This window comes from Xyrauchen texanus, chromosome 7, assembly GCF_025860055.1.
Source record: "Xyrauchen texanus isolate HMW12.3.18 chromosome 7, RBS_HiC_50CHRs, whole genome shotgun sequence".
In the NCBI taxonomy this organism is placed as follows: Eukaryota; Metazoa; Chordata; class Actinopteri; order Cypriniformes; family Catostomidae; genus Xyrauchen; species Xyrauchen texanus.
The window spans coordinates 32,912,803-33,056,981 of NC_068282.1; the positions used below are offsets into that span (position 1 = coordinate 32,912,803).

At 40.7% G+C, this 144,179-nt stretch overlaps 3 protein-coding genes and 1 pseudogene across 4 annotated transcripts; 3 read left to right on the forward strand and 1 right to left on the reverse strand.

Moving 5' to 3' along the window:
* Window positions 1-1,026: 1,026 nt before the first annotated feature.
* LOC127646428 (uncharacterized) lies at window positions 1,027-2,409 on the forward strand (annotated as a pseudogene).
* Window positions 2,410-26,126: 23,717 nt separating this feature from the next.
* On the forward strand, window positions 26,127-31,362 carry LOC127646771 (transcription elongation factor, mitochondrial-like). The gene is made up of 4 exons (XM_052130639.1): window positions 26,127-26,233; window positions 26,534-27,003; window positions 27,114-27,263; window positions 28,126-31,362. The coding sequence occupies exons 1-4, from the start codon at window positions 26,191-26,193 to the stop codon at window positions 28,549-28,551; spliced, it is 1,089 nt and encodes a 362-aa protein (XP_051986599.1). The 5' UTR covers window positions 26,127-26,190; the 3' UTR covers window positions 28,552-31,362.
* A 6,581-nt stretch (window positions 31,363-37,943) lies between these two features.
* LOC127646609 (polycomb protein suz12-B-like) lies at window positions 37,944-68,013 on the reverse strand. Of its 2 annotated transcripts, none has more exons than XM_052130367.1 (16): window positions 67,429-68,013; window positions 66,971-67,017; window positions 60,257-60,321; window positions 60,109-60,177; window positions 58,966-59,015; window positions 58,784-58,869; window positions 58,433-58,664; window positions 56,593-56,701; window positions 56,374-56,479; window positions 51,812-51,986; window positions 49,926-50,014; window positions 41,784-41,927; window positions 40,348-40,505; window positions 39,920-40,118; window positions 39,650-39,729; window positions 37,944-39,518 (listed from the first exon to the last, which is right to left on the reverse strand). In XM_052130367.1, exons 1-16 carry the CDS (start codon window positions 67,574-67,576, stop codon window positions 39,218-39,220), a joined length of 2,058 nt encoding a protein of 685 aa, XP_051986327.1. In that variant the 5' UTR covers window positions 67,577-68,013; the 3' UTR covers window positions 37,944-39,217. The 2 variants fall into 2 exon arrangements, with proteins under 2 accessions (XP_051986327.1, XP_051986326.1); XM_052130366.1 differs by having other exon boundaries at window positions 51,773-51,986.
* A 571-nt stretch (window positions 68,014-68,584) lies between these two features.
* Window positions 68,585-106,150, forward strand: LOC127647097 (U3 small nucleolar RNA-associated protein 6 homolog). The gene is made up of 19 exons (XM_052131189.1): window positions 68,585-68,793; window positions 68,896-68,980; window positions 83,571-83,612; window positions 83,797-83,889; window positions 83,989-84,036; window positions 84,146-84,209; window positions 84,362-84,480; window positions 90,338-90,415; window positions 90,552-90,633; window positions 90,729-90,810; window positions 91,018-91,193; window positions 91,302-91,381; window positions 94,249-94,326; window positions 94,459-94,635; window positions 96,440-96,520; window positions 96,729-96,838; window positions 104,541-104,607; window positions 104,690-104,762; window positions 104,877-106,150. Exons 1-19 carry the CDS (start codon window positions 68,702-68,704, stop codon window positions 105,029-105,031), a joined length of 1,782 nt encoding a protein of 593 aa, XP_051987149.1. The 5' UTR covers window positions 68,585-68,701; the 3' UTR covers window positions 105,032-106,150.
* Window positions 106,151-144,179: the final 38,029 nt, after the last annotated feature.

A 144,179-nucleotide genomic window follows, 5' to 3' on the forward strand; every position in this document is an offset into this window, starting at 1 on the left:
ATTTAATAAATGATGCACAATTCAACCCAAGCTCTGAGGTGAAATTCTCAGAAGGAGTCATGGTAATGGTACGCGTTTTTGTGAAGCAAGGTGCATTCACACCCGATGGCATGGCCCATATGAAATTAAAGCTATATGCAACAGCTGTGTGGCCACAACCGTAAAAGGGAAACTGCGATGGTACCACATGTCTCAGTGCAAATCATTTAAAGGTACACAGAATAAATAAATAAATGTCACTGTCTTCTCTTCCTGCCTTCCAGGTCGACTGCAGTGATCCCATGGAGGCCAGATGAAAGAAAAGTGTCCGGGCCCACGTGCATCAGACTGGGACAAAGAATTTCACTCACACACAACCTGAAATGTGGGAGGTGGGTGTGGAAATACTCCAAGGGGCCATCCACACAAAAAATCACAGTCACACCCAAAGAGACAGCTACATGGTCTCCCAGTATAGTACTGGATCCAAATTGCACACCACAAATTTGCTGTAGTTCAGGTAGCACCCACCCACCTACAGGAAACATTTCAGGATATACTCGAGCACCAAAATTCATGCACAACCTCACTGCCTGGTATCAACTTAAAATAGATCCATGCGACACAATTGGCAGCATGTACACTCTACACGAAAACAACAACAATGGCATAGAACCAAAATTGTGCTATTATGTTAAATATTTGGAACCTGCAACATATAGGTGCACACATACAGAAACACATAATGACACACATATGAGATTCACAGAGTTAATTTACGATCTCACATCGTACACACCTAACAAGCCAAAACAAAAAACTTTTGTGTGGACCAACCGAAAGGAAGGAACGTATTGTGTCGGAGCATGTTCACATAACATAGACAATTTCACCAATCCAATCGTAAATACTGTTACGTATTGTTTTAATTTGACCACCTGTGGATACACTAAACCCAAAAAGTGTCCAGAATTGCACTCAATTCCTCCTGGTGGACTGATTAGAGGAAACATCAACAAGACTTTATTACATGATGTAAATTTGGTAATGACACATGTAACTTACAACATTTCCAACATACTCTCTGCTTATACAAAACATTGTAATGTTAATGATGAGTCATATGCATGACTACAGTCACAAATCAGTTATTTAATTTCTGATTACAAAGACAGACTTGCCGTCCAAATTCCACCTCCTTGCTCAAAACGAGACCTACTCAGCAGTATACCAGGCTTGTTCGGATCAATTAATTCAGCAGCCAACACCAATAAAATAACAAAACAATCCCAGTTCTCCACAGACAAACCAGACGGCCACTGGTTTCCAACATATCACCAATAGCAATGATAACATTATCAAAGCGGTTCGATCCGAAGTGCAGGCGCTTCTAACAATCAGCCACACATTGTTCAATCAGACCTGTACCATCGAACGTGACTTAGCCTGCAGATCCTATGCACAAGGCTTGTTCACTGCAACAAGACAGGACATTTTAGACCTTTGTATTCACAAGACCCCGAGACATGTTTTGAATTACTTAATTGAGGTTTTAGACTTGCATAAATGGTTCTCTTCAGAAAAAATGAAAAATTTTAAATATCCAGAACTGTTATCCACAATTATGATGTATACTGGAAACGAATGTATTGGTTGCATTGGGTTTTTTGTCACTTTTCCTTTAATCCACCCAGATCAAGTTTATCCAAATTGCACTACTATTCGCTCCATTGGCATGGTAGTTAAAGATCAGGTAATTAAATGGGATCACCTCACTGGATATATGACTTTGAAGGGTACTGAGGCCTTGTTTACCAGTCATACTTGTTGTCATGAAACTCACAATTATGTTGTCTGTACATGTAACATATTGCAGCCTTTCTCTCCCAATGATAGCAAACTCATAAATGTTGAATCGTTGCATGGCCATTCAAATGCTGTTCAAGTGTCTCATACACAGTGGTGCGTCCTCAGTGAGATGAATTCATTCACATATGGAGGAATGACCTGCCCTGCTAATCACTCCTTTTTCTTGGAAGTGACAGAGGACTTTTCTATGGGCCAGATCAACATCCTCGGAAGGATGCCATAGGACGCCGAGGTCTCCCCATGGTGGGACGACACCTTTTATGAACACGGAACACAAGCTTTGGTCGACACGATGGACTTGGTACAGAACGTCATCCTCCAAACTTGGCATGAAAGACTGCACAGATTCTGTCTAGCTCATCTACCCGATCGGCACAAACTGCATACACCTGGTGGGACTGGGTACTTCGAGGTTGTGGGGTTGGAAGCGCACTCATCTTCTCCTTCACACTATTCCAATGTTGCTACTTCAGACACCTCATCAGATCAGTAAAAGCATCCACCAACACTATCTTAACTCTCAGCCCCTTACAGCTGCCCACCTTTCAAAGACTGAAGTGACACCGCAAGAAAACCTGTGAGTGGCCCACGGTGCCAAAATGGGGAAAACTGTAAGGCGGGTGCCAGCAACTCTGGACTACCCCTCGAGAAAACAAAAGGCTCTCATGAGAATTAATATTTGAACTCTCTCTTGCATATGTAACAGCAACATCCGAGACGCAGAACACAGTGCAGTTCACACCTCACTTCTACAGTCTCATCATCTCCCCTACTCCCCCCTTCTCCTCCTCACTTAAAGCTCACTAAAAACCTGTGCAATGGTAAGTGTGTACAAAAAAGCTATAGTAACTATACATGTTTGGTATCATTTAAAGTGTCTCAGTGCGCCTGGTAAACTGGTCACATTCTCCCAGCCATAATGAAAAGCTAAAAGCAGTTATAAAATATGAGAAATGTGGTGTGCCCCTTAAAGGTGTGCCTCTCCCAGATCCTCCATACAAACTACGCCCTGTATGTAAATCTACAGGAATCAAGAACCCATTCAATTACAAATTCTGATCCCACAGTTGTAAACCCCTCAATAGGGGACCAAAATCTAATTAAAATGACAGACACCACCATTTGGTAAGCATATTGAATTATCTGAGTTTATAAGGAAAATGGGCAAAAGGTTCGGGGAGTCTGTAGGTAGACTTCCCACACAATCGCTGTGTGTAGTTTTCATTGCCAGGTAAATATTTCTATAAATTCCTCGATTTCCGAATTGTTGTTATTATATTTGATTGATCGACGATTTTACTCTATGAATTGGATTGTGAATTATTGTTCTATTACCTGGTCAATAAATTGTAAACATTTTATTTTATTCTGACTGACTCTGAAATCATTTTCCCAAGTAGATTAAACGATTTGTATGTTACCGCAAGTCTGCATCAGATTATTGACGACTAATATTTGCCATCAACTCAAGTGTACTTGATTTGCAAAGACAAAAAGGGAATTTCCGTTTAGAACAGCAAATGCTGATTGACCAATCTAAATTCAGGTGTGTCTTACCTCTGTTTTAATTTAATGTTTCTCCAGATAAGTGTATGCGGGAAACCATGGCATGGCCAATCCAAAGCTATTACAAGAGAAGTTATGTTGGTCAACTTGTATCTGTAATAGTGGCCGTGTATGTGTATGTTCAATTCAAGTGTATGTAATTCCATGGGGGCTATACTGATGTATCTTTGATTGTGTAAACGTGAATGTGACCGATCTTATGTATATAGCAATTACCTCTGTTTGATTATCAAAGACTGATGATCTTGTGATCATGAGACCAGCGAAAAAGAGAAAAACACGCGAGGACCTCAAAGCGACATAGTTTCCTAATCTGAACGGGTAAAATATAATTAAAGAGTTAAAAAGAATAATCAAACATTCGCTCACTTTTAATGATGCTCAGATATCATTAAAACCTTTTTCATTTATGGAGTCAGATGAAATAACGAGGTAATACATAAGAGAAAATTTATTTCATTTAATCTTGCGTTGCGTAAAAGGAAAGACAGTAACGCTCAGTGGCCTTCACCCATACTATTGGAGACCGCCATTGGACCGATAAACGGCTTACATTTATTTACATCAAAGTTTCTAAATCCTGTCCTGGAGTAGGCTACTACTAACACTACACATTTTGGATGTCTCCCTTATTTGACATACTCAATTCAGATCAAGGAGCATTATAATAATGAGCTAATCAGTAGAATCAGGTGTGTTGGACAACACCAAACTAGTGTTAGTAGCACTCCAGGAAAGGATTGAGAAACACTGATTTACATAAATTATTCCGTAAATAAATAAAATGTGAATAAAGTTCTAGTTATTCATCACCGGCATGATTCCTGTGGGTGGCATGAGTACATCAGCTGCGTGGCGGAAATATTTTACACATCTGGTATCTGGTGCATACATAGCAGACAGCTCCTCTTAAAAAGTAAAGAAAAAGGTTAAGTTTTTCTGCTGATTTTAGTCTTGCAAACTACCTGATCAGCACAGTTTAAACAAGGAAATTATCTCAACTCTCTTCTTAGTGTCCTTATTCGGGAATTATGTGAAAGTTAAGAAAATTACTGTTTTATTAAGAGGCATTATGTTTTCATGAGAACAAAGTAGATTTATTAAATATAACTTTATACAGACAAGGAAAGAAAGCGATTTTATCAAATAATATGCAAGTCTTGTGGCTATACTTTAGAAAAATATACTTTTGTATTTTAACTTTCCTTGAATTGGTCCAATTTACCTAAATTGTAAATGCCTTACTGTACATACAATTTTTACTTTTAAAAAAAGAGGAATCAGTCAAAATTATTTTTGTGAAAAGCAACAAATGCTGTCAATAGAGCTTAACTAGAATCAAACCAGGAACATTCCTTTAAGCCCAAGTAGATTGCCCCTGTAATAGATGTACTATGATACTGGACTATGGTACTATTTCTTTAACAAATTAAAACTTAATAAAAAATATTTTCCCCCCTTTAATTCAGTGAATGTCATTTAAGAGGTATTTTATAGCCTTTATGTCAGCTCAAACCAGTCTGGCCATTCTCTGTTGACCTCTCTCATGAAAAAGGTATTTCCATCCAGAACTCAGATATTTTATGTTTTTGGCACCATTCTGAGTAAACTCTAGAGACTGTTGAGCATGAAAATCCCAGATCAGCAGTTACAGAAATACTCAAACCAGCCCGCCTGGCACCAAAAATCATGCCACTGCCGAAATCACTGAGATAAAATTTTTCCCCCATTCTTATGGTTGATGTGAACATTAACTGAAGGTCCTGACCCGTATCTGAATGATTTTATACAATACTGTTACTATGTTGCTGCCACACGTTTGGCTGATTAGATAATCACACGAATAAGAATCATAACATCACAATCTTTGTTTTGAGGTAAAAAAAAGTATTTGAAAATCGGACATAAAGACAAAGGTACAAGGCTGTGTAGTACTTACCGTCTATACCGAGGGCAAGGACTACAATCCCATGAAGCATTGCGAATGATGTCATTGAATTAAAAACCGATGGGAATATATAAAACTATTGATTTTAGGTTGTTGAGTTTACGTACAGAAACAATATGTTTTACGTTTGTTGCTAAATATGATATGTACAAATATGTAAGTAGTTTAAGGATGAAGAGACGCCGACTCGATTATGTCTTACGGCATGCGTCATTTTTTTTTTTTTTTTTTTTTTAAGTCATCTTTAAAACTTTTTATAGTTTTAACTGCCTTTTTGTTGTTGGAGCCAGAAATCAAATTAATATAATGTACAACTTCATGGAGAAAAAGTAAAAAATTTGGTTTTTTAGTGCTGAATTTACATTTATGAATGTGAAATTTTGCCAACAGAATTAATAAATTTATAATGAAATACATATTTTCTTTACTTTGCCTTCTATAAAAGCAAAATATAACATTCTCCCACAATAAGGCAAAGTTTTTATAAATATGGTCAATGATGAATCTGCTGAAGTTTTGCCAAAATGTCCTGGTGTGTGAGCAATGCCAAAAGAGGTGCAAAACAGTTTCTGGTTGGACTTCACAATTCACCATGCGTCATGGGAGCGCACGGTCGCTCCGAGTCATGATTCGTTGGACGCGGTTCTGTGATTGGTGGATCTTTCTCTTCTGAACTATGGGTAATGTAGCTATTTACCATGAATTTAGCTATCAAACATGATTTTTAAACAATGAAGTTGAGATAACGCAGACGGATGGCTTCAAGTTAAGCATATACCACTTAAAAGTTATTGATGAAAATAAATGTGTCTATGGGATAAATTAATTGTATTACTTCCGGAACCAGACTGTTGCACTCTATTTATCTTTAGTATACCTGTGGCTCATTTGGAAGGATGTGTCCTCCAGAGGTCGCGTTTGTCGGACACATACGTCATCGAGGCTGTCTTGTATAATAGCCTAATGACAAGAATAACAGATTTCTTAAAGTATACGACGATTATTTTAGCCAATTAGCAGATGATACCACTTTATTTTTACAGGACGCAGGTCAGATTCCTTTTTCTATTTCTTTAGTTGAGTCTAAAACTTCAGGTCTTCAATTAAATATGTCCAAATGCGAGCTTATGTCCATTCACCTTACATCAATCAATGGCATCCCTGTTAAGCATACAATTAAATATTTAGGTATTACAATTACGAGAAACACAGAGAGATGCATGGAAGTTAATTTTATAAATAAGTTAAAAAAGGCCAAATTTGAATTAATTGGTTACAAATATACCTTTCTATTTTTGGCTGAGTTCTACTGTACAAATCTGAGTTTTTGTCGAGGGTCATTTTTCCAGCAACTGCATTAGTCACATCTTCCTCTGTATCCAAATTAATTAATCAAGCTTTATACATTTTTATTTGGAAGAATTAATCTCATTTTATCAAGAAAACTGATATGGTTAAGTCATATGACAAAGGTGGTTTAAATATAATTGATTTTGAACAAATGAATGGATTGTTAAAATTGAAATGGTTAAAATGTTTTTTATGCAATTCATCAGTGTTAAATTCCCAGTGTAATGGCCTTTCAGAGTAAAGTGTTGACGTTTTAGTGTTAGATCTTGAGAAATTAACATGTATAGTGTTAGAAGCTGGTTTGAGTCAGTGTAAAATCACAGTTACAGATAACCAACACCTGCCAGTGTTATTTTCAACATCCGGGCATTTATGCCGCCACCTTTGGCTGACTTGCTGAAGAATTTTCCAGACGCCATTTTCCTTCACTTCAAGAGTGTTCCAGAAACAGCAACATGTAGTCTAAAGTTACTTAAAAGTATGCATTTGATAGACATTATGTATGGAATGTGTACTGTTAGCTATTTTATTTCAGTTACAGCGACACATGTAAATTTTAACGGATTATTTGTCGTCGTTTGTGTTGTAGGAGTGCGTCAAATTACCTAAAACTGTCATTGACTACCTTACTGACAGCTATTAAAATGTGCTTTAAAGTAATTTTAATGTCTGTGAGTGTATTATAGCCGTGTTTAGCATTTTCAAAACTTATACTTTAATCCATATTTTAGCGGCAAAACGAGCAAGGGGAAGTACGCGTTTTTTGGAACTGCAGCGCATTTTGCAGAAGCCATTTTCCCTTCAGTTCAGAGAGTTGCAGAAACAGCAGTGGGTGAGTAAAGCTACTTAACTTGGCGTTTGATAGACTTTCTGTAAGGAAGTATACATTTATATTTTGTTAGTTAAAATATTTCGGATAGAGTGACAAAAAAAACTGATTATTTGTCGTCGGTTGCGTAGTAGGAGTGTAACTAAGATCCTAGTTTTTAGATAAGACACTGGAGTGTGTCAAACTATCTAAAAACTGTCATTGACTTCATTACTGACAGCTATTAAAATGTGCTTTAATTTTAATGTCCGTGAGTGTATGTGGCAGCGGGGGCGTGGTCAAGCGCCCGTCCGGGAGAGAAAAGCGGTAAGGGCGCTCACACCTGAGCTAAATGATGACTAACACCTGTGTCTAATTTCAGTAACATGAGGAGAGCGGCATAAAAAGGGCAGCAGTGACAGAGCAGAAGAGAGAGAACCCGAGCAAGAAAAAAGGAAAACCTACAATAGTGTTGTTAAAAAGAGAAATAAACAAAAGCTTACCCCTTAAGCTGACACCTGTTTCCGTCGCTTCAATCCTTGCCTACGTTACATTGGTGCAGAAACCCGGGACATTTTTTTTTTGTTGTTATGGAGCAAGGTCGTCCCATAGAGTCCTCCCAGCTGGCGGAAATCCTCCAGTCCCTCGCTACTCTCCATCAAGGCCACCAACAATCCCTGCTTGAGCTCCGGCAGGATCAAGATCGGCGGCTCTTCGAGGTCATGCGGGCTCAGGCAGAGGACCGACTCGCTATCCGGAGCCTCCTCAGCCAGGAGGCTGCGTCAGCCCCAGCCGCGACCCCGGACACCCACGCTGCGCTGCCCCCGCCCATGCTACAGAAGATGGGGGTGGCAGATGATCCTGAGGTCTTCCTCGACCTGTTTGAGAGGACGGCTGAAATCTGGGGCTGGCCGCCCGAACAGTGGGCAGCCCGTCTGATTCCTCTCCTGTCCGGGAAGCACAGCTCGCGGCACAACAACTACCAGCGACGAACCTCCTGGCTTACTCCGACCTGAAGAGGGCCATTCTGCAGCGGGTTGGTCGGAGCCCGGAAGAGAATCGCCAGCTCTTCCGAAGCATGAAGCTGGAGAAGTCCGACCGCCCGTTTGCGTTTGTTCAACGGCTCCGGGACGCTTGTCGGCGGTGGCTGCTCGCGGGGGACCGCGACGTCGAAGGAGTTATCGATCAGGTGGTACTGGAGCAATTTACGCAAAGACTGCCCAGGAGAACGGCGGAATGGGTCCAGTGCCACCGCCCGGCGTCGCTGGAGGCAGCTGTTCAGCTCGCGGAGGACCACCTGGCGGCGATGCCGAGGGCAAATGAGCCCTCCCCCCCTCTCTCTCTCTCCCCTTCCCCTGTGTCTTCCCCTGTTTCCCCCCCCCCCCGTTCCCTCTCGCTCTGCTCTCTCCCCAGGGCCCGTTCCTGCCCCCCGCAGGCGTGGAGGATACATCAGACCAACTTCCCGGCTGTGGGAGAACCCGCCTTACCCTTCCCCGTCCTTCAGCCGCTCTCCTCCTCAGGTGGTGGCGCCCGCCAGCACGGGTGCGGCCGTGGCGCCTGGGCCGGTCTGTTGGAGATCGCGGAGACCCGGACCACTTCCGGGATCAGTGTCCGCTGATGGAGGTGGGGACGGTGGTGCGGGTCTCCGATGTCCCGCAGGCTGCCCCGGTCGGGCTGGAGCGTGCCGGGTCCCGGTAAGGATCCAGGGGGTACATACCAAGCATTGATGGATACCGGCTGTAATCAGACCACCATCCACCAACGCTTGGTTCAACCCGAGGCTTTGGGCACAGCTAAACGGGTGAGGGTGAGGTGTGTGCATGGGGATATTCACAAGTACCCCATGGTGACTTTAACAATCAAATTCCGGGGAGAAAAACATAGTGTGGAGGCAGCGGTTAGTTCCCGCCTCACCCATCCGCTAATCTTGGGTACTGATTGGCCGAATTTTAGAAATGTGTTAGAGGGAGTTTGTGCGGATGGGTCCTGCATGAAAGTGAGGAGGTGTGTGATGTGCGATGCTCTGGCAGGGGAGGCGGAGCCGGGGCCGTCCTCGGCTGCTCCGAGTGACGAGGGAAGGGGCGAGGGGGTCACCCCTCCTCTCAGGGAGTTCCCTGAGGGGGACTTCCCCTTGGAGCAGTCGCGGGATGAAACCCTTAAGCACGCCTTTGACCAAGTGAGAGTAATCGATGGTCAACAACTCCGGCCGGGTGTCGCCATTACATATCCGTATTTTTCGCTTATTAAAGATCGGTTATATAGAGTGACGCAGGACGCTCAAACAAAGGAGGAGGTGACACAATTGTTGATCCCACGGAGCCGCCGGGAAATGGTTTTCCAGGCGGCTCACTATAATCCTATGGCCGGTCACCTAGGGGAACGGAAAACACTTTTCCGTCTAATAGCCCATTTCTATTGGCCGGGCATTGGCGGCGACGTCCGCAGGTGGTGTGCGGCGTGCCGCGAATGTCAGCTGGTAAACCCACCGGCCACCCCAAAAGCGCCTTTGCGCCCCCTTCCATTGATCGAGGTTCCCTTCGAGAGAATTGGAATGGACCTCGTCGGGCCATTAGAACGGACGTCACGCGGACATCGCTTTGTGTTAGTCCTGGTGGATTACGCAACGCGATATCCGGAAGCAGTGCCTCTGAGCAACATCTCAGCACGCAGTGTTGCCGGGGCACTCTTCAAGATAATCTCCCGGGTGGGGGTTCCGAAAGAAATCCTCACCGATCAAGGCACTACGTTTATGTCACGAACACTTCGCGAACTTTACGAATTGTTGGGCATTAAGTCGATTCGCACTAGCGTGTACCATCCGCAGACGGATGGGCTGGTGGAACGATTTAATAAAACATTAAAAAATATGATTCGTAAATTCGTGCACGAAGACGCTAGGAATTGGGATAAATGGCTGGACCCCCTGTTATTCGCGGTACGAGAGGTTCCGCAAGCCTCCACGGGATTTTCCCCATTTGAGCTGCTATACGGACGACGCCCACGCGGGGTCCTCGACGTCATCCGTGAAACTTGGGAGGAGGGGCCTTCCAATGCCAAAAATGAAATTCAATACGTTCTTGATCTTAGAGCAAAACTCCACACACTGGGGCAGTTAACACAGGAGAATTTGCTCCAGGCTCAAGAACGCCAACGCCGGCTGTATGACAGGGGTGCTCAGCTACGGGAATTTGCACCGGGAGATAAAGTACTTGTATTACTCCCAACATCGAGCTCAAAATTACTCGCCAAGTGGCAAGGACCCTTTGAGGTCACACGACGAGTAGGGGACCTCGATTATGAAGTTAAACGTACCGATAGAGGGGGCGCGCGTCAAATATATCACCTCAACCTCCTGAAATTGTGGAGGGAAGAGGCAGCCTCTGTGACGTTGGCAACGGTAGTTCCGGAGAGGGCGGAGCTCGGACCGGAGGTAAACAAAGCCTGCGATCCTAACACCCCGGTTCCTTGTGGAGACCACCTCTCACCACGCCAACTCGCAGAGGTTTCCGAACTACAAAAGGAATTTGCAGACGTGTTCTCTCCTCTACCGGGCCGTACAGACATCATACAACACCACATCGAGACCGAGCCGGGTGTAGTGGTACGTTGTCGCCCTTATACGCTTGCCCGAACATAAAAAGAAAATAGTTCGGGAAGAATTGGACGCGATGCTGGACATGGGAGTAATAGAAGAGTCTCACAGCGATTGGTCCAGCCCGGTCGTCCTTGTTCCCAAGAACGACGGGTCTGTACGTTTCTGTGTAGATTATAGAAAAGTCAATCGCGGTGTCTAAATTTGACGCGTACCCAATGCCCCGTGTTGATGAACTGCTCGATCGGTTAGGTTCTGCTCGGTTTTATTCGACCTTGGATCTAACGAAGGGCTATTGGCAGATCCCCTTGACACCAATATCCCGTGAAAAAACGGCATTCACCACGCCGTTCGGATTACACCAATTCGTGACGCTTCCTTTCGGTTTGTTCGGGGCACCAGCCACGTTTCAGCGACTCATGGATCGGATCCTCAGACCGCATACTGCGTACGCCGCTGCTTATCTAGATGATATCATCATTTATAGCAATGATTGGCAGCGGCACTTACAACATCTGAGGAACATGCGGCGGGCGGGGCTCACGGCAAACCCGAAAAAGTGCGCGGTTGGGCGTGTGGAGGTACGGTATCTGGGGTTCCACTTGGGTCATGGCCAGGTGCGACCCCAAATTGACAAGACCGCGGCGATTGCGACTTGGCCTAGACCCAAGACCAAAAAGGGGGTGAGGCAGTTCCTGGGGCTGGCTGGCTATTACAGACGGTTTGTACCTAATTATTCGGATGTCACCAGCCCGCTGACTGACCTTACTAAAAAGGGGGCTCCAGATCCGGTCCAGTGGTCAGAGCAGTGCCAACAGGCGTTTACAGAGATTAAAGCTGAACTTTGTGGGGGGCCGCTTTTGCATTCACCTGACTTCTCTCTCCCTTTTGTTTTGCAGACGGACGCTTCAGACAGAGGGCTGGTGGCCGTGCTCTCGCAGGTGGTGGAGGGAGAGGAACGTCCGGTGCTGTACATTAGCCGGAAGCTCTCCTTGAGGGAGACTAAGTACAGCACCGTAGAGAAGGAGTGTTTGGCCATCAAGTGGGCGGTCCTCACCCTCCGATACTACCTGCTGGGGCGGGCCTTCACCCTCTGCTCAGATCATGCCCCACTGCAGTGGCTCCACCGCATGAAAGATACTAACGCCCGGATCACCCGTTGGTATCTCGCTCTCCAGCCTTTTAAGTTCAAGGTGGTCCACAGACCGGGGGTGCAGATGGCTGCCGCCGACTTCCTCTCCAGAAATGGGGGGGGAGTGGTAGGCAGGCCGGATGACGCCCCGGCCTGAGTCGGGCGGTGGGGGTATGTGGCAGCGGGGCGTGGTCAAGCGCCCGTCCGGGAGAAAAGCGGTAAGGGCGCTCACACCTGAGCTAAATGATGACTAACACCTGTGTCTAATTTCAGTAACATGAGGAGAGCGGCATAAAAAGGGCAGCAGTGACAGAGCAGAAGAGAGAGAACCCGAGCAAGAAAAAAGGAAAACCTACAATAGTGTTGTTAAAAAGAGAAATAAACAAAAGCTTACCCCTTAAGCTGACACCTGTTTCCGTCTCTTCAATCCTTGCCTACGTTACAGTGTATTATATAGCGGTGTTTAGCATTTTCAAAACTTTTACTTTAATCCATATTTTAGAGGCAAACCGAGCAAGAGGAAGTACCGCCAGTCAAACGTAACTGGCGCGTTTTTTGGAACTGCAGCGCATTTTTCAGAAGCCATTTTCCCTTCAGTTCAGTGAGTTGCAGAAACAGCAGTGGGTGAGTAAAGCTACTTAAAAGCTAGCATTTGATAGACGTTCTGTAAGGAAATATACATTAAATTATTTCAGAAACGGTGAGATATGTACATTGTAAGGGATTATTTGTGGTCGTTTGTGTAGCTGTTGCGCCAAACTATCATTACTGACAGCGATTAAAATGTGCTTTAAAGTGATTTTAATATACGTCAGTGATTTTATAGCCGTTTTTAGCATTTTCCCAAATATTAACAGTTGTGTATATCTGGTCATGTTACATAAAAAAAAAATAAACAATCCGCACGGTGTCTAAACCTATAATTTTAAATGAACAATGCATTTATGACCAGTGTAGGCTATTTTAGTGCACGGTCCATAGAATCAGATAGAACCAGAATATGGATTACAGTAGAAGTGTTGAACTTTTACTGTAATACATATTTTAGCGGCAAGAGGAAGCCCGCCAGTCAAATGTAAACGTACGCGTTTTTTGGAACTGCAGCGAATTTTCCAGAAGCCATTTTCCCTTCAGTTCAGAGAGTTGCAGAAACAGCAGCTGGTGAGTAAAGCTACTTGGCGTTTGACACATTTATGTTTTGTTAGTCCAAATATTTCAGATAGAGTGACAAAATGTAATTTAATGAATTATTCGTCGTCATTTGTAAACTACATGTAACTCCTTGATTGCTATAAATTACTGACTAGATACTTAATTAATAGATAGATCACTGATATAACAATGATCAATGGATCCATTCATGATTTGTCTCAAGGTTTTTTTGACTGGCGACTGCATGATTAAATTGACCAATGAAATCGGCTGCGGGCAGGGTTTTTGCTTAGTTGTTCACAAATTCCAAATGCAATAGGCTATATGTTGTCTAACATCAATTTAGCAAACTATACCTTACTAAAGTTTGCCTGCTAAGGTTTAACATGCTAAGTGTATTTAGGCTTGAAGCTAAGTGAAAATGAAGTGATAATAGTTAAACATTCTAACATGAACAGCAGGGAAATGCTAAATTAGCTATATAGATTGTTAGGCTTGTTAGGTAACAATCTAAATTACCTCAAAAATCACTTGCCTTTTTATTGTCATCAACTGATAATCTACTTTTGAATATGATCTACAGGTTTGGCCATTGAATTGGGGAACAATGATTATTCAATACCTGAAGCAAAAGAAGTATGTCAAGATAGGGGAGGCATGCTTTGAAGTGTTCATCACTGAAGGTATTTTTTTTTTCTTCCTTCAAGAATTGAATGGTTATGCATATGGACAAAATTTTGAGAAATGTGTTTTCCGTAATTTTGTTTTCTAGTCAGAGAAAAATTCTCCATACATGAGGACAAGACCCTGACTGTGACAGATGATGGGGGAATAGAGATTGATGCTGATGTATTTCCAGAGTTGGTGACCAAGGATGTGTGCTTGGTCATTCATAGTGATTCTAATAAAGGTAATTTTTTTTTTTTGTTCTAAGATTAAGATTGACTTCATCAATCCCAAAGGAAATTCTAAAACAAAACAAAAATTAAAAATCAAGTACACTACAGTTTTTAAACCGTTAGATAAAAGGTGTACTTTAAATGAATCTTGCCAATAATTGGATGAAATAGTATTCTCACTTGAAAGACTTAGATCTGGAAATGGTCTTATTGGAAGTTGGAAGCAAATCTTAACAAGCGGATAACTAATCAGCACTAAAAGAATGTATTGTGGTCTTTGTTTATTGTCAGTTTTTCTGAAGATTTTTCATTATTCTCCTTTGGTAGAATCACCTGCCGAAACTACTACATCAAGCCTCACGGACACATTGTCACTGTCAAGTAGAGAGGATAGTGAGAGTGATGAGCATATCTTGTCTAAAAGAGCATGCATGGAGAACGAGGTGTTACAGGGTGCTCCAGCCAGAGATGTGAGGATGGAGAGATTTATTTATGATTTATTAAACAAAATATATTCAGATTAGACAACCCATTGTCAACGCCGTGCGCGCCAAGCATCCACTGTATGAGCCCCAGGGAATTAAGGGGGGACCCGGGGGAGCCCTTTTGAGTGGGGAAATAATATTTGGCCGGCAAGAATGCGGGTCATTGATTGTGTAATACATAAGCACATAGTGGGAAGGGAACGACAGAGCGGCGGAGCCAGTCTGTGTGGAATGTGTCCCATCAGTGCAGCTCACCAGGGGAGCTGTAGCGTATTAAACCGCTAGTAGTTTTGCCTGCAGAGCGGGCACTTCCATATTGTAAAATCTGACAAAGGTGGAGGGGGAAGTCCATCCCGCTGCCACACATATGTCGTGAATGGAAATCCCGTTGGACCATGCCCACGAGGATGCCATGCCTCTAGTGGAGTGAGCCCTAATGCCCAACGGGCATGGCAGGTCTTTTGACGCGTATGCAGCAGCAATAGCGTCCACTATCCATCTAGATAGTGTCTGTTTCGAGGCGGCGAGATCTTTGGTGCGCCCTCGAACGAAACGAAAAGCTGCTCAGAGCGTCTGAAAACGGCGGAGCGCGCAGTATACAATCTCAGTGCTCTGACCGGGCAAAGGAGATTGGCGTCGCGTTCAGCTATCGGTGCTGGCAGCGCCGATAGGGAAATGACCTGTGCTCTGAAAGGAGTACCGATCACCTTGGGAACATAGCCATGTCTAGGCTTTAAAATGACCTTGGAGTCACTTGGTCCAAACTCAAGACACGCAGCTGACAGACAGCGCGTGAAGGTCTCCCACACGTTTGACTGATGACAGGGCAGTCAGAAAAATGGTTTTGAGTGAAAGGTATTTCAAATCCACGGATTGAAGTGGTTCGAAAGGGGGCTTTCATAGTTTCGAGAACTATAGAAAGATCCCAGATAGGAACCGATGGAGGCGCGGGGGTTCATCCTTCTAGCTCCCCTGAGGAAGCGGATGACCAGCTCGTTTTTACCCCATGACTGGCCGTGCAGGGGTTCAGCGAACGCCACAACGGCCGCCACATACACTTTGAGCGTGGATGGGGATCTGCCCTTATCCAGCAGCTCTTGTAGAAATACAAGCAGCGACGACACCCCACATGTCCGCGGGTCCAGGTCTCTGTCGGTGCACCATTTTGAGAACACAGACCATTTTGATGCATAGAGTCTTCTCGTGGAAGGGGCTCTAGCGTGTATGATGGTGTTTATTACTCCTGGCAGAGCGACGGGTAGTCGTTGATCACCCACGCATGCAGTGCCCAGCGCTCTGGGTGGGGATGCCAGATTGTGCCGCGAGCTTGAGAGAGGAGATCTGCTCTCACTGGGATGGGCCACGGCGCTGTCAGTGACAGCTGCGTAAGAACCATGTCTGATTCTCCCAACGCGGGGCTATGAGGAGCACCGAGTGACGCGTTCCCTGATCCTCTGCATTACCTGTGGCAATAGCGAGATGGGAGGGAAGGCGTAAAGCGGCCGTCTGGGCCAGTCCTGGGCCAGCGCGTCCTCGCTTTTCGAGAAAAATATTGGGCAGTGAGAGTTCTCTTTGGACGCAAAGAGGTCTATCTCTGCTCTGCCGAATAGGTGCCATAGCATCTGGACTGTTTGAGCGTGCAGGGACCATTCCCCTGGGGGAATATTGTCTCTGGACAGTCTGTCCGGGCCGTCGTTCAGGTGGCCTGGCACGTGCGTCGCCATCAGCGAGCGCAGGTGGCACTGGGACCAACTCAGTATGCGTTTCGTCAGATGGAAGAGGTTCCTGGATCTGACACCGCCCTGACGGTTTAGGTAGGATACCACAGATCTGTTGTCCGAACGGACCAGGACGTGGTGACCCTGAATGACCGGGAGAAAGCGCACGAGCGCGTACTCGACCGCTATCATTTCCAGACAATTTATGTGAAGGAGCTTTTCCTGAACTGACCATAGGCCGAAAACCGGAGAGCCATCGCAGACCGCGCCCCAACCCGTGTTGGACGCGTCTGTTGAGATGACTTTTCGGCGAGATACAGCTCCCATTGTCACTCCCTGCTGATACCATTCGGCCACTGTCCAGGGCTGCAGAGCTGATATACAGGTTTGAGTCACCTTGATGGGCTGGCGGCCTGTGGCCCAAGCCTGGCGAGACGCGCGGGTGTTTAGCCAATGCTGAAGCGGGCGCATGTGCAGTAAACCCAGCTGAAGTACTGCTGCGGCTGAGGCCATGTAACCTAGCACTCTCTGGAATTTCTTCAGAGGCGTGAGGCTGTTCATCTGAAAAGATGCGGCTAGTCGCTGAACACGGCGCGCGCGCTGTGTAAATAAGCGAGCCGTCATTGCCACGGAGTCTAGTTCTATTCCAAGGAAGGAAATTGTCTGACTGGGCTGTAGTGAGCTCTTGGTCCAATTGACTGCAAGACCCAAACTGTTCAGATGGCTGAGGAGAACTGCTCTGTGAGACAGAAGCTCCATATGTGACTGTGCCATAATCAGCCAGTCGTCCAAATAGTTCAAAATTCGCAAACCCTGACTCCGCAGGGGTGCGAGCGCCGCATCCATGCACTTCGTGAAAGTACGGGATGCTAAGGACAGGCCGAACGGGAGGACGGTGTATTAATAAACCTGGCCGTCGAAGGCGAATCTCAAGAATGGCCTGTGACGGGATTTACCTGAATCTGAAAGTATGCATCTTTCAGATCGAGAGAAATAAACCAGTCCCCCTGGTGCACATGTGCGAGGAGTTTCCTGATTGTAAGCATTTTGAATGGTCTTTTTGCAAGCACCTTGTTCAAAACCCTGAGATCTAATATGGGTCTGAGGCCGCCGTCTATCTTGGGAACAAGAAAATAACGGCTGTAAAGCCCCGACTCGCTCAGAGAGGGTGGCACTTTCTCTATGGCCCTTTTGCACAGAAGGCTTGCTATTTCTGAACGAAGCATGCACGCTGCTTCCGTGTTCACAGTGGTTTCAAGCCGCGCTCTGAAGCGAGGAGGGCGGCGATCGAACTGTAGCAAATAGCCCTGTTGTATTGTGCTTAACACCCACTTAGATATCCCTGGAATAGCTTCCCACGCTTTGAAGAGTAACGCTAGAGGGTGAATGGCCAATTCTCTCTGATTGCCGCACACAGAGTGCTGAACAAAATGTGTGAGCGCGTTTAGTGTGTTTATGCATGATTGCTCGCAGACAGCATGAACAGGCTGTTTTGTGAGTGACTTCCCGATTGGAATGAATGGGGAAAGAGTCACATCTGTTACTTGATGCGCAAGCATATTCATGAACACGGGACTTACACACAGAGGAATGTTTGCTGGCCGTGTAACAGAGCAGGCAGAGAATGGGCGCGCGCACGTATTCGTGGGCGCATTTATTGACTCTAACACTCGAGCGGTTCGTAACCGCTTTATGTGAGCGTGCTCTGGTGGGGACATGAGACATGTAGTGCTTGTGTGTAGAGGTGAACACTGGATTGTGGGCACATTTTCTACACATAGGGCTGGTCGTGTGACAGAGTGGCCAGAGAATGGGCGCGCGCACGCATTCGTGGGCGCCTTCATTGACTCTGACGCTCGAGCGGTTCGTAACCGCTTTATGCGAGCGTGCTCTGATAGGGGCACGGAATGTGTTATGCTTGTGTGTAGGGGTGAACACTGGGTTGTGGGCACATGTTCTACACATAAGACATGTTTGCTCTTTACAAGATTTATTTGGGTCGCCGTAAAAATGGCGTTTGAGTGCAGGCAAGCGGGCAGTGTCACCGGCTTGTTGGCTGCTAAACTCACCACTGTAGTAGCCTGAGAGAAGGGGACTGACAGGGGGCAAAGCTTTGACGGTGGTCCGGCCGCGGCGGGACTGAGCCGTCGTTTGTTCAATAAAGTTAGGAAGACTTCGGTTGCTCTGGTTTCAGCGTTACCTTAAATCGAGGCCGCGGGGGGGCGGCGGTCTGCGGTGGCTGTCTGAGCGCGATCGAGGGCGGCCGCCCTGTCGACGCTGAGAAGTCTGAGTTTGTTGAGCTGGGCGCTGTGAAGAGGCTCGTGCAGGAGGCTGATCACGTGAGCGGCCTGCAGAGGAGCTAGCGCGACGCGGCAGGAAGAGGTTCATGGCTTGAGTGGCTTTCTGAACTTCTGAGAAGCGGTCAACAATGCCACTCACCGCGGAGCCGAAGAGACCGGTCGGAGAGAGCGGTGCGTTGAGGAACGTGGAGCGCTCTGCTTCTCCCATGTCGGCTAGCGTTAGCCACAGGTGTCTCTCGGTCACAGTCAGCGAGGCCATGCACTTCCCTAGAGCTTGAGCTGCAGCTTTGGTAGCGCGAAGGGCGAGGTCTGTCGCGCTTCGTAGATCAGTAACAGCCTCTGGGTGCCTGCCTTTCTCATCCCACTCCCGAAAAAGGTCCGCTTGTAGGATCTGTAAAACGGCCATGGAGTGCAGAGCAGATGCGGCTTGGCCGGCGGTGAATAGTTCGTAAGAACTAGCTTGCTGAATAAAAAGGATACGTCGTCGGATGGCGTTGCTCGCAGGATGGCTGAAGGTGGCTGAGACGGCCGGCTTCTTCTAGCGCTGTCCACGCTTGCTTGATGCCCCTCGAACGGCGACGCGGCTTCCAGGTCAGCGATGCGAAGAGCTTCGCTGAAGAGATGAAAATCGGGGTTCCAGCCTACGAACTACGCTTATATGCACTCTAGTCACGCCCATTTTGGCGGGCTTTGATGCAGTGAGTGCGCGGACGCCTCTCATTGGATGCAAGTTCGCCCAAGCTCGTCTATAGGCTGCAGCAGTTGCCGCAGAGCAACCTATGAGCTCGCTAGCTAGCCCGCTCAAGGTCTGCAGCTGCTGCACTGCGTTGACAATGGATTCAAAAATTAAGGATAATTTTATGGCTTCAATATCTCAGAAAAGATGAATCTTTCCCGTAGCGTAAGCTAGCTTACGCAATACGAGAGAACCTCTCGTAAGAGAACTAACACACACTCATAACTTCACACCTCATAACGCCATTATCTGGAATAACATTCTTCTCAGAAACAAATTCTGGCGAGTTATTGGATTATACTGCTTTTACTCTTAAACATGGTTTGCATGCCATCCTAAACAATACTTTACGGTAATATCTGCCATACCTTCTGGAATCAAATTATTAAACAAGTTTAAGGTTTGTTATGTCATGGACAAATCACACCATTTTTACAATCATTATATCTTGGGCAAATTGAGTTTACAAGTGAAAAATGCTCTAATAGTTATATTAGACAAAGCATTATTTTGATCGGTAAGAAATAATTTCGACCTTTTTTTTTGACAAGCAAACTCTTAAATATATTAGAACTGCCTATTTAAAACTTCTGATTCATTCTAAAGTCAAAGAAACTATTTTTGTTTTTTTTATTTTACCTGATATTTATCCTTCAAGTGAGTTTCTAAATATTATATTTAATATTGAAAATGCTTTTTGTAGATATTGTAACTCCTTTACAGAGAAAACTACGGAGCCCCCGAAGTGACCTGTGCAAAAAAAAAATCTAAGAGAATTTCGCGTGCGCACGAGAAACTTTCGCGTGCGCACGAGAAACTTTCGCGTGCGCACGAGAAACTTTCGCGTGCGCACGAGATACTTTCGCGTGCGCACGAGAAACTATGGCGTGCGCACGAGATACTTTCGCGTGCGCACGAGAAACTATCGCGTGCGCACGAGAAACTTTCGCGTGCGCACGAGAAACTATCGCGTGCGCACGAGATACTTTCGCGTGCGCACGAGATACTTTCGCGTGCGCACGCGTTACAGTTTCCGGTGTGTGTATAGCTCTTTTCCGATTGCGTCATTGCCATCATTCATTTACTCAAAGATACTGAGAGCATGGATGCGCATGAATTTATAGAGATATATTTTAAACTTGGCCTTCAATACAAAGACATTACTGTCTATGACATTTGTAATACTGTCATGGCTGAGACACGCTTTGATCTGCCAAAGGACACTAATCAAGCAATAGACTTGTACTTGTACTTGCATTTAACACGAGAACTACCGGAATTATATAACTACTACTAGAATGGCCATAGTGGTCATTCTGACCGTTAGACTGTACCAAATGTCATGTCATATTTACATTCGAAACTTCTATTGAGGTTTTAGAATGAAGCTTCTAATGTCTGTCGTCATATTTTATATCGTCATCACCCTAAAAATGTATTGAATAAAATAGAATAATATGGATCAAATGGAGCGCCAAGCGAACGCAGATAGTCCTACATAATACGATCTTTTTTTGTAATATATAATAGTGCTAGACTATACACAAACATAGGCCTATATATATTATATATTAGCTGCTAGACTGCCCCGGAGGAAGGTGCGTGCCTCGCTTTGTGTACAGCAAGTTTTTTCACTGGAATCAAAATCCATGAATAAATGAATCTGTTATATTAATAATAAACACCAGGACACGAAATTTTAATTCTAATGAATGTGAAAATGTATTAGTTCATCGACAACCACAGAACTTGCTATTGTAGCTGATTGATACAAATTTGATTATTTATATTCTATTATTTTCTTTGTAAAATAAAAACAAATCAATGCAATAGCTTATAAAAACATCACCAATGTGTATTTCAATGCATAGTAAAAACCTTAGACATGTATGAATCACATATAGGCCAAACCCAAAATGGCCAAAACAGTTAATAAAGAATATGAACATTCGCTAAACTGTGGGAAAACTGATTTAGAAAGCAATATTTGTTTTACTGTGAGCAAAAATATCATGCTGTAAAACTATAATGAAAATATTATGCTGTAAAATCATTATGAACGAATTCTCCTAAAAGTGGGCTCACTTGAACAAAAAAGGGGGCCCCCATTTTAGGAGAATAATTTAATATAAATAATCAAATTTGTATCTGTAATCAGCTACAATAGCAAGTTCTGTGGTTGTCGATGAACTAATACATTTTCACATTCATTAGAATTAAAATTTCGTGTCCTGGTGTTTATTATTAATATAACAGATTCATTTATTCATGGATTTTGATTCCAGTGGTGGCTGCATAGGATTGTTTCCAATTTCCAATAAATCCAGAGCGTTGTAAAGTCCAAAAGTCAACATGTTTTGAAAAAGGATAGATGTAATAATTTCCAAAATTCACAACATGTTTTTATCTAACGAAATATTCCGCCTCAATCCATGTTTGTTGGCGTTTAGACTTTCAAAACCCTTTTCACTGTGGTGGAAAAAAACTTGCTGTACACAAAGCGAGGCACGCACCTTCCTCCGGGGCAGTCTAGCAGCTAATATATAATATATATAGGCCTATGTATGTGTATAGTCTAGCACTATTATATATTACAAAAAAAGATCGTATTATGTAGGACTATCTGCGTTCGCTTGGCGCTCCATTTGATCCATATTATTCTATTTTATTCAATACATTTTTAGGGTGATGACGATATAAAATATGACGACAGACATTAGAAGCTTCATTCTAAAACCTCAATAGAAGTTTCGAATGTAAATATGACATGACATTTGGTACAGTCTAACGGTCAGAATGACCACTATGGCCATTCTAGTAGTTATATAATTCCGGTAGTTCTCGTGTTAAATGCAAGTACAAGTACAAGTCTATTGCTTGATTAGTGTCCTTTGGCAGATCAAAGCGTGTCTCAGCCATGACAGTATTACAAATGTCATAGACAGTAATGTCTTTGTATTGAAGGCCAAGTTTAAAATATATCTCTATAAATTCATGCGCATCCATGCTCTCAGTATCTTTGAGTAAATGAATGATGGCAATGACGTAATCGGAAAAGAGCTATACACACACCGGAAACTGTAACGCGTGCGCACGCGAAGTATCTCGTGCGCACGCGATAGTTCTCGTGCGCACGCGAAGTATCTCGTGCGCACGCGAGAGTTCTCGTGCGCACGCGATAGTTTCTCGTGCGCACGCGAAAGTATCTCGTGCGCACGCGAAAGTATCTCGTGCGCACGCCATAGTTTCTCGTGCGCACGCGATAGTTTCTCGTGCGCACGCGAAAGTTTCTCGTGCGCACGCGATAGTTTCTCGTGCGCACGCGAAAGTTTCTCGTGCGCACGCGAAAGTATCTCGTGCGCACGCGATAGTTTCTCGTGCGCACGCGAAAGTTTCTCGTGCGCACGCGATAGTTTCTCGTGCGCACGCGAAATTCTCTTAGATTTTTTTTTTGCACAGGTCACTTCGGGGGCTCCGTAGAAAACTGAGCACATTTTTTTAACTTTTTTGGGATAGAGTGCAGTGCTGGTTGAGTGAGAAAAATGTTGCTGTATTGAACTTGTCTGTTGTAGATGTTACATATGCATGTGAATTATGAAGAAGAAAGCAACGTATATTTCTTGATTAACAATACTGTGTTGTTGGCCAAACATTTTATACACAAATGTAGATTTCTTAAATCTCCACCTGTTTGTAGTTTTTAAGAATTATCTGGTTCAATACCTAAAAACCCTGTCAAAAATAAAAAAAATACAAAAGCTGACAATTGAAGAATATAATTTGTTATATTTTTTTAGTACCCTGGTGACTTCACATGAGGTTGTAATTATTATTTATTTAATTATTATTATTTTTTTTTAATATATTTTGCATGTCTCTTTATATTATATTATTATTCTTTTTGTGTGTCAGCCCATGTTAAAATTAAGTTGATTGTCATTTGAATACCATTTTGTTGTAATATTTTTGATGTTTGCTTAAATTAAAAAAAGATTATTTTAATGACTGATGCTCCATTTGTTGATCTATTTGTATATTTTCTATCTTTTCTTTTGCCCTTTGTTATATCCTCTTGTATACTGCCCTGCAAAAGCCAAAGACCTTAACTCACTAGAGTGTGAAACTGAGAAAAATCACTTTAAAGTTTCTGTTTTGTCCAGACAAAAGTATTATAGGTAGGACTCCCAAAATTTCACAACTAGTTGCTATACAGAAGAAATGTTTGTATGCAAAAAATCTTGAGCTCAAAATTGACCTTTGACCCTTGTTTGGCAGTTAATGTACTCTGCCTTTGTATCATGTGCCAAAAATCAGGAGTCATGCAAAGGCAAAAGGCCGTAACTGACATATAATCAATATTTACTTGCTGTTCACCATACTTACATCCATAATAAGAACACCTAACCAAGGTCTAGTCATCATGGTATTTGTTTTAAATTATATAGAAGACCTTTGGTTGTTCCTATTTAGTGATATAATGATCAGGATAGTGCGGCAACACTAACACAGTTAAACAGTATAACAGATAAGTTACTTTGCAGTACAGTATGTACAGTATGAATAAATACAATACATATTTTCACAATAAAGATAATTTAATTATAATTGAATACAAAGGTATATGTATTTAAATGCAAGATATAGAGTAATAATTAATTAAACATTAGACCAATACATTAGAGATTAGAGACTGCTCATTCCAAGTTTTTTACTGCGCCCAAATAAAATCTTACTGAAAGCTCATTTTTTGAGATATCAACCTAAAATTTGGAACACAACTTGTCCATAGGTATATATGACAAAGCATTCTTGAAATACAACCATTTAAGTTTGGATAGTGATTTTCATGTCTATGCGAAAAAAGGGGGAGGGGTGACAGTTAAAGGGTTAAACTTTGAAGTCCAAACTGCTCAAGATGCTCAGTCAACGAACTTGACTTGGATTACTACTTTTTAATTCTGAGATAATATAGACAGAGTATACCGAAAAAAAGTTGGAATTACTTTTACTATTTAGGTTAGCCTACTTTGTACGGACGTTAGCGATAACCAGCTGTAAAATCTGACGTGAACACCTGCAAGAAGGAAATATGGCTCAAACACGTATGGATTGTTGTGGATACAGCAGATGACGTGCATTGCTATGGATTATATCTTCTATGGATTATATCGGATTGCATGGAAAGGTAGGATGCCTTTGTATTTAATATTTGGTTTTCAGCATCTGATGTGAGGCGAGTGTCAGCGTCAACGTTAGCGCTAATTTACGTGACACCGATTAAATTTAGCTAGCTCCGGGCTGTCACTGACATTGACAGATCTGAACCATCGCCCTATCACATCGCTATCACAGAGTAATAATACAAACAAGCAGTCGGCAGTCTACACTTTATTTCAAAGATGTGTCGTGTGTATGTTACGCGGTTTGGTGACAATAAAAGAGCGGTAATCTTTGACAGTATGACAAAGCCAGAGTACAGTAACATCACAGCGGCACCGTAACATCTCTCTTGATGCCAGGCGAAACAAAGTCAGAACACCTTAAACTCAAATTCAGCGTACTGGAACAAAGGCTAAGAGCCGTAACAACTGTTACGGCGTTCTGCTGTGGTTTCTCGTATGGTTTTGGATGTTACGGTTGTCATAGCCCTTTAATTTCTCGTTAAAACAATCAAATTGACTCACGATATTTATTCACATGATAAAGGAGGTCTTGAATACCCCAAAAATGACATTAACTCATTTTTGACCAAACATGATGTTACGGCGTTTTGCCTTTGTAGGGCAGTATAGATATATGCAGTGTTGTTATCTTTTTCTGTAATGCAATAAAAAATACAAATTAAAAAGTGAGTAGGACACTTCGAATGCGACCTTCTTTCACGGAAATTCGGTGGATGCATGAGGTGTAGGCCTATCCTTCGATTCCTTCGTGGGCACTCTAAATGTCTAAAAAAATTACGTCAAGTTGCCCCTAAATATTATGTTCAAACGCAAGGAATGTTAATTCCCAAGTTGAAGTACCTCAGTAGATGGGTGCAGAGTTTATAATATCTATAATTATATTAATATAGAATTACAATAAAGTATTATAGACTAAAACTACTAAAAATATATATATTTTCTTTTCTCTTTACAATTTTTTAACTCTCCTAAAATGTACCTCATACATTCCCTTCTAAAGGGACTTTGTTACCGTCTCACTCCAAGCGCTCGCGCTTGTTAAAGAGTGGCGTGCTGTCATAGCAACTATGTTACGTTACGTTTTCGTTTGTCCTACAAAGGCACGCCATCTCGTTTAAACAAGCCTCATTTAAAGGAGAAAACTCGGTGGACATAGTGTCCTTCCGTTTTTCAAAGTCTCTTTGATGCATTGTTTGCAGAAGTAATGCCCACAAACCAGTGAAACTGGATTTGTAAAAATATTAAAGCAAATCGAACATTTTAGGTTGTCAACGAAATACAGAATCTCTTTATGTAACTTTTGCTATCGAAACTGGAACTCATTTGACCGTTTGTTTTGCGGAGGGTCCAGTCATAACACGGAACTACGTATACACAAGCCATGTTCCCACACGAGCAAATAATGTCAGACTCCTGAAGGCAAGGCGTGGGGCACCTTTTTATGTAACAAACACTGATCTCTTGCTACTAAACATGTGGATGGCTAAACGTCTCCTATCGTCTTTAGTTCTCAAAGGTAATAAAATGCTGACAAAGCATGACATTCAAGCATTTTAAAATTAGACGCTGCGATCCCAATTACTGTTAAGTAATTTGCTACATATAACATCTTTACGGATCAGTATTACATTTATGCGGATTGTAGAGTTAAATAGTACACAGTGCAAAGTATTTAATTTCATTACATATAATGTGTTAATTGAATGTATTTATTTATTGATTGATTTATTGATATTTTACCCATGCAGTGTATTTTACTTGACTGCATATGTGTTTAATCATGCTTGATTCATGTTTGTTTTTTTATTTCTTGCAGGACATTATAGTCTGTTTTGCCGTCCTCCTAGCTCATTGCCTGAATATGAGCTGAGATTCCTGCACCGCACCTTTTGCAGCAGGAGCAGAATCATGGCTGCTGGGTTTGACACCCTACATGTATCCGTTTCCTCTGAAGTATGCCAGGAAGATAGCAAACCCCTGGACATATGTTATACAGCAGAGCAGCGAGCTGTCATTCTCCAACGACTCAATACAGCCTCCGAGTCTGAACTGGCCCAGTTCAAACTTCTTAGAGGGCGGAAAGCCGTCAACATTATCGACTACAGAACCAGACATGGACCATTCAACGATCTGGAGAGTGTAATTAATGTGCCCTTACTCAAACACAAGAGCGCTGTCACAGTCTTTAACTCCATCCTTAACCCAGCTGAGAAGAAGGAGAGGAGAAAGGGAAAAGTTCATGTGGCTAAATTTATTAGACCTGAAGTTGACAGAGCTTTGTTGAAGGTGAGTATGTCTATGGCAATTGCCAGAGGTACAGTAAACCACCATATTTAATAGCATTGATTTATTAAAAAAGATATATTATGTTTATGTTCTCTAATGATGTTTTGCAGGATGCAAGCTCCATTGTGTCCATTGTGTGTGGCACTGATAAAATTGCATGGACACATATGGATCAGTCAAGGACAGTGTTAGACTGGCAGCAAGCAGAGTGCAAGAGTTTTATGAAAGGAACATACATGGCATCAGATTATTTGGATGATGTGAGTGCAGAAATGCATGAATGGTTTGTTCTGTTCATTAAAGGAATAGTTTACCCAAAAATGAAAATCATTTACTCATCCTCATGCCATCCCAAATTCATGACTTTCTTTTTTCTGCAGAACACAGGGATATTTTGTACAATGTTGGAGGTGGTTTGTCCATACAATGTAAATCAATGCAAAACTTTCAAGTTCTTGAAAGATCATAAGGACAGCATAAAAGTAATTGGTTTAATCCATGTCTTCTAAAGTGATATGATAGCTTTGGGTGAGAAACAGACTAAAATTTAAGTCCTTATTCACTATAAATCTTAACATCCGCAGTCTTAGCACATTAATGAGATAAGCTTGTTCACGTGCTTCCTCAAGCTTGACATGTGCAGAGTGCTGTACACAAACCAGACACTGTGTTTCCAGGTTCGTGGTTTTTACCCCCAGTTTGGCAATTTTGAAAATGCAGACACAAGTTAAAATGTTCCTGGCAACTGCCGTCTTGGGGCAGATGTCAAGATTTAAAGTGAAAAATGACATGATCAGTTTCTCACCCAAAGCAGCCTTTTTGCTTCAGAAGACATGGATTATACCATTTGGTCATATGGATTACTTTTATGCTGGCTTTGTCCTTTTTGGATCTTGAAAGTTTTGTACCCAGTTCACTTTAATTGAATGGACAAAAACACCTTATACATTCTTCAAAATATTTTCATATGTGTTCTGCAGAAGAAAGTAAGTCATACAAGTTTGGGATACCATGAGGGTGAATGATTTAGCTTTTTTAATGAAATATGCCTAAAGTTGTTTATCAGCAGTACTGAGGTTTAAATGGAAATTTTCTTATCAATGTATGTTTTTATTAACCCAGATCTTTACTACAATATCAAGCTTTCCTGCTGCTGACTTCTTTGTGGTGGAGAAGTCAAGCATATCTCCTCAGAACACTTCTCTTTATCCGGTCATGGCCCACCTCAGGACAGTAGAGGCCATGCTATTTGCTTTGCTCACCCCACCGAGGGAACCAGGGAGCCCACCAAAAGTCCTTAACATGATGCGTACAGCAGTTGGTCGCCATTTCGGCTTGATGGTGGGGGAAAGTCGGACAAGTGGTGCTCAGACAGTGAAGAAGATGATGACAGAGTCTGTATTAAAGCAAGATCCATGGGTTCTTTTCCCTCATGACTTGGTCCTAAGGCACAGGAACTCCTTTCAGATGAGCAGTAAGAACAGAGGAGAAGAGCTGTGTGATGCTCTTCTGCAGGCTGTTGCATTTTTTGAACTCCTGAGGGAGTGAATCACTAATGGATGACTTATATATATTTTTGACCTGATCAGCTGAATGCCAGCAAGTTCCTTATCCCTGGGATTGAGTAAGACATCAGATGATGTCTTACTGCATGAGCAATGGATTATGCAATATTTGAAAACAGTTGTTTTATACACTGCTACCAATTCCTCTTATCCATCTCCTCTTTGAAGGTTAATTAGTGTCAATGTTGCTCTGATGTGATAAAGGATTTTATGTAGTACTTTTTCCTAAATATTAAACTAGAACCCAGTCATTCTCAGGACATATATACTTAGTAAATTTGTTTTCTCTCTGGTCAGCTATTTAAGGTTGTTTATAAGGAATGTGGTTAATTTTAAAATTAAATCTAAGCAATTCAGTGGTTAGGAAACTAAGAAGAAACTAAATTTAGTCGGTCCTGAGCCCCTGTATCGAAACATTTAACATGACAAGACCAACAGGTGACCATTAGAAACGGGAAATAAATGCAACTCTCTATTTTATCAATAAATGCAGAACAGGTAGAGGCTATATACAAATTAACTAAACTGATGAGAGTGTGTGATGCATTATTGCACTGAAGTAGATAAAGTCATTGTGATTTCCAGGCCTGGAAAAGTAATTTTTTATATATATTATATATATATATATAAAAAAAAAAAATTTTATATAAGAAAATCTTGTCATAGCAATTTGTAGATTGAAATGAAATTTTCCTAGCTATGCTCTGCTGAAAAATATCTTACAGGTTAGAAAATGCTACTTGTGAGTTCAAAACTTACTTATCCAGTAAGGATAGTAACTAGAAAAGTCATGATCATTTATTTGTCAAAAGGTGGGGAACCCTGCAGATATTGTAGTGCAAGTATAGGGATGCGGTATTGCATATTGGCTAGTATTACAGGGTGAGGTAGATGTAACAATGTGCAAAAGTTTAACAGATTAAAGCAGAAAGTTATTCCCTTTGGTATAAGTAGTGGTATATGTCTATGGAAAATGTAGATAGATAGACAGACAACTTTAACTCTTCTGGGAAGGCTTTCCACTATACTGTATATGTAACATGGCTGTCAGAATTGTATTGCATTCAGACACATGAGCATCACCGAGGTCAGGAAGTGATATTGGGAAATGAGGCTTGGCTCACAATTGGCATTCCAGTTCACCAAAGACATGCTCAATGGGGTTCAGATCTGGGCTTTGTTCTGGGCAGTCAAGTTCTTCCACTTCAGAGTGCAGACACCGTTAACTATTTCTTTATTGACCTTGCTTTGTGTGCAAGGGTATTGTCATGCTGGAATAGAAAATGTCAAGCTGTTGGCTGGCTTTTGTCCTTCAGTCTTGGGATTAATTGACTCTTGCTGATCAGAAGATTGAGATAAAAGAGGTGTAGGAAAGATATTGTCAATGTTAGAATAACGTAGACATTCTCCTATCCTCTTGGCCAACATCTCCAGACTCCCAATATTTTCCATCTCAGTCCAGGATCCACACTGTGTGATTTAGGAGAAAATACAAGCATCAACTAAATTAATTTAGGCTAAGGATCAATCCAAAAAGAAAATATATAGATTTAGTAATTTAAACTTAATTTGATAAAATCATATCTGTTCAGTTCTTGCAGTAACATGTAAAGTCATATTCAAACTATCAGAGGCATTATGCTATCAAAAACAGTGCATCTCTTATAGATGCTTGGAGTGGGCATGAGGAACTTGAGTTACAATCAAACATGTTATAGGTTAAATATTCTATAGTAGTAATTATATTTAAATCTATAATGTGTCATTTCTGCACCATTAGTGACAAATAAGCATTGCTTTCAAACAGCTTTCCCAAATACCCTCCCCAAACGGATACCTTTGAGTCAATGTTGCAGTGTTGCAATGTGGACAGGCCACTTAAACAGCTATTTTTATAGCGCCACTAGGGAGTGTTTACAGTTTTTTTTAAAAATCTAACTTCGAATGGCTTACTTATCGTTTTCTCTGCATATTAAGCTGAGAAATTAGAAAGTATTTTAACATCAAAAAGGTTACACTTCATCTTTAGGTGTCCAGCGACAGATGCTGTAACTATGGCAGTGGCATCTGTTTGGCACATAATCATCCAAAACTGGAGGGAAAAAAAAGATTTTAAAGACTTGAAGGCATTGCATTTCTAAAATTGCATGAGCAAAAAAACTGGCAGAAATCATGAGCAATAAAGTATAAATATTATATATAATAGCATAAATATGATTCATGATTTCTGCCATTTGTTTTTTGCTCATGCAATTATTTATATATATATATTAGACAATCTGGGCTCACTTTGAGCACATTCTTGAGAATTTGTTGCACTGTGGTCCCTCTGTCCCTACAGACCCAGAACTGAAGAATACTTTGATATCCCCTTTATTCTGACAGCAGTAAGGCCACATTCTCTGGATCAGTCCTCATATTCTCCACCACAATCTAACACTGCAGATTGCTCCTGATGGTTTGCTATTCATGTAGTAAGACATATGTTAAGAGTTTAGTTTTTAAGTTTATATAACAAAAGTGATAATGCACAAAGAATCTTAATGAATTGCCAAGAATTTGTTTGAATGGGAGAAATAAATTAATCGGTAGACTGTAGCTTCCAACGTCTGTGCTTAAAAAAATATTTTTCACATATTGTTCTCACCAGTGGTGACTTGAAATGGACTTTATCAAAATGCCCTTAAGTCTTCCACCAAATAATGGGTCTGTGAGAATGATTTTATTTATGCATTTTTACAAACAAATGAATCATTACAAATCCTTAAATAAATAAATAAACTGTTGCGTTTTATGCAAGGAACTGTTGCTCACCATTGGTCGTGAATATTATAGGTCTTTTATAGGTGCTCATAAAAGTAATAGCTGCAAGAAATCCTACATCTAAAGGGAAAACGATATCAACCTGGGGGACATTGGATTGGAAGTGCATCAGAAAAAGAAAACAAAATCATCAGAAAGATTTGTTTTCAAGATGAATTAATATATATATACAGGAGGTTTGTACCTAATTATTCAGACGTCACCAGCCCGCTGATTGATCTCACTAAAAAGGGGGCTCCAGATCCGGTCCAGTGGACGGAGCAGTGCCAACAGGCATTCAAGCAGGTTAAAACCGCACTTTGTAGGGGGGCCGCTTTTGCATACACCTAAATTCTCTCTCCCTTTTCTATTACAGACGGAAGCTTCAGACAGAGGGCTGGGGGCCATGCTCTCGCAGGTGGTGGAGGGTCGAGGAGTGCTCGGTGCTGTACATCAGCTGTACTCTCCTTGAGCGTACTACCTTCTGGGACGGGCCTTCACCCTCTGCTCAGATCACACCCCACTCCAATGGCTTCACCGCATGACAGGAAACAACGTGTGGTATCTGGCTCTCCAGCCCTTTAAATTCAAGATGGTCCACAGATACCACAGGGTGATCCGTGCGTTGGTTCCTTCTTGCGGTGAAGCCATTGGAGTCGGGTGGTGGGGGTATGGTCAAGTGCCCATCCGGAGAGAGAATGTGGACATTTGATTTGTAGATGTTAACCTATCAATGTAATGACTCCCCTGCTCTTACTTGAGCCAGCACTAAAGAAAACATGTCCACCCTATATCTTCCCAAATTGTTCAGCTTCCTGCAGGGAAAGATACATTTCTTGAAGAAGCATTATATCATAATTTTTATGTTTTAAGAATCTAAATTACTTTCCTTCTTTTTATGGGGTGCCCCAACCCATTCACATTCCATGTGGATAGACAATCCACTCATATTAACATTTGACATGTTAGAAAAAATAGATTGTGTGTCAAAAACATAATTAAAAAGACCAAATTCCAACATTAGTGCAACAATCAAACCCCGAACCTCCAGCCAAATCTGACAAACATAAAAAAGAAAAACATGCGCAATAACCCCACACATGACAGCGCCAACCGGCATCCATCCCTCTAAATTCAAACAGTCCATGTATGCCTACGAGAGCCCACGCGACAACTTTGCCATCATATTGCTCAAGTCCAATGTTTCTATAAAAATTTTGTGAGACAGAATTACATAACAGAAGAAAATCTATTAAAAAAAAAACTCCAGCCAATACTATGATAAACACAAAAAAAGTGTAGATTCATCCACATAACTGTCCACAAAGGTGTGTTACTCTACAAAACAAGCTTCAGCCATAAGCGGAACCAGCACAAAAAAAAGTTTCCTCGGGCAGTGAAACTAATGATCAGTGAGCTGGCCCATTCCACTGTTACGTGAGTCCAACAGATGACCCAATCACTCCAATGTCCTGCAAGAAATACTCCACAAAACAAATTCCAACCAATAAGAGGCATAAGTACAAAGAACGTGCAGATTCATCCACAACACTGTCCCGAAAGAGTGTTACTACACAAAACAAACTCCAGCTGCAACCTGCACAAAAAGAAACAAAAAAGGCGTCCAGTTTCCTTGGCGGTCAAATTAATGTTCAGTGAGTCAAGCCTACTCGGCAGCAATGCGAGAACCACACAATGAACCCACTCACTCCATTGACTCCATGAAGGACATCGCCCGTTGGGGACATGAAAATACTTTGCAGCAATCCTTAGCAACTATTCTCAACCTGGCCGGGAACATCAGTGCAAAAGTGACCTTCCGTTGATGTAAGAGTCTCTTGCGTTCCTTGAATCGATCATGTTTCTCTCTTGTCGAATTCGCAAAGTCTGGGAAAAAGAAAATGTTGTTGTTCTTCCAAGAAAGCCTTCTTTTACTCCTTGTCTCACGTAACACAAGATCTTTATCGGATAATCTCAGAAACTTGGCCAGAACTGATCGGGGCCTGTCTCCCTCAGCGGATCGCTGAGCCGGAACTCTGTGAGCTTGCTCGATTTCCAGCTTATGGCCTGTTATATCGAGCAGACTCTGAAAGAGCCCGTCCAGAAATGAAACCTTATTCTGACCCTCTGCTCGCTGCAGAATTCCAACAATTCAGATGTTGTTACGCCGACAACGATTTTCCATATCCTCCAACTTTTCCCAGACACACTCCAAGTCTGCTTAGGTTGCTAGGGGATTAGCAGCTAATTTCCGCTCCAATGACTCCAGCTAATCAATATGTTTCTTGACATCTGTCACTCACACACAGTGAAATTTGTTTCCATGGCAGTGATTGATTGATGTATTGCAGCAAGATCCTCCAAGTCAGCAACGACTTTCATCATCATTGCCGAAATGTTCAGCAATTCATGGCGAATCTCTTTCATCTCTCTGGCCAAATTGACTCCCTGGTCCGAGGGCTCCGGAGAGGCGTCAGTTTGAGCACGTAAGTGTCTTTTAATGTCTCCAGAACCTGAAGATTTTGAATTATTTGACATGTTGTTTTCCTAGAACAGTTATGGTTCAGGGTGTATCAAATCTCACTGATTTATATAATTAAAAGTATCAAAACTAGCAAGGTGCACAGAGCTTGCCGTTCACATGTCTGAACCTCGCATGGCATCATGTGACTCATGGTGTTTCTTCCCAATTTGGCATACCCAATTCCCAATGTGCTGTTGGTCCTCATGATGGCATATTGACTCACCTCAATCTGTGTGGCGGAGGACGAATCTCAATTGCCTCCGCATCTGAGACCGGCAATCCACGCATCTTATCACGTAGCTTGTTGAGCACGTTACCGCAGAGACCTAGCATGCGAGAAAAATTCACACTATTCTCTGCGGCATCCACGCCCAACTCACCACGCACCCCACCATGAGCGAGAACCACATTATAGCCAATTGATTGCTTCGGAAGTCTGTGGAGTCACTCAGCATGCCCTGGATTCGAACTTTCGACTCCAGGTGTGGTAGTCAGCATCTTTAATTGCTGAGCTACCCAGGCCCCCCTCGTCCCGATTTATTAATAATTTGAAAAAAGTTTACGTTTTTGTTTCATGTGTCCCAACACATTGAGTTTTAAAGTTGTTGCCAGAAAAGGCATTATTATCAGGCCACTAGACTGCTGTGAGGCCATAGCTAGATCACACAAGTGAGAAGTATGGTTACAAAATGAATCAGCTTTTTTTTGTGTGAATGACATAGAATTCAAGCACCATGTGCCTGAAATCCATGCTCTTTCAAGAACCATGGGAACCCTGTTATTTTGATGAATGCAGTAGATATTGCACTGATACCTTGAATCCAATTTCTTGTGCACAAGCATACACAGCAGCTGTTTTGCCGACTATCAGCATTGTGTTACACATCTCCTGCTCATGGTCTATAGATACAGTATCACCCTCAAAATCACCACAGTCCCATGATTATACAGAATCCAAAATAATGTTTACACATTTTTCAGATACAGAAAATTCTTCAATATGCAATACCATACAAACTGCAACTGTTTAGAAGCCTATTGAGTAACACTGGATAACTGCAAGATTGCTTTATGTTGACAGGTACTTTATCATTACTGTTTTCCTCCTTTCTTTTTGTCGTATTCGCCTTTCATCAATGTCTGCTCTTGATTTCCATTCTTTTAGCCAGCTGGCATTAGAGGCGGGAAAACAGGAGTTATACTTCTGTTTCTCAGTCCCATCTAGTATCATAAATGGCACTATTATTCTTGCTCATATTTGGGGATAGGGTTTTTTTCAAAATGCATTAAACTTTGGCTCATAACTTGATATATTTTGAATTGTATCTTTAATCAAATGTACAAAAAATTCCTCAGATTTACATTGAAGTAAATCTAGCACCACCTAGCAATGCACTAGCATTTTTTACCTGTGTAGTTGCCCAACTGCTGCAGAGTTGCCAATGACTTCACTAGACTGTCAAGGCTGATATTTATCTGTCCAGAGAGCACACCCTCCTTGAAGAAAACTGTGCAATGGGTCTTGTAGTGGATGAAAGGTCTTAATCTGTATTGGTTCAGTTACTACAGCACAGAATGCAGTTTGCTGCTGACTGTGTTTTGTTCTGCTCAGTCAATTCCTGGACTTTCCATAAGAATAAGCCAAAGCATTTGAACATTAGCCAGAATCCAACTTAATCATGCTTCTATTTAGCTCTTGGTTTGTCTTATGACATTTAGATATCCTGTCACTTGACTGCTCCTTCAGCTCTTGTTTTCTTTTCTTCTGGACACATGCAACTAAAGAATGCTTGGAATCTTCTGTTTCTCCCAACTCTGAAAGTGAATGGTGGTCTAGAAGTCCAAAATGGACAGACTTGCATCATTAGAAGTAAAAAAAACATTAAGCTGACAGCACTAGAGGCTTGACTAGGGTGACCAGACATCCCAGTAAAATTGGGAAAGTGTTACAGTCAAGACTTAATTTATCCTGATGATTAGTTTTAGATTTAGCTTTAGTTTGATTGCTAAAATAAACTTTTTGGACTTTTTTTTTCTCTCAAGAAATAAATACTCATATTCTATTGTCTGCCACCAGACAAAATATTTACACTTTCTAATATTTTATAAAAAAGGAACTGACAATTTTTTTTTAATCTGGCAAACAATTTCCATTACAAATTAGTATACAAAAAAATTAAAAATTTGAAGGAGAAATCCTAAAATTACTCCAGGACAGTGATGCTTTTGCTTCCATTGAAATGAGAGTTAAAGTTTAGGTTTGACTTGTTGTGTGTCAAAAGATCTGGTCACCCTAGGCTTACTACCTAACCATGGCTATGTTCGGAATTGCATACTACCATACTACTTCAGCCATATCTGTCTGTGGCAGAAATAAGAGAAGTATGGTAGTATACACCGCATATATTTTTCTTACCATAACCAAGTGCAGTTCTCTTCTTCAGGAGAAGGGAGGAAAAAGGAACTGAAAATTGAGCATCTGAATCTCTGCATCTCAGTGCTGATTTCTTTGGTAAATTCCTTTCTCCAACCAGATCTCTGTGAAACTGTACGACACACAAAAATAGAGGACAAAGGAGATTGAGCAAACTGAGAGTCCCACTGCACTGGACAGAACAAAATAACAATAAAAATGAGATTGTCTTGCATATCATTAATATTTCCCTCATGAACACATAATTGCTTATTTGTATTGTTCCTACAAGCTCAAAAGACATTTATTATACACAGCCTGTCCAAAAAAAATTAATTTGCCATTGATCCGTTTTTGCAGTGATTAATATGTTTCAGCTGGCAAAAATTATTTAACCCTAACTGATGCTGTGTGTAGCTTCTCATTTCTTAAACAACCATGTTGGAAGACGTATCCCATGGTCGTGTAAAGATGTTACTTGATGCAGGCAAATTATTGACCTGCATCAAGCAAAGAAAACAACTAAGGAGATTACTGAAATCATTGAAATTAGGTTAAGAAGTGTCCAATGTATTATTAAAACCAGGAAGGAAATTGGTGAACCATCAGCTTTGCGGAAGAAATGTGGTCGGAAAAAATCTTGAATGAGCGTGATCGACCACTAAAATGCTTGAAGTCATATCTTAAAAAATCAACTGGAGAACTCACGGCTATGTGACACTAATAGCTCTTTTAGTACTTTAATATTGACTGTCATATTGCTGTATTTTGGTTAATATTTCAAAGACAGCAACTTGGCCATAGAGATCCAGTGCATTTCTAAAAATGCAACTTAACTTTCGTATCTCAAATATGCTGTAGAAGTATCTTCCAGGTAGGCTATGTGTGTACTGTATGTCCGCTATCTACAACCTTCTTAGCTGTGTGTGGCATGTATGTGTACAGTAAGCTTGGTTACCTGTGTTTGTGTTGGTGTGAAAGACCAACAAATTACCAATGAACTGAAAACATTTCTGAAGACCATTTGGATTGGGCAGAGAGATTTGAGGAGGACTTGTTGGTTGCCAAGCCTTGCGTGTCTCTCTCCTCAAGCCAAGGCTGGGAACATGCTGACAGAGCTCGCTGAGATTGATTGTGAGCGAATGAAAACTTGAGACGCTTCCCTTTGTCTTCAGTTTGAATAAACTACACTCCGCTGCGTCCATAGTAACGCAGCTCACTCATCTGCCATCGCCTCAATACGTAGCCTATCCTCTCAATGCCATGGTGGTTTGTTTCGAGTGCCTGGTCATTGGCTGACACAGCAACACCCACGATGTACCAACATAGGAACGTAATACATTTTAAAATTAATTAATGAATAAATATTATTGTTTTAGCAATAAATGTGTAAACCAAGTAATGTAATTCATACCTGTAACTAATCAGATTACATAATTCTGTATGCATTACATTACTGTGTCACCACAATATATAGCGTGTTACATCCAACACTGCTTGATTACTTTTTGTCATACACATTTGGAATGACATTAGGGCAAATAAATGAAGACAGAATTGTCATTTTTGGGTGAAGTATTCCTTGGAAAGTGCATAGATGTTTATAAATACTGGATTATGCACCAAGACATATAAACCTAGTAAATTCATTGTCGCCGTTATTGTCAAAATTATTATTTTTTTAATTTCCATTACATGCATTTCATTCACAACTTTGAGAAAAATACAAGTTTTTGCATTGGGAACAACTCCTTAAAATGACTTAGCATTTACACAACTTTAATTTGTAAATAGTTTTCTTGTATACACCAAACTTGTGCATTTTGCTGAGGGAACAATCTGTTCTGGGAAAGACAAGGTTTGCTGCATTTGATATACTTTGGCATGTATGACATCCGAACCTTATAATAGCCACAAATTATTACATAATCACACGTCAAGTAGCAACATCTTTTGACATCACCTGTCCAGGTATGAAAACAATTCCAGAACCTCAGAATATCTGAAGCATTCTAAATGACATAAACAAGGTTGATTTACAAAGATCTCGAATGAAATTAGGACTTCTTGTAGATTTCAATACCTTTCTTTTCCAAAGCACAAACAGATATCATTTCATAAGTGTGCATCATATTCATAGTTAATGAACAACAAGAGAACTGGAATTAAAAATATACACTAACAAGAGATCACTATAAATGGAAGCATTTAAAACTCCCCATGTATGTAACAGGGAACTGTTAACATATTGCAATGGATATTTTCAATTCATTAGTCCAATTAAAACAGATAAAGGGGTGTATATATATATAAGCAAAGCTGTTTAGCATGAATGAAACATGAGACACCTGAATATCACAACTTAACAGTGTCCATATTTCCACAATTCTGAGTTTTTAGCCACTGAACAAGTATTAACATGCTAAAAGATCACTGAATGCACAGTGCTTTAAAAAAATTATAAAATGCATACATATAATTCTGACTAACAGTATTCTCAAGTCTACAGTAACTCACTTCTTCGCATAATGGGCTCTCAAGTAACTAAAGTATAGATTTTACTTGACATGACTGCTGACATTATGATGGGTATGATGGAGACTGCACTGGCAAATGTGTCGAAAAATTGAATCAATTTAGTTAATAACACTTGTGTTAGTCCATAAAACCAGCGGCTAACTGACAATTGAGTATCTAACAGGCTTCTCATTATTAAATTGGCATATGACCAGATCAGAAATAGAACACATGTTCTAAGCCATAACAGCACAGCTGGCTGAGTTCTAAAACTCAGATCAAGTTCTAGAACTCAAACCAATTGAATGATTCCAAGGGAGAATTATGGAGAATTTTAGTTCATTCTAGACCTTGTTCATTCTGTTAATAATTATTCTTGTAAACAGGATGTTGTCAATCTGCGACTCCACTTTTGGTACGCTTGCCATGTAGTGAAACACCCGAGGATACAGCGTGGCCATTGCAGGTGGCACCCGACTCTTCCTGTCCCTCTTTTAATTCAGGAAGTGATTCCTCTATCTCCTTCATACGGACCACGGCCCGGTCAATGGTTGCTATGGTGACCAGGTTGAAATCATGTAGGTTAACCAGGTGAAGGAGAAAGTTCCGACAGAGATTCCTTCGAATTATGTGTGGCCCGAAGTTCTCCACAAACAGCATGCTCGCCTGAGTCATCTGATTATCGGCAATGAAACTGGAGAAAAGATAAAAGGCAATATAAAAATAGCTCCACAATTCCACCAATAAGATGCAAGCTTTGGTAAGTCTATGATATTTAAAATAGACAATATAAGGAAAAGAAAGACAATATCAGTCTCTTTTTACCCATTCTTCATAACGTGAAGGTTCCACAACTTCATTACTTCTTTCTCTCCCTCATTAACATCTGTGAATTCTTCAATTTGCTTCAGGCAAAACAAAACATACACATTTTAGTGAAGCCATGAAGAGCAAACTGACAGTTTCAGTGCTTGACAGCATATAATCTTCATACACCACACTGACTCACAATACATAAGAGCTTAAACTGTATTCAAATGTACATAGCAATTACGGTACGTTCTCAGAAAGGTAGATGTTGAAGAGCCGTTTTACCGTGAGGGTCTTTTCTTTCAGCCACTTAGGGTCCCTCTCATCCTCACTGTCCACCTCCATCTCCTGTGGGCGGAGGGGCATGCAGCTGTCACTGTGGAAATACAGACGGTTATGCCCGCTCACGTAGGTCCGCTGTTGCTCAGGCTCACCGTCTTCTGACTCCAAAAACTCAGACAAACTCGGCTTGGTTCGCTTTGGCCTAAGAGAGAAAGAGATATTAAATATCCATGGGTAACATTCTGGTACAAAAACTTTCAGACATCACAACTGTAAATAAAACAGAACAGCTCTGTTTATCTGTTATAAAGAGAACATGAAGCACAAACAGTCATGATGCTAAAAGCAAAAATAACATTTCTTATAACAAAATTATTATAAAGGTCAACAGAGACCAAAATTACACTGAGTCAATAGCAATAGTTTCATACCGGCAGACGAGTATGTGGGTCACAGCTGTCCTCTTCACAGGGCCGTTGCGGCTAAAGGCAAAGCCAGGCTGGCTGTGGATGTCTTGCGGATTGCCCACATACGAGCCATCATAGCACTCATTTATAGACACATCTATCCGAGCACCTTTAGGGTGAGGCTGGAAAATAGAGGGGAACGTTTACCATCTTGGGACTAAATTCTGTTTACCATTAGGCCACATTTTTTGCATAATTTTTTTTTATAGATATGACCAATGATTATAGCATGATAAATATCCAATCTAAACTCCCAGTTCTGCTGCTATAAAAGTTTTCATTTATAATGCTATTAAGTATAAAGAATATACTATAAAGTGTATGTGTGCTTCATAAACCTTAAGAAGTAATTTATTCATATTTAACTTTTACATGATTTCCTTTAAGGCTTTAGTAACTTATGACTCTCTTTTTGGTCAACATTAGTCTTGGTCAATTTTGCATTTACACCATTGTTGTTGGAACCCAGCCAACCTGGATAGATAGTATAAGTATGCAACTGTAAAATATTTCTATCCAAAATTCTTCACTTTCACATGTTACTTTAAGGCTCTATTTTAACCCACAAGCCCTTATTTCTTATGAAGAAAGACCTTTGAGATTCTGCATTTCGTCATTCAATTATCTCACAGGGCTCCTCTGTGTCGCTGCATGTTATTTACACTGCGTGTATGAACCCATAATGCCAAATAACATTTGCTATTACACAATTGTTCAATTAAAGTGAAACCGAAGCATTTTGCATCCACTAAAATCCTTGTTTATATTTTGGCGGGAGTTTGAGAAGGATATAGCTGCAGGCAGTGCCCCAAAAAGGGGCGGGATCTCCAAACCGCCATAAAAGATAAGGGACCCCCTTACCTAACCCTTTCCATAACCTTAACCGTGAGTGGAAGTGATACCACCTTTATTGGAGTAGGTGCAACCCCCTTTTGGAGGTCTCTGGGCTGCAGCTATATCTAATTGGGAGTTTGTCGTGAACCTCCATCACAACGCTTCAAGTCCGGTTCCGAAGCGGTTCCACTCCACGCGCTCTTCAAGAGGTGCACTCAGTATGGTCCTCTGTGCGGCTCAGTGAGAAGGTGAGAGTTCAATTGAATGAGATGCTGAAATGCACTGTTCAGTCCCTTATTTGGACAGTAAAATGTGATTGGAATTTAAAGTGCACTATAATCCAGGTTCTCAAATAACCGCGGTTATATCAAATAATCGCGATCAGACGATTAGATAATAATTGTGACAGGCCTACCTGTTACACAAGAATTATTAAACTACTAAAACAGATCCATTCATGTTTTAACAAGTCATATCCTGACAGTAATAAGGATGAATAAAAAAACCTCTTGGATGCTTTAATTCATTGACATGAAGCATTCATGAATGAGTCCTACTGTTCTTACCACGTAGCTGAAGATGAATCTACTGTGAGAGAGTTTGAGGTGTTTCAGCAGGCTGTAGAGTTTACGGCAGTTGAGTGTGCACCAGGGACAGTGCAGGTCATCTCTGGCCTCTGTCTGCTGACAGGTGTTATTGTTGTATAGAAACTGTGGATGGACAGAAATACCTGCATGCTGCATAATATTCTAATTTTTTTTTTTCAAATGTAGCTGGTTGTCCCGAAAATTAAGTACAAATTTTAAGTTACATTTTCTGGTTCAAAGCAATATAGTCATACCTGCACAGTCAGTACAATTGAAAAAGGTGACGTAAAAGATTGCAAATGTCATTTTGGTGCTTTTTTTAACACACATCTATAAATATATGTTTGTGACGAGGAGGAGGGCAGGGCAGTGACAATGCATGCCCGGCCCCCAATTGGGCTAATCAGCTGAGAAGAGGGATAAATGGAGCCGGATGCGGCAGTTCAAGAGAGAAAGCCACACGCAGCTGCCGTGTGTACATTTGTGTCTTAATGTTTAATGTAAAACTTAAAACAAAGACAACAAAGATCACAGTTCTCCCTTCTTTGCCTCAGACAGGGGAACCCCAGGAATGACATACATCCCCGTTGCCCTTCAGGTGTTTCCCTACCTCTCTCGAGATCTGGGAGGGAGACAAGGGGAGGGAAAAGGGGAGAGGGATAGAGCAAGGCAGAGCGACAGTGAGAAATTTGCTCTCCATTTCCCTGAAACGCCGTCACCTGGTCCTCAACCACTCCTCCACCTTCTAGCAGACAACAGACGCTCCTCCCCGGGCAGACAGCAGCGAGTCCCCCAACCCCTGGCGGATGGAACGCCCCTCCGCGTTCTGGCGGCCGGTAACGAGCCACTCCGACCCTGGTAGCGGCTCCACCGGTCCAGGCAGCCGGCAGTGACTCCTTCGTCCCCCGGCGGATGGCAGCGGCTGCTCCTTTGGATGGACAGAAGTGGCGAGGACTCCACGACAGCGCAATGGGAAAGGAGGCAGGAACCAGACGCACCATCAAAGTAATGTTTAATGTAAAACATAAAAGACACAAAACAGAAACGCCAGCTGCGCAAGGCTCTCTCTCCATCGAACTGCTGCATCCAGCAGCCTTTATCCCTCTGCTCGGCTGATTAACCAGATTGGGTCCGGGCGTGCATAGTCACTGCCCTCCTCGGCACGATTTGATTCTTTGTTATTCTATTAGATTTAAAAAAAAAAATATATATATATATATATATATATTTGCCAACCCCCCAAAAAAAGGGTACACTTAATTACTAATATTTCTGTGTGTACCCTGACATGAAATCCTGCAGGCACCCATGGATGGGGCTATGCCATTATTATGCAACATTATAATGGAATGAATTTTGTGTGCAAAACAACACCACAGCATTCAATTCTGGTGACTTTGAGATAATTATTTTTTAATTAACATTATTTTCTTGAGTATGTACTTATGTAACTATTGGCTAAAGCATTTTTAAAAGAGGCTATTTAGACTAGTGTCAGAAATGAACTTTTCTTTTTGTTGTTTTTAGGCACATTTGATTTTTTACAATTATTAGGGCATTGTTAGGGCATATTTTATAATCATACAAAATATGACAATATAAGTTCCTTGTGTTATTTCACATACATCAAATTAATAAATTCAGCCTGAATAACCAGATAAGTGGGTGCCTATAAATTTAAATGAACATCAAATAATTTCATGTGATATATATATATATATATACACACACACACACACATATACATATATACACACATACACACACAAACAAACACACGCACACACATTCTTTATTATGATTTATTGATATAATTTAAATATAAATTGTTATATTTTAGCATCTTCAAAGTAGTCCCCCTTTGCAGACATGTACTCTTGGCATTTTGCTAAACAAACTATCACCCTGAGATGCTTTTTAAACCGTATTGAAGGAGTTCCCATCTACGTTGGGCACTTATTAGCTCCTTTTCTTTATTATTTGGTCCAAGTCATCAATTTCAAAAACATATTTTTTTTATAAAATGTTAGTTTTATAATGAAATTAATATGGTGGCACAATTATATTTTTGTGTACAAAACTAAAAAACATTTAAGCATACGCCTTCAGATCAAAAGATTTGTAAGATACATTCCAGTCAAGTGTTTAAAAACTTTGGACTGGTAGTGTGTATGCATGCATGTACGTATGTATATATATATATATATATATATATATATATATATATATATATATATATATATATATATATATATATATATTAGTTGGTCAGGGGTGTAAAGTAACAAATTACAAATACAAATTTTTTCCCAAGAATTGTACTTTAAGTAGTTTCAAATTTGTATATTTTTACTTTTTCTTGAGTACATTTTAAGTGCTGTAAATGTACATTTACTGTGCTATTTTCCCCACTGTCTGTGTTTGCTACTTTCCTGTCCTGATTACATTTTTATCTATCAACATGATTGGCTAGGGAGAGTCTCGTGACTCCCGTCAAATCAAATCACACTTAAAAAACTTGAACGGCAGCTGCAGATCCAGCGGCCAGTCTTATGGATGTGGAGGATACCTCAAACGTAGTTTACAGCTGAACATCTCTGCCGCACCTGGAAGGGCTTTTCACAGTGAAAAAGGCCAATTGCTTGATCGTGTCATGCGAATTTAACGTGATCAAGCCAGACATCAGCATTAATCCTGCCTCTAATTTGAAGAAACATATCGAGGTAAATTTCATATTTCTGCTTACTAGATTCCGGGTGTCTATAATGTAGCCTGTAATTTAATGATCCATCACTGAGATTATTGGTTTGATGTGAGAGATTAAGGTAATGTTATCAATAGGGCTGGGCAAAAAAATTATCTAGAAGTTTATCGGAAAAGAGAGATGTCCTCGATCAAACAATCGCGATAGCAAGAGCACCACTGGTTGGTTGATCTAGATCACAGGTGTCAAACTCAAGGCTCGGGGGCCACATCCGGCCCGCCATACAATTATATCCGGCTTGCGAGATCATTTTATATATATGTTTTTAATGGCCCTGTGATATGAAGTGCCAATAACACACACTACAAATCCCATGGTGCAGTGCAATTGCCGCCAACTGCAACCCGCGTCAACTACGTTAGAGCAAGCAGTCTGATGTATATATACAACACTAATATCAAATCAAAGCTAGACCCCAACAATGGGCAAGAGAAAAATGTATTCTGAAAACAGAGGCTTTCAAAACCGGTGGGAGAATGAGTATATGTTTACTGAAATTGCAGGTAAACCAGTGTGTCTCCTTTGCGGAAGCAATGTCGCTGTAATGAAGGAGTATAACCTAAGACGGCACTACGAGACAAAATATGAGGGCGCAGGGCAGAAGCTACAAAAGCTAGAGGAGTTGAAGAAGAATTTGAAATCCCAGCAGGCGTTTTTCACCAAAGCGAAATCACAAAGTGAAGTTGCTGTGAAAGTAAGTTTTATTGTGGCTGAAGAGATCGCCAAATCAGGAAGGCCGTTTACAGAGGGGGAATTCGTGAAGAACTGTATGATGAAAGTGTGCGACATCGTTTGTCCAGATAAAACGTGGGCGTTTGCAAATGTAAGCCTCAGCAGAAACACTGTTGCTAATCGGGTTTGTGAGATGGCCACTGATTTGAAAATACAGTTGATTGAAAGAGCAAAAGATTTTGTTGCATACTCCCATGCTGTGGATGAAAGTACTGACACGACTGACATTGCACAGCTGGCGATATTCATCCGTGGAGTGAACACCAACTTGTGCGTAACAGAGGAAATACTGGACATTAAATCGATGCACGGGACAACGAAAGGAGAAGACATCTTTGAAAATGTATTTCAAAGTGTAACCGACATGAAATTGCCGTGGGAAAAACTTGTTGGACTTACAACAGATGGTGCACCGGCGATGTGTGGTGAAAAAAGTGGACTCGTGGGAAGGATGCGCTCAAAGATGCGGGAGGAGAACTGTGCAGGTGAATTGACAGTATATCATTGTATCATACACCAGGAATCACAGAGTGCTAAAGTTCTAAAAATGGATCATGTGATCTAAACTTTATCAGAGCCCATGGTTTAAATCACCGCAAAATTCAGTCTTTTCTGCGGGAAATAGATTCCGAGTTTGGCGATATGCCTTTTCATACGGAGGCCCGGTGGCTAAGTCGGGGAAAAGTTCTCAAGACACTTTGAGCTGCGTGAGGAAATCTGCCAGTTCATGGACAGTAAAGGGAAAGACTCCACAGTTGTGTGGAATGAAAAGTGGAAATGTGAGTTGGCGTTCCTGGCTGACATAATGTCGCATCTTAGCGCTTTAAACCTCCAACTCCAGGGATGGGAGCGCATAATAACTGACATGCATGATGCAGTGAAGGCATTGCAAATGAAGCTGCGCTTATGGGAGACACAAATGCACCAATGTAACTTGTCTCATTTTCCCTGTTGCCAAGTAATACTGAACCAAGTAAGCGCCACAGTTTGCTGAAAAACTCAGCGCACTGTGCACAGAGTTCGTGTGGCGTTTCAGTGACTTTGAGGCACAGAATAGTAACTTCGAGCTGCTTCGCAACCCATTTGCAGTCGACGTGGAAACAGTACCTGTAGAAATGCAGATGGAGCTGATAGAGCTGCAATGTAACGGGACACTGAAGGCAAAGTACGACACTGCAGGGCCCGCACAGTTCACTCGCTTCATTCCTGAAGCGATGCCCCAGCTCCGCAAACATGTGGCTCGAATCCTGTCTATGTTTGGCAGCACATATCTATGTGAGCAGCTATTCTCTGTGATGAAAATCAACAAAACATCACATAGGAGTCGTATCATGCAATCCATCCTGAGAATCTCCACAACACAGAATCTAACCCCAAACATAAACAAACTTGTTGCCAAGAAAAGATTCCAAGCCAAGAAAAGACTCCAAGTATCAGGCTCTGACTAAATGGGACAAGAAAATGGAATGTTTTGATTTGTTATGATTTAACTTTTACTTTAAAGGACTTTTTTTTATTTATATTTTCAGATTTTTTATATTCCAGCATGTTCATATTTTGAATTTATATAATATTGACAGGAGATTTGTTTTATACAGAGCAAAATATTTTAAGTTGAAGTTTATTTATTTTGGAATGATATTGTATCCTGTATTTTGATTCATATTAATGTTGAAAAAAAAACCATAAATATTTAGTCTGTTCAATAAATGTTTATCCTGTTTGGCCCGCGACAAAGTGTGCTTTGAGTTTTGGCCCCCTGTGCAATTGAGTTCGACTCCCCTGATCTAGATGAAATATAAAAGATTGACTTTTTATATCCTGACATCTGTCACTGTGTATTGTTTGATTGATAGGCGGCTAATCTTTGAGCGCTATTGCGGGTTCATGCCTAAATGATCAAATGCACTTTATAAATCCGCCAATGCCGGTGTTGATGAGACATTAATGTAAACACAGTCGTTTATGTCTAAAGTGAATTTAAACAGTGGGACAAAAAGCGTATTTGCATCAAAATGTCAAGACTTGAAATGTAACCGAAATGAACACTGTCTAGTAGGGTATGTCATATAAAGGCTATTAATCAAACAACATTATCAAGGAAACGAGAATACCACTCACTACTGTTGGCCTTGAGTAGTTTTAAGTATTAATGTAATAGAATAAAACAGTGACATTTTTAATAATACAATTTGTTTTTATAATACTGACCCCTGATGTAGAGAGTGTGTTAATTGGTATAATAAATTACCAGCAAAGTAAAGATGATCAAATAATTTATAATTATGCTTAGCCTTTATAATGATAGAAAAGTATCAACATTTGCAGAGCAATACTTCAGCAGAACATTCCACCAATCACAAACCTCAGAAAATTGTGCATCATGCATTAGAATGAGAACTAATTCTGGGCTTAAAAGATACAAGAACTAAATCAATGTTGAACTTTGTATCTCAAAAGGAGGACAACGTGGCACCCCATGTGCTACTTAAAGAAATAATTCACACAAAAAAGAAAATTCTCTTATAATTTACTCACCCTCATGCAATCTATAACTTTCTTTCCTCAGAACACAAATTAAGATTTTTAGAAGAATATTTCAGCTCTGTAGGTCCATTCAATGTAAATGAAGGTGTGCTAAAATGTTGACGCTCCAAAAAGCACAAAAAAGGCACATAAAAAGTAATAAATACAACTCTAGTGGTTTAATCCATGACTTCAGAATTGAAATGACATTTATGAGTGAGAAACAATCAATATTTAAGTCAATTTTTGCAAGAAATTCTTCTCCCTGCCCAGTAGGTACGATATGTATGAAGAACGTGAATCACCAAAAACACAAGAAGTGAAAGTGAAAGTTAAAGTGGAGATTGACTGAGCAGGGAGGAGAATTAATAGTAAAAGGAATTACATTTTGATTGTTTCTCACCACATCTATTATATCGCTTCTGAAGACATGGATTAAATCACTCGAGGCACATGGATTCGATTACTTTTATGCTGATTTATGTGATTTGTGGAGCATTCCTTGCATTGTTTGAACATGTTTTATGCACAACAATAACGCTCTGTCGGCATTAAGGGAAATTTAGACCCTACATATAAACTTATTTTAATGTAATTGTTTCCTACATTACGATTTAAAATGGTGATCAGTGTATTGACTTTCATTTCTGTTATAATGTCTCCCTTTTATTTTTTAGAATCAGATTCATACCCCTTTCCACCCCTGTATATGGTCTAGAATAGAAAAGAAATGTATCTGATGTTCCAAATAAGAAATAGAAATCATAAGTGGCCATTTTATTTGGGGTCCTTTTACATTTGGGGTCCTTTTTGTCACCTTCAGTGGCATTTTTGCCCAAAACCCCTGTTATTTTATATAAACACGTTTTTGCGCTAAAAACTGCCAGTGCAGTGGAATGAATAAGGCAGAACGGAGGTGTCTCAAGACCATGCATAATATATACATTGTCACAATACCAAAATTTCAGTAGTCAGTAGTGAAATTGGACAATCTTATTTTTCATTTTGTTCTATTATGTTTTCTATTCATTGCCATTTTTTTTTTTATTACTGACTGTTTATTAGTCTTTAATAATTACTTGATGAACTTGAACAATTCTTAAATAATTAACAAATTAGTAATTATAGTTTATATTATAAAAGTAATTATAATTTGTTGCGGTATTGCTGGTATTGTCAAATTAAAAAAATTGTATAACTATTACTTAAAATGTCGTTTTTTTCCCCCCTCTCTGGACAAGTAACTTTTTTTCTCAGACAAGCGAATGACCAATTTACTTTTCCGAAGGACAAGAAAATGACTGCTTAATGTTGAGCCCTGTTAAGGACAGACAGCCTCAGTCACCCAGGGAGCCAGTGCCTAACATTCTACCAAAATCTCTTGAGTTGTTGTTGAGGAATTAACAGTAAATTATGACAAAAATTTTCTCTTTAGGTGAACTATCCCTTTAAAACTGTGTAATATACATAATGCACTATCACATAGGGCTAGGTGATTGGATGAAGTAATTGACAATATCCTGATGATGATTGCAACACAAATGGTTTTATTACAAAACAATGGAGCTGGGAAGTCGCCAAATATGTTAAATAGTTGCCAAGGGTATGAAATTAGCACCTGCCAAATGCGGGTATTTCAAGCACACTGGTGGATAATTTTGCTCATCTACATGTCACTGTGGCGGGCTAACTGTAAGTCATCTCAGAATGACACATAACAATAAATGCTGTTAGACAAGAAGCGCTTGAAGAAACGCACTTTATTATATTTTGAAGAACAGCTGAAAAAAAAAAAAGCTGTCGATGTGCGTCTCTGATGCACTGTTTGTTTAGAGGCATGCAGTGGGATTGTGTCTTGTGGAACACAGTTATGTAAAGACTCTTTCTTTTCTGTTTCAGTCATCTGAAAACTGTTTGCAAGAATAGTGTCATCTATGAGAATGCTGCAAATTACCTCTTTCAGGAGGTGCTTGAAGTTTAGTTTGCTTTATTCTCACGGACAAGGGGTTGATGATGTAATCGGATTTAACAATATTTTTTTTTACATATTTCTTGCATATCGCCAAGCCCTACTATCACAAAGAGTTCAAAAATGTTACCTGGTAAAAGATGCGTAGTTTCTGTCTGGGTTCGCAGGTGGAATGCTCTCTCCTGGTCTGTATGCTGGTGCTCACTGTATCCTTTACAACTGAGAGAAAAAAAGATTTACCAGTACTGATCCATAACAAAAATCAGTCAGATATTTTGGACATAGAACATTTCAAAGATACTGTTGTGGCAGGGCGGAGGGCGTGGCCGGGTCGTGATTCTACACACCCAGTCCCTTATCAGGTTAATTAAGCCCCCGAGAGGGATAAAGGCAGACTGCAGAGGATTGTGCGGGAGAGAGAGATCGTCGACGGACATGTCCGTCATGTGTGTGTTTGTATCTTTTGTTTAAGTTTAAGCATTAAAATATTATTTATATTGACAAGCCGGTTCTCACCTCCTCCTTTCCATCGAACTACGTTACAACTGTATTTTACGGAAATAGTCGCACCTGGTCAAAATTGCTTTGTTGAGTGATAAGTTGCATCTCTGTATAAGTCGCACTATCCGACATTAGGATCTGGGAGCAGCCGCCTGACTTCTCCACAGCCACTCATCTGTGAAGATAACCTCAGGATCTAAATATCATATCATGCAGTATTGGGCCTTGTTTTAATCAGGGGCATTTGCTTTAAGTAATCATGTGTAACAGTTTTTCATATTCTGTTTATGTTTCATGAAAATAGTGTGACAAATAAGCCAAATCTGTTTTAACATATGCAACTCTATGCTGTATACAAACAAACAGCTTTTAGTCTGTCAATAAAATAGTATGCCTGTTGTATTCTATTCATGAATTAACGTTTGCGACTGTCTATCTTTTGTTATATCTTATATTTGCAACACTCTTTGCTCTGCACCGATTATCCGGTTCTGATATTTGCAACACTCTAGGCTCTGCACTAATTATACGGATCTGATATTTGCAACCCTCTATGCTCTGGACTGATTATCCAGTTCTGATATTGGCAACCCTCTTTTCTCTGCACTGATTATCCGGTTCACTGACTGAATATTTTTATTAGGAATGTGAAAGTCAAACAATGGAAAAAAATCCTGCACACTACTTTACCTTGAAGGTCGTGTAACTGAAACCATGTAATAAAATTTTTAAAGGTAGTGTGCAGGATTTTTTCCCTTTGTTTGACTTTACTACAGTATATGGCCTACGCACCTACCCATTATTTTTCAGGTATGCTTTGGTAGTTGTTTATTAAGAGTGCGATGAAAGTCATTTTGTGGGCACATGAGGAGCTGCGTCTAGAGCTTGTTAGAACAATAATGTAATGATGGACAGATTATTTAAACTGGCTGTATAAAATTACTTCTACCATCCCTATCGCCCCTTTCACACATGCAAACAGGTAAATTACATGAAAATTGTTGGGTTGCCTTAACTGGCAAATGTACCACGTGCAGTTCACACATACCATCAAAATGGACATTTATAGATACTAATGATACAACTTCTCATTAAGGGAAATCGGCAGAGAAAAATGTACCATTATTTTCAAAAGGCCCGTATTCACACATGACCTTTAACTGAAAATTGCAGTACATTTTCAGGGAACACTGTACGTGTGAAATGGGATTCTGATGGATGTTTTCATCTGTTTGTAAGCAAATACGTTTTAGTGTGCAGTTTGTTTGACTGGCTGACATCAGTTCCGTATAAATTATGTAAATAAGTCGCTTTGGACAGTATGTCGAAAGACCTTTCAGATGATAAAAAACATGGTGAATACAGTACATGTCAATATTATTTATAATGATAATAGATGAGTCCTGCATTATGCCTATGGCCATCAGATTAGAATTTGCTATTGTTTCTGATGGAACACATCATAATTGCACGCACCAAACTTATCCAAGATCAGATGTTGGTTTGCTCCCTTACCCACAGGAGCAGTTCGGTGAGTGCAGGGTCTGCTCTCTGTGGTGCTGGTGTCAGAATTGCGGGTGGATAGAGGTTTGGCCACAGGGGCTGTTAAGGGGTCACTAGGGTCACCCGTCCAGCGAAGAGTGAACTGCAGAGTGGGTCCCTGGGAGAAGGTCTCAAATGGAGGCAACCTCTTCAAAACACAAGCATCACAGTTGCAATCACCCATCTATATTTCTATATGCACAGAATTATATCTATAATAACTGAACACTTTCAATACATGACTTCAGATAAACTGATAAACAGAAAGCACCTGGAGGTAGAGTGAACTGATATTTTGACAAATGTGACAAACATGTACACATTCAGAAGCAGACACACATAGGTAAACAATTTTTGAGTTCAAAGAAATTCACCACTTATTAAATGCTTCTGTCCAGAACTTCAAATGCATGACAGGAAAGGTAAAACAGCTTATTACAGGGATGCAAACTCATGGGGGGTGAAAAAGGTGAGAATCACTGGTCCACAAACATGTTTTCTGATAACTGATAACAGAAATGTGCCTACAGATGCTGATTTGAATGAAAAATAAATGACAATACACTAGTATAAATTGCATGGTGCCCATTTATATTGTATGGTGCCCATTTATATGAGTGTTTATGGTAGGGTTGGGGGATAGGATGATGTTATCTGATATCGACGATGTCTTACAAATCTCCCAATGTCGATTTCGACACTCATTGACAGACGATGATAAACAATATTGGTAAATGGCAAAACCATGGATCTGGGAAGTCACCAGATATATTAACAGTAGCCAAGGGTATGAAATTTGCACCCGCCAAATCAACACGACTGAATCCAGCTCCTTAATCGCAAGCTCCTCGTCCAAATGCAGGTGATTCATTAGCGGGTAAGTTTTTGCTTCTACCCGTAACAGTGGTGGGCTACATGTAAAACATCTCAGGAGTAACACAAGACAAGAAATGCTGTTAAACACAAAGGCATAAGCTTTAAGAAACACACTTTATTATATTTTTAAGAACAGACAAAAGAAAAGCCGTCAATGCCCGTACTGACGCGCTGTTTGTTTAAAGCCGTGCAGCGGGAGTGTCTCGTGGACTTGTATGTAAAGAGTTTTCACTCTTTCTTCTCTGTTTCAGTTGTCTGAATGCTGAAAATGACCTAACATCACAGGAGGTGCTCGAAGTTTAGTTTGTTTTATTTCCATGGATCATTTCGCACTTAACATGCATTATGAATGCAACTCTGCAGGTTCACTCAAATACAACTTTGTATCAAAGAAACAAAGAAGAAAGTGATTAAATCATAAAATAATACAAGACCACGTTTACCTTGAATCAAACATTTTGCTCTCTTTTCTTTTCTTTAGGCAGCATTAACTGAATTAATGAAATGCAGTAAAAACACAAATTCAATAACACACATTTGGCAGCTTTATTTTGGGAACACAAGGAAATTTATTAGGCTTACATCTGCTATAAAACTGGTGTTTTCTATTAATTTATGCTCAGACTAAGTGAAGTAACAAACTGTTTAGCCATTTTGACAGTAGAAATTATGTGGGTTGTGTTGAACTTTCTTTAGATAATGGTTTATTTTTTAATATATGATTTTTATTAGGGGTTCAAGCACTTAGCGTTCGGATTGGAAGAAACTTGGTGGGCCTATTTGACAATTGGTCTGAGAGGGTTGTGCAAAGTATTTAGAAAATCGGCCACTAGGTGGTGCTATCACAATGTTTGTAGGTGTTAATGGTTGTATATAATAAATTGTTGTGAAAAAGTAAATATATATCACCTGATAGCTCTTCTCATTCTAAACAACTTTGTCTCAAGAAGCATTGGTGTCTGTAAAACCGTTCAGTAAATGTTTCAGATAATGTTAAAAACCTACTTTTGCAAACTAGTTCTAGGTTTTTCGCCTGATCGGAACCAAACCAGTGCAGAAATATACTCTGGAGTCTGATTATTAATAATTATCAAAAGAAAACATTTCAGCTCACGGTCGCTAAAGTCGCTAAAAACATTCGAAAAGGGCAGGCGATAACGGCCGGACCAAATTAGATATGTGTGCATGAGCTCAATCTGAGGTCACAGTAAAACAAAAACATGACAACAGCTCTAACTACACAACCATTAGTCTGAGTTGAAAATCGTAATAAAGTGTCTTTGTCCAAGGTGCGATGAGGACATTGGTGTATCTCAAAGGTTAACTGAGGCCGATCGGCACAAAACTCGGTGGGCCCGGTTGACTCCTGGCCCTAGAGGTCTGAGAGAAATTTGAAAGAAATCGGCCAATGGATGGTGCTAACAGGTTTTAGGCCTCTGTAATCACGTGTTGTTTCACACATACACAAAATGGCTGTATCCCAAATAAAAAGCCACGCCTTCAAAGGCCACGAAGGTTAGACTGATCATTGTTAATTGGGACAGTCTAGCCTACGGAGGACTGTTCTTGTCGCAACAACTGTGACAGTTAAGGTGGTTATGTAAGTTTTTTGATCACTTTGCTATTTTAATTGCTTTTTTCATTTCATTTAAAGTGCAATTTAATTTAATCTTTTGTTTAAGTTTTTCATGTTTCTATTAATTAATTACATTTATTGATTCAAATCAATAAAGCAAAAATATTTAACAACCCTCAGCAGGGGGTGTTAAAAACTTCTCTGAGAAGACCAGGAGATTTGGGTAAAGCAGGATTCTTTATTGCAGAAAATAACAAGGCATCAGTCTACAGGTCAGAATGTGCTGTCTTGTGTGGCAGTCATCAAGTCTAACTAAGGGAGGTTTACATTGTTTTGTATAGCATTCAGTGGGCAGTCTTTATTCCTACTGTCCTTACACACAGGGGTGAAACAGAGGTGTACCCCTGACTGTGAGATCAAATGGACCTAATCTAAATAAGTATCACCAAATAGCTTGAGGCCTTGAGAGCTCCAGCATGCCTAATCTAGATAAATAGCATCACCAAAGGGCTTGATGCCCACCTGGTCCCGAGAACTTGACAGGCCAACATTCATGCACAGTTTGATTCTTATCAAGAATGAACTAAGAAAATTCAACTACCTGCTACAATCTCTCCCTGTAGATGTCCCCCTCTCTTATTTCAAGCAATTTGATAGCATAGCGAAGTCCTTCATTTGGAATGTTAAGCATCCCAGATTACATATCTGTAAGTTACATAGGCTGACTGACAAACGTGGGTTAGGCCTACCCAAGATTTTGTTTTATTATAATACATTCGGTCTCAGACATTTGGCTCATTGGACACTTCCACCTGAGAGAGATCCCCTCCCAGGTTTTGTACTGAACAGGAAGTTCTTGCCCCTATTTTGCCATTGCAAAGCCTATTAAGCCTATTAAGTTACACCCAGTTATCTCGCATTTGCACGCGGTATGGACAATAGTATCCAGGGTGTTTAATTCGGACTGTTGCCTCAAGCATATGGCTGAACCCAAAATGATGTATTAATAAGTATTCTGCTGGTCAGAGTGGATTGTGAGGGAGGTTAATACGCTTGGTTACCTATATGAGAGTGGAGTGTTGAGATCCTTTGAAAATATGGTTCAACATTTTAGGATTCCCAGATCTCAGTTAATTGTTCATGTAAACACAGAGAGTGATGTCTAAAGTGAACGTAAACAGTGGAGAAAAAAGTTTGTATTCAAATTTCGGACTTGTAAGTATAAATGTAAGCTAACAGACCTGCTGTTGTCTGGTGTGTCATTATAATAATCAAACAACCAGGACAAGAAAACACTCACTGCTCTTGACTGAATAACAATAGTAGCTTTAAAAAGTATTAATGTATTATAATCATACATTGAAGTCCAGTAGTAGTTTTATGTTGCATTTCATTTTGAATGTTTCCATGAATACGTAATAGCCTACTGCTGTTAAACACAAAAAAAAAAGCTACAACTACTTTTGGCCCTCTAGCGGTTAAAAAATAAAACTGCATGTCACGCGGAAGGACATTGTTTTGGTTGTGCGGATGAATGTGGTTCGAGGCACCTTACACATAAATACAGGACATCTTATCAGAGCGAATGGACAGAGTCATGTGAAAGTTCCTTGATGTATAAACCAGTCACATTTACACATTAATAATAGCTCTTTCACTCCCTTCTCTCTTTGGTGATCAAGGTAGACTCACATGCCGATGCTGAAGTGAATGAACAACATGCCAATCTTATTCAGTCAGTTATTACATGTACCAGTTCATTCAGTTTGTTTACAAATGAGAAGTTTTACGAGTGCCGCTTCTTTCAAGCCCTTCATGCTCCATTCCAGTCAGACGCAGAATAACGGTACACGCGCTTCTGTTGCCAAGCACATGATTGTCCGTAGTTGTAATAAATCAAGCAATTTGCCTCGGTAGGTCTGTGGTAGCAAAGCATGCAATTGGCCGCTGCTGTAATCTTCAAGTAATTCTCAAGCATGCATTCAGAGTATGAACGAAAAGTGGCCAATTTTGGTTTCAAAACTGTGAATTCCGCCAAAAGTTGAGGAGTTTGCATCTGTTATTATCAGCAGACATAACTAACCTTTCCATCCAGAATGGTCTCCCATGTGGCCCTCTTCTTGCTGACTGGACAGTCCTCAATCTGTTGCATGGACACCTCATATTCCCCATCCAGTAGCTGCAACCGTCTGAAGGACAATTGTCTTTTATCAGCTAGTGTGTGTAATATAAGGAAGTGCCCACAACTTTTCTGGCACCTCTAAGTGAAATTAAGCCTTTTGAAAGCACTAATATTACTAGCCTGTTTTTATCGAAGACGGTCATTTGTGCAACAAATGTTTCTGTGGCAACTCCGTCGACTCTGTGGGAAGAGTTTCTCTTTTTTCTGGATGGGAGCTCCTCTTTTACATCTGCAAACAAAAGAATCAAGACTGTTTTGTTCTGTTTAGCTCCAGCATAGGATTTGTAAGGCAAAGGCTATGACAACTGAGGCCTGTCTCAAGAAGCCGGTTTCAGTGCAAGTTTGAGCAAACTCTGTTTTTTCAGTGTCAAGAAGGGTTGGTTTTCACCAGTGTTAAAAGCCATAGTAACTTAAGCTACATGGCTAACCTGCTATGGAACATGTTTCATTTTGGGTAACAGATCACAGCAGATACTGAACCAATCAGCTGTGAGTCAAGTGTAATCTCTGATGCAATTAAGTCCCTCCCCCTGCATCTCTCACTCTTGCAAGAGGTAAATCGTGCCGACTCTCTCCAAGCTTCACCCATTGGCTGTTCTTGGCAAACATCACTTATTAATGTGCACAAGCTTCGGGGTTAACAACGAACAAAGGATCAAACTCTTGAGTTGCCAGAGAAGGTTTATAAGAAGTGTCTTGAGCTTGCTGAACTCGGTCTTGCTCAACCTGAAACCTACTCTGAAACTCAGAGTTTGTTCAGCAAACTTCATGAAACAGGCCTCTGCAGTAGGCAGTGCACACTTAAATGTATTGACTAAGTTTGAAAATGTAGGGTGCTGACTTTAATTGCTCTTCACACCAATTCAAGCATCATCATGGACAGACGACAGAAAAGGTTTCGATTTCAGTCAGTCACTCACCATCAGATTTTCTGAAAAACATGATACTCTATAAATTGTTGTCCCTAGCCGTTATTTATAGATATTATCCTGACACACTTAACCACATTTCCACCTGGTATTACAATGCGTCTCGGGTGATTAGATCACATGTGGTCAGGTGAGACATATCGCTGTTTACACCTGGTCACAAAAATGCATCTCCTGTGATCACTTGTGATCGGATTAGGATGGGAGGGTCTGTTTCATGACGACATACATCAATTACTATGTCAGTGTTACTGCATGACAATAAAGCACAACAAAGTCAGAAAAGACAAAGAAAGCATGGGAAAAAAATGGCAAGCGGTGTCTCTCAAATGCGCTTGAAATTTAATGCAAGCACAAATGCAACATGCCAAGCAGAGTTATCCATTATTTTAGTGGATTACCTGTATCAAAGGAGCTTCAGGTGTTCGTGCTTCTTGTTTTATTTGATATCAGACACACTAAAGAAGATCTGTTAAGCTCTCGTAACCAGGGCTGGACTGGCAATCTGGGACACCGGGCATTTTCCCGGTGGGCCGACCAACTTTCGGGCTGATCGGGGGTGGCCAGCGTGAGAACCGGGTGGGCCTGTGTGTCGGCCATGATAAGCAAAATTGTGCCGCTGCGCTATGCAGAAAAGGACAGCGAACCAACAACACCCAAACCACCCCCCCCTCAACAACCTTTGGGCCAATTTCTCTTCACAGTCCAGCCCTGTTCGTAACTATGTATCCACTCTGTAAAATTTTCAGATTGAATGGTAATTTCTTTTAAAGTTGCTCGTAAACTGCAAACTATAAACTCTTGCGCAGTGGTTGATTGACAGGTGAGGGGTGGCACTTTAGACCCCGTTTAGACCTGTATTTAGGGCTGACCACATGTGATCGGATCACCCGAAACGCATCTTAATACCAGGTGGAAACGGGGTCTTTAGCCACGAAATGTGTGGAAACCTTGAGAATTACACAAAGCTTTTCCACACCGTCTACCCTATTTAACGGTTGTCACAACATGTACTATCTGCTTCCACTCACCGATATTCTCATCCGCCTCACAGTTGATGAAGCCGCTGTGGTCTCTTTTGCCTGTGCGAGACACCCTGAAGAGCAGAGAATAGGATTTGACCATGTGACTATTACTGGGTTCAAACTCATTGCTGGACACCAGAAGGGATGGGAAGGCACCAGGCTTGGTTTGGCCGAGATCCGGGTTCAACGGCACCTGCTTTTTCCCCGTAGGCACTTGCTTTATAGGGCAGCTGACATCCTAAGGGAGCAAAATAACTGTCATTTCCAAAACTAACAGAAAAATAAGATTTTTAAATCTTGAAGTTTCTTCATTCACCAGGATGTTTTAATGTGACAAGACATTGAAGAAGAGCTCACCTTGCGCTTTTTATGGCAGACTTTGACAAGTAGCACCTCAAGCGAAACTGAGTTTTGTTCATTTTCTGAGTTTTGACATGGCTTATCTGGTCAAGGAATAAAACAATAGGATCAAAAACTTTAAATTATGATTCATTGCAATCAGGCACAGCTACAATGTAATCAGGCAGAACTGGACTCACCATTCTTGTGAAAAAAACCAGTGAAAGTCAGTTGCATATGTGAAGCCAAACTGAAATCACAAATGAAATACACAAATATTACATTTCGGAACCAAAAGACTCCACCTATATGAGATTTTCCTATAATAACAGTAAATGGTCAAAACCATTTACTGTCTCTGAAACACAATCATTCTAGAAAACAGAGGGCTAGTAAAACTGCTGTTTCTGCAAATTTAGTCTCACATGTACTGTGAGACTAACAACATTAAATCAACCACAATATTTAAAACCACCTGCATAATATTATGTAGGTCCCCCTCATGCAGATAAAACAGCGCCAACCTGCATCTCAGAATATCATTCTATTCCTCTCACCACAATTGTACAGAGCGTTTATCTGGGTTACCATATACTTTGTCAGTTCGAACCAATCTGGCCATTCTCTGTTGACCTCTCTCATCAACAAGGCATTTCCATCCACAGAACTGCCACTCACTGAATGTTTTTTTGTTTTTGGCACCATTTGAAGTACATTCTAGTGACTGCTGTGTGTGAAAATCCAAGGAGATCAGCAGTTACAGAAATACTCAAACAGCCCATCTGGCGCCAATAAACATGCCATGATCCAAATCACTGAGATCAAATTCCCCCCCCCATTCTGATGGTTAATGTGAACACTGGCTGAAGCTCCGGACCCATATCTACATGATTTTATGCACTGCTGCCACACGACTGACTGATTAGATAACCTCATGGATGATTGTTGGTGCCAGATGGGCTGGTTTGAGTATTTCTGTCTCTGCTGATCTCCTGGGATTTTCACACACAACAGTCTCTAGAATTTACAGTGAATGGTGGCAAAAACTAAAAATATCCAGTGAGTGACAGTTCTGTGGTAGGAAATGCCTTGCTGATGAGAGAGGTCAACAGAGAATAGTCAGACTGGTTCGAACTGACAAAGTCTACGGTAACTTAAATAACCACACTGTACAATTGTGGTGAGAAGAATAGCATCTCAGGATGCTATTCTGAGATGCAGGTTGGTGCTTTTTTTGGCAGCACGAGGGGGACCTACACAATGTTAGGCAGGTAGTTTTAATGCTGTGGCTGATTGGTGTATATTAGAATACAGCTTGCCAAACATCAGTAGAAGCCCAGTACCTCTGAGACTCGTGCTCCCCTTTCATCCTCTCTACTCTGGACAGCATGTCATCCACTTTAAATGCTTTGCTGCAGAAAACGGACAACTTTAGCTTCGATACTGATAACAGACATTACAAACTCAAAAAGATTATTGTATGTCACCCACCTTTTAGCATTTGTTCGTGAGTTTCTATGAGACATGAAGGCGAGGGTCCTGTGCAGTAATATCGGCTGCGTAAGAGCAAAAAAAAAAAAAACATTAAATATACCCAAGGTAACAAACTCAAATAGCAAGCATAGATGTAAATGTAAGTAAAGAAGACTTGACAGGACTGGGTATCGAGTTCGATACATTTTAGGCACCGACCGAATTGCCTCTAAACAATCGAGTATCAAAAAATGTCTTGTCGTTCCGTACCTAATTTCGATACCTAAGGGGTTAATCTCGTCAATGTCAGTGATCAGCATATAGCATGCTAGATGTGCCCAAATCTAAAAGTGCCGGTGATTGGCTATGTTTAGGCATCATAGAAAAAAAATTGTTTACGCCGGTTAGGCCCAGTGACGCGGATCCCACGTGAGGCCTGAACAACTACGCCCCTACAATCCCTTGAGGCCCCTACAATCCCTTGATTCAACCTCCCAGGTGATGCTTGGGGTGGGCATGCCATCAGCATAGCACTCAAACCTAAAAGGTCTGCATAGTTGAGTCACACGTGTGAGCCGAAACCCTCAGTTGCAACCTTCAGTTGATGTTCACGATGGGACCAAAGAAAAACCAGCAGACTGATGAATTCGATGAGATCAAAAAAGCGCTCGACTTCCTAACAGAGGAAATTTCTGCCGTTAGGCTGCAGCAGAAAAGTATCCTGGATCTGGTCCAGGAGGTGAAGGCTTTGCGGACTCAGAATGCCGAGAAAGAAAAGAGAATCACATACCTTGAGAGCAGAGTGGCGGACTTGGAACAGTATTCCAGAATGAATGATGTGATTGTCACCGGGCTCCACTTAAAACCCCGGTCATACGCTCGGGCGGTGACCGCTGACAACGGGGGAGAACCCGGTGAGATGGAAGCTAATTCCACGGAACAACAGGTGGCTGCCTTCTTAAAGGCCAAAGGGATTCAGTTTGACTGTAACTCCATTGAGGCTTGCCACCCTCTAACAAGGAAAATCGCAAGTGATAAATCAGCGGTCATTATGAGGTTTGTTAACCGAAAAGATAAGATCGCATTGTTAAAACAGGGTAGAAAACTTAAAGGCTCAAATGTCTTCATCAATGAGAACCTCACAAAATACAACGCCGACATAGCCAGAAAAGCACGCTACTTAAAGAAACAGAGGAAAATTCAAAATACTTGGACTACAAACTGCAAAATATTCATTAAACTAAATGGAATACCCGAGGAAGCCAAAGTACTTGTCATCAGGAGCATGGAGGAACTGGATAAGTATCAGTGATGAACAAGATCTGGACGTAAGGTAACAAACAGCTACACACAATTATATGACACAAGCTGAAAGAACATATTCTTTTACATCTGAAGATGATAACCTAAGAACTGTGGTGAACAATGATCAAGACCAGCAGGAGCTGAAAACATTTGAATACATTGACTACAACTTACAAGATTTGGAAAAAGATTTAGATCCTGACAATAATTTCTTCTACACCATCAACAATAACTGCAGCTACTACACTGATGACCAGTACAACAAACTGATTAAATCAAATGGCAAATTATCAATTATCCACTTCAATAGCAGAAGCCTGTATGCCAACTTTAATAACATTAAGGATTATTTACATAGATTTTCACAACCATTTAAAATTATAGCTATATCTGAAACATGGATTAACTCGAAAAACGGATGGACTTTGAGATGGATGGTTATGAATTTACATATAACAATAGACAAAATAAGGTTGGAGGAGGAGTAGCAATATATGTGGATAAGACTCTGAACTTTAAGGTGCTGGAAAATATGACAGCTGTGGTTGATAATTTATTAGAATGTATTACAATAGAATTATATATGGAAAAATCAAAAAATGTCATCATAACTTGTGTATATAGATCACCGGGTTCAAATATAGAACAATTTAAGGACTGGATGGAGTGTATGTTTACAAAAATAAGCTATAAAAACATTTTTATATGTGGGGATTTCAATATTGACCTGTTGAATCCTAATAAACATAAAATTACTGATGAATTTATTAACACAATGCATAGTATGAGTCTATTTCCGATAATAACCAGACCAAGTAGAATTACATCTTATTGTGCCACCCTAATTGACAATATTTTTACTAATAATATCGAGAACAACACAGTGAATGGTTTATTAATTATTGATATTAGTGACCATCTACCAGTTTTTACTGTATATGATTGCGAATATAGGATTAAAAAGCCCGATAAGCAAACAGAATTTAGAAGGGTGAGGTCAGAGGAATCTATTAACAATCTGAAAAAAGATCTGCTGGCACAGAACTGGGATATAATATATCAGGAAAATGATATTAACAATGCATATGACATATTCTTAGAACTTTTTAAGAATGCATATGACAACAATTGTCCAGTAAAAGAATATAGCAGAAAATTAAGGTATACTAATTGCCCATGGATCACTAAGGGAATACAGAACGCATGTAAAAAGAAAAATACACTGTATAGAGAATTCATAAGACGGGGAACCATAGAGACAGAAAACAAGTATAAAAAATATAAAAATAAGTTAACTCAAATTATAAGGGCTTGCAAGAAGGAGTATTATAAGAACAAAATAAATAATAATATAAACAATATTAAAGGAATATGGGATACATTGAATAGTATTATAAGAAATAGTCCTAGACAGATAGGTTATCCTAAGTACTTTATTGACAAGGATAAGGAAAATTATGATATGGAGAATGTGGCCAACAGTTTCAATCAGTTCTTTGTAAATGTGGGACCTGATCTAGCCGCAAAAATCCCTGATCCTGGGTCATCGGAAGGTCATTGTAATAAATTAATAGAGAGAAATCAAAGCTCAATGTTTCTCAGGCCAGTGGATGAGAATGAAATATTGGAAATTGTGAGCAATTGTAAGAACAAAAAGTCTACTGATTACAATGATATTGACATGACTATAGTGAGAAATGTCATTGAGGAGATCTCAAAACCATTGACATATATTTGTAACTTATCATTTCAAACAGGTTCATTTCCAATCAAAATGAAAACAGCCAAAGTCATACCTCTGTATAAAAATGGGAGCAAATACCACTTCACAAACTACAGACCTGTCTCCTTACTTCCACAATTTTCCAAAATTCTTGAAAAGTCTTTAACAATAGATTAGATACATTCTTGGATAAACATCAATTACTCACTGACGGTCAGTATGGATTCAGACTAAATAGATCTACATCAATGGCAATAATAGAATCAATAGAGGAAATCACAAGTGCCCTGGATCATAAAAATTATGTAATGGGGGTATTTGTTGACCTTAAAAAGCTTTTGATACAATCGACCATGACATACTAATAAAAAAACTGGAAAGGTATGGTATCAGGGGATAGTATTAGACTGGGTGAGGAGTTATCTAAGTAAGAGACAGCAGTTTGTGAAGTTGGGAAGCTCCAGGTCAGTATGTTTGGACATTGCTTGTGGTATCCCCAGGGGTCAGTGTTGGGACCAAAATTATTTATTTTGTATATTAATGACATATGTTCTGTATCTAAGTTGTTGAAGATGGTTTTATTTGCAGACGATACCAATATATTTTGTTCAGGTGAAAACTTACAGCAACTGGTGAAGGATGTCACTAAAGAAATGAATAAATTAAAATATGGTTTGATAGTAATAAATTATCATTAAATTTAAATAAAACTAAAATAATGTTATTTGGGAATTGTAATATGAATATTCAGGTGAACATACAAATAGACGGGGTTATAATTGATAGAGTTCATGAAAATAAGTTTCTTGGGGTAATTATAGATGACATAATCAGTTGGAAATCACACATTAATCATGTACAATCTAAACTATCAAGATCAATTGCAGTAATAAATAAGGCAAAGCAGGTCCTGGATCGGAGATCACTCCACATGTTGTATTGTTCACTGGTTTTACCATATTTGATTTACTGTGTTGAGATTTGGGGACACAACTACAAAAGTTCATTACATTCACTTTCTGTTCTCCAAAAAAGAGCAATAAGAATTATTCACAATGCTGAGTATAGGGAACACACTCATGCATTATTCATACAGTCAAAATTATTAAAATTCACAGATCTTGTGAAGTATCAATCAGCCCAAATAATGTTTAAAGCTAAAAATAATATATTGCCAAGAAATATTCAAATATTATTCAAGGTAAGAGAGGGAGGTTATAATTTAAGGGGGACACATAACTTCAAAGTTAACAGAATTCGGACAACTAGAAAAGGTTTTTGTATCTCAAGCTCTGGAGTAAAGATATGGAATAGTCTCAATGATGAACTAAAGCAATGTCCAAACATAAATCAGTTTAAAAATAGGTATAAAGATATTGTCTTCAAGAGATACAGGGATGAAGAATGGGGTGAATAATCAATGAGTGTTTTGGGGCTAGTAATTATTTTTCATTTCTTTGTGTTATTATTATTATGTCATTTCATTTTCTGAGCTACTGATATTTCTAAGTTGTTCTTCTATATTATTTATTTAATTATTATTTTCCTTGTTTAAGTAATTGATAATTTAATTAATATTATTATTTTTTTTCTCTCTCTTTTTTTTTTTCTCGAATTATTTTTCTTTGCTTTGGGGTATAATAAAGTAGATTTATGAATACATGGAACGTGGGTCGACTCATGGTAAGCTTTTGAATTATGGATAGGGGGTGGGATTAAATAAGTTTTTTTTCTTCTTCCCACTCCTTTTCGAATATGTAATGGACATTGACAAGAGTAAGAAAAAAAAAAAAAAAAAAAGTCTTTGACTGTAACCATTGTAATTAATTTGTTTTATTGTGTTATTGGAATCATTTTGATTTGTTTGCTTGATTTTATTTTCTTGTCAGATGTTCTTTTGCATAAATTCGAAATAAAAAAATAAATAAATAAATAAATTAAAAAAAAGGCTGTACTGAGTATGTGCCCCAACATCCATAGATGTAAAAGATGTGGAAAAGATCAAAAGTGTGGCTACATTTCACCAGGCTCTATGCCAACAGCGCGCGGTGCAATATTTGCAAAAAGATAATTGCTGCCAAGACCGGAACTAAACAGTGCACGGAATAAACTTATGAGCAGAAAGTTGCTCCATCTTCGATTGCAAGAAGACCGAGACGGTGCAGTCATCCTCTCAGCGTCCTGCCACAGAGCTTCCTTGACCATGCCCACCACACGAGTCCTCCTCCAAAACTACTAATGAATGCAGCGGCGCAATGACTGGGACTCTGGCAAGTAAGGTTAACGTTTAGCAAACAAACAAAATCATCTTACCTGTAGTGGTACATGCTTGTGTAATTGTTAAATTAACGTCTCTGTGCGTGGAGACATAGTCCTATAAACTGGGACCTATGAAATGTTAGATATTGTTTGGATGTGTGGCTATAGATAGCTAGCTAAATCGATGCTAAAAATGCTTTAAGGTTTACAGTAGCTCATCAAGTTTAACTCACATTAAACTAGTTAAACCGTACTTATCCTTAGATAAGTACTAAACTGCTGAATTAACAGTTTAGCTTTCTTGTTTTTTTTCCCTCTTCACTTTAATGTTATAGCCTCTGCCCCTGCCGACCCTGGCATGAAGAGACCAGAAGGTTCAGGAGATGAGACTTTGAGTCTGTAAAAAAGTCAAAAAACTGAAAAAACAAAACCAAAGTTTTTTTTTGAGGTAATGTTTGTAATCTTGTTAAAATGGATTTCATAAAATTGGTATCGAAAAAAAAGTATCGTTTAGGAACCGTTACTGAAAACTTTTAACAATACCCAGCCCTAACCTAACACAAGACATTTTCAGGAATCTTGAAGAAACATTACATAGACATATATATTTGAGGTTTGCATGAGGTCTGCATGTATAACAACTAGGGCTGGGACATTTTATTTGTTAATTTCAGCAATTAATAATTGACTGTTTAACATGTTTAATTCTTATTATAACGTGTTTAATAAGTAATTAATGCAGTATTCATTTTTCCCCACTTCATGTGGCAAAAATTGGCAAATATAAATGGAACAGTGCACGCTTATTCCGTGTGATGCATGTTCTGGGCATAATACATGGGAACAGATGTACTTTACTGTACTTCCCCCACAAGTGTTGAGCCAGGCGTGGACTAGATATGGGCAAGCTGCTGTACTGTATCTTTTCGCATCGCCCGAAAATGCTCAACAGAGAAAATAATAGTTTGGAGATTTGAAACTTCGCAAATTAAATTATATCTGTATGCATGCTATCTAATAATGCACTGGCAATCTTCAATTCAGTTTATCTTGCCATTAAAGCTGGATATGAACTGTATCTAGAAAATGCCAGAAGATTTAGCTGAACATTTGATTACAGCATGTCCACTGATTTTATGGAATTAAAAACATATACTTGTATCAAAGATATATACCTTTAAAATGTATCTAACTTAAAAAAACTTAATATTTGAACATTCATATTTAAATAATTAAAATAAATAATGGCTACCCAATTTCTTGCAAGTTCTGTGAGACTAAGTATAAAGTAAATATATTTATGATTACATTTAAATGTTTGTTTTAATGTACCATGTTCTATGATTAATCGTGATTATTCACAGAAAACAGCCCTAAAAACAACAACACAATCTAACATCACAATCTTTTTAAACTAGCTCAGTGCAAGCTTAAGGTGTACTTACAGCTATTAGGTTCCTTGTCCGCAGGAATCTGTAAATCTGAGTAGGTTCTGCGGATCAAATTTGAAACAGGAAAAACTTTTAACAGACAATATTAACAATAAAACACCACATTAAAAGTTGAACAATCAGATATTAGTTGTCAAGTTGTTGTTTAAGTGCAGCTATGTCCGTATCAGACCCTTCCTTAACAAATAACTAGATGGTTTTTATACAGAGATAACACAAAGGAAATATGACTAATGTATCCCTCTAAAGACATTATTAAAACACACGTAGTCAGAGACTCATTAAAACGCAAGGACTCATCTCCCCATTGCACACTAACCCAGTAATGTCAGACAATGACATTTTCTTTTATCATGATCAAAGTGTTTTGTCAGATACGAGTGTCACAAGGCTCAGAGGAAAAGCTCATGGCTTTACTGTGTGTGTACTGCAAGAGACAGATATGGACTCACTCTCAAAGGCCTGCAGGAATAGCTCATGGTCGGCCTGCAACTGTTCCATCTTGGGCTTCTTGAGTGAGTTCACGCCAGAGGACGGGTACACGGTGCTATTGGCTTTACAGTTCATCACCTGAGCAGAGTATTTCTGTGGAGCCATCATACACTAACAACTGACCGTAGCGTTACACCAAAACAATACCAGGCGAGATGAATATCTGCACATTGATGACACAGTCGCTCTAGCTCCTTTTTAATGATAACTACCATTACCTAAGCATAAGATATCGGTAGTTACCAGTCTCTCTGACTAGTACGTTTTATAATATGACTCATATGAGTTGTATGTATGTTACTGATATGTGTCCTCAGTGTGTTCACTGATCCTCGATAGATGAAAATTAGCACGTTAGCTTGCGGTCCTTCAAAGCGTCAAAAACACAGTAAAATAGTACCGGGTAATCCAAACAGTCACCCATTTACATTCAGCTCTAGGCAAATATTAGGGTTCCATAAACATATGTTATTTTCGATAGAAACAATGTTTATTTCGGATGGTAAAATCCTACCAAGTGTTGGTTATCGATACTTGTGCATCGCCCGACCCTTATGGAAAGCACCGTGTATGCCCACCCACTGCTTTGTGTCATCCAATCAGAGTCGCGGTTCAGTAAAATCGAGATTTTCTATTGGTTATTTCCGTCTAGATAGACGCGAGATTAAGATTGGTAGAGGAGACAAATTGCCGCCAAGAATGTTTTGGTTCTGGGGGTAGAGAGTTGCTGGGCAGAATTACACACATCAAAAGCTAGGTTGAGGTACTAATTTATAGTTAATAAAGATAATAATTTCTAGTAAAATACAAATGTTTTTAACTATGTTAACATATGTTATGTGTGCTGGGTCCGTATTATTGCATTTTAATAAAATAATGAAAATAATTTGAAATCTCAGCTAGCGATAGACACATTAAGCGTCTATCGTGACTCAACGAAACTGCTTAATGAAGCAAAATACACCCAAATGTTTTATATATTTTTATTTTTGTTAATTTTTGTCTGAAATGCACAACGTTTAAAAATAAAAACAATATCAAATAGGATCCATCATCGGAGTGGCGATCCCGTCGGAGGTTTTTGTCACTAGCAACCGGATGTGAAGCAAATTACAATTTCCCTTCCACACGTGTGTAGGGATGTGAAGCTGTTCAAGTTTATCTTATTCTACTAAAACTATAAATATCTTACACTTTTTATAAAGTTTTTTTTTTTTCACACAAACATTACAAATGGCTGATATTGTGCAACAGCGAATAGAGGACAGAATTCCTGCGCTTGAGCAGCTGGAAAGAGTCGGCCTGTTCACCAATAAAGAAGTCAAGTGAGTAGGACCACACACTTAAACGCACACATTACAACATCAGACAGAATCGAATGGCTATTTTTGTCCTGACCCTGAAACAAGCCACGTTTTTCGTTTTAGATCCATGCTGAAAAGATCCACTGCTCTGCAATACAAGCTGCACCGAGCTGTTCCGAGTAAAGACGACTTTATTGCATACATACAGGTCTGTATTAATGGGGCAAAAAATGTAATAAGTATTGTCATTCATGTGCACATTTTAGTACTATAGGACATAACATGTATTTTTTTTTTTATTGACCGCAGCATGTTCCAAAAATAGGTACCTACAAATTTGAGTGCTGCAACTGATCAACTCCGGTCAAGCCAGCCGCGATTAAAATATAACTCAATATACTCAATATATCAATGACTTACTGTCATTTTGGAGTAAAATGCATCCAAAGTTAGCAAAACCGTAAGACATCAGTATTTTTCTTAAATTTAGAGACTTGTAGAAAGGTGAATTTAAATAAGTAGAAAAAAATGAAGGCCCATTTCTTGCAAGAGACCACCCACGCTGTCTGAACCCTCAATATGAAGCATATTTATTATGCCTATTTGGAGTAAAAAAAAAAGAGTCAAAATTCACCAAAACGTGCAAAGACATATCTATTTTGAGTTTGGAGACCTGAAGAATTGATTTCACATAAGTACACGTAGCGTCAGTAATGTAGATTGTGTCATGTGTTCTCAACCACCTACGTCATGTGGGGGACACAGGGTCAGATCCCAATGCAACGTAAATTAAAATCTTTTTGCTATTGGCTTGTGTTCTTACTGCATTCTCCATTATAAGAGTGCACATGAATTTGAACAATTTACTGTGCACAAACATTCTTTTTTTAAATGAGTTGACAACCATTTCCCACATGTTACATCCTTTACATGTTCCCCCCCTAAACTTAACTATGTACCTTTTTCATTGTTCAATTAATTTATTTTATTCTAGCTTAATATGCAGAGACAGCTATAAGTATACCATTAGTAGGTTCATTTTCTCAAACACTACAAACACTGTCACTGTGGCGCTATGAAATTTCCCATTTGTTTTGGGTGACCCTCTAGACCAGACATGGGCAATATACGGCCCGCATTCCAGATTAGACCCGCCTTATGGTTTAATGTGGCCCACGGCTCTTTTTTTAAATTTTTTTTTTTGGATATTTCTTTTAACTTGCATTGGGACCTAACGTGTCTCCACCAGCATTTAACATGCTCGGGGTTGCCAGATAAGAGATGCAACACACCCAGTTTGAGATTTATACTTGTGCAAATTGGAAATATTCTGCCTAATGTTATACTTATTTTGTGCAACCATGCATGCGAGTGTGCTTTTGAACAAAAAGCACACTCGCTTTCCTCTTTGAACAAAATTAGCGATCTGTAGTGCAATGTTCTGCTGAAGGAAATGTGTTATACAGCTACTCTGTGTCCATTCTTGAGGCTGCTTGTGATGTTTGGTGCTACTTTATAGGTAAACCTTCTCAGTGATTAAATTAATATAAAAGTAGATCTCGGCATCAATGACATGAGAGCAAAAGCAAGCCAGTGACGAATATGTATATCTTTTTGTGCCATTTAAAAATGTTTATCTGTATGTTAATCTAACTCTTGCAGTAATCATTTATCATAGTCATGCAGCCTGTGTTGTTCAGTTATGTGCTGAAAGTCAAACCATAGAGGAGACCCGCATCATGACCCTTTAGCACGTAAACGGGTAAGGTTTTAGAAAAAAATAAGTAAACTCGCACGCTTTGCGACAAACAAGAAATTTATAGAACTTCAATTTTTTTTTTATATATATATTAAAACAGACCCCTGATGGAGAGATTGTTAAATTTAATAATACATTAACAGGGAAGTAGAGATGGTAAAATACATTTATATAGAGATGCACCGATTGCAATTTTCTTGGCTGATTTCTGATTTTTTTGCATGTGTGACCTGCCGATACCGATTTATTCCAATTTTCTTTCTAAGAACTATTATTGACCACATACACAAACAAAATCTACCTTTCTTCAATGCTAAATTTTATTTCCATAATAAAATAAATTATTAAACATTACAATTTCCCCCAAACTGCACTAAGTTACAGGATCTTCTCTCACTTAAACAACTCTCAAAATAAAGTGCTCTGTGACTAGAAAGAGGTAGAAATAACAATTAACTGCAAATGAGTTGCTTTATATAACAGATGTCATTTCCCACTATGTTTATAAATGGACCTTTTTCTCTTTATTACTCGTCTAACAAAACAATTCCAAAGATCTGAAAAACTGAAGTGTCCAATACGCTCAACTTACGTTAGATGTCCAAATATCAGTTGTAAAACTGAGCACTGCTTCGGTAACGGCTTGCATACTTGTCAACACTCCCGTTTTTCCAGGGAGTCTCCCGTTTTGTTATTTCTCCCAAAAAACCTCCCGTAATTTGTATGGCCCAAACCACGTTATATGAATAATCAAATCAATATATTATTCCAAGGTGGTCCAGTTGCCAGATCTTGAATGAAACGCATCCTACTCACACAATCGACACATCATACACATTAGAAATCATTTATGACCACAATCTGGCAACCTACAACCCATTTGCACTGTTGATATCTGCGCAGCCAGTAGACGCGGGATGTTAAATCAAGCATCACTGGTAGAGGGGAGGAGAAGACGACTCAGCTGGTGCTCCGGTGAAAAAAACTAAATGTACATGTACATTTAACAACAGCTGGATGAAGAATTTAATTTCATATCCCGAAGCCATATCGACAATGCCCACGCCTTTTGCAATGTGTGTCGCACTGATTTTAATATCGGACACGGTGGGAAAAATTACGATAAATCACAACGGCACAATTTGTATGTATTTAGCCTGCCTTTGCTGTCCAGCACCCCCTTCCCCTCTCCCGGATTTGTGTACCCAAATGTTGACAGATAACAGGCTGCGTGTGTTACATGACACGAGATTAAACAACTCTGGCAACGCGACGTCGGAAAGTACCTCATACTCTGTATCGAGGAAATTTATCAGATTTCTGATCCCTCTGTCTTCAACTATGGAGAACAGCTGGTCATCCAGGGCCATGAATTCCATCATTTTCCTCGTAATTGCTTTGGTCTTTTCGCTGCTCATACCAAGGAATGATAGGAGAGGCTGCTAACTTGTGGCTGGCTCTGAGCTCTAGCTAGCTTTAGCCATTTCACTTTTTAGCTTCTTTTTTAAAATGGGCATTTTCAGCTGGGTGATGGTGTTTTAAATGTCTAATTAGGTTTGTTGTTCCGAAAGTTATTGTGGTGGTTCCCCCACGGTTTACTTTGGCCTTACAATTATTACACATTTCGAACTTTATGTATTCTTCACTCACAGTGAAGATCTCCCACGACAATGACATGTTTACATGCGGCTGTGACGTTATTGCCTGCACCGCTTGGAATCGGTAAGACGTGAGGCTGACCGGCCGGTTACCGGTCCCGGCCGAGCATGCGGGAAATCGGCTAATTCCTGGATCTCTAAATTTATAAGCTCAGCCTTGATTCAGTTTTTTAATGCCTGATAAAGTATCTATACCTTTGTAGAGCCATTCAATACTTAAGGCAATTGCAGAATAGTCCCATTAGTCACAGATACACTTCAGAAAATTGAGTACACCACTATTTCTGGGCTTAAATGCAAAAACCAAATCAATGCAGAACTTTGTATCTCAAAAGGAATACAATGTGGCCCCCCCTTGCACTACTTAAAGCCTGATGTGGCCCCTTTACCAAGATAGTTACCCACCTCTGCTCTAGACCTTACCCATCAACAGTGGTTCAACCAATAGCGTAATTTCGGGGCAGGAATATCTATATGTTCAACCAAAAGGAGATAGGGTCGTATTCAGAATGCTGTTCTGAAAACGTTTTAGATATTTGCAATTCAGTTGGATGGCACTATGTTGTGCAGAATATGCATACTTCAGCTTTAAAGATGAACAAATAAAGCAGTTTTTTATTTTCAGTGAAATTATCAAATAAACACAAGGCAATGCTCTGGAGTTGATTTACATCTCTGAAGGTTCAAGGAACCTAATATATCTAAATTATACATGTTTATCAAAGATGCAGTTTTACATTTTTATTGTGTAAAAACACTCTAGCAAGACCATCTGGAGTGCTTTTTTTTATTATTATTTATGTAATAACTTGTCTTAACACATTTTCTAGTGAAATTGTCAATTGAACATTAAAAAAGTTTGACTTCCATGTTCAAATAATGATTTAAAAAATAATAAATATCAAAGTCTGAAGTACTATAAGGGGAAAAACATATACAAATGCCCTTATGCCCCCCACACAGGAACACACACAAGCTTAAAGGGGTCATGACATGAGAAACCAAATTTGCCTTGATCTTTTGGTATATAAGAGGTCTTTGTATCATTAAAACGTCCTGCAAGTTTAATATTTTAAGACGTCCTCCCCATTCTAAACGAATCATTTATTTAATCAAACTCAAAATACAGCTCGTTCTGGATTCATGGTTAGAAGTGACGTGTCGGTTAGAAGTGACGTAACAGCGTTTGCATATGACCGCCTCCAGCACAAGATAACTACGCTCATTTCGTATCGCCGTGCGCCTCACAAGTGTTCAGTCGATGGACAGCGAGCTCTGACAGAGACTACTTGTGCACAGGAAAATTACGATGCCACACGGATGTGCTGTTCCTGGCTGTGGTCAAACAAAACCTCTGAATAAGCTGCCGAAAGATCCAGACGTCAGGGAAAAATGGATGCAGTTTATTTTTTGCGGACGCTCCAGTCACGGCAGTGTTAACTTAAGCGCTTGTTCTGTACATTTTAAGGATGACTGTTTTGAGAACAAATCTCAATATGATGCTGGCTTTGCCAGAAAACTGTTGCTCAAAGATAAGTCCGTGCCGACTATTCTGGGAACAACGACGACGCAAACTGTAAGTAATCTATTTTAAACTTTAAACTACTTTTTAAAGCGCAATTTCATTCATTATGAATAATCACAGTGTTTTTACTTAGTTTACTTGCATATTGTTCTGGCTGGGGCGCCAATAATTGATACATAGGCACTGACGTTAGCCAATCATAACAGTGGGCGTTAACACTGAAGTCTTAAATGGAAAACGCCCCCAAAACAGACTGTTTGAATCAGAGGATGAGAAACAGGGTGGGAAAATGTCATAAATCACTAGATTTTAAAAGTTTTTCTTAAAAAAAAATATATTAATACTATAATTGCACCTAAGGGAACATAATAATACAATAAAAAAAAACATGTCATGACCCCTTTAAAAACTAAATCCATGGGATCTTGACACATTGGCAATAAAGAGTATGTGAAAAAACATCCATATCCCATGGCATATAAAACATATTACATTTAAGATTGTAAAATTGCCACCGTAGCAGTGGAAAGCAAACTGAAACAATGTGATTATGCACACCTTTGGTGTTTGTCCCCAAATAAGAATAATAAAACAAGTTTTACTAAATATAGGTGAACAGTTGCCTGAACTTAAATGACTTCATTTGGTAACACATTTATTTTTTAACTCCATTCTAATTGGCTAAACACACTTTAATTATTTGTATTAACAATTTGGTGTGTTTCTTGCAGAAAACATACCACTCATAACAACTGGTCTATATGTATCATTCACTGTGTATAACATATTTGCCTTCATAAAATAAAAAACTTTGAATAACAGTTGTTCATGTTCTGTAGCATTTTGAACAATGCTGTAAATACAAATAATTTTTTAATAAACTTAAGTTCTCTATTGTGTTACAAACACAATTTCTTTTTGCAACAATATCAAACAGAGCATGGTGTGTCCTTTAGAACAGCTTTGTGGTGTTTAGCGTGGTTACCCTTGCACAATCAAGGTGAATATTAAGGTAATTCTCACAACCATACAATAAGACACCTTACAACTAGACACATTCTTACAAACAGTCATACAACTAGACACATTCTTGCATACAATCAAACAACTGCACACACATTTTCATCATTACAGCAAGCTTGGACATCTTATGCATTTCAAGCTGCAAGAGTAGTTTGTAGAACAATTAATTGGCAATCAATGAGGTTTTGGATAAGCCAGGTTGAGTTCATGTATCAAACCAATACTCTTAAAAATAATGGAGCCAGGAAGATCCATAGGGTGTTTTGCGGTGATGCCATATAATAACTTTTCTGGTTTCTCTAAGAACATTTCAGTGATGTGTTCTTTAAAGAATCCATTACTCAAAGGTTCTTTTGAGGAACTAAAAAAAGGTTCTTCTGGCATCACAGCAAAATACCCTTTTTGGTTCTTCCTGGAACCTTTATTTTTAAGAGTGAAGAAGCAAGGCACGAGAGAAGAAATGGAACTCTGTTTCTCTTACGAGAGGTTCTCTCGTATTGCGTAAGCTAGCTTATGCTACGGGAAAGATTCATCTTTTCTGAGATATTGAAGCCAAAAAATTATCCTTAATTTTGTATCCATTGTCAACGCAGTGCGGCAGCTGCAAACCTTGAGCGGGCTAGCTAGCGAGCTCATTGGTTGCTCTGTGGCAACTGCTGCAGCCTATAGACGAGCTTGGGCGAACTCTCATCCAATGAGAGGCATCCGCGCGCTCACTGCATCAAAGCCCGCCAAAAAGGGCGTGACTAGAGTGCATATAAGCGTAGTTCGTAGGCTGGAACCCTGATTTTCATCTCTTCAGCGAAGCTCTTCGCATCACTGAACCGGAAGCCGCGTCGCCGTTCGAGGGGCATCAAGCAAGCGTGGACAGCGCTCGAAGAAGCCGGCCGTCTTCGCCACCTTCAGCCGTCCTGCGAGCTACGCCATCCGGCGACGTATCCTTTTTAAAAGCAAGCTAGTTCTTAAAGAACTTCACAAAAGAGTATGAGCGTCTTTAAGATGCCTCGCATCAAAAAAAGCCGCCGCGCCGCCTTCCGTTCAGCCACGCAGAAAAAAGCGCCGCTCTCAAAGGCTGCCGGAAACGGTGGTAGAAGCGATTGCCTCGCCGGAGCCCATCCCTCGAGCATCGCCTTCACCCTCCCCGCCCACCCGGACGCCAGCGAGTTGCCGCCGAGCGGCTGCTCTGCTGCCATCTCGGACGAAGAAGCGGAGGATAAGGGCTGTTCCATCATGGCTTTGGACAGCGAGGAGTGGTCAGGCTCACACGCCGCCTCCGCCCAGGAATCCAGCAGGACCCGCGCCGAGTCGAAGGGGAACTAACACGCCTCCTCACACAGGCCGCCGACCGCCTCGGGCTCGAGTGGTCACCGCCCTTGAGCAGGCACCCAACAGACTTGACGGCTGCTTTCTACAGAGCCGCCACAGCAGCACCTGCTACCGGGCCGCTCCCTTCCTGCCGGAACTCCACGCCGAGCTTTCCAAATCATGGAACGCGCCTTTCTCGGCCAGGGTCCGATCCCACGTCTCCACCTTTCTTGCTTCGGTGGACGGCGCCACTGAGAAGGGCTACGCTTCCATCCCTCCGGTCGAGGATGCGGTAGCAGCACACCTTTGCCCGGCCTCCGCGAGATGGCGGTCTAAACCAGTGCTCCGTCTAAGGCCTGCAGAACAACTTCCGCCTGTGTTGGCGCGCCTATTCCGCCGCCGGCCAAGCTGCATCTGCTCTGCACTCTATGGCCGGTCCTACAGATCCTCCAAGTGGACCTTCTGCGGGAGTGGGATGAGGAAAGCAGGCATCCAGAGGCGGTTGCAGACATACGGAGTGCTACGGACCTCGCCCTCCAGCTACCAAAGCTGCAGCCCAAGCTATAGGGAAGTGCATGGCGCGCTGTCTGTGACCGAGAGACATCTGTGGCTAACGCTTAGCCGACATGGGAGAAGCAGAGCTCTACGTTCCTCAACGCACCGCCTCTCCATCCGGTCTCTTCGGCTCCGCGGTGAGTGGTATCATTGACCGGTTTTCAGAGGTCCAAAAAGCCACACAAGCCATGAATCTCTTTCTGCCTCGTCTCGCTAGCTCCTCTGCAGGCCGCCCACGTGAGCCTCCTGCACGAGCCTCTTCACAGCGCCCAGCTCAACAAAGCCAGACTTCTCAGCGTCGACAGGGCGGCCGCCCTCGATCGCGCTCAGACAGCCGCCGCAGACCGCCGCCCCCCCCGCGGGCCTCGGACTAGAATTGCGCTGAAACCTGAACAACCGAAGTCCTCCTAGCTTTGTTGACAAAACGACGGATCAGTCCCGCTGCGGCCGGACCACCGTCAAAGCTTTGCCCCCTGTCAGTCCCCTTCCTTCAGGCTACTACAGTGGTAGATTCAGCAGCCAACAAGCCGGTGTTAATGCCCGCTTGCCTGCGCTCAAACGCCATTTTCACGGCGACCCAAACAAATCTGGTAAAGAGCAAGCATGCCATATGTGTAGAAAATGTGCCCACAACCCAGTGTTCACCTCTACACACAAGCATTACACATCCCGTGTCCATACCAGAGAGCAAACATGTCTTATGTGTAGAAAATGTGCCCACAATCCAGTGTTCACCCCTACACACAAGCATTACACATCCCGTGGCCCTATCACGGCACACTCACATAAAGCGGTTACGAACCGCTCAAGTGTTAGGGTTAATAAACGCACCCACGAATCCGTGCGGCGCTCCATTCTCTGGCCGCTCTGTCACACGACCAGCCTTATATGTAGAAAATGTGCCCACAATCCAGTGTTCACCTCTACACACAAGCATTACACGTTCCGTGTCCCCATCAGAGCACGCTCAAAAGCGGTTACGAACCACTCGAGTGTTAGTCAATAAATGCGCTCACGAATACGTGCGCGCGCCCATTCTCTGCCCGCTCTGTCACACGGCCAGCAAACACTTCTCTGTATGTAAGTCCCGTGCCCGTGACTATGCTTGCGTATCACTTAACAGACGTGACTCTTTCCCCATTCACCTCAATCGGGAAGTCACTCACAGAACAGCCTGTCCATGCTGTCTGCGAGCAGTCCAGCGAAACTACTGTGAACACGGAAGCAGCGTGCATGCTTCGTTCAGAAATAGCAAACCTTCTGTGCAAAAGGGCCATAGAGAGAGTGCCGCCTCCCCTGAGCGAGTCGGGGTTTTTACTGCCCTTATTTTCTTGTCCCCAAGAAAGACGGCACCTCAGACCAATATTAGATCTCAGGGTTTTGAATAAAGCGCTTGCAAAAAGATCGTTCAAAATGCTTACAACCAGCAAACTCCTCGCGCATGTGCGCCAGGGGGACTGGTTTATTTCTCTCGATCTGAAAGATGCCTACTTTCAGATTCAGATAAATCCCCGTCACAGGCCATTCTTGAGATTCCGCCTTTGACGGCCAGGTTTATCAATACACCGTCCTTCCGTTCGGCCTGTCCTTAGCACCCGTACTTTCACGAAGTGCATAGACGCTGGCGCCGCACTCCTCGCGGAGTCAGGGTTTGCGAATTCTGAACTATTTGGACGATTGGCTGATTTTGGCACAATCACATACGGAGCTTCTGTCTCACAGGACAGTTCTCCTCAGTCATCTGAACAGTTTGGGCCTTGCAGTCAATTGGACCAAGAGCTCACTACAGCCCAGTCAGACAATTTCCTTCCTTGGAATAGAACTAGACTCAGTGGCAATGACGGCTCAGCTTATCTACACAGCTGCGCCCTTGTGCAGCGACTAGCAGCGTCATTTCAAATGAACAGCCTCACACCTCTGAAGAAGATTCAGAGAGTGCTAGGCTACATGGCCTCAGCCGCAGCAGTACTTCAACTGGGTTTACTGCGCATCGCCCGCTTCAGCATTGGCTAAACACCCGGCGTCTCGCCGGGCTTGGGCCACAGGCCGCCAGCCAATCAGAGTGACTCAGACCTGTATTTCAGCTCTGCAGCCCTGGACAGTGGCCGAGTGGTATCAGCGGGAGTGATGATGGGAGCTGTATCTCGCCGAAAAGTCATCTCGACAGACGCGTCCAACACGGGTTGGAGCGCGGTCTCGCGAGGGCTCTCCGGTTTTTGGCCTATGGTCAGTTCAGGAAAAGCTCCTTCACATAAATTGTCTGGAAATGATAGCGGTCGAGCACGCCGCGTGCGCTTCCTCCCGATCATTCAGGGTCACCACGTCCTGGTCCGCTCGGACAACAGGTCTGTGGTATCCTATCTAAACCGTCAGGGCGGTGTCAGATCCAGGAACCTCTTCCATCTGACGAAACGCATACTGAGTTGGTCCCAGCGCCACCTGCGCTCGCTGAGGGCGACGCACATGCCAGGCCACCTGAGCGACGGCCCAGACAGACTGTCCAGAGACAGTATTCCCCCAGGGGAATGGTCCCTGCACGCTCAAACAGTCCAGACGTTATGGCGCATATTCGGCAGAGCAGAGATAGACCTGTTTGCGTCAGAAGAGAACTCTCACTGCCCAATATTTTTCTCGAAACGCACCGGTACCGCCGCTCTGTCTATGTGCTTATGTACTACACACACACTGGCCCGCACTCTTGCCGGCCAAATATTAATTCCCCACTCACAAGGGCTCCCCCGGGTCCCCCTTAATTCCCTGGGGCTCCTGCAGTGGATGCTTGGCGCGACGGCGTTGACAAAGGGTTCCCGTGAGCGTAAGCTAGCTTACGCAATACTGAGAGAACCTCTCGTGAAGAGAACGAATCAGTTACTAACGTAACCTCGGTTCTCTCTAGATGAGGGAACGAGTATTGCGTAACCGGCGTGCTTCGCGCCACGCAGCGATTTTTCGCTTCATTCAATGAAAACCAGGGTTCCAGCCTACGAACTACGCTTATATGCACTCTAGTCACGCCCTTTTTGGCGGGCTTTGATGCAGTGAGCGCGCGGACGCCTCTCATTGGATGCGAGTTCGCCCAAGCTCGTCTATAGGCTGCAGCAGTTGCCGCAGAGCAACCAATGAGCTCGCTAGCTAGCCCGCTCAAGGTCTGCAGCTGCCGCACTGCGTTGACTATGGATACAAAATTAAGGATCATTTTTTGGCTAAAATATCTCAGAAAAGATTCATCTTTCCCGTAGTGTAAGCTAGCATACGCAATACTCGTTCCCTCATCTAGAGAGAACCGAGGTTACGTTAGTAACCGATTCGTTATTACAAACCTTCACTCCGTAGATTACAATGCAAATGTCAGCAGGTGGTTCTTGCTGTTCTTACTACACCTTAATGAGCACTGCCATGGTGAGCTGCTCCTGGTCAGTCTGAGCATAATCTGCATGGCAATCCTAAAGATTTGTACGAGAGTTTAGAATTTTACAGAGAACTGCTCTGGTTGTAAAGGTAGCTTGGCTTGTTACCAACCTCAACTTTCTCTCATATTGTGGACAACCAGGGAACATGAGAGTGCATCTGGCATAATGGTTCCTCATCCCTTTTGTCATTTTTCTTTTTTTCATATGACGTGGGCTGATAGTGAGGGAGGACCCTTAAAATATGAGCATGCATTTTTTGTACTTATTAAATTCAACTGAATTCAACTTTCTACATGTCACTTCATTTGAGAAATGGCAATGTATTTGTGCCGCCTTTTGGGTTTCGACACATTTTACTCCCAACTGACACAGTACATATGCCTCATGATATAGTCTGAAAGGTCCCCTAAGGAAAGTGGTCAATTGTTTTTACTTATTAGAATTAGTCTCTAAATATATGTGCACATTCTACAAATGGTAACGGTAATACAGCTTCATATGAAGGGTATATGATTCTGGAAGGTCCACATTAAGAACTGTTCATTTTTTATACTTATTTGAACATAATTTTTTATAGGTCTTTCACTGTGCAAAAAAATTTAAATGTCTTTGCATGGCTATGGACACATTATACTTCAAAATCAAATAATTTTGTCACAAGTGCAACAGTGGGTGAAAGTCTTGTGCAGTTTCGAGCAACATAGCAGTCATGACAGCGACGAGACCTATACCAATTTACAAAAACAACACATTTACACAACACAATTTACATATCAATGTAAACATAATTACACAACACAATAATAGTATACAATGTACAGCAAAAAACAAGTATATAATGTGTATATAAAATATACAGTAGATTGTATTGCAAGAGAATATCATTTATATAATTTATGACCGTCCAGTGTGAGATTAATAAAGTGCAGTGCTGATATATTGATCGTGAGATATCAAGTGTTCAAAAGTCTGATTGCTTGGGGGAAGAAGCTGTCATATAGTCGGCTGGTGCGGGTCCTGATGCTGCGATACTGCTTGTCTGATGGTAGCAGTGAGTGCAGCCCATGGCTCGGGTGGCTGGAGTCTCTAATCCTCCAAGCTTTTTTCACACACCGCCTGGTATATATGGCCTGAAGGGAGGGAAACTCACCTACGATGATGTGTCTGGCAGTTCGCACCACCCTTTGCAGGGCTTTGCAGTTATGGGCGGTGCTATTGCCGTACCAGACAGTGATGCAGCCAGTCAGGATGCTCTCTACATTGCTGGTTTAGAACCGTGTGAGGATGTAGTGGTTCATTCCAAACTTCCTCAGCCGTTTTAGGAAGAAGAGGCACTGGTGAGCCTTCTTCACAATGACCTCCGTGTGGACGGAACATGTGAGTTCCTCAGTGATGTGGACATCGAGGGACTTGAAACAGCTTACTCTCTCCACCAGTGTCCATTAATGGTGATGGGGCTGTGTTCTCTGTCTTTCCTCCTGAAATCCACTACAAGCTCCTTGGCCTTGCTGACGTTGAGGGAGAGGTTGTGCTCCTGACACCAGCATTTCAGAGTTGTCACCTCCTCTCTGTAGGCTGTTTCATCATTGTCAGTGATCAGACCTACCACCGTCATATCGTCAGCAAACTTAGTGATTGCATTGGAGCTATGTGTTGCCACACAGTCATGTGTGTACAGGAGTGGGCGGAGAATGTGATGAGATGTTGCTGCCCATTCTAACTCCTGACATCTGGCTGACAGGAAGTCTATGATCCAGCTGCAATGTGAGCTGTTTAAGCCCAGATTCTGGAGTTTCTCATCAAGCTTGGAGGGCACTATGGTGTTGAATGCTGAGCTGTTGTCTTCAAACAGCATTCTCACATGTGTTCTTTTTCCAGGTGGGAGAGAGCAGTGTGTATTGTAGATGCAATGTCATCATCAGTGAGGCGGTTGTTGCGGTAGGCAAACTGCAAATTGATACATTACATATGCTTGCTTAAATATGCAAGAAATCGGCACTCAATTTTCCTACTTACTTGAATTCACCTTTCTATATGTCTCTTGAGTTCAGGATAAATCACATTGTATTTGCGTGTTTTGGTGACTTTGGACTTATTTTATTCCAAAATGACACCGTAAATGTGCTTCATATTGACAGTTTAAATGGTGTGGGTGGTCCCTTGCAAGAAATGGTCCTTCATTTTTTCTACTTATTTGAATTCACCTTTCTACAGGTCTCTAAATACTGATTTCTTTGAGCCTTGGATGCATTTTACTCTCAATATGAAGCACATTTATAGTGTAATTTTAGAGTTTAGATAGTGTGGGAGGTCCTTTGCAAGAAGTGTTCAATTTATAAATCTCTATTTATCCTGTCTATCATATAAAGATGTTTAGATTTTTCTACAGGACTCTACAATTCAAAGTTTAGTACAAGGTGCATAAAAAAGGTACATTGAAAAGCCGGTTCTCGGGGAACAGAAGGGGTCTCCCCCGCCCCTGGCAGCGGTTCTCTCGCTCCAGGCGGTCGGCAGTGAGCCCCTCCCCGCTCGCGGTCAGCGGTCTTAAACCCCGCTGCGTTTCAGCGGCCGGTAGGCGGCTACTCCGCCCCTGGCAGCGGCCCTGACCGCTCCAGGCAGTCGGCTAGGAGCCCCTTCTCCCCTTGCTGTCGGCGGCCATCATCCTCGTTCAGGCGGCTGGGCTTCCCATTCCCTGGCAGATGGCTGCGGCTGCTCCATTGGGGTGGACTGTATTGGCGAGAACTCTACTACGGCATATCCCTCCTCCTTCCCGGGTTTCGGCACCAGTGTAAAAGTATTCAATGGAAAGGAGGCAAGAACCGGCTTTTCTATATAAATAATAGTTTAATGATAAACTCAAAAGACCACATAAACACACACGACGGACATGTCCGCTAACGATCTCTCTCTCTCCCGCACGATACTCTGCAGTCGGCCTTTAAACCTCAGAGGCTTGATTAGCCTAATATGGGACCGGGTGTGTACGATCACGACCCGGCCCCGCCCTCCGCCCTGCCACAATTATCTAATGTTAATGGAGTAAACTGTGGTTATAAAGCATACACCTGCCCTATTCAAAAGTCTTCAAAACCATACACCTTTCACATAGGCTAAATAAAATATATTAATGAACACCAACACCACACAAACACAAAGTTTTTTGTGTGTGTGGGTTTTACTAAGATTCACTATTCTATCCAGCAAACAGGAGTCAGAAAACACATTTATGTTCCTCCCCCAAATTATTGCAATAGGCGCACACAGATTGTAATCACGGCTGGCTAAACTGGAGTACTGGTCAACTTTAAGCTATTGTGCAGTTCACTTAAAAAGTCGTGTGACAAATACATTTTTAAAGTAATAATCTAAATAGGCTTATAAAGACTGATATTTCAAAATAATACATGAGTTAGAAAAATACAGTTTGAAGCAGTTTTAGATCATTTAAAGCATGTCACACTGCAGGACATTGCTGTCACTGCTTGAATTGTCATGTCAACCACCCAAATACATTTACATGTAATGTACAAGTGTAATCGAATGACGTTTTTCTTCATCATCAGTATGAAATAAATGTCCTGGAACTCATCAAGAAGAGGAGATCAGTGAGTAGAGCCACTCTTTTCCTGATTATGCAATGCATATTAAAGTATTATTAGGGAAAAAATTCTATCCACTTTTTAGGTGTAAAAGTACTAAAGCTCAAGTCAGGTAATTTTGGTATTATATACAATGACAAAAGACAAATCCTTTGTTGGCCTGAATAGTACTTTATTGTCGTGTTTACAGAGAATTGGCTACCATTTTAAACGGGAGGAAATAGAGTTTCCTGTCATTCATTGCATAAACAATGTTTTTAGAAGGGCTACAACAAAATGGCAGGTAAGAACTTGCAAAATAATTTTGTTCTTCATTCTTATTTAGACCATGTTATTTCACATTAAACTTTACCAGTTTATTTCCAAAACAATTTTCTTGTAGGAGGATGTACAGCTCTGGCTTTCTCAGGTTGCCTTTAATAAGAAATGGGTATATTAATTTATTTATAAAACCAATTAATGTTAAGTTGTCCACGATGTTAAATTTATGATTGTCAGTAGGTTTTAAGAACTTTTTGTTCCTCTCTTCTTTGACTCAGGGCACAAAGACTCAGCTTAGTAAGGTTTTGTCATCTATGTTAGCTATCCATCCTGACAAACCAGGTAAACATTTATTTCACATGCAATAGAATTTTAGTGAGTTTACCTAATATATTTATTGTTACTTCTATAAGAGTAAATAAATGTGCCATTTTATGAAATGTCAAAAAGATGGCCTGATCACTTGAAATAAAATGAGTGCTCCTATTTTTTAGCTCTGTGGATAATGGCTGCTAAGTGTGAGTTGGAAGACAGGAACTCTTCAGAGAGTGCCCGTCATCTTTTCCTACGTGCCTTGCGCTTTCATCCTGAAAATAAGAAAGTCTACCAGGAGGTGAAGAAACTGCTTCTCTTTGTATTAATCCTGGACAAAAGGAACAGTTCACCCATAAATAAAAATACTGTCCTTATTTATTGATATTGCCCCAATCCCATATGTTTTCTTTCGCTCGTTCGCATAAAAGTACAAATTAAAGTGAGTAGTAACTCTGGGCTGTGAAGCTCCAGAAAGGACAAAACAAAGTTAAAATAATTTAAAGATGCACTCAGTAACTTTTGTTTTTGTGTCATCTTAGACTTACACTGACACCTAGAGTTTTGATGTAGCATAATTTAAAATGGTCTCTTATGTATGTAACGTTGATTCACTGAGATGAATGGAATGAGACATTGCGTCACTAAGAGCACAAAGAAAGCATCGCATGCACCTCTAAAAACCCAGAGTCCGTTGTGCGGCCAGCATATGTAATGTCTCGTTCCCTTCATCTCAGGGAACCAAGGTTACATGCGTAACCGAGAAGTTATCTTATGATTGAGGACACTTGACATTGTGTCCCTAAGCTGATGCTATGGAGAGCAGATTCCCATCATGCCGCACTACACGACATAACCTTCCCAGAGAGGGAGCATGACGCAGCAGTCCCGTGGGACAGTGACCGACATGAATATGCCGCAAGTGAATGACCCTCATGGTGAGTCAGGAGGGGAACACTCAGAATATATATATATATATATATGAACTATGGTCCTGTAGTATAAATTAACCCCTTCAAGAACTCAGTAGGGAAGGAAGTTGATTTGTAATCAAAGTGCCTGTGACTTTTGGGAAATACAACGGTCTAAATGCTGGCAGTTGTGTAAAAAGACAGGGAGCCCATACTTAAAGGACATCGTTCATCCATGCCCATGAAGATGGCCACGCCCCTAGTTGTGTGTACTTTAACACTAATTGGGCAAAGAGGTGCCATCTTCAGGTGCGTGATACTTTGAGCATTGACGGAGTGAGCCCTGTGTCCAATCGCTCTTAAAGAATTTAACGAATTTCAGGTATGGGGCAGTTCACTGGGTCTTTGCCATGTGAAAAGCAAGTGAATGCATTCTAATTAAGTGCATAAAGGCATCTTGTGGACTGTGCTCTAGCATGTAAAATGGTGTTCATAACCGACTCAGCCAATTCTGGCTCGTCCGCTGTATTTTGTTCAAAGGCCACACGTGTAGGCTTCACAGCTCTGGCTGGGGTTGCCAAATCATTCCTTGTGTTTGAGAGAAGGTCTCTCCTCTGCAGTATTTCCCATGGAGGCCCATCCAATATTTCTACCATCTCCAGAAACCAGGACTGATTGGGCCATTTCGTTGCGCAGAATGGAGGCGCCACACAGGGGGAAACGCGTACTTGCGTTTTGCCGGCCGTAAGTGGGCCAAGGTGTCCTGGTGACTTATACGTCACTACTGGTGTGTTTTCCGAACTAATCTGAATGTAATGATTAACGATGTCGGAATGAGAAACTCTCAAAGCTAGAAAGAAATTCTGTAGCTCTAGTCCGTTGGCATGCCACAGCCATTTCGCATTTGTCCAGGTGTCAAGTCAGGCGTCCATCACACACCGTGTCCCAAATTGTGGTCGGCACTTTCCTTCTGAAAATTTGACCCAGCATAACACCCTGTTGGTAGAAAGCCGGTGTTGTCCATGGTGCTAGAGCTGCCAGACAGCTGCGAGTCACCGCGATGTGCCTACGCCCGAGGCTCCATGCGATTCAAGCGTCTCGGAACTACAACGGACCGAAGCCCGCCATCATTCTCCAGAACGAAAAAGTAACCGCTGTAAATCACACTGTATGTCTATCGTGTTTTTTTGCGAGGAGGCTGTGAATCTCTGTGTGAAACACTGACACATGCGGTTCATTGTATGATATAATGTGCCACTCACCATTGGGGAGCGGTTGTGCATAATGTGAGCTTGGAAATGGGAAAGCTCTTTATTGAAAAAGTGTGAGCACTGAACTCTCTTTTTGCATTCTTTATTGCATGTGATTGAATGTGAGACACAGAAACAACATATTGAACAACAAGATTGCTTTCCCAACAAACAGCAGTGGGGAAGAGGGAAACATTATTGTGTGTTAGGAGTGTTTTTGCTACACAGGTTTTTTTTCCCCCTCTGCATGGGGCTTGCACTGAGGTGGCTACCTCCGTTTGGGACACAGCTTGCATGGCTTTACTGGCGGCAACATTTGGCTGCGCTGAGGCAGTGGGGTAATTGGAGACAGAGAGGGTGCAAGCTGGTTGTGATGAAGTACTGCTCCGTTATTGCATAAAATGTCTCATAACCTGTGCGTGTTGCCAAGTCATGACGTACAGCTTGGCAAATCTATCCATAGAGCCGCTGGAGATAACTTGGCATCAAACATTCGGCCTGTGCAGTTACTTTCGTGGCTTGCAGTGCTGAGTCCGTAAAGGTTCAGAGCTCTTTGAACATCTCTGAATCATTGCCTTGATCTATTTGCTGTAGGTGCTTAGCTTGGAAACCTTGGAGCACAGACATCGCATGGAGTGCTGAATCAGCTTGGCCCAGCGCCGAGTACACTTTTTCCAGCCAGTTCGGACATCCGTCAACATGGCTTGGAAGGGTGAACAAGGCGTGAGTTCAACGCCCTGCTACTTGCTGGGCATAATGTTTGACTTCCCTGTGATCCACTTTAGTGAGGAGAGTGGAATTACTGTGCGAGTGAGCTGAATATGCTTTTTGTCCTTGACCAGGATTTTGTCAGTTCGTTATGAACTTCCGGGAAGAATGGGACAGATCTGCAGAACGCGGTCACTTAACTGTGTCTGGACTGCAAGAACCATTCATCAAGGTGAGATTTTTCCTTGTGTTCCTCTAAAGGAGACCACTCCACCGCCCTTGAAAGGACGCAAAGCATCTCCTTGTCAGTGGCGTGTGCACGCTACTCGCCATCGCTGGGGGAAGGAGTGGCAACGTCCTCTATTGACCACTCGCCAGATGCAGTGAGACATAACATCCCCAGTGTCAGAATGATCACATAAGCAGATCTTTGTGTTTTTTTATATATATATATATATATATATTAGGGCTGTCAATCGATAAACATTTTTAATTGAATTAATTACATGGTCTCCCGATTAATTAATCGCATATTCAAATATTTGCTGAGAAAGCCCCTCATATAACAATAATTCAATATATATTGATTATACATATTTATATCAATATATGATTATACATAGTTATCTTTAAATATTTTAAAATTATATAATAAAAAATATTCAGATCATTAAAATGCATTACATTCTTGTAGCAGAAGAGTTCATCATTGATAAGACAATACAAAAAGCAGCTTTAGAATACAATTTTCATATTATTGATCATAAGTAAATCATTGGCACACAGTTCACAGCAATCCATTTCACAAGTGAATTTATCAATCAGTTGGAGATTTATGATTTCTTTAAATTAATGCTTACAAAACTTTTACATCTAGAGCCAAGAGGTATATTAATACAAACAACAACAAAAAGGAAAATAAATAAACCGTTTAAATAAAAATATTAAATTGTTTACATACTTCAATACACTTTACAGCTTTCTTGTGACTCAAATTGGAAATTGTTATTGGGTATTGCTGAACCTCTGAATTAAAAATTAAAACTAATGTTTTATAACCACCATACTTCTATGAATACTAAACTTTTGCCAACACAAAAAAAGCAGAAAATTAATCAAATAATATTCCTTATGAAGAGACGTGTCATAGCTAAAAAAAAAAAATCGAATAAAACTTTTCAAAACAAAGTTGAAAGCTGGGAATTATATGATCTCTAACAATCTTGCAGAAATCAGACCAAAACAAGTAGAGTCGGGACAACTCCAAAATAAATGAAAAAATGTTTCCTCCTGCTGACCACAAAATGTACAGAATATATCGACATCACAATTAAATCTCTCTACAAGAACATGATTAGTGAGGTAGTACTTATAAATAAGTTTGAAGGAAATTTCTTTGATTTTAATTGTGATTAGATATTTATCGAGTAATTTCCGAATTTTGCACCATCTCAATCCAGCCACACCCTGCGTCAGACATGCTTGTGACGCGTCTCGGGTGTGTCGCATCATAAACATAAAATGTTTAGGTCACTGTGTAAAGTTAAATATAGTTTAATACTCGATTTTTAAACGCATCTTGAGATCCCTTCGTGTGTTATATATATATATACACTCACCTAAAGGATTAATAGGAACACCATACTAATACTGTGTTTGTCCCCCTTTCGCCTTCAGAACTGCCTTAATTCTACGTGGCATTGATTCAACAAGGTGCTGAAAGCGTTCTTTAGAAATGTTGGCCCATGTTGATAGGATAGCATCTTGCAGTTGATGGAGATTTGTGGGATGCACATCCAGGGCACGATGCTCCCGTTCCACCACATCCCAAAGATGCTCTATTGGGTTGAGATCTGGTGACTGTGGGGGCCATTTTAGTACAGTGAACTCATTGTCATGTTCAAGAAACCAATTTGAAATGATTCGAGCTTTGTGACATGGTGCATTATCCTGCTGGAAGTAGCCATCAGAGGATGGGTACATGGTGGCCATAAAGGGATGGACATGGTCAGAAACAATGCTCAGGTAGGCCGTGGCATTTAAACGATGCCCAATTGGCACTAAGGGGCCTAAAGTGTGCCAAGAAAACATCCCCCACACCATTACACCAGCCTGCACAGTGGTAACAAGGCATGATGGATCCATGATCTCATTCTGTTTACGCCAAATTCTGACTCTACCATCTGAATGTCTCAACAGAAATAGAGACTCATCAGACCAGGCAACATTTTTCCAGTCTTCAACTGTCCAATTTTGGTGAGCTCTTGCAAATTGTAGACTCTTTTTCCTATTTGTAGTGGAGATGAGTGGTACCCGGTGGGGTCTTCTGCTGTTGTAGCCCATCCGCCTCAAGGTTGTGCGTGTTTTGGCTTCACAAATGCTTTGCTGCATACCTCGGTTGTAACGAGTGGTTATTTCAGGCAAAGTTGCTCTTCTATCAGCTTGAATCAGTCGGCCCATTCTCCTCTGACCTCTAGCATCATGGCATTTTCGCCCACAGGACTGCCGCATACTGGATGTTGTTCCCTTTTCACACCATTCTTTGTAAACCCTAGAAATGGTTGTGCGTGAAAATCCCAGTAACTGAGCAGATTGTGAAATACTCAGTCCGGCCCGTCTGGCACCAACAACCATGCCACGCTCAAAATTGCTTAAATCACCTTTCTTTCCCATTCTGACATTCAGTTTGGAGTTCAGGAGATTGTCTTGACCAGGACCACACCCCTAAATGCATTGAAGCAACTGCCATGTGATTGGTTGATTAGATAATTGCATTAATGAGAAATTGAACAGGTGTTCCTAATAATCCTTTAGGTGTGTGTGTGTGTGTGTATATATATATATATATATAAACTTTCACACACGCACAATATCAACAATAGCTTAAACTCCTGCCGAAGCACTGAGGAGAATCAGGATCCGGAAGTGGCCCATTCACCGGTGAGGCGGAGTAAATGTTCGCCGGAACACTGCAGGGGAGCAGAGATTCTTCTCATTGCCATGAAGATCCCGCCCACGGACTTGTGTACATTGACGGCAAAGTAAAGGGCTTCTAGACGAGAGATGAATCAGTCTTGAAGAAAATTGAGGAATAGTGTTTGTAAACAACCACGAAAAAAAAAAAAAGAATTTCATGTTTGGAGCGAAAAAATTTTTTTTTTTTTTTTAAGCAAATGAGGACAGTACTTTCATTTTTGGGTAAACTATCTCTAGTAATGTGTCAGTCGGTTGTAATAAAGTTGCACACTGTTGTTCATGCCATAAGATTGTGCTTTGTGTTTGTGTGCAGTATTTCAGGATGGAGCTTATGCATGCTGAGAAACTGAGGAAACAGCAGCAGGAGTTGGAACAAGCTAAAATAGATGTGGTAGGTTAATACATTACAGATTGACGGTAAGCCTTTTGCTGGTATCAGTGAGAGAATATATTAATTTTAAAAAATAATAATAATTATAATTTACATTTGAAAAGCAAATAACAATGTTTATATTCTCAAAATTCAGAGGGAATATGAGTTTTCTCCAGAGATCTTAAGTGGTAAACTGGCTGAGGTGGTGTATCGAGATGCTACACAAAAAATTAAAGGTCTGTTGACTTGGCTTGATTCCACTGAACCATTCAACTCACCCGTTTCAGGTTCTGTATCAGTCGAAGGCTAAAACTCTGCCTTTTCTCCTCAGGGGCTGAATTTGTCTTGTCACTGCTACAGATTGCTGCTATCTTTGACTTCACACAGGAGCTACAGGACACCATACTGCAAGAGTAAAAAGCCTTTTCCATGTTCTATCTAACCTCCTCCTGATATTCAGACACATTTTGTTTTTCTTAATTCCTTTCAAGTTTATAGATCACCTTAAAATGATGTTCAGCTCTGTTCATAGTTTAATTTAAAGGCCCTTTTTAAATTCTGTCACAAAGGAACCTCTTCCATTTCAGAGAAGGTTATGTTTGAATGCTGTTTGTGTTCAGGCTGCAGAGTCAGTATAATGAAGACTGTCTGATGTGGGATTTCATGGCTAAGAGAGAAATGGATGCTGCAGTGGCCCCTGAGCGCCAGTCAGCGAAAGGTAGAGCCTTGGCTACAGACCGCAGAGAAGAGCGCTGCTGTGTCGTTTATGAAGAGGCTCTAAAGAACCTTAATACAGGTATCATGATGTAACGTACATTTCAGAGCTTGAAACTAATATTAGGATTGACTTCTCCCAGCTCTAGCAGTAGGAAAATTGCTTTCTGATGTGTAATTATTTCTGCAGAGACCATGTGGACGTGCTATGTTACATTCTGTCTTGAGAGATATAAGAGGAAGACAAATGTCATTGAACTTCAGGAGAAGGTAATTAACTGTTTGGTGTTTTAGAAGGGTGTCACATGGTGAGATTTTCACGCTTTGCAAGAGTATCATGAATTTACTTTATTTGGGCATTTATATGCTTAATAAATCCTGTTATGAAATGCATAAAGAACATTCATAACCCCAGTTTGATACTCACTTTATATGTTAAAGGCACATTAAACACAGTTGTACTTAACAATTGGGAATAACATGAGGCTAAACAATAATCTATACTTAAAGTTCTCATCCATCCTTGAATTCTGTGCCAACCTGTGCAACAGGAACACTTTTTTTTTTTTTTTTTTTTAAGAATTTATTTAAGCTACAGTCTGTTCCAAATGTATATTGATAATAACACTTAGTCATACAAACAACCAATCCTTAATCAAAACTGATTTATGTCTAAGGAACTTTATTAACCTCATTAATAGCTGGCTATTAGTAATACTATCCTTCATTTTGTTCTATTAGGCAAATTACCTTTGGCATTGGCTCATTTATGAGTTTATGGTTATTTTTGATTGCAACATAAACAAATACGGTGGCATTTCAATTTAGCGAATGCTTGAATGGATAGTTCACCCAATAATGAAAATTATCTCATCATTTACACACCCTCGTGCCATCCCTGATGTTTATGACTTTCTTCTGCTGAACACCAAGATTTTTTAGAAGAATATTTCAGCTCTGTAGGTCCATACAAAGAAAGTGAGCAGTGATCATGTTTTTGAAGGTCCGAAAAGCATATAAAGGCATGTAATTGTACAAATGTAATTCATATGACTCAAGTGGTTAAAGCCATGTCTTCAGATGTGATATGATAGGTGTGGGTGTTCTTTTTGTTTATATATATATATCTCCACTTTCATTTCCAAATTCTGGTGTGTAAGTTACTTCAACATTCAGCCACCTACTGGTTGGGACTGGTCAAAGGTGGACATTTATAGTAAAAAAATGAATTTTGTTGATCTGTTTCTTACCCACACTCATTGCTTCTGAAGACATGGATTTAACCACTTGAGTCATATGGATTACTTTTATGCTACCTTTGTGCTCTGTAGAAGAAAGTCCTACACATCTGGGATGGAATAATGGTGAGTAAATGATGAGAGAATTTTCATTTTTGGGTAAAATATCCCTTTATCTCAAGTTGGTTTGATAAGTTCACTTCCACTGTAAGCATACAATCAGATCTTACACCATGAATTTTATTTTTTTTGGGTCTCCTGTGCTGTTCAATTATATTTGTTTTGTAATCAGAAATATTGTAATTACAAGTTCCGAGCACACAGAGGGGAAACTCAGAATTCTAGATCAGGGGTGCCCAATACGTCGATCGCAATCTACCAGTCAATTGCAAAGGCAATGCTGGTAGATCGCACAAAATTTAAATGTACTTTCGTTACATTTTCATAAAAATAAATATAATGTCTTTCCTCCTTTTAGTTTCTGTCTGACTTCCACTTGACGAGTAAATATTGACCAGGCGAGGTTTTGTTTATTCAGGTGCCATGACAACTAGGTTTGCGCATACACGCCTTCCAAGGACTTCTGCGAACGGAGTGTGAAATTGTAATGCTACTACCCGGATTAGGCAAAACTGAATAGAATCAGACAGTTTTGCCTAATCCGGGCAGTAGCATCGCAATTTCGCGCTCTGTTCTCAGAAGTCCTTGAATGGCGCGTGTGCGCAAACCTAGTTGTCATGGCAACTGAATAAACAAAACCTTGTCTGGTCAATATTTACTCGTCATCAGAATAAGGTAAATGCCCTGGCTATTGTAATCTATTGTGTTGTAGGTGTTTTGGGTTTTGTTTTAAAACTGAATGATATCAACATTGAACATTTAATTTTTTTTTTTTTTTTTTTATTAATTAGAAGATGAATTCCATGTAGGGATACATGCAGTAGTCCCAACAAGCATTTTCTTATTTTAAATGAAACTGTTTTTTTTAGTTTGTAGATCTTATTGAGTTGGTCATTTAAAAGTAGATCATCACACAAAAAAGTGTGGGCACCCCTGTTCTAGATGATACAGAGACTATTTAGCAGAGATGGGCCAGTTCTATTAAAATGAATGGAAGAAATTAAAATGCCCAACTGATGTAGAAAAGGAAGTCCTGCCCTACAGGTAAAAGAGCCAATCACCTTTTAGATAACAAAAGCTGACCTCGCCTGTCAACTTGAGAACGCGCATTAGCTAGGCTAGCAGGGAAAGTTTTTTGATTTATATTTTTGCATTATCTGAGGTAAAGCGGCACAATTTATGATACCAGTATTGTCAGATTCTACTTCTAATTTGAAATGTTAGATTTGACTGGTAATTTGAAATATTATGTGATCGTAATTTTGACCAACCATTTTGGCGATTTCACCCAGCCTGCATTCCAAGGATGGCCGCGAGTGGACTGACATGCTAAAGACTTGGTGATACCAAAGTTGTGATGTTGAAGTGGCATTTTGACATGAAAGATGGACATTTTTTTTCAATTTCAGTGCTTCATTTCAATAATATGAATTTGTGTTTATGACAGTCAACTAATGACTACAAACCCTTCACAATTTGTTTTAAGCAAATTAATTAATTTGTTAAATACACTGCGTTAATAAATTATATAGGGCATGTTAAAGTGATGCAGGTGTATTCAGATACATGTTCATTCATTGCTACAACAGAACAAGCTTTTACTGTTTTTCATTGTGTATTTAAGTTTCCCACTTGAATGTATGGCTCATAGATAGGAGCTTCCTAGGTCTTGATTGAGACAGCTTAATGTGTTGACATTTTTATATGCATTACCTTGATGTAAAAGAGAGCTGATCCAGTTATTTGACCTGTATGTTGCCTGACTGTTTATGTTTTCAGAGAAAAGAACGGTTACTCCGAGTCTTACAGAGTGCTCACGACGCCAGGCTTCTGCAAGAGACGTTCTACAAGAGCTGGGTAATGTATATAATTAATATTGGCATCTTATTGAAGCCCACTGCTTCTCCTTACAAATCTTATACAGCAGCAGGTTAAATTTTGGTGCTGCTGTAGTAATCTAGGCCACTTTCATCCCCTCACAAAAAACAGCTACAGGTCCTGTCGGCAGGAGATAAACGATCTGCTACGCAAATCGCCATCACAGCCATCCAGCGCTTCAGCCAATCAGTGGAGATGTGGATCCTCAGCCTGCAGACATTGGTCCATTTTGAAAGCGCAGAGGTGGGACATCTATTCCAGGAAGCTCTGAAACATGTGAATCCCAAGGTAACAGTTGCGTCACAGCTGCTTCTAAGTGGGACATCTTCCTCCAACTGTGGATTTGTCCTAATTAGTCCTCTTATAAATTTATTTCAACATTTTATAATACATTTCTAACAATACTATAACTGAGCGATAAGTGTTGTCTTCTGTGCAAACATAGTGCAGTTCTCCGCATTTATTATTATCCTCAGCAAATGTAACGTGTGCAGGATTATGAAGCCAACAGTTACATTAACCCACAGAGGCCATTTATCTCACAGCACAGGTACTTGTGGCTGAAAATACAATGGCTTTCACAACTTGGTATATTATTTTATAATGGCTACTTATAAAGTCAAAATAGTTTCAGGTAGCCCTATCAATCAGAACTGCTATCAGGTTTTTTTTATATATATATACACTCACCTAAAGGATTATTAGGAACACCTGTTCAATTTCTCATTAATGCAATTATCTAATCAACCAATTCCATGGCAGTTGCTTCAATGCATTTAGGGGTGTGGTCCTGGTCAAGACAATCTCCTGAACTCCAAACTGAATGTCAGAATGGGAAAGAAAGGTGATTTAAGCAATTTTGAGCGTGGCATGGTTGATGGTGCCAGACGGGCCGGTCTGAGTATTTCACAATCTGCTCAGTTACTGGGATTTTCACGCACAACCATTTCTAGGGTTTACAAAGAATGGTGTGAAAAGGGAAAAACATCCAGTATGCGGCAGTCCTGTGGGCGAAAATGCCTTGTTGATGCTAGAGGTCAGAGGAGAATGGGCCGACTGATTCAAGCTGATAGAAGAGCAACTTTGCCTGAAATAACCACTCGTTACAACCGAGGTATGCAGCAAAGCATTTGTGAAGCCACAACACGCACAACCTTGAAGACTGGAAAAATGTTGCCGATTTCTGTTGAGACATTCAGATGGTAGAGTCAGAATTTGGCGTAAACAGAATGAGAACATGGATCCATCATGCCTTGTTACCACTGTGCAGGCTGGTGGTGGTGGTGTAATGGTGTGGGGGATGTTTTCTTGGCACACATTAGGCCCCTTAGTGCCAATTGGGCATCGTTTAAATGCCACGGCCTACCTGAGCATTGTTTCTGACCATGTCCATCCCTTTATGGCCACCATGTACCCATCCTCTGATGGCTACTTCCAGCAGGGTAATGCACCATGTCACAAAGCTCGAATCATTTCAAATTGGTTTCTTGAACATGACAATGAGTTCACTGTACTAAAATGGCCCTCACAGTCACCAGATCTCAACCCAATAGAGCATCTTTGGGATGTGGTGGAATGGGAGCTTCGTGCCCTGGATATGCATCCCACAAATCTCCATCAACTGCAAGATGCTATCCTATCAATATGGGCCAACATTTCTAAAGAATGCTTTCAGCACCTTGTTGAATCAATGCCACGTAGAATTAAGGCAGTTCTGAAGGCGAAAGGGGGTCAAACACAGTATTATTATGGTGTTCCTAATAATCTTTTAGGTGAGTGTGTGTATGTATATATATATATATATATATATATAACTGGCTGACTGCACAATTATCCTGCTTATTAAACGAATCGAATAAACAAGCGGACATTAAATATTGATTTAAATTGTATTACCTAAGAAAGTGAGAGAGATATGAAACTAGCACAGCTATGTATGAAATCAGTTGCCTGGGACAACGGTCAATTATACCATTATTGTACAGTTTAGCAGACATTATAAAAAAATACTACTATCTGGAATACTGCAATTAACAAATCAGTATCAAGTAATCCAGAGAGCCATGTAATCTGTGTATTATATACTCCAAAGGAAATTCTGCCCATTTGGCAGCTGCAGGCAGATTGGAGCATGAATTCACAGACACCAGAGGAAACGGAGGCCTTTTTTCAGGTAGTATCTAAATTGATATGTCCGCTCTAAATCTGATTCAGTACCAGTCCTGATAACTTTCACCATGATGGCGAATATACAGGCATTCTATTCAGTCCTAACATGAGCCTTTTTTATAGCCATCATTCCATAACTTGTTACATTGTAGACTGCTTTAGAAGTCATATTAATTTAAAGTGACTCGCTTGACATTTTCCTGTACTTCCAGAAAGGGCTTTTGTCTCAAGTTCCTGCTGTATCATCTTCCATGAAGGAAAAATACCTTGAATGGTCGTATAAAACTGGTGACTACAAAAGGGCCAGAAAAGTTTTTTCAAGGTGCATATCATGCAGAGCCATATTTTATGGTTGTCTGTCTTTGTCTATCTATCCATCTATACACACTTCGACCAAATGTATGGAATAATGTACTGATTTTGCTCTTCTGGAAATAAAAATTGGTACTTTTATTCACCAAAGTGACATTCATCTGATCACAATGTATATTCAGGACATTAATATTGTGAAAAATTACTATTACAATTTGGGGAAAAAAAATCAGAACTTCTCGAACTACTTCAAAAAGATCTCATCCAAAAAATCCTCCACGTGCAAATCCTCTGCTTTGCAGATCCTTGGCATTCTAGCTGTCAGTTTGTCCAGATACTCGGATGACATTTCACCCCACACTTCCTGTAGCACTTGCCATAGATGTGGCTGTCTTGTCGGCACTTCTCACGTCTAGCTGATCCCACAAAAGCTCAATGGGTTTAAAATCCATAACACACTCTTCCAATTATATGTTGTCCAATGTCTGTGTTTCTTTACACACTAACCTTTTCTTTTCCATTTTCTGTTTCAAAAGTGGCTTTTTCTTTGCATTTCTTCCCATAAGGCCTGTACCCCTGAGTCTTCTCTCTACTGTTGTACATGAAACTGGTGTTGAGTGGGTAATATTCAATGAAGTGGTCAGCTGAGGACATGTGAGGCGTCTGTTTCTCAAACTAGAGACTCTGATGTACTTATCCTCTTGTTTAGTTGTACACCTCCATGTTCGAGCCAGTTGTCCTTTGTCTTTGAAGACTGTAGTGTACACCTTTTGTATGACATCAGCATTTAGCATTCATTTCTCAAAACAATGATTGACGAGGTTCTAGAGAAAGCTGTTTCTTTGCCATTTTTTACCTAATATTGACATTAAAACTGTGGCAACCCAAAAACAAAGACAGTTTGTTTACTTTGATAATGTCCTGACTATACTTCGCGATCAGTTGAATGTCCCTTTGGTGAATTAAAGTACCAATTTCCTTCCGAAACCGCAAAATCTGTACATTATTCCAAACGTGTGTGTGTGTGTGTGTGTGTGTGTACAGTGGATCCGGAAATTGTTCACAGCGCTTAACTTTTTCCACATTTTGTTATGATACAGCCTTATTCCAAAATTGATTAAATTCATTATTTTCCTCAAATTCTACAAACAACACCCCATAATGACAACGTGAAAGACGTTTGTTTGAAATCTTTGCACATTTATTACAAATAAAAAACAAAAAAATCAAATGTACATAAGTATTCACAGCCTTTGCCATGATACTCAAAATTGAGCTCAGGTGCATCCTGTTTCCACTGTTCATCCTTGAGCTGTTTCTACAACTTTTATGCGTTTGGCAGACAACTTGATTGGAGTCTACCTGTGGTAAATTCAGTTGAATGGACATGATTTGGAAAGGCACACACACCTGTCTATATAAGGTCCCACAGTTAACAATGCATGTCAGAGCACAAAACAAGCCATGAAGTCTAAGGAATTGTCTGTAGACCTCCGAGACAGGATTGTATCGAGGCATACATCTGGGGAAGGGTACAGAAACATTTCTGCAGCATTGAATGTCCCAATGAGCACAGTAGCTTCCATCATCTGTAAATAGACGTTTGGAACCATCAGGACTCTTTCTAGAGCTGGCCGACCGGCCAAACTGAGCGATCGGGGGAGAAGGGCCTTAGTCGGGCAGGTGACCAAGAACCCGATGGTTACTCTGACAGAGCACCAGCATTTCTTTGTGGAGAGAGGAGAACCTTCCAGAAGAACAACAATCTCTGCAGCACTCCCCCAATCAAGCCTGTATTGCAGAGTGGCCAGACGGAAGCCACTCCTCAGTAAAAGGCACATGACAGCCCGCCTGGAGTTTGCCAAAAGGCACCTGAAGGACACTCAGACCATGAGAAACAAAATTATCTGGTCTGATGAAACAAAGATTGAACTCTTTGTCCTGAATGGTAAGCGTCATGTCTGGAGGAAACCAGGCACCGCTCATCACCTGGCCAATACCATCCCTACAGTGAAGCTTGGTGGTGGCAGCATTATGCTGTGTGGATGTTTTTCAGTGGCAGGAACTGGGAGACTAGTCAGGATCGAGGGAAAGATGTACAGAGACATCTTTGATGAAAACCTGCTCCAGAGCTCTCTGGATCTCTGACTGGGTCGAAGGTTCATCTTCCAACAGGACAACCACCCTAAGCACACAGCCAAGATAACTAAGGAGCGGCTACGGGACTACTCTATGAATGTCCTTGAGTGGCCCAGCCAGAGCCCAGACTTGAACCTGATTGAACATCTCTGGAGAGAAAATAGCTGTGCACTCCCCATCCAACCTGATGGAGCTTGAGACGTTTTGCTAAGAAGAATGGGAGAAAATGCCCAAAAATAGGTGTGCCTAGCTTGAAGCATCATACACAAAAAGACATGAGCGTAATTTGTGCCAAAGGTGCTTCAACAAAGTATTGAGCAAAGGCTGTGAATACTTATGTGATTTTTTTTTATTTTTTATTTTTTTTCCCTTTTTTTTTTTTTGTAATGAGATGATGCAAAGATTTGAAAAACTCCTTTCCCGTTGTCATTATGGGGTATTGTTTGTAGAATTTTGAGGAAAATAATGAATTTAATAAATTTGAGTAAGGCTGTAACATAACAAAATATGAAAAAAGTGAAGCGCTGTTAATACTCTCCGGAGTGTGTATGTATTAGGGCTGTCGATTTAAGGTAGTTAATTCAGTGCGATTTTAATTTTACTAAAAATAACGCGTTAAAAAAATGTGTGCAATTAAATGCAAGCTTGTAGTACCACCTGTTTACTCCAGAGGGCAGTAAGTGAAATTTCAGCTGTATGAGCAACGCGCAGTTTATACAGTGAAGAAAACGCTTCAGTAGGCAGAACAACACAAACATGCTTGACATTCTTGCGTTCAACACACTAGGAGCGCAAATGTGATCTAAGGGATCTCAAGATGTGTTTAAAGATTGAGTATTATTTAACTTGACACGGTGACCTTAACATTTTAAGTTTATGAAGCAACGCACCCGAGACGTCTGACGTAGGTGTAAATTGACAGGCCCTTAAACAAGCCCTCATAATAAATCTCCAACTGATTGACAAATTCACTTGTGAAATGGATTGCTGTGAACTGTATGCCAATGATTGACTTATGATCAATAATATGGTAGTAAACAATGTAGTATTCTAAAGCCGCTTTTTGATTGGCCTTATCAATTAACTCTTCTGCTACAGGAATGTAAAGCATTTAAAATTATCTGAATATTTTTTTTTATATATATAATTACAAAATATTTAAAGATAACTATGTATAATTATATATTGATATAAATATGTATAATCATTATATATTGAGTTGTTATATGAGGGGCTTTCTCAGCAAATATTTGTATATGCGATTAATTAATCGGGATACCATGTAATTCGATAAAAAATTTGAATTGATTGACAGCCCTCGTGTGTATTTTTTGTGTGTGTGTGTATGTATGTATGTATATATATATATATATATATATATATGCATGCATAAAGTATGTGAACCCTTAGGAATTACCTGCTTTTATACATTTGTCGAAAAATCTGATTTGATCATCTCGGTTAAAATAATGAAGAAACGATCAGTTTTAACTAATACACATTATTATATAGTTTTTCTTCATATTGAATACATCATTCAAACATTCAGTGTTGGTTTGAAAAAGTATGTGAACCCCTAGGCTAATTATGTCTGCAAACGCTAATTGGAGTCAGGAGTTGGCAAACCTGGCGTCCAATTAATTAAATTAGATTGGAGGTTTGGGTTAAAGCTACTTGGACTTATAAAAAGCACTTGAACATTTTAACTTTGTTATTCACAAGAAAGACCTACAATCAAGAATTGCTGCTTTTCTTAAATCTAGAAAGGGTTACAAATATATCTTTAAGATCTCCGATATTCATCTGTCAAAAGTTAGGCAAACTCTCTTTAAATGCAGACGATTTAGTACTGTGGCTACTAGGGTTGCCACGGTGTTATTGTGTTACCTGTTTTACGTGGTACAAATGACAACACCAGTGTGATTTTATTTCGGGTAATTTAGAGGCACTAAACTGCAGTGGAAATGCAAGCTCAGAAAAGTAAAGCAAGTAGAGGCAAGTCAAACCGTAACGTGCAGTGTAAAAGTGCCATAATATCAATACAATAGCCTACCGAGTAGAATAGCCTTAAATAAAGAATAGTTGCCTATTGAAGAGTTTGCAACCCATGATGAATGAACCTAAATAACGCGTTACAAGCCAGATGTTCTTTTCCAATGTATCAAATTATACAGGCAGCAAAGTACGCGAACAGACAGAAATGTTTAATTGCAGATAGCGAATATAATGTGTATGGTGGGTAAACTAAGACATCTCTGATTCGGAATGACTCAAGAAATGCTGTTAGACACACATACATGCTCTTGAAGAAACACCTTTTTATATTTTTAAGAACAGATGACAGAATTTTAGTTGCCTTTTAATTTAGTTTGAAGTTCAATTTGAAATGAGAAATGTCTTTTTTGGTTTAAGTTTTTCTTTTTTTAAATAAATGAATTGTATTACATTTTCAAAGCAAAATCACTAAACCAAGAATTTTCATCCCTCAGCCAGGGGACGATGTAATTGGATATTGTGAGTTTGTTTGTTTATTTATTTATATATTATCAATATATATATATCAAATATTGTGAACCTAATTCTAGCATATCGCCCAGCCCTAGGAGGAAACAAAACAAATTTATAGATTAATCTTCTGAAGCAGCTAAAATGGGTCCTGGGATGAAAGATAATAAAACGCCAACATTAAACCCGCAACAACCCACAATAAGTGATGTATTTGCCTGGAACAAAATGACCGACTGGTAGATTTTGCCCTTCACAGCTGTTGAAAAGCCATCTTTCAAAAAGTTTAATACACATTTTAATTGCATTTCTTTCTCTTTTTCAGTTTAGTTTTTTTTTGTTAAAATAAAGTTCCAAGTTTGAGATCAGGCTGCCTTGCTTTATTGTGTAGGCTATTGCTTAACAAACATGACCCCGTAGTACTACTTGGCATCCATCCTGCTGTAATAACGGTGTTAGTCGGTCTGAACGTGAACGCCACATCAGTGTGAAAATTATGATATTGTGGTAAGTCTAGTAGAAGGTACTCTCCCTAGAAATGGCCGTTCATCCAAGATGACTCAAAGGATACACCGCAGAATGCTCAAATGAGGTAAAAAAAGAATCATTGGAACTGGTTAACATCTCCGTTCATGAATCTGCTATATGGAAAACATTAAACAGGCATAGTGTCCATGGCAGGAAACCACGAAGGAAGCTGCTGCTTTCCTACAAAAACATTCCTTCGGGCCTGAAGTTTGCCAAAGACTACCTTGAAATTCCACAACTCCTCTGGGAAGATGTTTTGTGGACTGATAAAACTAAGGTTAAATTATTGGGATTAACGTATGGTGTAAAAAGGGAACCACATACCTAAGTGAAAACATCATCCCAACAGTGAAGTATGGTGGCTGGAGCACCGTGCTTTGGGTTCTTGACCACTTGCCATCTTTGAGGGAATGATGAATTCCCAAGTTTATCTAGATATCCTACAGGATAATGTCAGAGTGGCTATAGGGCTGAAACGATTAGTCGACGCTATCGACAACATCAACAATAAATTGTTGACGACAATTTTAATAGTCATAGTCGTTTGATCTAATTTAACATGACGTGATATCATATGCAACTAATGATGGCGAGAGGAGCACTGCAGCTCTCACCTGATTGAGGAGGGGAAGAAAACACAGCTCACAGTCCAGAAGCAATCCAAACCGCTTAAGGTGATGTAGATTGTTTTTGTATTATTTATTGAAACTTTGCACAGTCGTTTTGAAATAAAGCGGATCCGGAGCTGCCGTTCTACTTAAGCAAAACTTGCATGTCAAGCGTCTTTAAAGCAAAAATCCCAGCGTTATATCTTTAATGCATCCTTTATTAAAGTTCAAATAATAAGGAAGCAGGTCATGTAATTAAGTACAAACTCTAAAACTGGAGTTTCTGTGTACTGTGAGCGCCTCTTCTATGAACCGCGTGAAGTTACCCGATCAAAGGGGGAGAGATTGAAACTGCACCTGGCTGGCTTGCGACATAGTGAATCATAATACATATGTGTTGTGGTATGTATGTTATCGTGAAGAAAATAATCAATGCGCAGCTCCATTAAGAAGAGTTTCTTTTTTGAGTTTAAAAATGGATCAAAGTGAACAAATTATATTTTCCATTATACATTCACTGCTACAAAATATATTTGATTTGTTGTTGTTTTTGGCTTGTTTTCCGATATAAATATCTAAAACAACATACATTTACTATAGGAGCTGTACTGCAGAAGAAAATTTTATCTGAGAATGTTGTTGTAAAATATCAAAAATTCCTTAAAACAATATACATTTACCTAAGCAACATATTTTCTGAGAATATATATTGAATACAAGTGTATTTTGTCTACTGCACTAGCAGAAGAATGAACAAATGAAAAAATACACTTCTATTAAAAATGCATTCTCTGAAGGCTTGCCTAAATATCTTGTTTCTTCTCATGTAAGTGCACAATGTTTTAAGGCTTTTTAGATATTTAATGGAAAACAAGACAAAACACTAACTATATATATATAGTATATATATATATATATATATATATATATATATATATTTTTTTTTTTATTCAGTGAATGTCATTTAGAGGTATTTCTAAAAGATGATTTTGTCTTTATTGTTAGGAAGCAGGTTTAATACAACCTTTTAATCAAGCTGAATAGTCTGTTTAGAGCTAGTGATTAATGGTAAATGTTCTGCACTTATATAATGCTTTTTTTTTTTTTTAACCTTAGCGGTTTTCAAAGTGCTTAACACCATGACTCATTCACCCATTCACGCACACCATGACAGCAGAGCTGCCATGCAAGGTGCTAGCCTGCCATTGGGGTTCAGTGTCTTGCCCAAGGACACTTCGGTTGAACCACCAAAATTGCGATTAGTGGCCAGCCTGCTCTACTACCTGAGCCACAGCCTCCCCAACAGATTTCTTGTTGCAATAATCGCCCGAATAGTTGAATAATCGTACAAATAATCGTTGTCTATCAAAATAATCATTAGTTGCAGCCCTAGGTGGCTGTGTGCCAGCTGAAGCTCAGTATAAATTGGGTGGTACAGCAGGACAATGGCCCTAAATATCAAAATAAATCCACTACAGGATGGCTTCAAAAAAAGAAAAGGCACCTTTTGGAGTGGCCCAGTCCGAGCACAGACCTTTATCCAATTGAGATGCTGTGGAATGACCTCGAGAACCGTTCACACCAGATATCCTAACAATATGGCTAAACTGAAGCAGGTCTGTAAGGAAGAATGGTCCAAAATTCCCTCTGAACGCTGTGCAGGTCTTATACGCAGCTACCGGACACGCTTGGTTGAAGTTATTGCTGCCAAAGGAGGATCAACCAGTTATTCAATCCAAGGGTTCACTTTTTCCACAGCATTGTGTATGTTTAACGGTATGTGTGACTTTGATGAAGATGAGATCACATTTTGTCCAATTAATGCAGAAAACCAGCTAATTCCAAAGGGTTCACATATTTATTCTTGCCACTATCCATAAACAAGGAAAATGCAACGTTATTTTCTAATAATCTGTTATCTTCTCTTTTCAGTTTACATGAACACAGACCCTTCACCAAGTTATTCTTCATGAAGATGGTTCAGATTGAGAAAGAGCAGGTGAGAGTGATGGTGATGGCTGCCTAAAAAAAAAAAAGGCATTTTCCACATAGCCCATTGCTGATCTGTATTGTTCTTCCAGGAGACCCCAAAGATGAGTAACCTCAGAGATTATTACGAGCGAGCACTTCGTGAGTTCGGCTCCTCAGATGAAGGCTAGTATGATTCAATGGGAGTTTACAGTTTTCAGCCTTTGAATAGGCATCTCTGTTTTTTAGACCAGTTTAGAAGTATATTTCACTGATCAACATAAACAATTGATCCTCTAGATCTCTGGATTGACTACATCAAGGAAGAGTTGGGCAGGTACGGAAACCCAGAGAACTGTGGAAAGCTCCACTGGAGGGCTGTTAAGACCTTGGAGGGTGAAAGTGTTGAGCATTTCACAACCCAGTACACGCTGCTGCAGACTGGGCATATCTAGAGCCAGCATGTACCCTCAACATATTGCTCTTTTATTGTTCATATATGGAGTACAAAGTGGCTGATAGTTTTAGGGATTTCTCTTTGAAAATACAAATACCCATGTTGTAACTGTAAAGGAACTTATTGTTTTGCCTTTTTTGAAAATTTGGTATGTACACATTCGTTCTTTCCTGTTATTCCAAAAATATTTTTTTTTTTGTATTTGTGCAGATCCTTGCTTACACCAGCACACCCCTAAAAAAAAGTTAAATACAACTAACAAGACAAGTAAATGTGAAATTCTGGAATATGTCATCAGTAGTAGGTAACGGTGACCTGAATGGCCTTAATGTTTTGAGGAAACATGAAATGCTAGTACTATACCTTATAAAGCTAGACATTAGTTTTTGCCAACAGTACATCATAAAAACGACAAGAAACATGTAATAAAATAATTAAACCATGTTAAAAGACATTGTTGGGAAATTAACAGATTAAAAACCTGTAAACTTAAACACAAAGTAAAGTCTTGCCTTAAAGGTGCACTCAAACTTTTTGCTTGTGTCATCTAAGACTTGCAGTGAGACCTAGTGGCGTGGATGCAGCATCATTCAAACTCCGTTTTCAGTCACACATGCCATTTGAAGAAATTCATTATTCACAGTCAGCCATCATTAATGTAATCCAAGAGTGAAAGTGCCCAATAACAGGCTGGTTACTGAGATTAAGTTGAGATCTCAACATGACAGCGCCCATCAGGGGACCTTCTTCATGTAGAATAAAATGGCATTTATATGGTTATAACTGGATTCTTCATTTCATGCGAGTGCTCATGATTTTGTATATACTGTATGTTTAAGTTTCAATGAATTAGGACAAACTTTTTAATGACAAAATTACGGAGTCCACTTTTAAACAACTATATTCAATGTCACTTAAGTAGTTTAGTAGTAGTTGTTAATACATTGAACTCTACATCAGGTGCCTTTCTGGAGTAAGGGCACTTCAAGTTCACTTATCAAGCTGTGTAATCAAGTGTTTAATTAATTTCATTGATGCCTTTCATGTATAAATAGTACAGGAGACTACCATGGATCTGAGAAAAAAAAGCTATATCAGATGAACAAAATAAATATAATGACAATTTAACATTAGCAAGTTGTTTTTCTCTGTTTAGCTGTCAGCAAGCTTGTGTTAAGAACATTGGGTAGCTCTCACTGAATTACCTCACAAATTCATAATGGAAAAAAGTGTAAGTTTTTTTTTTTTTTTTATCAAAAGGACACAAATACAACACTTGTTTGGGTTACCTGATTACTCCAATTACCATAAACTCTGATTAAAAAGCAACAGGTAATGAAGTTTAGCTATTAACTGTTTTGGTGAAAGTCAGTCAAGATGAACATTGCTTGACAACAACACTGTTTAAAAAAAGTCCCTCCGAAGCCAACTCTGGCTTGTACACAGTCATCCAATACAAACAAATGGCCAACATCCTGAGTCAGTGCTTCCTCAGCAGAATGTAGGTGAAGAGTGCCACTAGTCCAGCAGGCCGATGACACACTGGTGGGCGGTTAGAGTGCTTTCAAGTGTGTGTGTGTGTGAATGCGCTGTTCCATGGCACACACTGGTGTGAATGTAGTCATAGATTGAGGCCCTGATCATCCAAACTGCATCCACCAATGCCTTCGTGGTGGGAGACTCCACCATTAACCCTGCCCCCTCCTGAAGTAACCCCGCCCTCTTTGGATATTCTGCCCCCATTTGGAGGTCTATTGGCACATCTGGGAATTAAGACATATCAGACCAGTCATCTGGGTATTGCGATTCATCTTTCCTACTTGCATTAACAACTGGCTGACTGTACATTATTCCTTACTTATATTATCAATCATATCTCAGTTTTACATATATGCTAATAGGTGGCGACTATGAGCATCATTTATGTTATGAGTGCGTCATTCAATCATTGAGTCGCTTACTGCTGAAACAATGAAAGTGAACAAGAACAATTCACTCACAAAAAAGATTAGTTAAAAACACTGAATCTTTAAGAGTGTAACACCACTAGTTAAAAACCAGAATATGAACAAAGTGCAGACAACAGAGTTGTGCTTGATTCTGGCTTCTTTGGAACTATTTTTTCAGGTGGAGAAGAAATGCACAAACTAACTGTCCATTTTTTGTCTGAAACGTAAGTTATTTTATTGACTTGTTTGTTGAACTGTTGTGTGAAAGCAATATCAAGCTTGCAATCATGCTGTTGTTCCATATATCAGCACTGTCGTGAATACCTGCAGCATTTTGAGAAACGGAACAAAGGCACAATTGCGAGTGCAATAACGCTTACCTTTAGTCCAAAAATTATTTAGCCATTTTTTGCAATATTCCATCCACTTCAAGCAATACAGTGAACTTTAGTTATTATTATTTATCATATTGATGTCAATGTAAGGGGTCATAATATGTATGACTTGATGAGAGGCAGCATTTTGTCATCATATACAGTCTATAGGTCTTCACATTCATCATCAATGCTGCTTAGTGATTTTGAAATAACCAAGTTATACAGTCACAAGACAACCATCAGATCTAATTCTGGGAGGTCCCAGGCACGAATTCACAAATCCTACTACAGTGAAGTCTTAGCCAATAAATATTTATTAGATTAAGTGACGTTTGCACACTGGGTCAACAGCTGGCAAGTTATTTAAGGTTAATATTAACAATATTAATTACGTTACGTAACTGGACGATACAGGAAGATTACAAAGCAACGTCAGCATTGGTCAATTATTATTCTGTAAATTAAGCCTTCGCAATAGTAGGATTACTTTATTCCCCTCCCTGACTCAATTCAGTATGTGGTCGAAAGAATCAGTCGGTGGCGCTTCGGCGCAACAAGTACAGATATAAGATATGTCTACATCAGCCAGATGGATAATTCATTAATAACTAGCACATGGGGTCGCTCTGGCTTAAACAGCACACATGAAGAATTTCAAAAGGCTTGCGCATTTACGCAGCTCACTGTTTCACCGCGTAATATTGACTTTCCCTTCGTCTACTTTTGCACAAAGGGTTGAATGTTGTAAGCGGTCCCAGTGGATAGATTGTGTCTTCATGAGGAATTGAGCGCAAATAAGGGGGCGGGTGATGGTAATCTGTGAAGAGTGGCAGCAATTTCTCACTACACGGCAGCATTTTCCATTCTTTTTACAGGCGGTATGCCTATTTCTTTCTAAGGAAGCTCCACCGTGGAAGGCTGGTGATGTACATGGGGAAAATGACAGGTAAAAAGTGAGACGTTTTGTTGGAGGTTCCAGCCCTTTGATTGGAGGTTCACCCAGTCTTTACTGGACGCGTCGTGTCGTTGTGTCTCATGCCATAACGTCTACTGATGGATGATAATGTTGCCGAGATATATCTAGGGTCTACTGCAACTGCCATAGATTAACACAGATTTTTAACGCACAACTGAAAGTGAGTCAGAGGCTGGGTCTTTGCGGGCAAGGTGAGTTTTACTTTTATTCAACTGGCCTACAAAGTCCCAGTTTTCGGCCCACGTGACCATCTCTGTCAATTCACCCTTCAGATTATGGGTATAGGCTATATCCAGTGTCATGATAATAGGCTAATAAAGCATTGGAATAGAATAGAATATAATTTCATTATGGAATCATCAAATGATAAAGATGTTTTAATTTGCATCCTGTCACCCGGTTAATTTTCAAATGTTTTAAAACATTTGTAAAGCTTTCATCTCGATTTACGATTTAGATGTATAATAATAATTAATACATTTAACAAACAACTTCGAGTCATATTTAGTCGTGAGTATAAAATAACTTTTACTGTTTATGCTTCTAATCTTATTGTTGATGAAAAGGGGCAGTACAGAACTTGGGACCGAAATAAGCAATATTACAGTATATTATAGCAGAAATTTTAAAACATTAGTTGATCCACTTTGTCAGTGAAGAGTTTTGTCAGCCAACTCATTTATAAACTTCTAGTAACATCCAATGTATTCTGAATGCTCATATTAAATAGTTTTCTAAATTATTACTTATCTGTTTGACAGAACGATACCCAATTACTTTGGTGACATGTATATTTATATTGTCAATAGATGTAATTTCAAAGTTGTAAATTAGTTCTGAGCCTTGTTTAGCATACTGCTCAGGAGGTAGGTGTCAACTTTTTTGTTTGGCTATTACTTAAAAATTTAGAATGACTTTGTGAATTTTTAAGTGTTTTGTCAAATATATGCTCACATATAAAAAAATAGGGTAATCTGAACATGCTAAAGATTCTTGTGAGATGTGCTTGCATAGCCTATTTTGTTTACTAAAATAAATTAGGGACAGTATTGTCAATTTAATAAGCAAAGTTTCATTTCATACATTTTGTTTAATGTTTTAATGTAATGTTTTGCATCTATTTTATTTATTTAATTTGAATAGAACAAGCAGGGCATGCAAACTTCTCTATGGTGAGAAGAACGGCGTGTGAATAATCAAAAGGCTGTTTGCAGTGCTGATTTGTGCATTTAAACGGCTGATGTTTAGAACTTTATAGTTTTAAAAATGTACTTTGTAAAACAAACTTATTTGAAATAGTTAAGTCATTTAATACACTGTAGCCTAATAATAAGGCTTGGTGTAGTTCAAGGAGAGGAGGGATATTAAATCCAGATTGACCTTTAGTTTTGTTTTCTCCTGGATAAAGAGAATGCAAATAAGTCAGCAAGAAAAGTGAGGGACTTTTAGGGGCAGCTGTGTTATACTGACCCAGTCATAATGCCCCTGAAAATCCTTATTGCTCTTGCAATGCTCAGTGATGAACAGCTCTTAAATCAGTCATAACATAACTGTTCCCACAGGATCTGTAATATAGTGACTAGCCTCAAAATGTGTTTTCCTCATGGACATCATCCCTTGGAGTAGGGTGTTTATAGAATCTGATGTCAATTGGTGATGTTACAGGTATTAGAAATGTATCCAATATGCAGTAATATCCAGATACCAGCATATCTGTTAAATGTTGAATTTGAGAAATGTTACTCATTCAAATCAGTAATTCTCATTTCAAATATATCTTCTTCTCTCATTCATGTCACATTTTTACACCTTGGCATAGGGCCATCCATTGTCTCCCAGGAAAGCAGGGAAGGGAGTTTTTCATATGAATGGGGGAGTACCAATTGCATTGCTCAGAATCTATATGCATTTCAAATGGTTCTCCACTGAGTAAATGTAGATGTTCTCATGCTGTTAGTTTCATAAACAGAGAGAGAATGAGAGTGACAGTTGCAACAGAGTAACATAAACAGTGAGAAAAGTAGAGAGACAAAAAGACATGGCATGGTTCAAGCAAGAAAGAAAGCTAGCTGATGACTCAGGCTCATACGCTTTATATGGAGGGAGGGAGTGGGGGATGAGGAAGGGAGAGAGGAATGACTCATCAGAGCATGTGGAATCTCATATGGCTATCACAGGATCGAGGTTCTCTTTTCTACTCGCTGCCTCCTGCCTTTTCATGACTCTGTCTGAGGGAAATTAAGATTTAATGGCCCTTTGGAGAGTCTGGCAAATAAATACAATGAACTTTTCATTTTAAGCTTAGAAGGACATATACTGTTTGTCAAGTTTAGACCATATTGGATTGGTTAGCTCTAAAATAGGAGTTCTACATGTCTAAACATCGTATACCCGTATATATTTTATAGCTGAATACTGCCTCATACATGTAAAGCAAGACACCCTTAATTCTGAAATGTGTAACTTTTTCAATGTTAAAATACTTTCTTGTATCCCAGCTTAATATAGCCTACAGACAGCTATAAGTAAGCCATTTGTAGGCTAATTCTCTCAAAAACTGTAAACACAGTCTCGCTGTGGCGCTATAAAAATGGCTGTTTTTTTTTATGAGCAGCACGTTCAGCCCAACACAGTGAGTTTGAGGTGGGACTATCTGTTTAATGGAAAATCCACTATATAAAGGAAACTTTTATTAAACAGCCTATTATAGGCTTTTCTGCCAAATGTAATAGTAAAACGATTATAAAACACAATTTAAAAGGTAACAAATATGAACAAATTACAAATATTGTAATTAATACATTTTATAAATTAATAACATTTAAAAAAAACATGACCACTTGCACCAATTAAAATGCCCCAACCTGACAAATAATACATTACACAGACACTTCTGTTTGAACCCACCCCTCACTACTCCTCAGTCCCCTCCAGGCTAGTCTTACCCGACTTGATGACTGCAGTCACCGATGTAAAAGTGTAAAAATGCATAGTTAAACACCCTCTAGAGCAAAAAGAGACTTGTTGTGTCCTGGAAAAGGGCAGAAAGAAACAATTGAAATATGTTATATGTCTACCAATGCAATCTCTTGAGCATTGCCATTATAAACAAGTCTTGTGCATTAGCATTTCTCACTGAGACTGAACAGAAGGAATGAGGGAAATAAACAGCTCACTAAAATCCCAGTCTGTCCTTTTGCCAAATACAACTGTTGGCATGATCATATTTATGTTAAATGGTCAGGGTGTGTCACTGTATACAGTTTGATGGTATTTTTCATGAATACAGTACACAATAGGGGCTGAATTTTTTTTTTTTAAAGACTTTTAAGAGTCTTTTTGTTTTCTTTTCCAACAAATCATCCCTGAAAGAAGGGACTTAATCTTCAGAAAATTCAAACTAATTATTATATGAACTGTTTTATTTTTTTTATTAATTCTATAATAAATACAATAAAAAAACAACTATGCCATAGTGATGAACAGGGTTGCAAGTAACAGTGTTGCACATTTGACCTAAATTAACCTACAGTATCACTCACTTAAAACTATCAAGATGGGGGTCAAATATTGCATTTTTGTTAATGATAAACTTATATTGACTATAAATGAAAGAAAAAGTATTTGTTTGATCAACACTACAATTTATCCAAAAAGAGTTTTTAATACTACAATTAATTCAGTATGAATTCAAAATAATGACATTGTTGGATACAGCTGAAATGGTCAAGACTACTTGGAACTGGAAAAAAATTATTTTAGGGAGGATACAAATATTTGATGTGCTTAAAACTGGCTTCTCTTCACGCTAGTTTATCTTTATTTTTAGATAGTTTAATTAACATCTAATAGCTCTTACAATCATTGGAATACTGTAAAAAAATAATGGTACTCCAAAATGCATCCTATATGGTGATTTGATTCTGTTATGTTATAATTTTAAATATCTTCACTGGTCTAGTAGATTGCCACTGTACATGTTGTAGTAGGTTGTAAACCTAACAAAGATATCATAGCATAATATCTTCCATATTCCTCCCCCTTGAGCTTTCTGGTGCTGAGAGATTTGTGGCTGGTTTAAATTGTTTGAGCTCAGTGATTTGTGCTGTTAATTGCCACTGCTTTCTGCAGGCTTAACCTGCATCATGGATATCTTTTTTCCACAGGAAAGCAATTCACTCATGTTTAATATTGCTGATATGTGGATGGAATTACGTAATAGAGACAGGGGTTTCACCAGGAAGGTTGCAGTGGTACCTGGAGAGGTTGCTAGAATTTGTGTTTCTAATGGCCAGCTGGATGTCGTTTCAAGGGCAAGCTTTTTTTTCTTTACCAGTAGTTCTAGTTTTGAGATTTGCTAGAATATTACATTTTCACCTTGGAAAGATCAAGAGCTGTACGTTCTAACAGAGTTAAAAAGATATATATTTAATTTAAAAGTATGTTAAAATTATGTTAAATGTTAAAATTAATTTAAAATGATCTATATTAACCCTGTGGTACAGTATATGTCAACATACAAATTTCCTTCACTTTCTTATACAAATAATGGCAACAAATCTTATTGTTGAAATGAAAGGCCAGACTTTAATAATAATATTTATCAATAATATTTTGATTTTTTAAAAAATATCTTTATTCAATCTTTAAACCAAAATATGCAATTTTTTTATTTTTTAATATTTCAATTTACATTTTATTTTCTTTCCAAAACTTATTCCAGGGGTGAGGGAACACATATGATGAAGCGCTCCTCAGATTGTGCTATTAAAACACACTTCGGCTCATTTCCTCTACTTCCAGATTTTTTACGGCATTTTTTGTTTGTTTTTGTTTTGTTTTCAGTGTTGTAATTCACAGATCAACTGTATCTAAAATATTTTTACAGAAAATATAAAAAAATATGAACACTGACATATGGAAATTATGTTCCTCAATGGAATAGCAATACAGTTTCACATAACTAATGTATGTTCTATGGAAAGGGCAAGAAACAATGAGGATGAGGAACATTGAGGCTTGATTTGAGTTTGTATGAGTTCCATGTCTTAACATGAATTAAATTAGAGAAAAATGTATACTTTTGAGTTACCATGTTTAAAACTTAACTTTCAGTTCCCTAAAAAAATTACATATTGATAGAAAATTAAAACATTGAATATTGTTAGAAAAAAAGAATTAGACCTTTTTTTAGCTACTGATGGGATTTTTTTAAACTTCTAATAATTTATAGACATAAGAAACATAGGCCTGTCTACTGGATCTTGCCCACCTGCATAGGTGTTCTATTCAAATCATAACATCTTAAGTAGATAAAACATTTGAATCTTAAAAATTCTAATGATAAATTTCATGTAAAATGAGACCACAGGTGTGGGAGAACTAATAACATTTTCAGAGGGACAGTCTGACATTGTATTATCTCTCTTCTGTAACTGTTATTTTGAAATGTTGTCTGTGAGCAAATCAGATTTGGCCCCCATCCAAGGTGTGAGTATTCTGTGCTAAGGAGTACAGAATCACCTACTTTAAAAGCAAAGAGTGAGTTTACCATGGCAGGCCCATGCAGTGAACCTACAGAGTCAACAGTACTGTTTAATGGGCCCCACCACAGAGCTGCGTGAGGAGATCCTCCACTACACTCTATGGCCATTTCATTTGGAAATATCTTACTGTAATTTAACCATGAAAACAAGACATTTTGTCCGGCTGCAGTAAAATACTTTAAACAAACCTGCAAACAATCATGCAAAAGAATTTGCCAGGTCTTATGTTTTGTTTCAAATTCCTATACAAGACCATAAAGGTTTGTTGAGATTTGTGTGGGTGAGGATTGATTGTTCCTGGGAGGTTATTGGAAGGTTTCCAGAAAGTTAAGAATCCTTGACCCATAACCCTTTCACCCACTCACAAGGGCCAATTTTTGTCCTTAACACATGCATATATTCAAACAGAAAGACTTTCACAAAAAAGCACACAATTCCTCTCCCACTCTCTCCTCTAACACACCCTTATGCTCACGAAGACTACGACTCCCAAAAGAGGAACTTACCACATTTGTATTAGAAAGAAAAAAACTCTAAATAACAGACATATAGGGCCCTGGTTTGAACTAATTTATTCATGTAACCATTGTACCAGAAGCTATGTTTCATTCCTTGTGTGTATATATATATATATATATATATATATATATATATATATATATATATATACATATATATATTTTTTTTTATTTATAATTTTTTTTTTTTTACATAACATTTCCTTTATTGATGGAAGCTGATTTAAGATTACTTGATTGTTATAGTAGCTAACATGTTGACAGTCTTTCTTTTTCGGTGTGTGCATGTGCCACATTTACAGACGTACAAACTTTTTCTTTCCAAAGAGGGCATGCACATGACAAAAGCCTGAAATTCTTTCCAGACATCAGTGAAACTCTGATGATTTGGCGTTCATGTCAGGGTTTACCACGTAAAAGTTGTTTTGCCATTTCATGTATAAACGGAATAACCAATCCATATATTAATAATCACTAGGTGTTTCTCGGGTTTATTAGCATTCCAGTGTAAAAATCGACACACATGGAGTCTACATGGCTGTGTAGGACTAAGTCATAAAAAGCATGTACAATTGAATTGAAGCATTGAAGCAGGGGCGTGTCTAGGGGAGGCTGGGGGAGGCAGTGCCTCCCCTAGGATAAACTGCCTCCCCTGAGAATATGAAACCGGACAAAAGCCTATGTAAACCCCCGAAATCATAAGTTGCCTTATTTCATTGTGCTTTGGCTTTGCACATACTGCATACAGCCTGTAAAAATAGACATAGGCATAATCTAGCCTATAGAATAAGTTCCTTTGCTGTCGGTAGCCTATGGGCGACTCCGTTTCTTCCTTTCTGTTGAATATGCAGCAGGTAGAGGAGGAGCTTGCACAGTTGTTAACGTCAACTAACGTTACTTAGTGGCGAGTTAACGCAATTAGCAGGAAAGACAGCAAAAATGAAGCAAATGAGGCTTTGGGGATTTTTCCGAAAGAAGTCAGTGGGTAAAAATGCACATTTGTTTTTGCCCTTAAAGTCTTAAGATCATCATCTAGCTGGCTTTCACCCACAGTAGGCTAAACCTCAAGAGTTGTAACCTCTAACCTCCTCGTGTAGATTGATGCAGCTTGGTAGCTCCGAGTTAACGCAGTTGCCTTTTATGCCGGAGACCGCAGTTCGAGCCCCGTTCGGAGCGTACTTTTCTTGTTTATCAGGTGTTGTTTTCGCTAAGGATAACCAATAAGCATTAACATAAAATGTATGTGTGACTTGTTTTGTGATATTAGTTTGTAGGAAATATACATTTTGATTTGATTAAATTGTTTTGTAGAGTGTAGCAAAGATGAGCAACAGACTGAGGAGCAGCAGCAGCAGCAGCTGTGCCAGAATCAGGCATGGAAACTGGTAACAATTAATAAGTCACTTTACTTTAGAGAATGTTAAAAGTGAAACATTGTTTATCTCAATGATCCTATTGAAAGTATTTTGACAGATGAATTATTCTCATAGAGATGATGAGAATTATATACAGTTCGATGCCATAGTGTGTCAATGAACTTAGACTAAAGTCATTCATGTATTGCTTTAACTTAGGATCTTATACATCATTTTGACTATTTATGTCAAAAAATATCAATTATTTATATTCAATATTTTTTTTTTACCTCACTTTACTCACTATAATATAAATCTTTTGTGATGACTTCATGTTAATGTACATGGCAGTTCAAGAATCATGATAGATATTAGGGCAATCCCACTGATCTGCTCTTCCCAATACATTTTCTTCAATGGTATTGGTCTACAATTTGACATATGTAGCACTTGATGAATTAGTTGTTTGAAGCTGATTTGCAATAAGTTATGTGCTGTATCTGTTCTTTTGCATCACAGATGATTCAGGGAGGAGAGAGGATGTTGAGGATAGTACTAGAATGGAAGATTTAGGAACTGTAGAAACAGGCCCAGCCAGAGCAAAACTCAAAGAATACCCTCTCACCAGCTTTGGACTACAGGGAAGTGGTTGCTAGTGTGAAAACAAAATTGTCTGGGCTAAGCCCCGGATGTCCTTCAATGCTGGAAACGCCTCTGCATCTGATGATAAATTACAATTTAAAAGTGGATTGTTTTGTGCATATTTTCCCATCGCTAGCAGATGAGTGAGGTCTGACACAACACAAATCCAGTTTAAGCCCTATAGTCTAATAGGGGCCCTGTGCCTATCTCTGGGTTCCTGGCTTAGAAAAAGATATGCACTAAAACAGATTGTGTGTAGTATAGCTTAATTTTGCGCCGATTTTTTCAATTGTTTATGTTGCCCCCCAAACAAGCCAAATGCCCCCCCAAACATCCTTCGATTCTCAGAACTTGTGAAGAGTGCGGAGGTAAAAAAACAAAAGGTGTTTTTTGCCACTACAGTTAGAAATAATTGAGAAACTAAAACTCTCTTTTACAGAGTGGAATTATGGCAGCAAAAAGTACAGGTTTAAGAATCTTCTATTTAACTGTGTTATAATTTGCTTGCTTAAGTTATTCAAATGTCCCAGTGACATTTATTTACACTGTCTGTAGAATTTTATTAATCTTAAATTATTAATTAAAATAATTTACATTCACACTTCATCATGTATTCTCATTTAATTTAAAATGGTGAAAACATGGTCATATACTGTACATGTCCTATATCATTCTATACCAACAAACCAAAATATACCTCAGTGTATGTAGAGGAATTACGTTTGTAAATTGTTAAGTGTTAATATGAAGGTTATGTATTGTTAACTATTCTTAAAGGGATAGTTCACCCAAAAATGAAAATTCATATACATCTGTGATAGCATTAGGGTGAGTAAATTATGAGATAATTCTCATTTTTGGGTGAACTATCCCTTTAACTATACCACACTAAAACTCTTTGTAGATAATGTTAGCTAGCTAACATAGCTTATCACATGCTTACAATACTCATATTAAAATATAGCTGAAACCAATCACTATTAACTAGGGCTGTGAATTGCCACAGACCTCTCAATTCGATTTTTACAATAATATTTAGTTGCCAATTTGATATGAATTGCAATTTTCTAAAGTATTGTGATTTTGTAAGTATTGCAATTTGATGTTTTGAACACTTTATTAGGAAGACCTGTACACCAACTTCATGCGATTATCTAATCAGCCCTTCGTGTGGCAGCAAGTGCAGTGCATAAAATCCTGCAGATACATGTCAGGAGCTTCAGTTAATGTTCACATCAACCACCAGAATGGGGAAAATATTTTATCTCAGTGATTTCGAACATGGCGAAATCACTGAGATCTTCTGAGATTTTCACTCACATCTGTAGAGTTTACTCAGAATACTCAGCTTGTAGATTTGAATTTGAGAACTTGTACAATAAATATTTGTACTTTTAAGATTAAATTTACCTTAAAAGCCCCGATGTAAAAACTTGAAATTCTGAAGTTGAACACTGCAATCTGCACTCACAGACAATAATCCAAAACCTGTGTTTTGAATTAAAAGTTGCATATAAATAGTCACAAATGTGTAAAATTATGTTCATATGAATACAATGACAGACACAAACTTGTATTACATATTTACTTTAATTAAATTTTGCAGTAAAACAACAAATCTGCCACTGCTTCTTCAAATCTTCCCGCCTTGACTTTTGCAACAACTTTTGTGTAAAACCTGTGGCAAAACTCACTTGTGCACTTGTTAATCAAGATGTGAGAGAACAGAGTGAGCTGGGCGGGGCAATGAAGTCGTGACCAACAGAGGCGTTTCCAGCATTGAAGGACATCCGGGGCTTAGCCCAGACCATTTTATTTTCACACTAGCAACCACTTCTCTGTAGTCCAAAGCTGGTGAGAGTGTATTCTTTGAGTTTTGCTCTGGCTGGGCCTGTTTCTACAGTTCCTAAATCTTCCACTCTAGTACTATCCTCGACTAACTCATCCTCTCTCTTCCCTGAATCATCTGTGATGCAAAAGAACAGATACAGCACATAACTTATTGCAAATCAGCTTCAAACAACTAATTCATCAAGTGCTTATGTCAAATTGTAGACCAATACCATTGAAGAAGAGCAGATCAGTGGGATTGCCCTAATATCTATCATGATTCTTGAATTTTCATGTACATTAACAAAAAGTCATCACAAAAGATTTATATTATAGTGAGTAAAGTGAAGTAAAACATTTTTTTTTATATAAATAATTGATATTTTTGGACATAAATAGTCAAAATGATGTATAAGATCCGTTAACCACGAGGCTAGAGGCTACAACATGTGATATCAGTCGGTAGTGGATGTCTTGAGGTTTAGCCTACTGTGGGTGAAAGCCAGCCAGATGATGATCTTAAGACTTTAGGACAAAAACAAATGTGAATTCTTACCCACTGACTTCTTTCGGAAATTTTAGAAGCCTCATTTGCTTCATTTTTGCTGTCTTTCCTGCTAACTGCTGTTAACTCGCCACTAAGTAACGTAAGTTGATGTCAGCTCCTCCCCACCTGCTGCATATTCAACAGAGAGGAAGAAACGGAGTCGCCCGTAGGCTACCAACAGCAAAGAAACTTATTCTATAGGCTAGATTATGCCGATGTCTATTTTTACAGGCTGTATGCAGTATGTGCAAAGCCAAAACAAAATGAAATAAGGCAACTTATGATTTCGGGGGTTTACATAGGCTATTGTCCGGTTTCATATTTGTCAGTCAACTTTTCAAAATTAATTCGGGGCTACACTCAAAACATTCGGGGCTGAAGCCCCGGCAAAATCGGCTGCCGCTGCCTCTGGTGACCAATCACAAGAGCTGGAACGACTGATGCCAGGCAATTCAAAATGGATCATAGTACTTACGTGATGGCTGTTGTTCATGGCATCCAACAGTTTTTTACTGCTATTTTTTACTTCAAAACTGTTTATTAAAGCTGAAAGTGTGTTACTTTTTCTTTGTTAAAATTATTTCTCTCATCCCAGCTTAATATGCAGAGACAACTGTAAGTAAGACAATTATTGGTTAATTTTCTCAAAAACTGTAAACACTCTCTCTGTGGCACCATTGCACAATAACATTGACTCAACCAACGGTGTGAGTTATTGGTGGGACTATCTGATAGTTCGATCAACAGCGGGCAGGGACGTCAGAAAGCTGTTTGAAAACGTTTATTTTTGCAGTTCTGTTGGTGGTGCAGAAATTACATACTTCAGTATGTAAGTAGTGTCAGATAGAGTCTGCAGAATGACTCCTGACAAATACTCTCCACAACGCCTAAAAAAATAAGCCTGTGGATTATGCATAATAACAGGAACTGGGGAGGAGTGGTCCATAAATAAATAATAAAAAAAAGAGAACCAATTTATCCGAAAAACTGAACAATTTAAAATGTTAGACAAAGAGAGTTTGCAAATTGATTGGATGTCAAAGGACCTATCAACTTACACCAAGTGAGCAGATTGGTTTAACATATCACATTTGAGCGAGCAGACTGGCTAAAAGATAACCTATCAGCTTGCACCATGTAGTTCCATGCCTGAACTTTAGTCATTAAATACATTTAAAAGCAAAAATGTTTCTCTGTATTATTTATATAACGCTTTAGCAGAGGGTTTAAATATTTGTTTTGACATAGATAAACTGAAAAGTAGTCTTTACCTTTTTTAACCTTCAAATGCCCTGACAGAATGAATCAGTGTAGGTCAAGAGGGTAAACATTTAGATGTACATTTGTGAAAAGAAGAAAACAAAAACAAACAAACAAACAAACAGAAATTTACACCTGTAGCAAGTCAACCACGTTGTGGTTATCTTATGTTAAAATACAGATACCCTGATGAGATATTTCATTAGAAAAAGTGAAAGTACTCCTTTCAAATTTCCACTCAAGTACAAAGGTATGCTATGTACCTTTGAATGCACTTAAGTTATCATTAACTTATTGTTTATAATTATTTTGCAATTCAATATGCTCCACCCTCCTGCTTAAAATAAGGATAGCTTATTTGACATCATTATGAGCTATTAAGAGTAGTCAACTAACTAGCAATAGCCAGTTTTGAGTGGATGAAGACATTATGCATGATTTAGAAATAAGCTAACTTGAATTTTTAATAGCAAAATTGCCATAAACTATAAGATGATACAACTTTTTATAAAAATAACAACTAATAATCAGAGTGGTGGTGATGTAGTGGGCTAAAGCACTGAACTGGTAATCTGAAGGTTGTAGCTTCGATCCCCACAGCCACCACCATTGTGGCACTTCAGGCACTTAACTCCAGGTTGCTCTGGGGGGACTGTCCCTATAATAAGTGCACTGTAAGTCGCTTTGGATAAAAGCGTCTGCCAAATGCATAAATGTAAATGTAATTAATAAATTTCAATGCAAGTGTGAGTGTAATTGAGATTAAAGGGGTATGGCAGAGGGGAAGATAACTACTTTTTATAATTATGCATATTTTTATTTAACGTTATTTATTTCTTCATGCATGCTTTTTTGAAATGTAGTAGAGTCAAAAGTAAGTAAGGATGTAAAGTAAGATAAAGTAAGGATGGTGTGGCCGGGGAAATTCAGTGTCAACTGTCCAACATGTTTGTGATGCTGATGAAGGTTGTTGCTGAATTTTTTTAAATCTTATGCTACAGAACTGACACATTTGTTGGAAGTTTATATGGAATCATTAAAGAATGGAAAGCTTCCCACAACCATGACACAAGCCCGGATTAGTCTGATTCTTAAAAAGGACAAATATCCATGCAAGTGTAAAAGTTACCGTCCAATTTCCCTGATCCACTTAGATGTAAAAATTTTGTCAAAAATTCTGTATAACAGAATAAATTAGTCAATAATCTTGTATTCAAACAATGTCACTTAAACCACGCATGCGCTGCTGGGGCTACAAAGGTGATCTAATTCCAGAAATTTTGGCATTACAAACACCATCCATATGAGTTAACAGATCAGACCAGTTCTATTTGTGAATCAATGTCACAAAAAACAGTCTAGAAAGTTATCACGAAGTGCATTAATTTTTGAAACTGAGTACAAAAGCAATTTAGAAAACAAACCATTTACCATGCTAAATCAATAGGTTTATGAGTGAATTCGATTGTGAATCCAAATGTATTATTTCGATTTTAAATTTAAAACCTTTCCTTAGACATAGCGACATGGTTATATGACACAGACATAATTCAATTATAATTAAAATGTGTTTGCCAGTAAAGTTGAGAAAGCCTCCAAATACTTATTTAGATTTGACACAGAATTCTATGCAGTGGACAGGATATTAAGTTTTGCCCTGTGCCAAAAAAGTTGAATGATTTTTTAAATCCAGTGGTCAAATGCTGATTGAGACTACTGATATACAGTACATAATTATTTATTGTTTTAGACCTACATATATTCTTCATATGCAAACATTGACAATTTAATATTAGGTAGGACACACTTTGTCCAACACTGTTAACAGACCTGAACATACATGTTCCACACATTGCTAAAGTCATTCAAAAGTAGAACAATTTAATGATACTAATTCATACAGATTTATCAGTGTCTTTTTATTTTTTCTCAGTGCACACATCTTTTAGGACCTCTTAAATACGGCTGGCAAACCCCCCCCAAAAAAAACACACACACACACACACACACGCAGACACGTTAGTGCGGCTATCCTTAAGAGGACTCTCCTTAGACATTATTATTTTTATACTGTACGAACTATATAGATTATATTCCCTAACCCTACCCCTAAACCACACAAAAAACTTTCTGCATTTTTACATTTAAAAAAAATAGTGTCCAATGGTACATAATACCCAGGCAGGTGCTTAGTTTTGGTTGGGCTGATGGTAAGGCCCCATCTCTTAGTGGCAAGCTCCAGGTTCATCAGCAGCGCCTCCAACTCCTCTGAGTGAGCAGCAATCACCAGATCCCACGACCATCAACCATCCTTGCAGCGCCTCACGGCTCTCCAAACCACTGAGCGAAGGCTGCGGTAAGCCGCCCTACCAATGTTATTGAGCTGATCTGGCCCATGTCTTCAATCACTCCTGACCAGGTGCAAGCATCATGACCAACTCGGACACTGAAGTCACACAACATGATGATTCTATCCCGAGGGGCCACTTTAGCCAGCACCTGTGACCGGAGGTCATAGAAGGCATCTGACGCATCTGCATTTCCCGCATCCCTCCAAGGATGTTCGTCTTCGGTGGGGGCATAAGTAACCACGACCACAACTCCTCGCCTCTGGTTGAGGTACTAAAATTTTAAATCCTTTAAAAAAAATCCTAAAAACGTTTTTATATGAGTTAGTAATAAAAAATCTAACGAATGAATATGTATACCCTAATACATTTTCAGAAGGGCGGGAGCTTGTCAAACAAATATAGCAGGCTGCATTCTGCAGTCAGTCACTCATGACCTTTTTCATGTTAATGTATGTGAATTCTTCAGGTTCTCTTAGATACTGTATAACATTTCACACATATCAGAGCTGCATTCTCAACATTTCTGTGTGGAGGAGGGTTTCCCTGCTGTTTTCTTAATCAAGAAAATGTATGAAGCTCATTTAAATTACTTTGAGCTTAAACATGCAGCCAAATACATTGTGCAGGACACCCATCCTCCATTTTTAAATGAAGACGTAATTCAGTTGAATTTCCTAGACTGGCCTCCATACAACCCATCAAATACAATACAAATATTAATACATTTGGTGTGAGTTTATTAATGTGATAATTTTTGTTCAACTTCTAACATGCAATTTCTAAAACATTTTATTGTTATATTTACAGTAAAAAAAAAAAAAAAAACTAACAGCTGTGGTTGCCATAACTTTACCATAAAAAACAAAACGGAATACATGTAATGATATAACATATTTAAAATACAAAATAAAAGTAACTGTATTCTACTAGAGTTACAGTTACATTCAAAAAGCATTTTGATTACTGAAGAGATTACTTTGCATTTTATTGTCATTTGTTTAATTTAATATTTATTCCTTTCAGATGGAAAACATTTATACATATAAATTAAGCAATCCAAATTGCATTTGAGCAGCGGTGAAACATTTTCTTATGATGAGTTACATTCATACGAGCAGACTTCAGAGAAGTTTGAAGTAAGTTTGGAGCAGAAGAAATAGAAATAAACCTTGTGTAAATTGTCAGCTTCACGCTAAGTTAAAATGCTATTTCTAGCTTTTCGTACAGGGACGCAATTATGAACTCAACAAGATCCAAAGCAGAGGCTAGTTGCAGATCTGGGGACTGCAAATGGTCAGACAAGAATTTGGTGGCGAGTGAGTGCAAAACAAACTGTCCGTCTATCAGTGCCTTTACTGCTCTAGCTTCTGTTTTTGTGCTGCATACTGACAAGCCCATCTGGTTTCGGACATCTTTTTTAATTCAACTGACTTTTCTGTTGGTTCAAGCTCCTTTTGCTTCTTGAGGAAAACGTTGTGTACGAGTATGCCAGAAAAACAAATTATGCAGCATCTGCACAAATCCTGCTGGTTCTACATTACTGACACTAAACTAAATTTAAACGATGGGCATGGCAATGTACATACAGAGCATGCGGTACTTCTCTCCAAAACCTCTCCTTCACACCATTATTACACCCTGACATTACGGCGGCGCCATCATAGCACTGGCCAATGCACATGTTGTAATCGATGTTGCATTTACTGAGTGTTTGTTTGATAGTGATCAAACGTGAATTGGCATTTAAGCCAACAGCTGGAGTGAAGTGAAGGAACTCCTCCCGTATGTAATTGTTATGCAAGTACCACACCACCACAGACAACTGCTCCTTTTTACTAACGTCTTTGCTCTCATCCACCATCAGTGCAAAAACTCCAGCCTCCTGTACTTCCCCACTCATTTCGTCCCTTACCACATTTGCCATTAGCTCGATTAGCTCATCTTGAATATCGTGGTGTATGTACTGGGCATTTCTGGGATTATTGGATATTTTGTTTGCAACAGTTTTGTCAAACTTGCCAAGTAAGTGTAAAAGTTTGATGAAGTTGCCCGTTTGATGTACCCTCCTCCTCCCCATGTCCTCTTTGGGTGATGGTTTGACACGAAGTGTAACGCAATGCCTCCACAACAGCCCACATTTATACCCTGTTGTCACGTACCATCTTTGAATGTCCCTCGCTGAGTGCATTACTGATTTTTGAGCCGCTCTCTTTCCGTATTTTAAACTCAGACCATGCATCCATGGCGTGTTTATGTCCAGCACTCACATCATGTTTATGGAATGACTGCGTAGCTTTAAACCATGTGCTAAACCTGTCATGGGTATACGCGCTTTCTTTATGGAACCCGTGGCCCTGATGAGCAAAATGCCTGCAGGCAAAACAAAACGCACATTCCATGGTCATTGAGTACTCGAGCCAAGGGTACTGTTTATACCATCGGCAATTGAATGACCGACTTTGCTGACCGTACTTCTTTGCAGGGTATTTTCTCAACATAGGACACCTTGGTCAATCACTGGTTGACCGACTGATGTCGGATATAGCGCAGAGGAGGGGGGCAGCGCTAGTTCCACTGCAGCTCGGGGTAGGGCCTAGCTAGTCCTGCTGTGGGTTACATGGTGCAGGCACCTGTTCTTCATCATGGTCCCAATCCTCCCAAACGTGATCCTCACTGTTGCTCTGCTCCTCTATGTTGTTTACCAAATCCTTGGAGATGGCAGGGTTGACTGTCTCTGTTGGATTTTGCATTTTACTCTTGACTTACAAGAAATTCTAAATTTTTGAGCTCAACTTTACTTTCGCTATCTACATTAGCCAAGTTTACCAACTTATTACATGAACCTCCCTGACATGCTCTCGCGAGACTGTCTAAAAGTTAATAAATATAATTATTTCTCAACGCTGTCTTTAAGACTTTCTATCCATCCATCCATCCATCCATCCATCCATCCATCCATCCATCGTCAACCGCTTATCCTGTGTACAGGGTCGCGGGGGGCTGGAGCCTATCCCAGCTAACATTGGGCGAAAGGTGGGGGACACCCTGGACAGGTCGCCAGTGTCTTTAAGACTTTCAAATTACTTAAATATTTATGTGTTTTTTTTTTCTTGTAATATATTTTTTGTTTTCTTAACAAAAGCCTTGGTGTTTCCTTGGGGTTGCTTACCAACTCCAAGCTACCCCCTGGCGCCGCACACGATTTGCAACTTTACCCCCATAAAATACATATGTGGGTCAAAAAAGACCTAGGTAATATCTAGCTTATTCTTTTAAAAAGTACTTGTTTTTATTCTTTTATTTTTATTAACATTTAACTTTTTTTTTTTTTTTTTTTATTTATCTTTTATTTAATTCTGAAAAGTTTCAGACACATTGAAAATGGAATAGGAGTTTTGGGTGACTGTATAAAAAATTATGGTTGTGGTAACATGAAATGTCTTAACTCTCACACAATCATAAGTAAAAAGGACTAGGATAATTTTTGTAACTAATATAGAAATAAACTTACAATGACAACCTATTGTACTCTATATTGCTATACTAACAAGCTTTTGTAATCTATATTGCTACTGGGTACTGAAAAAAAAAAGTTGCAGGTTCAAACACACAAAGAAGTGTTCCAGGACATATTACAATTGTGCCCTTGCCATAAAATTGGCTACATGAAAACTTGCTACACTTGCATTCTCCACAACACATAAATATGGATATGAATATTGTATTTAACATACATTTAATTACACAACAGATGGGAAGTAAAATCAGCTCAATAACCTGCGTAATCTTGGTTCCCTGAAAGGAGGGAACAGACGCTGCAGAAGAAACTGATGCTATGGGAGAACTCATTAGAGAGCGGGACTTGAAACCCTATACTATTACACCAGTTTAGCACTATGCTGATGTCATTGTGAGCATACAAGGTGAAGCCAGCTTCATGTCATCAGAAATTTCAGACTGAAGGGAAAAACCGACTCTCGTCCCATGACAGCGAAAAATCAGTAGCTACGGCACAGCTACTAGTATTTGTTTCACAGTATTTGTTTCAGAGAACCAAGGTTACGCATGTAACCAAATTATTATTTTGATGCTGCAGCAGAAGCTGACACTATGGGAGCCGTATACTATCATGCTATAGTGCTGATGTGCAATGCCTACTAGCCGTTACAGGGGAGTCAAAAGTATTGCTGGAGGCCACACTTTTCAATTGGAGAACAGGAAGTGAGGTGGATCAATAAACCAATGGCTCGACACGACACTAGCCATGCTGAGTAGTGGAGCAATGTTTTAACACCTATTTCCAATCAGCAGTAATGAGGGGAGCAGAGCAATTACCTGGTCCAGGGCTTTGGCACCTTGACACTAGCCAACAGGATAGTGGAAAAAATGAGTTTTAGCACAATGACACTACCCGAAACGGTAGTGAAACATTGCTAATGTGCTCTCATTCACAACAATGGGAATGGAGAGTGCAAAGCTTCTAACACCAATACTAACTGCTTGGTCAGTGGTCAACCTTCTTCGCCTGTAAAGATCTGCGAAGAGAGGGAAGATACATGCATGTTATAAAACCATACAATGGTGTTAGGGGAGGCCCAACCTGTAGCCAGGCATACAGTATGTCTTCTAGAGACACATGCTTTTCCATTGTCCAGGAGGAGGCCATACTTCTGGTCAAATTAGCTTTATGCCCATGGTGCATTATATGCCTTGCAATTCATTAGCGAGTGCAATAGCATCCAGGACCCAGTGGGATATTCTTTGCTTGAAGATGGCCAAACCTTTTGTGTGGCCTCCAAAGCAAACAAACAGTTGTTCTGATACCCTGAATTGATTTGTTTGGTCAAGGTATATTCTTAATGCGTTCACTGGGCAGAGCACGTGTAGTCACTTAACCGACTCAAAAGGAGGAGGGCTGAATGCTTGTAGAATAACAAACTGAGCCCTAAATTCCCAAAGTGGGTTGCCATCACTTTGGGTGCATAACCTTCCCTGGTCTTAATAATGGCCTTTGACAGGCCCGGTCCAAACTCTACACAAGAGTTATTGACTGAAAGGACCTGAAGGTCCCCAATGCATTTGACTGATGCCAAAGTGAGTAATAGCACAGTTTTCAGTGAGAGCATGCATTAGTTTCCTGCTTCTAAAGGCGGGGGATCCTTAAACGCATCTAATACAGCTCAAAGTCCCAGACCAGGACAGTAGTGTGGCGAGAAGGTCTACGATGTCTCACACCTCACAAGAAACTACTGACCACAGGGTGTTTGCCTACTGACATGCCCTTGATAAGGTCATGAGTAGCTGCTGTGGCAGCGATGTACAATGCATTCAGAAATTATTCAGACCTCTTCATTTCTTTGTTGTTGCAGCCTTATGCTAAAATGATTTTTTCACATCAATCTACACTCCATACCCCATAATGACAAAACAATTCAAATATTTTTGATATCTTTGCAAATGTATTAAAAAGAAAAAACTAAAATATCACATTAGTCCCTTAACTTAGTCCTTAGTTAAAGCACCTTTGGCAACGATTACTGCCTCAAGTCTGGGCTCTGACTAGGCCACTTAAGGACATTCAGAGTGTTGTCCCTAAGCCACTCTTGCATTGTCTTGGCTGTGTGCTTACGGTCATTGTCCTGTTGGAATGTGAACCATTGGCCCAGTCTGAAATCTTGAATGCTCTGGACCATGTTTTCATTAAGGATCTCTGTATTTTGCTGTGTTCATCCCTGACCAGTTCCCTGATGCTGAAAAACACCCCCACAACATGATGCTACCACCACCATACTTCACCATTGGGATGGTAGTGGGCAGCTGATGAGCAGTGCCTGGTTTCCTCCAGGCATGACACTTGGAATTAAGGCCAAATAGTTCAATCTTCTTTTCATCACAAACTGAGAGTCCTTTAGGTCCTTTTTTGTGAATTCCATGTGGGCTTTCATATGGTTTGCACTGAGGAGAGGCTTCCATCTGGCCACTCTGCCATAAAGCCCAGATCAGTGGAGTGTTGCAGTGATGGTTGTCTTACTGCAAGTTTCTCCCATCTCCACACATGATCTCTGGAGCTCAGCCAGTGTGACCATAGGGTTCTTGGTCACCTCTCTTATCAAGGCACTTCCCACCCAATTGCTCAGTTTGGCCAGGGTGGCCAGTCTAAGAAGAGTCATGTTTGTTCCAAATGTCTTCCATTTAAGACTTATGGAGGCCATAAGCCATTCTTGGGAACCTTCAATGCAGCTGAAATTTTTTGTAGCCTTTCCCAGATCTGTGTCGACACAATCCTGTCTCTGAGCTCTGCAGGCAGTTCCTTTGACCTCATCACTAGGTTTTAGCTCTGATATGCATTTTAAGCTGTGAGACCATATTGACAGGTGTATGCCTTTTTAAATCATGTCCAATCAATTGAATTTGACACCAGTGGACTCCAATCAGTGTAGAAACATCTGATGCACCTGTTCTCAATTTCAAGTGTCATAGAAAAGGGTCTGTCAATGTGATTTTTTTTTTTTTTTAAATGTGCAATGTTATCACAAATCTGCTTTGTCATTATGGGGTATGGAGTGTAGATTGATTTGAAAAAATCATTTAAAAACATTTTAGCATAAGGCTGCAACATAACAAAATTTGGGGGGAAAAAAGGGGTCTAAATACTTTCTGAATGCACTGTATACTTGCCCGTGGATATAGTGAGTCCTGCTTCCAAATGCTCTTGTATAAAAGAGGGTAACATCTGCACAGGGCAATGCATTGGGTCCTTACCTCGGGAGGAGCACCAATTAGCAAAAGGTTTCCACTTTAAGGCATACAGCTACCATGTCAGGGGGCACTGGCCTGTTATATGGAGTTCAATACTGGTGGTGACAGCCCTATTGTGTCAGACAAGCTCCATTCAGAGGCCACCGACACAGTCTACATAGCTCTGGCCGACAATGATAGATCTTGCCCGGAGCGAGAGCAAATCCATCCTTAAGGGAATTTCCCATGGGGAGCATCTAGCAGCTCTACCTGGGAACCAGTGGCTGTTGGAGTACTAGTAACAGTTTCCTTGTCTTCCCATTTCTTGCACATTACTTGATTTAGCAAGCAGACGGAGGGAAAAATATATGACCGCTGGTCATGTGAGTCAAGGCATCTAAGCCTAGTGAAGCCTGTTTTGTCATTGAGTACCAAAGGTAAAAATGCATGGTCTCTGGGGAGGCAAACAGGTCCACTTGGGCTACCCCAAATGCCTCCCAAATCCTTTGAACTGATTGAGGTGGAGTCTCCATTGCTTCGTCCTGGCACCCTGGTGCAAGAGTAAACTAGTTTTGCTGTCACACCTAGAAGAATCTCCCCAGAGGAGAATTCGGTTTTCCAGGTTCAACACTGGGAACATTGACCGTACTCATTTATATATGCCACAACTGCATTACAGTCAGATGAGTCAGGCCGTGAACTTTGACGTCTGACCAAAAGACTCTCTGAGCCAAGGGGACTAGAAGCAGTTCCAGACGATTTATGTGCCACACAGTTTGTGCACCTTTCCAGGTACCAAACTACAGACATCTGTTGCACATGGCTCCCTAAGCCCATGTTGGATGTGTCTGTGTTGACACTTCATCTGACTTTCTTGGTGAGTGTCACACCTTTCTGATAAAACTCTGATATCCTCAATAGCTAGTGTGGCTGGGGGCCTGGGTAGCTTAGCGAATATTGACGCTGACTACCACCTCTGGAGTCGTGTGTTTGAATCCAGGGCATGCTGAGTAACTCCAGCCAGGTCTCCTAAGCAACCAAATTGTCCCAGTTGCTAAGAGGTAGAGTCACTTCCTCGTGGTCGCTATAATGTGTGGTTCTCGCTCTCGGTGGGATGCGTGGCGAGTTGTGCATGGAGAGATCTCATCCGTAGCACACATAGCAGGGCAACAGCAGCTGCAGTGTTCATCAAGGCCAGCATTCGCTTTTGGTTCTGACGCATTAAAGTGTAGTAGAATGGACTAAACACAATAAAGTGTAGTAGAATGGACTAAACACAATCGTTGGTCAGGTGCCGGCATGGAGTTTAGTTTTGGGACTGGGTACTTACACACTCTTTGTACAGTTGCCCTTGAGGCCCAAATGTGCTAGCACAGGTTTCTGTGATTACACACTTGAACCTTCGATGGAGCTACCAGCAAACAATCATTGAGGTAATAAAGACCCACACTGTCTCTGCGGAGCAAGCTTAGCACCTACACATTCGTGCATGTGCAAAGGACAACCCACAGAGCAGGACCTTGAACTGGAATGCAGTCTTCTTGAAGATGCATTTAATAATTGGCCTGCAGCAAGGGGATATCTGAACGTTTTTGTCTGTAAATTGCTTGACATTAACTAGTTCAGAGGATGGACATGAAACAAAATCTGTCTCTGAGTATGAATGGAGACAAATAAGTGTCTAATATAAGCGCTTCAAGTCCAGTATGGGCCACAGCCCACCCTCGCACTTTGCGAGCAGAAATGTAATGTTTTTTGGAGCCTTTCTATGCCTCGAATGCCAGTATATCCTATATCGCATCATTGCGGAGGAGGTATTATACCACTGGGCGAGAAATCGGCAATTCCCGCACCATATGGTGTAGGTCAGAACGCCATTTGGGCTTCTAGGCAGTCGCATGATGAAGCGCATAGCTGTGTACAACTGTGCTCAGTGTATGGCTGCCGGTGTGTCGTGGTCACTCAATGCCCCTGAGTCACTCAGCTGGATTTTTTCTCACTTCTGTGAACATGTTTGTGCCTCATGCAGGTGCTACGAGGTCTATCAGTTGTGCTGGGCATGGCAGTGTTCTGATTTACTGAACAGCAAAGACTGAAAACAGCATTCTTGTGCCTGGCATACACCGGTGGTGAAACCGTGAACATTATCCTGGGAAAGTGGAAAAAGATGCTCTACAGGGTCTATCCAGCAAACATCATAAGCCTAAGTAGATCATTGAATCCATCTTACGATTCATCTTAGTTTTGCATCATAATTTAAGTACTTCTTGAAAATGCTCACAGTGCTAAGAACATCATAAGGACACAGATACTTATGCAGACACCTGCAGGACAAATGCGATATTACCCCGATACAATTTAAATACCTATAGCTACACATTTATGCTCATTTAATATCATTATACATGTTTTATTTAATTTTTATTTTTAACCGACAAGGATAATAATATTAATAATAAATGCAGAAAATGGTTATTTAATATTGGGTGAACAGATAAATGAATAAGTAAACAAAGTTATTTGGGGACTAGTTGGCAACAACAAAGTGGTGGCATGATTGTTGCAGAGAACTAAAATAAAGTGCAATGTAAACACATTAAATCATTCCCACTGGCCAGTTGCAAGATGCTCAGCGATGCGTTGGTTTTGGGTTTCAGTAGCACAAGAGAAGTCTATACAGCCTGAAAAAGGAAGCATCAGCATTGGCGGAGCGTTAAGCTTCTCCAGCCAATCAAATTGCAGTGATGATATTGGGTATTTTAGTCCAACCCCCTGATGGGTTCTCCCAAAGCATCAGCTTCTGACACATGTCAAAGTGACCTTCTTGAAAGGCAACAAAGTATTACAACTGTTAAATCCATTGAATACTATAGTGAACACATATAGGGTCATATAGCACCCATATATTATAGGGGTAGTGATGCAGACTTATAATATAATATATATATATTACATTTTTTCTTAAAAAGTCGGTTCTTATGGTCAAAGACATCTTAATTGAGTAAGAAGAAAAGATCACTTCATTAAAATCTATGACTTAAAATTAGACAGCTGTGTAATTTATGACCCATGCATGCATTTTAGGGTTAAAAAGTGTTAACAAGTGTGTACAAGAACTGTATGATATGAAGCAGCATTTCCACAAGGCAGTACCTCTGGGCAATCCTAGGTGTTTACTCAGTACTGTGGCTAAATTGGTATTAAGCAAAGCTTCATCTGAACCAAATATTCCACTGCATTACAGTAGTATTGACTTTATGAATTTCTTTACTGATAAAATTTAAATCATCAGAAACAAAATTGCAACCATCTGCTATAGCACCTCAAAATACTGTCTTTCATATTTTTCCCTATGAGCATTGTAAGTCATATGATGTCATAGGTCAGGAAGAGCTAACAAAACTTTTCCTGTAATCTCAGAACCTCTTCTTAATATTAACTCCTAATTACGTCCCAAGAAACTTTAAGCTGGCAATTAACAAACCGCTTATCAAGAAACCACAACTTGATCTAGGAGAGTTGGCTAATTATAGGCTGACCTATCTTGACAGTACTAGAAAAGGTAGATCCCCGTCTATCGCTCACTTCGATGTTGTGTCGAAGAAGCGACACTAGGGGTCACTCTTGAGAGCCTTGCGCTTCTCTGAACTTGAGAAAAGGCCAATGAGAAATTGGCAGACAGAATTTGAATGTCCCGCCCCCAGACATACGTGTATAAAGGGAGGGAAATGCATCTGAGGGAAATGCATCAAAATTCAGAAATTTTCTTCGGAGCCGACCGGTTGTGTGAACAGCGAGCTGCGATTCACAAGACTGTTCATCTCATCTCTCAGAGAGTATGCTGTTGGATCTACGGCGCATATCAGCAGCTTTCTCCTTCTCTGCACGGCAGTGCAGCTTTGCCACTGGGTGCTTCGACAGCGCTCTCTAAAAGATAATTTTTGTAAAAGAGTTTAATTCTCTAAAAGAGCAATACACAGCGGCGTTGAAAGTCCTTTTTAGGAAGCGTCTTTATAAAGATCGAGTGCTCTCCGCTCCTGATGGTCACAGGCGCTGCCTCGTGTGTCTGGGCAGTGATCCGTGTGCCATGGGCCATGAAGTTTCGACTGGGCTGCCACCCTCGGGTCAGCACGCCCAGTCAGAGGCTGACACCCAGATGGCCGACATGCTTGCCCGGGCTGCCGTCAGCATGGGGTTGGACTGGAACCCTCCGTCCTCCCCACAGCCTTCGTGGCTGGATGACTGGTTTCGCCCCCCTGGTTCCTTTCTGCCCAGAAGTGCATGATGAGCTGACGAGGTCGTGGAGGGCACCTTTTACTGCCAGTAATCGAACCCCTCGCTCATCCGCTCTCACTACCCTCGACGGCGGAGCGGTCCACGGGTACTCGGCGGTCCCCCAGGTGGACAGAGCAGTTGCAATCCACCTGTGTCCCGAGAATGCTGCCACCTGCCGGGATCGACCGGTGCTCCCCTCCAGAGCCTGTAGGATGACGTCGTCACTGACCTCCAAAGCCTACAGCACCACCGGACAGGCCGCTTCTGCCTTGCATGCCATGGTCCTCCTGCAAGTCCACCAGACCAAGGCACTTAAAGATCTGCACTTGGGTAGTCCTGACCCCGACATGTTGCAGGAACTGCACTCAGCCACCGACCTCGCCCTCAGGGCCACGAAGGTCACAGCGCGGACACTCAGGCAGGCAATGTCCACCCTCGTGGTTCAGGAACGACATCTGTGGCTGAACCTGGTCGAGATGCGGGAGGGCCGTGAGGAGAATCCTCAGTTCAGTTTGTTTTCTTTGCCGCACCCCCTTCAAGTTGCGGTACCCACATTCTCAATAAAAGAGCAATTTTCTCTTTTCCGGGTCACCTAGCCTGCAAATGGTGGCACCCCGGTGCCACACCTCAACAGTCCCAGCACATCGGACGCAGACCTCCCACCTCCAAACACACGAATGTTTCCCCCTGGCCGGCCGGTTCTGACGAATCTAGAGGACGCTTCCATGGGACCTCCTCCTCAGTAACTAACCCGCCCCCTGCCGGGTGTGCGGAGCAAGGTAAGTGCTTTGAGTCTTCCCTCAGCACCAGAGCCTCGGGACGCGCTTTTGCCCCCCAACGCCGTATTACCTGCTCCGCGCCGCTGGGTACATCAAAAATAATCATCCCCTTAGTGCCCCTAGCACGGAGTTTGGATGCGTGGCTTTCACTTCCCAATCCGTCATGCTGGCTGGCCAGGACCATCTGACTCGGTTATGCAATTCAGTTTGCCAGGCCTCCGCCCCCCTTCAGGGGCGTCCGCTTTACCACGGTGCACGGCGAAGATGCCAAATACCTGCGTGCGGAAATCTCGAATCTCTTACTCAAAGACACGATAGAGCCTGTCCCTCCAGCCAAGATGAAGGGTTTCTACAGCCCTTACTTCATCTTACCCAAGAAAGGCGGTGGCTTACGACCAATCTTGGACTTGCGAGTTTTCAACCGGGCCTTGCACAAACTCCCGTTCAAAATGCTCATGCAAAGACACATCTAGATTGGTTCGCAGCGGTAGACCTGAAGGAGGTGTACTTCCATGTGCCAATCTTGCCTCGACATCAACCCTTTCTACGGTTCGACGGCCAGGCGTATCAGTACAAGGTCCTCCCCTTCAGCATGTCCCTGTTCCCTTGCGTCTTTATGAAGGTCGCAGAGGCAGCCCTTGCCCCACTTCGGGAAGCAGGTGTTTGCATACTCAACTACGTCAACGACTGGCTCATTCTGGCCAACTCCCGAGAGTTACTGTGTGTCCACAGGGACCAGGTGCTCAGGTACATCAGCTGCTTAGGGCTTCAGGTCAACTGGGAAAAGAGCAAGCTCGCCCCGGTTCAGAGCATCTCTTTTCTTGGCATGGATTTAGACTCAGTCTCAATGATAGCACGCCTCACCAATGAGCATGTGAAGTCAGTGCTGGAATGCCTCACCTTGTTCAGGCCAGGCACGGCGGTCCCTCTAAAACATTTCCAGAAGCTCCTGGGGCATATGGTGTCCTTCGCCGCGGTCGTGCCGCTGGGGTTTATGCATATGAGACCGCTTCAGCACTGGCTCCAGACTCGAGTCCCGAGACGTGCATCGCGCCGCGGCACGCACTGTGCGTTTATCACCCCCGCCTGCCGCCAGACTTTCAAACCCTGGCCAGACCTGTGTTTTTTACAGGCAGGAGTCCCCTTGCAGCAGGTGTCCCGACGCATTCTGGTCACCACAGATGCCTCCAAGCAGGGTTGGTGTGCCGTGTGCAATGGGCACGCAGCCACGGGCCATTGGAAAGGGCCCCCGCTGCGCTGGCACATAAAATGCCTAGAGTTATTGGCTGTACTTCTTGCCCTTCGGTGATTTCTCCAGCTAGTTCGAGGCAAGCACGTCTTGATCCGATCAGACAGCACCATGACGGTAGCATATATAAATCGCCAAGGCAGCGTACGCTCATGTCATATGTTACAACTTGCCCGCCGTCTCCTCCATTGGAGCCAGCAAGTCGCTGCGTGCCACTCACATCCCGGGCAGCCTCAATGTGGTAGCAGACGTGCTATCGTGACAGGGTACGCCCAGCAGAGAACGGAGGCTCCACCCTCAGTCGGTCCAGCTGATTTGGGAAAGGTTCGGTAAGGCAGAAGTAGACCTATTTGCCTCCTGAGAGAACTTCCACTGCCCGCTCTGGTACTCCCGAACGGAAGCTCCCCTCGGGACAGACACACTGGCACACAGCTGGCCCAGGGGGCTGAGCAAGTACGCATTTCCCCCTGTGAGCCTTCTTGCACAGGTGCTATGCAAGGTCAGGTAGGACGAGGAACAAGTCATTCTGGTGGCCCCCTACTGGCCCTCTCGGACTTGATTCTCGGATCTTGTACTCCTCACGACAGCCCCTCCCTGGCGAATTCCCCTAAGGAAGGACCTTCTTTCTCAGGGACGAGGCACCCTCTGGCATCCACACCCAGACCTCTGGAACCTTCACGTCTGGCCCCTGGATGGGATGCGGAAGATCTAGTTGGCCTACCACCTGCTGTCGTAGACACGATCAACGAAGCCAGAGCTCCCTCTACCAGGCAACTTTACAGTCTGAAGTGGTGCTTGTACGCAAATTGGTGTTTTTCCCGGTCTGAAGACCCACAGAGGTGTGCAGTGGGGTCAGTGCTCTCATTTCTGCAGGAGAGGCTGGAGGGGAGGCTGTCCCCCTTACACCTTGAAGATGTATGTTGCCCACCACGACGCAGTAGATGGCAAGTCTTTGGGTAAGCACGACTTGTTATCAGGTTCCTTAGCGGCACCCGGCCAAACCTGTTCCCCTCCTGGGATCTCTCAGTGGTCCTCTCGGGCCTTCAGAGACCCACCTTCGAGCCACTAGAATCAGTTGAGCTCAAGGCCCTCTCTCTGAAGATGGCAGACACATGTCATCCTAAGACCGTGACCGGGCTACGTGCCCAAGGTTCCTACGACTCCCTTCAGAGACCAGGTAGTGAACCTGCAAGCGCTGCCCCGGGAGGAGGCAGACCCAGCCCCATTGTTGCTGTGTTCGGTACGTGTTTACATATCCTACATGTCCTCCCAGCCACGTCGCTGAACCGAGCCACTGTTACGGCCGAACCTCATTGTTGGCTCCTCAGGCAAAATCCTGAATGAACAGACGCATTTCCCTCCCTTTATACCTCTATGTCCGGGGGCGGGTCATGCTAAATCTGTATGCCACTTTGTCATTGGCCTTTTCTCTAGTTCAGAGATGCGCGATGTTTTCAAGAGAGACCCCTAGTGTCGCTTCTTCGACACAACGTCTCGTTCCCTCCATCAGGGAACAGAGGGCACTATTCATACGGTAATGTGCTGAGGCGATCAATGCAAATGGTAAATGCCCTCAACTGTGCCTTAAAATCATCAAGTTCAGTCACTTTTCTGCACGTTTGGAAGATCGCACGATATACAGTTGACATGCTATTTTATATAAACCTGTACATATTTTACTAGTGGGACTGTTTCCAGACTTGCCAGCCAGGATTCAGAATATTGAAATTTGAAATATGACTCCTAATAAGCAAGTTTTAGTTACATTTAAATGTTGTTTCGGCTAAATCAGGTATTTAAATTGTATGCTGTATGATATTAATATGATATGTAATATGCTATAAAAAATTATATTAATGTTTAGATTTTATTTTAACTAGCGTTTATGCTGCCTCATTATCATCAACAAAGATTGTGCTTGCACATTTGTGTTCAGGTGTAAATTAGAAAAATGCACTTTAAATATGCCCATATTAGAAAATCTGCATATTATAATGTTTTTTTAAAGGATCATGTGACATCACAAATTGCATTTGACAAAATATTTAATTAGAAAACGGTTCTTTTAAATTGTAATAATAGATCACGATATCACTGTTTTTACTGTATTGTGGATCAAATAAATGCAGCATTGGTGAGCAGAAGAGACTTCTTCTAAAACATTTAAATGGTAGTGTAGGTCTAACATTTTTAAGTAAAGTCTTTATGTAAAGAAAATGTATAGTCACTTCTTTTAACTTAAAACTTGATTTTGATCATTAAGTCTCCTCACATTCATTCTCTCTCTGTCACATTCCTCAGTGATAGGCCCAGGCATTAATTCATACCTCCTTGCATACCACCTTTCTAACACTAAAAGTGTCTTACAAACATTAAATGACAATTTTTTTGTATGAATGAGTGATCAGGATGGTTTTCACACCATTTTTGAGCAAAAACTCTAGGCTACAAGTTCCAGTTCTCAAAAGTCTTGTGGACAACTGTTTAGTATGTGTTATATGGCCTTATTTCAATTACTTAAAATTTTAGTTTTTTAAAAAACCACAAAAGTTATTTTCTCAAAAATACAAACATTTACATACATGTTGCTCACATATTATTGTAGCCCAGTTTATGCTGAATATAGTGTTATCATACATTAGCCATTATTAAGTTTTTAAGCAACTGAAAAAAGAACAAATGTCACTTCCTCAAAACTTCTCCAGGGACCAAAACACCCTCAGACACCAGAGGGTTAATAATGATATTAAAGAATTCCATCTTAATCTCTATAGTTCCACATCTTTGTCTACTGATGAGGACAGGGCTCGACATTAAGGCTTGTCCGCTTGTCCGGGACAAGTGGATTTTTTTGTAGGACAAGTAGAAGAGAAAATTAGTTGTCCGACCGGACAAGTTAAATTTCAAACAAAATAAAATGCCATGTTACTTCACGTTATGTGCCACTCATTACGTCTATTTTACAGATTTAATTTAATCGATTTGAAACTAACAAATTTTTTAATAAACACAAGATTTTGACGCATATCCAAAGGTTTGTACGGAGTGTGGAGCGCGCACTGCATGGAACAGAGGCACGGGCTGAACACTTGCGTTTTCCTATCAACAGTGGAAACAACTTAAATACTCTATCATTTCTGGTCATACTGAAAATAATAATACATAATTTGCAACTACTTTTATTTGTGTAAACTCACAATAACAAGAAAGCGTGCTTTTGCAAAATAAAATAAAACAATCAGGCGCTTTCATGGTCTCCGTGAACTGAAACTGAACTGAAACAAAATATAGTCTATGTAACGTTGGGCTAAAGCTTGAAATGTCCACTTTTAAAGAACCAATTCAAATCGAAAGAAAATAGCCTAACGTTACCGTCTGATTATGCAATCCATATGAATTTCTCTCTAAAGGCATCCGCTTTACATCGGAGATGGAGGTATATTTCCAGCAAACACTGATTTAGAAAACATTAAAATGCCTCGTTATTTTTTCAGGTTATAAACAGACTGTTTATAAATCACCTATAGCCTAAATTACCTCTCTGTATATGGTTCGAGAGTATGGCTCTTCTCATTCAGCACTGCGGGAAAAATATCATTACCGGGTTTGGCCAATTCTCGCGGTTTTTGACGAGGTTTTGGGCTGGAAAACCTTGCTGGCAGCAGTGGTGGAGAGTTATGTTTCTTCAGGCTCCGCAGCCCGGCCAAGCGCCAGGAAAAGCTCCAAAAACAAGAAGTCACCTTAAACCAACAACATACGAATTAAAACAAAATTTAACCAAATGGAAAGATGAATTCGACTGGGTTATTTATTTACACCAAGAGTCACCACTACCTCTGGTGATACACTGCACACCAGCGTGCAAAGTATTACTTTGTATTATGGAGTCTGGAGATCCTTATTTCTTGTTGAAGGGGAACTCTATTCTTGGGACACGTTCCTTTCTACTGTTTCAACTGAATTGTATTAATATTGATAGTGTTTGGGTGCTTTCAATGGTTTGTTCGAATTCTGCATTAGCAAAACACAAAAAAATAAATGAAATTATAAATCTTTTCCCGGGCAAGTGACTTTTGTGCAAGGACAAGTGAAACATAAATTTACTTGTCCGAAGGACAAGTGCCTCAAAAAGTTAATGTCAAGCCCTGTGAGGATATTATAAACTTTGTGGAACCATTAGAACATCTTAAACTGACGAATGAGCGAAAACATTATCTTGATTCTGAGATAACCTTGGAGGAGCTAGGCAAAGTAATTAAGGCCTTGCCTACAGGCAAGTCTCCGGGGCCAGAAGCCTTTGACGCTGTGTTTTTTAGATCTTATGCTACAGAATTGGCTCCACTTTTGCTAGAAGTTTATACGGAATCATTAAAAAATGAAAAGCTTCCGCCAATCATGACACAAGCTCAGATCAGTCTGATTCTTAAAAAGTAAAAAGATCCAAGTGAGTGTAAGAGTTACCGACCGATTTCCCTGATCCAGCTAGATGTTAAAATATTGTCAAAAATTTTGGCTAACCGATTAAGTTATGACATATCTTATTCAAATAGATCAGGTGGGGTTTATGCGTGGCCATAACTCTTCTAATAACATTAGGTGCTTCATTAATATCATGTGGGCAGTGGCGAACAATCAGACTCCAGTCGCTGCCATCTCACTTGACAATGAAAAGGTGTTTGATATGGTAGAATGGGATTATCTTTTTAAGATTTTGGAATTTTGGGAATATTATTATTAGGTGGATTAAGTTACTTAATAGACACCCGGTAGCGGCGGTTCAAACGAATGGATTAATTTCAGATTGTTTTACTCTGGAAAGGGGTCCCCGGGAGGGTTGCCCTCTTTCCCCCTTATTGTTCTGTCTTGCCCTGGAACCATTAGCAGCCACGATAAGGTGGGTGGTGGTGGGAGGTGTGGTGCATAAGCTTTACACAGATGATATTTTATTATTTATCTCCGAACCTGCTAGATCCATGCCTTGCCTCCACAGAATTATTCATTCCTTTTCTAAGTTCTCAGGATACAGAGGGAATTGGTCTAAAGCTGAAGCTTTGGATCTGACAGCATACTGCCCAGAAATGGCTTTTCAGCCAGGAGCCTTCCAGTGGCCCAAACAGGGCATTAAGAATTTGGGTATTTTATTTCCAGTAATTTGTGTAATTTATTTAGAGTTAATTTTGACCCTTTAATAAAAAAGATTTGAGCGATGTGGCAGGTGGGCTTCATTTAATTTATCTAAGATCTGGAAAGGTTAATGTTATTCAAATGAATTGTATTCCAAAATTCAACTACCTGCTACAATCTCTCCCTGTAGATGGGGGACAGTCTCTCTTATTTCAACCAATTTGATAGCATAGCAAAGTCCTTCATTTGGAATGTTAAATGTCCCAGATTACATTTCAGTAAATTACATAGGCCGATTGACAAAGGTGGTGTTAGGAATTCCTTGTCTTGTTTCACTGTTGCCCTCTGTCTGCCATTTTTGTCACCTTTGCATTCCTTAGTTTTCACTTTTGTCCCTTGTGTAGCCCCTTAGTCTCTTTGTTAGCCTTCGTGTTCACTTGTCATTGTTAAAGAACTACTCTTCCCAGAATCCACCTGCCATCATCACTGCCATTTTGTTCATTGTTCTCACCTGTGTCTTATTCAGTCATCACTCACTGTGTATTTAAGCCCTGCTTTTTGTTCACTCCTTGTCGTTCGTTGAGTGTTGTTAGCCTGGTATGTGTTTCCTGCCCGTTTCCTCTGTCTTGTGTTTATTTCCCCATTGTGGGTTTTTTCTTTGTGTTTATTTGTTTATCTGTTTATAATAAAGTTAGCTTGCATTTAGACCCGCTCTCCTCGTCTGCCTTCGCTGTCTGCACGCGTAACAGAACGAACGACCAATATGGATCTAGCAGCTTACCTGATGGAACTGACCCAGGCGGAGCTGACCATCCGCGAGTACTCCCATTTCTTTTCCACTGTTGCCCTCCACACCGGCTTCGACGACACATCCCTGAAAACCATCTACCAGCTCGGGCTACCAACATACCAGCTTAGGGGATTGCCGAACTCCGGAGACCTCACGTGGAGGGAATATGTGGATCTAGTCTTGGGAGAACTCACTGCCGGGGAACCACCTCTCTCGATCCCAGTTTCCGCCACTGGGCTTTCCGTGCCTGCCACGGCTAACGAGCCAGCGTTGCCAGCTTCGTCCGCCCGGCGGAGGAGGAGAAGAGGAAAAGCTTCTGCTCCCCAGTCTCCGCCTGCCACGGCCAGCGAGCCAGAGCCCTGGCCTGCCCCGATCTGCGAGCCAGAGCCCTCGTCAGCTACGGTCAGCGAGCCAGAGCCCTCGCCTGCCCCGGTCTGCGAGCCAGAGCCCTCGCCTGCCCCGGTCAGCGAGCCAGAGCCCTCGCCTGCCCCGGTCAGCGAGCCAGAGCACTCGCCTGCCCCGGTCTGCGAGCCAGAGCCCTCGCCTGCCCCGGTCTGCGAGCCAGAGCCCTTGCCAGCTACGGTCTGCAAGCCAGAGCCAGAGCCTGCCCCGGTCTGCGAGCCAGAGCCCTCGTCAGCTACGGTCAGCGAGCCAGAGCCCTCGCCTGCCCCGGTCTGCGAGCCAGAGCCCTCGTCAGCCACGGTCAGCGAACCCAAGCCAGCACATACCACGGTCACCCAGCCAGAGCCTGTCGCCTCAGAGGTCAGTGAGCCAGTACCTGTCGCCTCAGAGGTCAGTGAGCCAGTGCCTGACGCCTTGGTCGTCCTTGAGCCAGCGCCTGACACCTCGACCATCCCTGAGCCAGCGCCAGTAGCCATGACCGTCCAAGAGCCAGCGCCAGTAGCCATGACCGTCCAAGAGCCAGCGCCAGTAGCCATGACCGTCCAAGAGCCAGCGCCAGTAGCCATGACCGTCCAAGAGCTAGCGCCAGTGGTCACGCCCGTCCAAGAGTCAGAGCCTCCCGAGCTTTCCAGAGCTCCGCCTCCCGAGCTTTCCAGAGCTCCGCCTCCCGAGCTTTCCAGAGCTCCGCCTCCCGAGCTTTCCAGAGCTCCGCCTCCCGAGCTTTCTAGAGCTCCGCCTTCCGAGCCTTCCGAGCTTTCCAGATCCCCGCCTTCCGAGCTTTCCAGATCCCCGCCTTCCGAGCTTTCCAGAGCTCCGCCTTCCGAGCTTCCTAAAGCCCCGCCTTCCGAGCCTCCCGAGCTTTCCAGAGCTCCGCCTCCCGAGCTTTCCAGAGCTCCGCCTCTAGAGCTGCCTATGGCGCCACCGCCCTCGGCTCCACCTCCTGAGCCATCCTCGGCTCCACCTCCTAGGCCTTCCTCGGCTCCGTCTCCAGAGCCTTCCTCAGCTCCGTCTCCTGAGCCTCCCTCAGCTCCACCTCTAGAGCCTCCCTCAGCTCCGCCTCCTGCTCCTCCAGAGCTTTCCATGGTTCCGCCTCCCTTGGCTCCGCCTCCTGAGCCTCCAGAACCTCCCACAGCTTCGTCTCCAGAGCCCCTCTCAGCTCTGCATCCGGGACCTGTCCCTGTCCTGAAGCTGCCTCCCAGGCCTCCTGGACCTGTCCGATGGCCACCTCCCAGGCCTCCTAGACCTGTTCCTGTTTTGTGGCCGTCTCCCAGGTCCCCTGAACCGGCCCTTGCCAAGTGGCCAGCTCCCGGGCCATCTAAACCGGCCCTTGCCAAGTGGCCAGCTCCCGGGCCATCTAAACTGGCCTCTGTCCTGTGGCCTCCTCCCAGGCCTCCTGACCCGGTCCCTGTCCTGTGGCCTCCTCCCAGGCCTCCTGACCCTGTTCCAGTCCTGTGGCCTCTTCCCAGGCCTCCTGACCCTGTTCCAGTCCTGTGGCCTCTTCCCAGGCCTCCTGACCCAGTCCCTGTCCTGTGGCCTCCTCCCAGGCCTCCTGACCCTGTTCCCATCCTGTGGCCTCCTCCCAGGCCTCCTGACCCGGTCCCTGTCCTGTGGCCTCCTCCCAGGTTCCCCAAGCCTGCCCTCTGTGCCCCCTTGGACTTCCTGCCTGCCCTCTGTGCCCCCTTGGACTTCCTGCCTGCCTTCTGTGTCCCCCTGGACTGTCTATCTGCCCCTCGTTGCCCCCTGGACTGTCTGTCTGCCCCTCGTTGCCCCCTGGACTGTCTGTCTGCCCACCTCAAGCTCCCCCCCAGTCAAGGACATTTTTTGTTTTGTTTTATGTTACTTTGATCGTCTGGAATCCGATCCTTGAGGGGGGGCTATGTTAGGAATTCCTTGTCTTGTTTCACTGATGCCCTCTGTCTGCCATTTTTGTCACCTTTGCATTCCTTAGTTTTCACTTTTGTCCCTTGTGTAGCCCCTTAGTCTCTTTGTTAGCCTTCGTGTTCACTTGTCATTGTTAAAGAACTACTCTTCCCAGAATCCACCTGCCATCATCACTGCCATTTTGTTCATTGTTCTCACCTGTGTCTTATTCAGTCATCACTCACTGTGTATTTAAGCCCTGCTTTTTGTTCACTCCTTGTCGTTCGTTGAGTGTTGTTAGCCTGGTATGTGTTTCCTGCCCGTTTTCTCTGTCTTGTGTTTATTTCCCCATTGTGGGTTTTTTCTTTGTGTTTATTTGTTTATAATAAAGTTAGCTTGCATTTAGACCCGCTCTCCTCGTCTGCCTTCGCTGTCTGCACGCGTAACAGGTGGGCTATGCCTACCCAAGATTTTGTTTTATTATTATGCATTCGGTCTCAGACAGGGTTTAATTTTATATAATTTGATTCCACATTTTCTGTTATGTTTATTTAATTTGTTGAATGGAGTCAATAAAA

Bases quoted from the DNA above. Each gene is read 5' to 3' on its own strand.
- LOC127646771 (XM_052130639.1), top strand. From the start codon at position 26,191: ATGTGGATGGCTAAACGTCTCCTATCGTCTTTAGTTCTCAAAG. The intron at 26,234-26,533 runs GTAATAAAATGC...TATTTCTTGCAG, and splicing joins ATCGTCTTTAGTTCTCAAAG to GACATTATAGTCTGTTTTGC. The intron at 27,264-28,125 runs GTGAGTGCAGAA...TTATTAACCCAG, and splicing joins CATCAGATTATTTGGATGAT to ATCTTTACTACAATATCAAG.
- LOC127646609 (XM_052130366.1), bottom strand. From the start codon at position 67,576: ATGATGGCTCCACAGAAATACTCTGCTCAGGTGATGAACTGTAAAGCC. The intron at 67,018-67,428 runs GTGAGTCCATAT...TTTGATCCGCAG, and splicing joins ATTCCTGCAGGCCTTTGAGA to AACCTACTCAGATTTACAGA. The intron at 51,987-56,373 runs GTTAGTTATGTC...TGTGTTTTGAAG, and splicing joins AGACCATTCTGGATGGAAAG to AGGTTGCCTCCATTTGAGAC.
- LOC127647097 (XM_052131189.1), top strand. From the start codon at position 68,702: ATGGCTGATATTGTGCAACAGCGAATAGAGGACAGAATTCCTGCGCTT. The intron at 83,613-83,796 runs GTGAGTAGAGCC...TCGTGTTTACAG, and splicing joins TCATCAAGAAGAGGAGATCA to AGAATTGGCTACCATTTTAA. The intron at 90,416-90,551 runs GTAGGTTAATAC...CTCAAAATTCAG, and splicing joins AACAAGCTAAAATAGATGTG to AGGGAATATGAGTTTTCTCC.